A 144,179-nucleotide genomic window follows, 5' to 3' on the forward strand; every position below is an offset into this window, starting at 1 on the left:
TTAGAGAACGGGGATCTGGTGGCTGGTAGGATGAGAAGTAAAGCTCAGGGTTTATGCCAGAAAATAGCCGAGAGGCCCAGGCTCGGCTGGAGCTCTTCCTGTTGCAGAAGGTGGGGAGCAGGCATAGGCAATGGGTGGGATGGGGCTGGGGGGGGGGGGGGGGGGCACTGCCTCTCTCTGCTTCCACGTGGTGAAATCTGACCCTCTTTCCCTTTGCGGCTTCTGGGGTTTTCACCTCACCCGGCTGATAAGGTCAGACATATATTCTGCAGCGTTTCCTGTTTCTCTCTCTCTCTCTTTCTCTCTCTCTTTTCTTTTTTGAGATAGGGTCTTGCTTTGTTGCCCAGGCTGGAGTGCAGTGGAGTGATCACCACTCACTGCAGCCTCTACCTCCAGGATTAAGCAGTCCTCCTGCTCAGCCTCCCAAGTAGCTGGGACCACGGGCACCCACCACCACACCTGGCTAATTATTTGTATTTTTATTATTTGTAGAAACAGGGTTTCACATTGTTGCCCAGGCCGGTCTGGAACTCCTGGGCACAAGCAATCCTCCTGCCTCAGCTTCCCAAAGTGCTAGAATTACAGGCAGGAGCCACCATGCCCAGCCTCCTGTTTCTATCTTATTCTCTTATTCTTTGATCCCCCCCCCCCACTTTTTTTTTTTTTTTTTTTTGAGGCAGAGTCTCACTCTATCACCCAGGCTGGAGTGCAATGGCGCAATCTCAGCTCACTGCACCCTCTACCTCCCTGGTTCAAGTGATTCTCCCACTATTTTTTGTATTTTTAGTAGAGACAGGGTTTCTCCATGTTGGCCAGGCTGGTCTCAAACTCCTGACCTCAGGTGATCCACCTGCCTCAGCCTCCCAAAGTGCTGGGATTACAGGCATGAGCCACCCCGCCCGGCCAAGGATCTCATTCTTCTATGGCTGAGTAATATTCCATCATGTTTAGGTACCTCATTTTCTCTATCCATTCATCCACTGATGAATAACATTTAAGTTTCTTCTTTTTTTTTTTTTTTTTTGAGACAGAGTTTCACTGTTGTTGTCCAGGCTGGAGTGCAGTGGCATGATCTCAGCTCTCTGCAACCTCCACCTCCCAAGCTCAAGTGATTCTCCTGCCTCAGCCTCCCAAGTAGCTGGGATTACAGGCATCTGCCACCACGCCTGGCTAATTTTTGTATTTTTAGTAGAGACGAGGTTTCACCACGTTGGCTAGGCTGGTCTCGAACTCCTGACCTCAGGTGATCCGCCCACCTCAGCCTCCCAAAGTGCTGGGATTACAGGTGTGAGCCACCGCACCCAGCCTTAGATTGCTTCTAAATCTTGGCTGTTGTGAATGGTGCTGCGGGGAACGTGGGCAGGAGAGTTATTGTCCCATTCTACAGATGGGAAATGAGGCTCAGATCACCTCGCCCCAAACCATGCAGCAATTGCAGGCCAGGCTAGGACTGGAAACTGGGCCCCTGTGCTGCCCCAGTGCGCTCCCCACAGGCCGTGTAGGATGAAGTCCCCTCCCCAGGAAGCACCCCTCTGCCGAGGGTCTCAGAGAAGAGGGGGCTGGGACCTCAGGCTCTGGGCTCACTTGCTTCCTCTGTGCAGTGTCCATGCTCTCGGTTAGGGCTGCTTCCTTCTGGACAGTCACCTCCTGTCTTTGGCCCACTCCCTGCCACTGTTCCTCTGCACAGTAGGCTCAGGGGTGCTCTCAGAACAGGAAGTGGATCTTGGCACTTTCTTTTTTTTTTTTTTCCGAGATAGAACCTTGCAGAGATCGTGCCACTGCAATCTAGCCTGGGTGACAGAGCAAGACTCCATCTCAAGAAAAAAAAAAAGGGCATGTGTGGCATCTGTTTCCTCCACTAAAATGTGGGCTCCTTGGGGTAAGTAAGCACCTTATCTGCCTTGCTCAGTTTTGTGTGCCTGGCATATATTACGTGCTTAATAAATGCATGTTAAAGAATCAGGGCGGGCCGGGCACAATGGCTCACGCCTGTAATCCCAGCATATTGGGAGACCAAGACAGGAGGATCACTTGAGGTCAGGAGTTTGAGACCAGCCTGGCCGACATGGTGAAACCCCATCTCTACCAAAATACACAAATTTAGCCAGGCATGATGGTGTGTGGCTATAGTCCCAGCTACTCAGGGGGCTGAGGCAGGAGAATCACTTGAACCTGGGAGGCAGAGGTTGCAGTGAGCTGAGATCGCCCCACTGTACTCCAACCCGGGTGACAAGAGCAAGACTCTTTCTAACAAAGAAAAAAATTGCTGCTTGACACGCAGACATTCCACACACCTGACACACACATCTCCCACACAAACACACACAGGTGGAAGCACACACAAGCACACTCTCCCATCACATCCACACCCCAAGGCTTTCTCAGTCTGGAGATGGCCCTTCCTCCTCCACCAGGCAGGCCTCCAGGCTCTGAGGGAAGGGGACGGAGGGATGGATAGATGGACAGATGGCAGCTGCTGGGGAAGAAGTGGCCCTGAAACCCCCCCATCCCTTCGGTTGGGGGGGGCCTCCATCAGTTCCTGGGAACGAGAATTCCTCCTCCTCCTTTTCTCTCCCTGAGTAAGCATTGTGACTGGAGTAGGCAGGGTGGTGCCTACAGCAGCCTCTATACCTCATTCACCCCCATCCCGCCCGACCCATCCACTCCCCACCGCAAGCTGGAAGATAAGGCAGTCAGGATGGTTCGCAGAGCCGGAAATTCAACCCAGAGAGGTCAGGGGGACGCCCTGGTATGACCCAGCAAGTCCCCACGCCAGGGCTCCAGGGTTCCCAGGCAGATGAGATATATGGGACCCCACTGCTGAGCCAGAGTGAGGAAGGCAGGGCTCTGGGGGCAGCCAGCCCCTCCCCAGGCAGAAGCAAGCCACTGCCCCATCTCCAGGCCCCTCTGTAATCCAGGCCCCCGCACGGCTTGTGCAATAATTACAGGTACAGCTCATTCTTCCCATTCCTTCTTCCTTATTATCTCATCGCCTCAGCTCAAGCTGGGCCCTTCTAGGAAGAGAAGATGAGTAGGAAGGGAAAAAATGTCCCATCTCCTTTTCCCATAAACAGCCCTGGCCACAGAGTCTTCCTGATTGCACGCAAAGAAAGTGTAGCCCAGAGAGGGCGAGTCCGGCGCCCTCAATCACATAACAGGAAAGGCCCCACACGGGCCTCCCCGGGTCCCCAGCTGCCAAAACTCCAGGCTCATTGCATTCCTGGGTGGCCTGCCCCCTGCCCTGGCCTTTGTGACTCTGCTAATTGAATTTATTGTCATGGTTATTTTTAATATGTTAATATTAATTGCCAACTTACTGCAAGCTTTCCATGTGCCAAGTATGAAGCTAAGTGCTTCACGTGGATATCCGTTTTTTTTTTTTTTTTTTTTTTTTTTGAGACAGTCTTGCTCTGTCACCCAGGCTGGAGTAGAGTGGTGCAATCTCGGCTTACTGCAGCCTCCGCCTCCTGGGTTTAAGCAATTCTTCTGCCTCAGCATCCCAAGTAGGTGGGATTACAGGTGCACACCACCACATCCGGCTAATTTTTGCACTTTTAGTAGAAATGGGGTTTCACCATGGTGATCACACTGGTCTCGAACTCCTGACCTCAAGTAATCCTCTTGCCTGGGCCTCCTAAAGTGTTGGATTACAAGGCTGAGCCATTGTGCCCGACCCATGGATTTCTTTCATTCTTCAGTCATTCGAGCAATCTTTTTTTTTTTTTTTTGAGACTGAGTCTTGCTCTGTCGCCCAGGCTGGAGTGTGATCTCAGCTCACTGCAACCTCCTCCCAAGTTCAAGCCATTCTCCTGCCTCCGCCTCCCAAGTAGCTGGGATTACAGGTACGCAGCACCACGCCCAGGTGATTTTTGTATTTTTGTAGAGACAGGGTTTCGCCATGTTGGCCAGGCTGGTCTTGAACTCCTGACCTCAGGTGATCCGCCTGGCACGACCTCCCAAAGTGCTGGGATTACAGTCATGAGCCACTGCCCAGCTCATAACACTTTCAGCAGAAGGTATTATTTTTGCAGGGGAGGAAACTGAGGTTCAGCAAGAAGACACCTGTCCAGAGTCACACAGCTCAGAGAGAGCCCACAATTGGACCAACTTCATCCTTCTCTGTGCCAGGCCTTATCTGAGGGGTGAAGAGGTTTAAAAAAACCAACCCAGTCTTCCAGAAGCCCTGACCCATGTGGCTTCCTGGTGGGGCACTGTGTCCTGGGTGCTGAGGGCCTGGAGTCTAATTCAGTTCCCCTGTGGCCGTGCTGTGTGACCTTGGCTGGCTTTGCAACCTTTTCCGGCCAGGCCTGTGGGTGATGGGGTGGGAGAGAGGAGTCCTCGCCCCATGGAAGGGTTTGGGGCACAGAATCTGCAGAGGGAGAAATTGAGGCGGACTCACGGCAGTCCGGTGCTGCCCCCTGGTGGCGATGGCCGGGAAGGGCCGAGCCGGAGAGCATCCCCCCATCAGCTCCCTCACCCATTCACTTCAAGGCTGCCCCAGTTCAGACATCACACCTGGGGTTCCAACCTGTGTTAGGGAGACCATCGCTTCAAAATCCCCAGGGAAGGAGGCAGTCCCCCACCCTTCCCAAAATATGTAACCTCAAGTCTCTACAAGAAGCCCAGGCCTGGAGCAGTGGCTCACGCCTGTAATCCCAGCACTTTGGGAGGCCGAGGCGGGTAGATCACATGAGGCCAGAAGTTCGAGGCCAGCCTGGCCAACAAGGTGAAACCACGTCTCTACAAACACTACAAAAATTAGCTGGGCGTGGTGGTGCACGCAGATAGTCGCAGCTACTGAGGTGGCTGAGGCATAAGAATTGCTTGACTCCAGGGAGGTTGAGGCTTCAGCGAGCTGTGATTGTGCCACCGAACTCCAGCCTGGGCAACAGAGCAAGACTCTGTCTCAAAAAAAAAAAAAAAAAAAAAAAAAAAAAGAAGCAGCCCTGGGCTGTGACGTCCAGTCCAGGCATTTCAGGCCCAGTGGGTGGGCTGTGATAAGTGGCAGATGCATCTCATTCGTTTGTTCCTTCACACATACGATCTGGGGACACAGCAGGAAGCCATGCAGGCAAGGTCCTGGCCCCCACGGCTCCACAGGGAGATAATAGTCAAACCTCAGACTCCAGCACATACAGGGAGGGGGTGGGCGTGTGCTGAGAGGCCAAGGTCGGAGCCAAAGGAGCACCAAGGATAGAGCCAGAAAATGTGTAAGGGGCAAAGAAGATGGGCTCCTGGACAGGGACGCTAAGCTGAGATCTCAAGACAGCTGGCCGGATGTGGCCAAGGGCGGCAGGGTAGGGTGAAAGGATCCTGGGGACTAGGCAACAGATTCGCTCAAGATGCTGGTAAAGGCTGCCTCCACACCAGAGAGCAGGGGGTCTGTGAAGTCCACGGAATGAGGAAGGGGTTGGAGGAGGAGGTGGGTGGAGGCGAAGTTTGCTGGACTCAGACAGGATCCCATCGACAGGGCGAGGCCACGTTGCTCCGTCTTTCACTAGCCCAGACCCATGTCCAGAATTCTGCCAGACATGGGAACAGCCTGAATTATTGATTCACTGGATACCTTTTTAAAAGTTATTCCCTTTTAAGTTTTTTTTTTTTTTTTGAGATGGAGTCTCACCCTGTAGCTTAGACTGGAGTACAGTGGCACGATCTCGGCTCACTGCAGCCTCCTCCTCCTGGGTTCAAGCAATTCTCCTGCCTCAGCCTCCCGAGTGGTTGGGATTACAGGTGTGTGCCACCACACCCAGCTAATTTTTGTATTTTTAGTAGAGACGGGGTTTTCACCATGTTGGCCAGGCTGGTCTCGAACTCCTGACCTCCAGTGACCTGCCTGCCTCAGCCTCCCAAAGTGCTGGGATTACAGGTGCGAGCCACCATGCCCGGACCCCTTCCTTTACTTTGGTAGCTGCTGAATAGCTATGCCAGTGGTTGTGGGGATTTCTTCCAGTCTTTTGCCATTGCACTGAATAGCTTCATGCCTATAGCACTTTGTATTTTTGCCAGTTCATCTCTGGGTTGGATTTCTATTATAGACATGGTATTCCTGGGTTGCAGAGTCCCACGCTGTAGGTCCCCCAGACATTGCACCTCCCCGCATTGTGGTAGGATGAGAACTTCCTGTTTCCCCCACTGGCCATAACTTTCAGCTTCTGCCAATCTGATAGACAAGGAATGCAGTCTTCAGATGTTCCTGATACACTCTGGCGTGAGGAGACGCTATCCCTGGCTAAGAGCCAGGATAGCGACCAGGCACAGTGGCTCTCGCCTGTAATCCCAGCACTTTGGGAGGCCAAGATAACCTGAGGTTGGGAGTTCGAGACCAGCCTGACCAACATGGAGAAACCCCATCTCTACTAAAAATACAAAATTAGCTGGGCTTGGTGGCACATGCCTGTAATCCCAGCTACTTGGGAGGCTGAGGCAGGAGAATTGCTTGAACCGGGAAAGCAGAGGTTGCCATGAGCCGAGATTACGCCATTGCACTCCAGCCTGGGCAACAAGAACAAAACTCCATCGTAAAAAAAAAAAAAAAAAAGATGTGGGATAGCATCAGATTGGTGCCCCATGGCTGCATGTAATCCTGACTTTGCCCTTGGTGGCTGTGACCTTGTGTAAAGCCCATGGCCTGCCCTTGGCACAGAGGATGAGGTCCTCTTCTCAGCCATTCAAGCCATTTGCATTTTACAATAATAATGCTGGCTTCATTATGAAGGCAAAATGAATCAGGCAAAAGAAAAAGAAGGCTGGCTTCATTGACCACATCAAGAACAGACCCCTCACCTGGGTTATGTCATCTGATTTCACCACAACCCTATGAGCTTGTTATTACCCCTATCTTACAGATGAGGAAGGGAGGGGTTGCAGGGTTAAAGAAAGGCAGGGGTCTGGGCGCGGTGGCTCACGCCTGTAATCCCAGCACTTTGGGAGGCCAAGGGGGGCGGATCACTAGGTCAGGAGATCGAGACCATCCTGGCTAACACGGTGAAACCCCATCTCTACTAAAAATACAAAAAGAAATTAGCAGGGCGTGGTGGCGGGCACCTGTAGTCCCAGCTACTCGGGAGGCTGAGGCAGGAGAATGGCGTGAACCTGGGAGACAGGGCTTGCAGTGGGCGGAGATCGCGCCACTGCACTCCAGGCTAGGTGACAGAGCAAGACTCCGTCTCACAAAAAAAAAAAAAAAAAAAAAAGGTGGGGGCCGCGCACAGTGGCTCACACCTGTGATCCCAGCATTTTGGGAGGCCAAGGTAGGAGGATCACGTGAGGCCAGGAGTTCAAGACCAACCTGGGCAATATAGTGAGACCCCATCTCTACTAAAAATAAGAAAAAATTAGCCAGGCATGGTGGTAAGCGCCTGTAGTCCCAGCTACTCCAAAGGCTGAGGTGGGGAGGATAACTTGAGCCCAGAAGTTTGAGGGTGCAGTGAGCTATGATCACACCACTTCACTACAGCCTGGGCCACAGAGCAAGACCCTGTCTCAAGGCAAAAAGAAAAAAGTGGGACTGCCGGGCGCGGTGGCTCAAGCCTGTAATCCCAGCACTTTGGGAGGCTGAGACAGGTGGATCACAAGGTCAGGAGATCGAGACCATCCTGGCTAACACGGTGAAACCTCGTCTCTACTAAAAATACAAAACTAGCCGGGTGAGGTGGCGGGCGCCTGTAGTCCCAGCTACTCGGGAGGCTGAGGCAGGAGAATGGCATAAACCCGGGAGGCAGAGCTTGCAGTGAGCTGAGATCTGGCCACTGCACTCCAGCCTGGGCGACAGAGCGAGACTCCGCCTCAAAAAAAAAAAAAAAAGAAAAAAGTGGGACCTTGCCCAAGCTCATAGAGCTGAATAAGCAGGAGGCAGACTGGACTTTTGAGCAGGTAAAAACACACACACATGTATGCCGGGAATATGTGTGGACATATGAACCTCTGCATACATACATTTCCCTTTTCTTTTTTTTGACGGAGTTTCACTCTTCTTGCCCAGGCTGGAGTGCAGTGGCATGATCTCGACTCACTGTAACCTCTGCCTCCAGGTTCAAGTGATTCTCTTGCCTTAGCCTCCTGAGTAGCTGGGATTACAGGCACGTGCCACTATGCCCGGCTAAGTTTTGTATTTTTAGTAGAAACAGGGTTTCACCATGTTGGCCAGGCTGGTCTCGAACTCCTGAGTTCAAGTGATCTGCCTGCCTCGGCCTCCCAAAGTGCTGGGTATACAGGCATGAGCCACCGTGCCCAACCACATTCCTAACAGGACATGAACATGCTACAATTAGATCTTCACATACATCTGGTTAGCTCCCTCAGGATAAATTCCTTCAAACAGAATGGCCGGGCTCTAACAGGACTACATTTCAGTCCGTTGATCAGTTTCCCTACCCAGCTGTCAGAAATTTCCCACCCACCCACAGTGTGGGGCTGTGGAAACGTGAAACAGGGCCATCTCCAAAGGCGGTTCAAGCCACACCTGTGGGACGCCCCTGCCTTCCTCCTGCAGGAAGTGAGGACGAGGACACAGTGAAGGCACACATCACAATGGCTGTTACACTGGAGCCAGGCCCAGCAAGAGGCGGCCGGGTGTGGCCCCAGCTCCTCACACCTCCTGGCAACCAGGCCTCGTCATGAGAATTCCTGGAAATAAGCGCATGAGCACTCAGAGCTCAGAACGCGGTGCTGCCCAGCCACTGTTGCTGGCACAGAGGTCCTCCAGAGCACCGGGATGGAATCATCGCCAGGGTGAGGGCTCCTGTCATGCAGGTGTCAGGGCTGGGAGGGACTGGGAAGAAGTCTACTCTGGAGCCCGCAGGAAGCAGAGAGGAGACGAGGGTCCCTGTCCTGAGCTGGGGGCTGCCCTCAGTCCTCACAACCCTTCCCCGAAATCCTACTGTCCTCACCAGTCCGGGGGCTACAGAACCCAGTAGAGACCGTCAAGCAGTGGGGCCTTCAGTGTGCTGTACTCTCTCTTAAAAGTGTTACAAGGGGCCGGGCGCGGTGGCTCAAGCCTGTAATCCCAGCACTTTGGGAGGCTGAGACGGGCAGATCACGAGGTCAGGAGATCGAGACCATCCTGGCTAACCCGGTGAAACCCTGTCTCTACTAAAAAATACAAAAAACTAGCTGGGCGAGGTGGCGGGCACCTGTAGTCCCAGCTACTTGGGAGGCTGAGGCAGGAGAATGGCATAAACCCGGGAGGCGGAGCTTGCAGGCGGAGCTGAGATCCGGCCACTTCACTCCAGCCTGGGTGACAGAGCGAGACTCCGTTTCGAAAAAAAAAGTGTTACAAGGAAGTTGCCAAATTAGACTAATGACTCCCCCACATCAGGTATGACGCTCCTGCCCGTGGCCAGAGACAACCCAGGCTGAGTGTGGAGGCAGCAGGAGGCAGAGGCCGTCCTGGCCCTGGGGCTGCCTGGCGTGGAATTGGGAAAGTTACCAAATCTTTTGGAACCTGTTTTCTTTCTCACCTGGACAACAGTGTAGACCATGTGCAGTGGTCGAGGGGATTAAGAAGACGGTTGGCCGGGCATGCGGCTGACACCTATAATCCCAGCACTTTGGGAGTCTGAGGCAGGAGGATGGCTTGAGCCCAGAGTTCCAGACCAGCATGGGCAACACAGGGAGACCCCATCTGTACTGTACAAAACATTTTAAACACTTAGCCAGGGGTGGTGGCGCACTCCTGTAGGCCCAGCTACTCAGGAGGCCAAGGTAGGGGGATGACTTGAGCCTGGGAGGTCGAGGCTGCAGTGATACATGAGAGCACTACTGCACTCCAGCCTAGGCAACAGAGTGAGATGCTGTCTCAAAAGAAAAAAAAGAGGGTTGATGTAGGGCTGGGCAGCAGGGCAGTCGCCAACTGGGCCTGAGATCAGAATGACTTTCCAGCTGGCAGCCCTAGGCCAGGCCCTTAGTTTTTCACCTTCAGTTTCTTGTTTTGTTTTTTTGCGACAGAATCTCCCTCTGTCGCCCAGGCTGGAGGTAGTGACGCAATCTCGACTCACAGTGACCTCCGCCTCCTAGGTTCAAGCGATTCTCCTGCTTCAACCTCTGGAGTAGCAGGGATTACAGGCGCCTGCCACCATACCCAGCTGATTTTGGTATTTTTAGTAGAGATGGGGTTTCACGATATTGGCCAGGCTGGTCTCGAACTCCTGACCTCAAGTGATCTACCCACCCAAGCCTCCCAAAGTGCTGGGATTACAGGCGTGAGCCACCGCACCCGGCCGACCTTCAGTTTCTTCATCTGTAAAATGGGCATGCGAAACAGCCCCAGGTAGGGCCGCTGGGGCATGGGACGGGCATGAAACCATTTTCTGTCCCACAGGGCCCAGACTGTGGTGTGAAGTAGCCGCGGGCAGAGCCGGGGGCGGTTCCTGCTCTTTGAGTGCCCCCGGTCCTGGGAAGGGCAGCAGGAATTGGGTGTCCAGACAAAGCCCAGGTCCCTGTGCAAAGCACCCATGTGGTTCTCAATGGAAACCCATCGCCCACACAGCATTAATTGATCAAGCTCCCATCTTTCCCACTCCTGGATCACACACCCTGGATATCCGAGATCCCGGAATTCCTTGTCCAAACAGCCATAAGCCTGCTTCCAGGGTCTGCAGGGACTCTTCTAGAGGCCCTAGGACTGGCCAAGCAGTGGCTACTGGGAAGCGAGGGGATGGAGCTGGGGTGTCCTCACACTGAGAGGTTCCTTGTGGTTCGCTGGGACCCAAAAAGTCCTCCTTTGAAGGAGTAGATGGAACGCAGCCGTGTTTGGAGTCCTCCTGATCACAGGCAAGAGCATAGGGTTTGCAATGCAGGCTCTGGAGTTAGACACATTTAAGTTCCATCCTTGGCTCTCATGCTTATTTCCTGGGTGACCTCAGGCAAGTTACCTACCCTGTCTGAGCCTAGTCTCCACACCTGCAAAATACTCACCTCAGTGGTGTTTTGGCAAGAGTAAATGCAGTGGCGGGTGTAGCGCCTAGTACAGGATGCAGCACGTAATAAATGCTTAATATATATTTTAAAAGATCATGAGGCCCCGCACTATCTCCGCATCCTGAACTTTCTGGTGCTACCTCCAGGAAGATCTTACATCTAAAGACATGAGGGCACAACTGGAGTCAGAAATATCTGGGTGTAGCTGGGCACAATGGCTCACGCCTGTAATCCCAACACTTTGGGAGGCCAAGGTGGGTGGATTACCTGAGGTCAGGAGTTCGAGACCAGCCTGGCCAACATGGTGAAACCCCATCTCTACTAAAAATACAAAAATTAGCCTGGTATGGTGGCACGTGCCTGTAATCCGAGCTACTCAGGAGGCTGAGGCAGGAGAATCACTTGAACCTGGGACTTGGAGGCTGCAGTGAGCCAAGACTGCACCACTGCACTCCAACCTGGGTGACAGGGAGACTCCGTCTCAAAAAAAAAAAAAAAAAGAAAAGAAAAGAAAAGAAATGCCTGGGTTCAAATCCCAGTTCTTCTACCTCTAACCCTGCAACCATGGGCAATTTTATTCATTCTTCTAGGCCTCGGCTTGCTTGCTTTTTTGTTAGAGACAGGGTCTCATTCTGTCACCCAGGCTGGAGTGCAGCGGTACAATCACGGCTCACTGCAGCCTCAAACTCCTAGGCTCAAGCCATCCTCCCATCTCAGCTTCCCGAGTAGCTGGGAATATAGGCATGCACCACTATGCCCAGCTAATGGCCTCAGTTTTCTATTCTGTAAAATGCGTACCGGCCTCAGGCTGAGTTTATTTTTGTTTTTTTGTTTTTTGAGATGGAGTCTGGTTGTGTCACCCAGGCTGGAGTGCAGTGGCGCCATCTCAGCTCACTGCAACCTCTGCCTTCTGGGTTCAAGTGATTCTCCTGCCTCAGCCTCCCAAGTAGCTGGGATTACAGGCATGCGCCACTGTGCCTGGCTAATTTTTGTATTGGTAGTAGAGATGGGGTTTCACCATGTTAGCCAGGCTGGTCTCGAACTCCTGATCTCAGTTGATCTGCCTGCCTTGGCCTCCCAAAGTGTTGGGATTACAGGCGTGAGCCACTGCATCCGGCCTAAGTTTTTAGTGAGGTCCCTGGTATATAGTGAGCCTACCGATCTGAGGGTGCTTTTCTTCCTGTCTCCTAAAGACCCTCATCCTGCTGACCGCCCTCCTCCCTATGGTCCTTCTCCCCGGATGTACTTTGAAGGCCCCCAAGTTGTTCCTGTAGGTGAGTGCCCATGCCGGCCTTCCCTCCTCCCTTTCTGTCTCACGCTCGGGGCTGCCCAGAATGTTCTCTTTCCTGACCACTGGCCAAGACTCTACCCAAACCGCACCTCCTCTGGAAAGCTCGCCTCCCCGACCCTGTAGCTGTGGGACCCCACAGCTGGCCAGCTGCCTCTGCTCCCATGCTGGCTGTGTTACCAGTGGCCTCCCCTGACTCTGTAGCTGTGGGACCCCACAGCTGGCCAGCTGCCTCTGCTCCCATGCTGGCTGTGTTACCTGTGGCCACCGAAGCATCTCTCTCCAGAGGGAGATCACTGGTGGATGGAGCCTGTATACAGTAGGCGCTCAGGACATTTGTATGGAGTGGACCCCCATTCTCTACTCTGCAAACACACCACCCCTGAGGCCACAGGAGGGGAAGGCAGAGCCCCCCAGGTGGGGCCTGGGCTTTGCGATTTTCCAGGGAATTCTCGGACAGTCTCCAGATTCAGAACTGCTGGGTTAGATACATTCCTGGAGGGCACAGTGAAGATGACATCACCATTGAAAAGCGCCCTTTAGGCCGGGTGTGGTGGCTCAGGTCTGTAATCCCAGAACTTTGGGAGGCCAAGGCCGGTGGATCGCATGAGGTCAGGAATTCAAGACCAGCCTGGCCAACATGGCGAAAGTCCCGATACCAAAAACACAAAAATTAGCCGGGCGTGATGGTGCACGCCTATAGTCCCAGCTACTCAGGAGGTTGGGGCAGGAGAATCGCTTGAACCCGGGAGGCGGAGGTTGCAGTGAGCTGAGATCGCACCACTGCACTCCAGCCTGGACGACAGAGTGAGCCTCTGTCTCAAAAAAAATAAAAAAGAAAAAGAAAAGGGCCCTTAGAGCCCACTGGAGACCCCACTTCCAGCCATAAACACTTCTTGCCTTAGTTTCCTCCAACCGGGGTAGGGGAGCCACACCACACCCCCACATATCAGGGTCCAGATCCCAGCATCTCCCCATCTCAGGTAAGCACCGACAACCCGTGGGAGGTGAGAAGCCACAGGGGGCCTGACCTGGGGGGGGTCCCACCTGCTTCACGCTCCCCACTGCCAGAGCTGTATGCCGGCATGCTTGTGGTGGGGACGTCCATGCCAGTGCAGGTCGTGTGTCCCTACTGTGGAAACCGCATCATCACGGTGACCTCCTTTGTCCCGGGCGCCCTCACCTGGCTGCTGTGTACCACCCTCTTCTTGTTCGGGTGAGTGGCCACCCCTTGGCGGCTGCAGAGGCCTGAACATTGGCATGGGTGGGTCCGGGTGGGTCCCTGCAGGGTAGGGGGAGCCTTCGGGGAAAACAGCAGGACCAAGCCTCGGGGAGGCCAGTTGGCTGGGCCATTACCTCGAGAGGAGGCAGCAGCCCTCTGACCCAGGGACTTCCCATGAGAACAGCATCCTGGGAGCGGAGGGGTGAGTGATGTCGGCAAAGCAGCCAGTCCAGGGCACCCATGGCAGCTGCTGCTGTCACCAGCAGCCAAGAACACGTGGGTTCAGGATGGCTCTTACCTCTCAGCTGAGTTTTAAAACACACAGAGGGGCCAGGCGTGGTGGCTCACGCCTGTAATCCCAGCACTTTGGGAGGCCGAGGTGGGGGGGGGGTCACTTGAGGTCAGGAGTTATAGATCAGCCTGACTAATGTGCTGAAACCCTGTCTCTATTAAAAATACAAAAATTAGCCGGGCGTGGCGGCGCGTGCCTGTAGTCCCAGCTACTCAGGAGGCTGAGGCAGGAGAATCGCTTGAACCCGTGAGGCGGAGGTTACAGTGAGCCAAGATCGCGCCACTGTACTTCAGTCTGGGCTAGAGTGAGACTGTCTCACACACACACAAATACACACACACACACACACACACGCCGAGGCCCCTCCCAGACTCTGCCTGGGCCCCAGGTGCGTCCAGCGTGCAGCCTGAGAGGTGGCTCCACTCACGCCCAGCCTCCACTCTGGGACTGCAGGTGCGTCCTAGGCTGCTGCTTCCTCCCGTTCTGCATAAGGAGCCTAATGGACGTGAAGCACTCGTGTCCCGTGTGCCAGCGCGAGCTCTTCTACTACCGCCACCTGTGAGCTCCCAAGAAATAAATGCCAGTGGCGCCACCTGGGCACACCCCTATGTCCTTGCCTCCTGCTCTTCTGTCAGCCCAGGAGATTGGGCAGCTGCCTCTGCTCCGGGAGCCTGTGTCGTGTGGGGGCCGCGCCGTCCTGTCCACCTCCATTCTCTTTTGACTCCTTAGAGCCACAGTCCCTAGTTGAGTCCCATCTTTCTGGGCTCCCTCCCATCAGCCCAAGCCTCTGCCTTAGGGAAAACTATCTCCCTGTAAGTCCAGTCAGGAGGGAAGACCTGTTCTCCCTGATACCACATCTCATCCACTGCGTGCACCTCAACCCACATCCGGGCTCACTCTGGGCCCTGCCCCTGCCTGGTTGACCAGTGGCTCCGTTGCTAAGTGCAACATCCGATGGGCACTCGCTCCTTCGCTCCTGACTGGGTTCTCTGTAGCCCTTGGCACTCTCCCTCCCTTCCCTCAAAGACCCCATCTCCTGGGCTGCAGCGGCTCTCCAGCCCCTCCTGGTGGGTTTGTCACTCGGCCAGTGCTCCTCAGGGTCTATCTAGCCTTGGCTCCTGCATCCCACCCACAACCTTCTCCCTAAGATGCTTGGGGCCCTGCAGAGCCAACAGGTCTCACACTAACTCCCTCCTCCCTCTTCTCCTGAACCTGGTGGCTGGGACGAGTGAGTGGCAGTGCCCCCTCCAGGGCAGCCCTTCAGTCCTGTCCTTCTTGCCCTGCAGGGATTTATTCCCTCCCCTTTATCCCCTCCTTGAAGGAGGCAGCAGCCCCGGGTCTCCCTGTCGAGAGTCTCGCCCGCTCCTGCTCTTCTCCAGTGGCCGGTGGCCAGCACTGAGCCAGTGATTCTTGTGGGTGAGGATCCAGAACTCCGGCTCGGACTATGCCAGACACCTGCCAACAACGTGCCTCTCTCAGCCCAAGTCCACATGCTTCCCCTGGGGCCCCTTGAGGCCATCTGTGAGCTGGCTCCAGCTCCCCTGCCCAACCCAGCCAGATAGGACTGAATGCCCCTCCCTCACCACCCACCCGACCTCCCCAGGCTGCTCCCAGCAGCACCCAGCCATCCAATCAGCCCTTGCCCTGTCACAGTCTGGTCACCCGCTCTCTGGTGTATCACTTTCCCCAGGAGGTTTGTGAGGTCTTGGCTCACCTCTGTACCCAAGGGCCTGGTGGGGCCAGGCAGGTTATAGAAGCTAGGATGGGGCAAGTCTGCCCAGATCAGTCTGGCCTCCCACCAAGAGGTTAACCCTTAAGACTCCCTTACAGCTGCAGCCTTACAGCATGGCAGAGCTGCTGTGGAGGAAGGTGGATGTTAACAGGCCCCAAATAAGCTGACGAATAGGACCTCTTTCACGGTCTGCCTGCAAACAAGGTCAGGAGGGGTACGATGGGGTAGAGGAAAATCCAGTATCACCACTAAAGGACTTAAATTTTGCAGAACAGGCCGGGCGCAGTGGCTCATGCCTGTAATCCCAGCACTTTGAGAGGCCAAGGTGGAAGGACTGCTTGAGTCCAGGACTTCTAGACCAGCCGGGGCAACATAGCAAGACCTCATTTCCACTGAAATGCAGGACCGGGGGGGATTAGCAGGGCATGGTGATGCGTGCCTGTAGTCCCAGCTACCTGGGGGAGCTTAGGTGGGAGGATTGCTTGAGCCTGCAAAGTCGAGGCTGCAGTGAGCCCTAACCATGCCACTGTACCCCAGCCTGGGTGACAGGGTCTCAAAAAGTTAATAAATTTTGTAAAGTAAAAATATTGTTCTACTCATCACGTTTTCAAATAAGATGAATTTCACAGGGGAGAAAAGTAAGGGAAGAATTAGGGGGAAGAGGAGTAATCGGGAGCTGGGGGCATGTGAAGCTGTCCTCACTAAACTGCAGCTGGGGGCGCTGTAAGGCTCACACTGATGGGGCATTCACCCATTATTGCCCCACCCTACAGATGCTGAAGCGGAGGCTAAGGTGAGTAACTAGATCAGCGCTGGAGACACAGGTCTGTCCAACTCAGGGTCCAGCATCAGGGAGGAAGGCACAGAGGTGAAGGGTGCATGTTTGTGTGTGGCTGAAGGCTTGAAAGGGTGGGTGAGTGCATGTGCGTAGGTGCGTGTGTGGCTGAAGGCCTGGAGGAGGGGTGTGTGTGTGTGCCTGAGGGTCTGAAGGGTATGCGTTGTGTGCGTGTCTGTGGCCAAAGGCCTGGAAGGACAGAAGGGAGCATTACCTGTCTTCCATCATATGGTCTTCAGCAGGCAGGTTCCTGGAAGCCATAGGGCAGGCAACAGCCATCTCGGTCAAAGCCTGGCGTGATGGAGCTGACAGGTCCTCAGGTCACACCAGTCCCGGGGAAGGACAAGTTCTGGGACAGGTTTCCCTGGAGTAAAATTCCCCAATGCCTGTGCCTCTACCACCACCCAAAGGCCTGGCTACATCAGGAGAACAACTTCCCAGTCCACACTAGCTGCAGGCCCCAGAGCCTCCATTTCCACTTCAGAGACTCAGCAAGATTTTTAGGGTTGGATGGTGAAGTTTTTGACACAAACGAGGCAGCTAGTACCTGGGAACCCCAGTAAGTCCCTGAAGACAAAAGAAGTAACCTCTCATTTGTAATAAATGAGGACACAGGGGCACCAGGTCAACACAGGGAGACCGAAAAGCCCCTGGTGGACAAGGTGAGTGGTCATCCATCCAGGTTCTATCTCAAGGGGAGCCGCGAGGGTCTCACCTAGGACGAGGGCCCAGCCACCGGGCCTCCACCATGCAGAGGCAGAGACTTGCTGGCTCTGCAGAGCAGCCGGGCTGTGGCAGGCGATAGTCAGGGGGCTGCTCAGTCTTGCTGGCAAGGCCCACCTGCAGCCTGACCCCTCCATCTGCAGAGTTCAGCTGGAGCCCCTCGTTCTGATTCCACGCAGCCTGCTTTGACTCGAGTTCCCACATGGCTCCAGAGACATGAGCGCCTGCAGTCCAGGGACAGTGTCCGACCATGGCCAGGCTCTGCTCACTCAGTGTGGACTGGCTGGGGGTGCCAGGTCCTCCTCAGTCACAGGAGAGCTTTCACTGGCCTGAGTCAGTCACCATTGTGCCTTCAGAGGTGGCCAGGTCCTTGGCATGGCTGAAAGCTTCTGCTGTGACTCTGTGGATCAGTCCCCAGGCGCTCTGGATGCAGACTGCCCCGTTAGGAAAACGTCACTTGCCAACTCTTAGAAACAGGAGAATTTGCGTCGAAAATCCAGGATTTTCAGCTTGGTGAGGTGGCTCACCCCTGTCATCTCAGCATTTTGGGAGATCAAGGTGAGATCACTTGAGCCCAGGAGTTTGAGACCAGCCTGGGCAACCTAGGGAGACCCTGTCTCTATAAAAAATTAGAAAATTAGCCTGGCATGGTGGTAACACCTGTGGTCCCAGACACTCGGGAGGCCGAGGCAGGAAAATCGCTTGAGCCCAAGAGATCAAAGTTGCAATGAGTCATGATTGCACAACTGCACTCCAGCCTTGGCGATGAGGTGAGACCCTATCTCAAAAAAAAAAACAAGACAAAAATACACATTAAAAAAAAAAAAAGTCAAGGTTTCTCAGGTTCTGTTGTCTGAAGGTGTAGGTGCAGAGGAACTGGAGTCTTGAGAGGCTGCCAAGTGGGGCTAGACTTCATCTGTCCCTTGGCCCAGACCCAAGCCTCGGGGTGTCTGCAGTCACTGCCTTACACAACAGGACCTGAGCCGCCGTTCTAAGTCTCTCGGTGTTCCTGTGTCTGAGGCCTTGTCCCAGGGAAGCCTTGGTTCTCCTATGCCAAGACCTTGTTGCAGGGCCAGGCTAGGGCAGGGCTGGGGCTTCCTTCTCCTGCATCCCTTTCCCTGACCGTTGATGTGGTCCTCCATGCCCAGGGCAGGCCTCTTCCCCAGCTTCGGGGCTTGTCAGAGGGCAGCCCACCACTGGCAAACGAGCTTGGCAAGTTGCTGAACTCTCATTTGAAACTGGGGACAGCCCCCAACCTACCCCACACAGAGGGCTGAGCTAAGGCTACCTGGAAAGCAGGGAGGAGAGGCGGGCGGCCAGTGGGGGTCTGAATGCCTGCTCCACACCGGGCAAGGCCCAGGGCCCATGGCTCAAGGTTCTGGCCTACTTTGGGCCACCAGACGCCTCACTGCTGACCTCAGGGCTGGCTCACCGTGCACAATGGTTATCACAAACGGGTTTCTTGCTACTGTCCCTAATTAACCGGAGGCAAGAATCAGAACAGCCCCCACCCCACCTTCTCACAGGAGCCCAATGGGCAGGTGTGGCACTGGCACAGCTTGTGGGCAGAGCTCGCTGGCGGCTGGTGGCCTTCCTCACAAGGCCACCCATACCACTTCCCTACTGCAGTTCTCAGCTCAGCCAGGGCAGAAAGATGTGCCTGGTGGACCTGGCCTTGAGCCATGCCCTATGGGGTCAAGAGCATGGAGGGACCATCAAGGCCAGGCTGGGAACCTTAAGCAGCTTCTGGACTCTCACCAGGGAGGGGCTGGCCTTAACCACCTTTCTCTGCCTCCACACTGCAAAACCAGCTTTGCAGCAATGAGTTTCAAAGGGCTGAGTGCCACTGACTACTGGTGGGGAAGGACAGGCGGTGCCAGTCTTACTACACGAATTGGACTTCATGGGTGGTCTGAATCCGTAACTTTTTCCCTATCCCAAGCTGCCCACGCACTGTGCAGGCACCATGCTGTGAACCCCCAGGCCCACCCCCAGATCCAGCCATTGACAGCTGGTAGCCTGTAGGGGGTCAGTGACCCCTTGGAGCTGATGCGGGGGGGCCCTCCCTTTGGAACCTGCACAGTTTTGCTCACAGATCATTCATGGTCTCCAGCTCCCAAGCCTCACTCATTTAAAGGCTGTGGAAGGCAAGTCAGCAGAAGATGCACAGGCACCCATCTCCTCCAACAGCATGACGCAGGGATAGGGAACTCTGTCCTTAACTGTTCTCACCCAGAAAACCAATGTCCCAAAGACTTCCTTGAGGGAGTAGGCCATAAAGAACGACCACTCCAATGCCTGTGCTTCACGTAGCACTCAAAAGCCCTCGAGTTAGTCCCTGTAACTCCCAAGGTGGGGAATGTTTTGTTAGAACTGCATATCCAGTATGGAAGACATCAGCCACATGTGCAAATTAGAATACAATTAAAATTCAACCCCCTCTGCCACTTAAGCCACATTCCAAGTGCTTTATAGCCACAGGTGACCAGTAGCTCCACTAAGACAAAGTTCTGGTGAACACAACTGGGTGAGAACAGGGTGGTAGCAAGGCTGGCCGGAAACACTACCCACTACTCACACAAAAACCTTAGAGATGTAGTCCAATGGAGTTGGCAAGGTCTGGTTGTCAACTTGACTCCCCTATTCCCCCAGGAGACCTATCTACATACCACTAGGAGGTAGTGACTCCGCTATCTAATCTGAAGCTCTCTTGGCCCAAGATGCCCTTATATCAAGCCATGAACATAGGATCATTTCCCTGTAATCCAGGGCTGGTAAACCTACAAAGGGGGTTTTTAAAAAACGAAGCCCTGTGGGGACAGCCTCACCACTCAAGTGTTGTCTGTGGCTGTGTTCATGCCACGTTGGCAAAGCTGAGGGTCCCAACAGAGACCATCACACAAACCTACTCTCTGACCTTTTACAGAAAGTTTACCAACCCTGACCCTAACATAAGCCCAAATGACAAGAGAGAGGTCTTACTTACACATATCACCTTAGTAATTCAAGAACCTTCAGGTGCTATGGCTTTGAGATGGAGTCTCCTTTACTGTCGCCCAGGCTGGAGTGCAGTGGTGTGATCTCGGTTCACTGCAACTTCCGCCTCCTGGGTTCAGGTGATTCTCTGGCCTCAGCCTCCCGAGTAGCTGGGACTGCAGGTATGTGCCACCATGACGGGCTCATTTTTGTGTTTTTAGTAGAAACAGTTTCACCACACTGGCCAGGCTGGTCTCCTGACCTCAAGTGATCCACTCGCCTTGGCCTCCCAAAGTGCTGGGATCACAGGTGTGAGCCACCGCATCCGGCCCAGGTGCTATAGGTTTTATTGCATGTGCTTTAACTGTGAAGGTGGTTTCAGAGTCGAGACTTTAAAACTACTCACAATTTCCATCCCTGGCACCATAAACATTTGCCTCACAGCAAACGAGCAATGTCACGTATGAAGCCAAATGTCCTTGCTGTCTCGTGAAAGAGAAGCTGGGTGAGGGCCTCCAACAGGATGTGATGGTGTCTACATGTGGCTTCTCGTCACGGCTGCCATGTTGCAGGGGACTCTGCAGGGTGCCACTGTATCACCCTTGGGCTTTGCTCACAGCATGAGCCCCTGCGCCTGGCTGCTCTTCTCATTTTGAAACGAGACTGCTTCAGCTCGCTGCTCCTGTGTGCGAGGGCGCGGAAAGGGCCATTGTGACCATAGGCCCTTGCTGTCACACAGTGGTTTTTCAGGTCCCCTGCTGTGAGGACTCCGAACGCTGTCAACAGATGGCATCCACACCCCACAGAGGGCGAGGACACAACAGTCCCAGGGTTACAGTGAGGCCGGGGAAGGGGAGTTCATTTTTCTTTAAAATTTCAACTTGTCTCCCCAAAACCAGCTTCACAAACTCAAACTCCTGACCCTGTAACTGGGAGTGCGTGGAAAAGGGAACACGGCACACGACGGAAACATTACAACACGTTTTTTGGAAAAAGAGTCATTTAATATCTCAAGGGAGAGCAGGAACTTTGAGTTACCTAAGACTACAGCCAACCCCCAGCCCAGAACAAAAACAAGACACCTTAATGTTCGTTCAAAGACAAATGCACAGCGAACGGCGCTCGCACCCCTGCTCCAACTCCTCTTTCTAGGGAAGGAAGGAGGGAAGGGCCAAGTCCCTGGGGGCCTCACTCCCTGCTTTCTATCACACAGGCCACAAGGCAGCTCTCAGAGCAGAAGGCACACACACTGCAGTGGAAGTTGAGAAAGGAAGTCACTCCAAGGTACACACTGGCCCAGAGACCAGGAAACCGTGCCACAGAGCTGGAAGGCAAGGCCGATATGACAGTGCGAGGACCACGTCCACGACAGCGCCTGCCGCCCCGAGGGGCCTCATGATACGTCAGGTCACATCTCCAGTCACCTCATTTGTACACAGCTTCCTCCTGGAAAACCTTTTATTTCTTAAGAGCAAATGTGACTAGTTAGAGGCAGGAAAAAAAAAAAAAAGAAAGAAATGAAAACAAGAGACCCTGCCCCCGCAAAACGGAATTAGAAGGAAAAGTACATTTCGGTGAAACCTTGTTACAAATGCCAAGGTTTCCCAGGACTGTTTCCAGGGAGAGTAGAAATCTTCCTCCACTTCCACGTCACTCACTGGATTATAATTTTTATAGAAAATTTTATTCAACATACAACATTTTCCAGCAAAAAGGCAATATACAGGAAGAGTTGGTGTACACTGCTCCCACAGAAACAACCCAAAAAATACCGGAAAAGGATGAAAAATAAGAGTGATTTGCTGATTCTATTTTACTGCACTCAAAACTAGACACGCAGCTGGCATTAGCTCCAAAAGAAAAGGAAACGGGGCTGCGACTGAAATAAAACTACACACAATGAATATCAACATCAGTGAAATTCACTTGCAGACTCACCCAACAAAAAGGAACCTCCTCCCAGTGGCAAATTGTACATGTTCATTCATTAAATATACAATTTCATTTTTCCTTTTTTTTCCTTTTTACCTTTTTTACAAAGTCCACAGCGTACTAACCACTAGTGAGCATGCCCTCTTGCTAAAAGGCTTTTTTGTTGTCTGTTCCACTTTAACGAAATCCTGTGTATAATTCTTTCACCTGCTCGTATGAACTGTTGAGATCATAAGTCTGCCGAGGCAGCAGAGTAAACCTTAATTGAATTTAACAATGTTCTTGATTTAATAAAAAAGACCCCCACGATGTCTGTCCGGACTGTATTCAGTGCATCCACTTTGCAAAGGGGCTGCAGACAGTAGTGGCTGACGAGGTGAGACGAGTTTATTAAAAAGCCCCCAGGCAGCTGGAGGAGGAGAACCCGAGGAAGGGCCGACAATGCACACAATGAAGGGAAGAGCGCTATTTATTAGGTTGTGAGTTTCTCTGTTTTGCCTTTACAGATGCACAAAAGGTCATTGAAAGTATAACTGAAGGAAATAGGTCAGACGAGCCTAAACACAAGACTTTCTAGCTGCAGGGCTGGTGCACGGGACCCCAGGAAGGCAGCCGAGCCACTCATGCCCACTAGGGACAGCCCAGAGACCTTGAGCCAGGGACCCATGATCCGCTAACCTCTTCTCCCCCATTGCGCTGACAGTTGCCTTGCACTGTGGTTACCATAAAATAACTCTCATTGGCATCCAAGCTTTATAAAAACACCTTCATTTTGCTCAAAAAGGGCAGTCAAATAGATACAGAGAAGCCAAACTGAACAGCCTCAATAAAATAAAATTAACACCAGCAGCGAATCCTCTTGCTGAAGACTTCGGCTAGAGGGCACGTGCACCAAAGTTCTAGGCTGTTAAGGGGCCACCCACACACCGTCCTCGCCTTGAACACACCAGCTTGGAAATCAGTTATGGATTTTAATGGCCTTTTCAAGGTAAGTGTAGCGACTCCTCTTTGGGGCTTTGTTGAAGTGGTCGAGCCCTAGCCAAGGCCGAGGATGAGACATATTACCTGGTGGGGACGAAGAAAAGCAAGTGAGGCCACAGAGCAGCCCTGGAACCCCTCAGACGGGTGGTGGCCAGTGAGGCATGCATCCCTGTGGCTCCCCAAGGGGTAAGTTTGCGGGGAAGCCACGACCTGAACTGCACGCCCACCTGGAGCTAAGGAGGCCCACACCCTGACTGCGCCTCAGAGCCACTGTCCTCACAACCCTCAGTTTCAATCACCCTGAACACACATCCAAGCTTCTCTCCTTGAAGAACTCACAGGCTCCAAAGGATGTAAGGATCTGTTAAGAACTCATACGTTATGGAACGCTATTGCTCCTGGTTCCACAGGTCGCCCAGCGGAGAGAGAAGAGCTGGCACTTGACCCTGGGGCTGCCCCTCCCAGCCCCAGACCACTGGCTTCTTAGCCTGAAACCCACACCAGACCCCGAGGGGAGAACCCTTACCGGGCTGTGGCTCAAAGTCTTTCAAATTTACTTCATACTCATCTTCATTTATGTACTGGTGTCGGCCCATCATTACAATTGCAAATTTAAACTAAAAGAAAAAAAATTAAAACTCCTCCATTACTTCTGTATATCAGTAAAACTCACATCTCTGGCAAAAAAAAAAAAAAAAAAAGGCCGAGGCTGCTATGCTAGGCAAGGCTTGAGCCTGTGGCCCGTCAAGCCCCCAGGAGGCCCCAGCTGCACACCTTCTCAAACTCCTTCTCCTGGATGTCCAGCAGGCTCTGGATTCGCTTCATCACTTCTCGAAAATGCTCGCCCTGGAATGGCAAAGGACACGTGCTCACACGGTCACTGCCGGCACCCCCGGGCCACGTCATGTGACAGCCACCAAAACCAATGCCCAGCCCCAACAGGAGCGCAGACTCAGCAATAGCAGCCACTCAAAGGCTCCAGGTTTTGATGCGAGCCACTTGGCCAACCACAACATCATACCTGGTGTATCCTCAGCAAAAACGGGATTCCGAACGTTCCGAAGACCTCTTTGTGGAAATGCGCCACTGTGACAAGCATCTCATTCTCTTTGTCTATGTCCACCTGGTCCAAAGGGATTTCCTGGGGACATGGACGACAGACACAGTTCTGTAAGTGCAAGTGATGCGGTCAAAGTGTCCATATCTCAATTCTCACACTACTCTAACCTGGAGGGTAGAGCCTGTTTTTGCTAAAAATGCCACACCTGGATCCAGCCAGAATGATGGGCGCTCATGGGAGCCTCAGCCAGAAGATATCCAAGTTTCTTCCTCCTCCCCCAAAAAACTGAATTTTAAGAGACCAAATACTATTATCCCAGTCCCTGTGGAAATGTCAACAGCTCTAAATCCAAGTGATCCACACAGTTTCTGTCTCGATTAGGTTAGTAACCCAAACTGAGGACTAATCTCTGTGCAAAAACACTGCAGGTCCACCCACGAAATCATATACCTCAATTACTGGTATATAAACACAGTCCAAGCTACTTGTACACTTTGCTGTGATATTTAAATACGCAGCAGATGGGGCTCATGAATAATCTTTGGTGCCAATGGTGTCGGGGACAGATACCTCTATTCGAAACGTCCGGCTTGTTGCAGGAGATAAACATTCTAATAGTTCATCTTCTTGATGGACACCGATGATTTTGTAGCTTACAATTTCTAGCAGCCTGAACAGAGAAGAAAAAAAAAAAATTGGGCAAAATGAAGTATGTATACTCACATAAAAATAAAATGGTTTTCTAGAAAGAAAGAAAGTTACCATGATATGCTTTTTTTTTTTTTTTTTTGAGACAAGAGTCTCACTCTGTCGCCCAGGCTAGAATGCAACAGCATGGTCTCAGCTTACTGCAACCTCCGCCTCTCAGGTTTAAGCGATTCTCCCACCTCAGCCTCCCGAGTAGCTGGGACTATAGGTGCGTGCCACCACACCCAGCTGATACTTGTATTTTTAGTAGAGACGGGGTTTCACTATGTTGGGCAGGCTGGTCTCAAACTCCTGACCTCGTGATCCGCTCTCCTCAGCCTCCCAAAGTGCCGGGATTACAAGCGTGAGCCACCGCGCCCAGCCTTTTTTTTTTTTTTTTTTTTTTTTTTTAAGAGGATCTGAAATATCAGAAACACAGACTGGGGGCAAGGCAAGCAGAGGGGGTCCCCTCGAAGCACAAGATGAAAGGGCTCTGCTGGACACAGTGGAAGTGGCCACACGTGGGCAGAGATGGACAGACTGGACCTCCAAAAGTTGTGTAAACCTTTCCCACAAGGAATTCACATTCAGGTGATTGAGGCGTTTTCCTCACTTACTCTTACTAGGTAACAGATTATGGTCTCACTGTTTAATAACTGTTTTATTAACACTAAAGAAAATTTGGGAACCACATGGCCCCAAAGGCCATTTGTCCTCCAAGTGACTACAGGGCAACGTAGCGAGAATCATTCCCATCTCTCTGAAATAAACAATCAATTCCGGGGCTTCTTTCTACAGCCCAAATGTTGGCTAGATGGATCAGAAGTGATTCAATCTGTCAAATACAAAATCAAGAGTCACCCTTTCCAGTTTCAGTTCGTCATTCAAATGGAATCATATCGTTCCTCTGTATGGCTTTTCTATAGGAATCACGCCTTTTTACTACAGCTAATGTTATCAGAAGATGCAAGATGAAGGAGGAAAAACATGGCTTAATTGTGAAACGTGCATAACCCTCTGCACCACACCGGCTTGATGGTTACCCTTGAGACTTGAAAAACTAGAGCAACACTGGGTCTGCGTTGAGTTTCTGTGCAACTGTCTTTGCAACCTGAGGCACACCCCACTGAGTCTGGGAATGATGCGCATGGATTCTGGCTGGGCGGTTTGCACCGACGCAGCTGCAGAGGTCAGCGTTACTGCCACCCCTAACTAACCGTCCACATTTGGGCTCAAGAAATACTTGCCTAAGTTTCCCTGATGCTTTCTCCCCAAGCTCCACGGCCTTTTTACATTCTTCTAACAGGTCCCGGACACACCCATGCTTGTCTGGATATAGTGTTATTTCCTAAGTAATGAAAAGATAAAATAAGTGCTTTCAAAAAAGCATAAAAGGTCTGCTACCACAAAGGAAGAGAGAAGAAAGAAAGTTGCATCATTGTTCTCAACTGTCCCCAGCTGGCCCCCACGAATGAGCTGGGCGTGGTGACATACACCTGTAATCCTAGCTACTTGGGGGCTGAGGTGGGAGGATCACTTGAGCCCAGGAGGTCTAGGCTGTCGTGGGCTGAGATGGTGCCACTGCACTCCAGCCTGGGCGACAGAGCGAGACCCTGTCTCAAAAAAGAACCACCTAAAATGTGGCTGGGTGTGTCTTCTGTTTGGAGCAAGCATGTGACACTGGAGCTGTCTACCCTAGCAGCTTGGGGAGTAAACGCACAGTGGAGTCAAGGCCCGCTCCATTCACAGGCCTGCTGGACTCCCTGAGACCAGGCCGTGGCAGGAATAGCTGGAGGATTCTCCCCCTCAGCCAAGTGGCAATGCATAAGCATCACAGTGGGACCTGGAAGGGAAGGGCTGGCTTCCGAACGAATGGTTCCTTAGCTCAACATGTGATGCACCCAAAGACCTCAGGAGGTCTTGCCAGGAGGCAGGAAAGACTGGCCCAGGAGCTCCCAGCCCCTTCATGTGCTGTTGTTTAGAGCGCTTTCCTTTGGTGTCTTAGTTTTCAACGTCTGGGGACAGGTAGAAACAATAAGCAAATTCCAATAAAAATTAAAATTCATAGTATTAAAAAACTTACCTCTTCCCTAAATTGGCTGTTTAACCATATACATTTAAAACTTCGCCTGTTCTCAAAGTCTGTGATTTTCATCTTAAGCTATTAAGAAAAGAAAGATTCACGTCAGATACCGTCACCAAAAACCCAAGCCTTCTCTTTATTGCCCATAGTTACATTAATTTGGACTCATACCTGCTGATAGTAAAGTTTCTTAGGTTGTCTAGGCTTGAAGAATTGTAGAAGATCTCTTAAAGTACCTTCATAATTATGTCTAAGAGGATTACCTGGGCCATCCCTATAACTACACAAGAAAACAGCATATAAATAAATGACTTGTTTATTTGCCTACAAACAAATATCTGTGAGTGAGCATAAAAGCAAACCGCTGGCCTTACATCTGGACTTGAAATTTGGACCTAGCATGGGGTTTAACTTAATACTCCTGTTTCCCGAGAACTAAGTCCCACTCACTGTCACACTTGAATGCTCTCTGCAATAGTGACAATACACCCAGCAGCCTGGCAGGACTGACCAGCTGGACACATGAGAGATGCACTGAGGATGTATCTAAAGTCAGTCTGGCTTTGGATGAGGCTGTCAATTATTTTAACATCTCAGAGTAATGTGGTCAAGATGTGAGTGGTGACAATTCTGAAACTAAGCAAGAAATGGCATGTCAGGTGAAATGGCGAGCTAATTATTAGTTCCAAGATGTTTCAATGAACTGTGGAAAGCATGCAGTCAACAGCAAGCAAGTGTCCGTGCATGTGACTTACCCTTGTGACTTGAAAAACTGGAGCAACATTGGATCTGTGTTGAGCCTCTGTGCAACTGTCTTTGCAACCTGAGACACAGAAAGGAAGGTTCATATTTTGGGGAAAAAATTGAAACCTGGTCATAAACTTCATCATTAATTACGTAAAACGTGCTATGAGCAGCCTGAATTTAAATTCCATAGCAATTTATTAAACAGGAATAAACCATATTATCCCTTAATGTATCACCATGGGAATAGCTATCTGATGAAGATAACTTTGAAAAGGTTTTCACTTTTAATGGTGAGGTCTACAGGTTCTTTTCTGATGGCAATTATTCTAGCTCCCATGGCAGTATCAGCCTGAACCCACTTCAGTGGGAGATTTCCTCAGGCATAGCCCCTCCTGAACCAAAACCACGAGACAGCTTCTTCCACAAGCATTTTAAGAAAGAAATTTGTCTTTCTGGAGTGGGATCTGAAGAGAAAAGGAGCATTTATTAAATACCTGAAAATAATTCATTCTATTTGATAACGTAACCACAAATCCAGGATCATTAGGGATTGTTTTATCACAGAAAATGACATCAACGCGGTGGTAGAGATCTCGGAAATATTCCTTTGCGGTGGGTAATTCACTGTTATCATTTTCAGGGTCATCCCTGGTGGGGGGAGAAAGTTTGCAGTCTGAATCAAAGTCCATGGCAGGGGGTAGCTGGTAAAAATGGCATCACCTTTTACACAACAGTGACACCAACAGGCTGTCTTGCAAGATAAATTCAGGTTCCCCTTTGTAAGCGAGGCAAGTATGCAAGGGGACACACTGAGCCAGGCACAACGTAGTGGCTTTACATTCTCATCCCACTACAAAACAAAACCCCCTTAGGTAACAGCACCTGTGCCTCCTCTACAGGAGCAGACTTGGACACAGTGTCTTACCCAAAGACCTGACAGATGGTGGAGCCCAATCTCTGACCGTCAGTCAGCAAATCAGGGCTTTCGTGTGCCATCGAGCCGCTTTCAGACACTGAGTGTCTAAGACCCAAGACTGGTGGGTTTATATGAAGACAAACTGAAATGAATTACCCAAGTAGGTACATTCTAAGGAGTTTTGATTTCATAAATCTTAGGGGAAGGAAGCAATTGTTCCCACCCTGCTAACATTTGCCACGTGCACGTGAGACATTCTAAGGAATTGAGAAGAGCTTTGTGAAATGAAAATGTTCACCACACCTAATTTCAAAACCCAGAGAAAGCCTGTCAACAGAGCTACATTAAAAAAACAAAAACAAAAACAAAAACGTGGCTCAGGATCTAGGTACAAATGTTTCTTGGTTCTACAACTTAAAAAAATCCTGAAATTAGTAGAAAGTGATACAACCCTTCACAAAGTACATACTTCTGAAATACTATGATGTCACCATCCATTAGTTCATCAAGGGCTTTATCAAGAGACACGTCATAGTCCTGAATTCTCTCTGTTAAATTCGGTTTAACTTCCTACAGCGAAAGATATAAAATTGTTACATTGCAAAGTTTGTCTAATGTTTAATATGGCCAGATAGTCTTCCATGTACTTAAGTATTTTCTGTACACCCAATTCTATTCACGTTTTAAGTTAAAATGTTAACGGAAAAAGCTAAATAAATAAATCCACAAATACGTAAAACTGATTCTAAAAAAAAAAAAAAAAAAAAAAAATCACAAATCTAAATATATCCTTCTCAAGATCATCTGAGGCCCTGAGTTAGTTGGTACACCTAACAGAGTAACAAATTCGGGGTAAAAAGAACAAACAGAACCCTCCACAAACTACTAAGAATATACTAATTATGGAAAAATAAACCATCCAAACCTCATAGAGGATAAGGCTAGTATCTTGAATAAATCCTGCTCTGTCACACATAACTGGGAGCAAGTCACCTAGGAGAAAGAAGATATTTTAAATGTGTAGCTGTAATGTACTGAGCAAAATCTACTCAGAAGGCAAGTGCACAAAGGACTTACGTATTTTACAGGATATTGGTGTGTAGATATGCCCACAGTAATTCAAGCTCCGTGTTTTGGGATCATACATCTTCAAAAATAACATTACATCATCTACAAGGTTAATAAACAAGTTTCGTTAAGATCCAAACAGTACAATGCTTAAAAAACAAAAAAACAAACAAACAAAAACAAAAACAAAAACAAAAAACCAGTAAGCTGAATAGCTCAGTGACAAGTGAAATGACAGCTTAAGGTACCTAAAAGTGACTTCAGATGTGGCTTAGTCACGAAGCTGAGGCTATGACCGCAGAGTTTCCGAACATCAGACCCATGGAAACCCACTACATTTAGACAGTCAAGACGGTATGGAGTGCAGCAAACTTAGAATTCCTAGTTCTGAGACCTGGCACTGACTGCCTGGAAGAGCGTTGCCACGGGAAGATTGCGCATGGTCTTGTGTCTTTGCCGGAAGTGACCACTCACAGCAATAAAAGTGTCATTTTATAGCAAGGGTCAGCAAATTCCGATCCACCTGTTTTGTTGATAAAGTTGTACTGGAAGACAGCCAGCCCGTTCATTTACATATTCTTTGTGGCCGCCTTAGTACACACAGAAAGGCCTGAAACGCCTGAGATATTGCCTATCTGGCCCCTGACAGACGTTTGCAACCCTGCTCTTTAGGATCTGACCAACGCGATTAGCACAGCACAGCAGCTGAGACTGAAGACAGAACAGGACGGCCCCACATGGCTGCTACTGTCTCCGGGCCTCACAGGAAACTTGCAGCCAAGTCAGTCTTATTTGACTTCATCAGGAAGTCAAGTGAGCATTTGTGGACTTGATCAACAGATCTTTCTGCAAGGGAAGAAGGCTTAACCCTGTGTGTTTAGAACAACAATCCAGGAATCCAACGCTACTGCTCTAAGTGCAGGCAGGCGTCTCGTGGGCACTTACGATCTTTATCAAACTTGGGTAAGGTCGCTCCACTAGCAGCCAGCTCGGGATCAACTGTTTCCAGGAATATTGTCCAAGGGTTTTCATTATCACTGAGCTCAATCATCTATTTCCAAAAGAGACGCTGATTTTAGAAGAGTCTAATGGCTTAGGTGACAGAGCGAAAAACTACAGTCAAGTACTGAAGAAAACGTCCAATTCTAGTTAAGTGGACCAAAAGGGAAACAAGCTGCACTAAGTGCAGAGGACTAACACCTCCTGCACGGTTCCAAACCAGATACGCTATTAACAATATTTACTGTTTTATTGCCGTCGGCTTCATTATCTAACATTGCTGGCCGTTTTGTTCCATTACTCCTTGCTTGCATGGGCCACAATCGAATTTGATCTTGTGGAAATCCCTGAAAAAATATTAAGAATAGATTAAGATAAAAACACACTCATATTTTAGTCCTCTGTATTACACACACATATGTATATACATATATATACATATACATACACATATAGTCAATATGTTAATGTTAAGATTGTGATGGTAGGCCGGGTGCTGTGGCTCACGCCTGTAATCCCAGCACTTTGGGAGGCCAAGACGGGTGGATCACGAGGTCGGGAGTTCAAGACCAGCCTGGCCAAGATGGTGAAATCCCGTCTCTACTAAAAATACAAAAATTAGCTAGGCATGGTGGCAGGCGCCTGTAATCCCAGCTACTCGGGAGGCTGAGGCAGGAGAATCGCTTGAAACCAAAAGGCGGAGGTTGCAGTGAGCCGAGATCGCGCCACTGGGTAACAAGAGTGAAACCTGTCTCCGGGAAAAAAAAAAAGAAAAGAAAAAAGACTGTGACTGTAAGAAAAAGAATTCTAATTCTTTCCCGGTTGATTTGGACAACTGTGACTTATCCTTCAGGATCGAATGCCCATTTTACAAAAATAAAGAGGGGATGGGGGTGCAGGGAGTGGAGTGGAGGATGAGGAAAAGCGGTGGAAATACGTCTGCGAAATCCTGTGGGTTCCCCAGAGCTGCAGTCAGGGGGCTCAGTGGCTTTCTTGCACTTTCTCAGGCAGCAAACGTTCCTGGGTCACACTCCTCACTGTTAGACAGTAGCTGGACACAGCGTCCACCCCCAAAGGCAGTTAGTCTTTTCTAGTGACATGGAAGGAAGGTGGACCTTGGGAGCCAGGGTGGGGAACATCCGTAAGACCGGCACGCACCATGGTCTGAGAGAGGCTCTGAACAAACTCAGCAAGCGAGGAGTTCTTCAACACTTTGAACACAGTGTATTTCACTTTTTCTTCATCGTACATGTCATTTCCTTGGTGGCCACAAAACTGGTCCTCTGCGACTATCTGAAAATTTGTATGAAAACACAGAAAAGACTTGACAACTGACAAAAAATGAGTCCACACTGAACACATTTAAACATTAAAATGCTGAAAACTCATGTTTTGTTCCAAAGAAACTTCTTCAAAAGACCAATGAAGAAAAACAGCATAAAACGACCAAAATGTAAACCTATTTATTTAGAAAAGGAGGCTGTGGGCTGGTCACAGTGGCTCACGCCTATAATCCCAGCAACTCTGGGAGGGTGAGGCAGGTGGATCACCTGAGGTCAGGAGTTCCAAGACCAGCCTGACCTACATGGAGAAACCCCATCTCTACCAAAAACACAAAATTAGCTGCGTGTAGTGGCACATGCCTGTAATCCCAGCTACTTGGGAGGCTGAGGCAGAGGCTGAGGTGAGCAGAGATCATGCCACTGCATTCCAGCCTGGGCAACAAGAGTGAAACTGTCTCAAAAAAAAAAAAAAGAAAGAAAAGAAAAAAGAAAAGGAGGCTGTGTTTCACTGCAATAACTTAACTCACCTATGAATTGGACCTAGCTAGATAGCCAACTGTGAGATGACCTCTTCCCTTCTCCAACCCCCACAGTACTTTCTGAAGCAACACACACCCTGACGTGCACTTGATCGCTACTCTGTCTGGTGGCCTGACTTCTGACACCCAAGTCTTTACTCCTGAACCGGCCCTGCCCGCCACTAACAGGGCCAGGTGTTACAAATGCTCAGGCAGCTGCCCAGAGCAGCTCAGGGCATAACAGTCCTGGTGTGTGTATCAGGAACTACTCTGGGACTGAGACCAAGCTCAGGAGAGCACGTGGAGCAGCTTCTCTCTGGGCAGTTGCCCTGCTGTGGGCTGGGTGACCCAAGGGTCCCAGAGGGGCGGGGGCTGACCTGCACGTGCGTACAGAGATGGGTGCCCTGCTTCGTGGTAACCCGGGAGTCCCAGAAGGGTGGGGGCTGACCTGCACTTGCATATAGAGATGGGCTTCCTGCCGCTCCTTCCGCTTCTGAGCCTCGATCCTTTTCTCTTCTTGTAATCGCTCCACCAACTGCTGAGGAATATCATGGTCGGTGACCGCCTGTAAAACTTCACCTGCAGGAAAAAGGCATCCTCTTTGACCTCTGCAGATGGACTTTCGCCTCCTTAGAAGCTCCTGATTCTAGGTCATCATTAATAAGATAATCTATTAGGGCTGGGCATGGTGGCTCAAGCCTGTAATCCCAGCACTTTGGGAGGCCAAGATGGGCGGATCACAAGGTCAGGAGATCGAGACCATCCTGGCTAACACGGTGAAACCCTGTCTCTACTAAAAAAATAAAAATAAATAATAAAAAAAAAAAACTAGCTGGGCGAGGTGGCGGGCGCTTGTAGTCCCAGCTACTCGGGAGGCTGAGGCAGGAGAATGGCGTAAACCCAGGAGGCGGAGCTTGCAGTGAGCTGAGATCCGGCCACTGCACTCCAGCCTGGGTGACAGAGCGAGACTCCGTCTCAAAAAAAAAAAAAAAAAAAAAAAAAAAAAAAAAGATAATCTATTAGGTCGGGCTTGGTGGCTCATTCCTGTAATCCCAGCACTTTGGGAGGCCAAGGCAGACAGATCACGAGGTCAGGAGATCAAGACCATCCCGCCTAACATGGTGAAACCCCATCTCTACTAAAAAAAAAAATACAAAGAATTAGCCGGGCATGGTGACGGGCCCCTGTAGTTCCAGCTACTCAGGAGGCTGAGGAAGGAGAATGGCGTGAACCCGGGAAGTGGTGCTTGCAGTGAGTCGAGATCGCGCCACTGCACTCCAGCCTGGGCGACAGAGTGAGACTCCGTCTCAAAATAAAATAAAACAATCTATTAACGTGAAATTACTTGGTACCATGAGTCTGCACAAACCCAACCCTGCTTGTTTCTGGGCTGTTGTAAATATAGTAGAATAAGCATAAAACATATTTGGACAAAAAAAAAGAATTCATGGTAGAAATGTCAAGTCCACCACAGTAAAGGACAGAACAAAAGTGAACGCTACTCACTCAGTTTTGATTCCCTGATATAGACTAACATGTAAGCATTAGTGCAGTGTCGAACAGACAGGTCGTCATCGTGACCCCCGTAATTGTGCTCAATTGCTTCCTCTTTAGTGCACCTTGACACCACATCGTCATCAAATTTACACCACTGCAAGGAAAGCAACACACATCAGGAGCGATCCAAGCACTGTGACAAGCACCCAACACTAGAAGGCAGCGTTGTTCTAAAATGTGTAAACTTCTAGGTATGCCCCTAGCTGAAAAAATATACAAGTGTATACATACACAGGCACACAACCTGATGGTGTGCTAGGCAGGCAGAGCCTCAGGCACCCACTCATACAATTCACTAGGACCTGTGCCATCCCCATTCAACATTCTGTGGGCACTACTACCATTCACCCAATGGCAATTTTTCTAATCTACTCAAATAGCCCATTTTCCACTTAGGTTCAATCTACCGACATTACCAACTCTTTACAGAATTAAAAAGGCCATACTGAGTACACCAAATGAGAGTTCAAATTTTATCCTTTAGTTATAAAATTAAATGGGTTGTTTTATCCTATCCCATGGCATTTTATGGAATCAAATTAAGGGCCAGACTGAAGTCAATATGGCATGTCCCTAACAATTATCTTCCCATCTGCCTTGTGGATGGAGCCGTATTAAATAGTGGCGAGTGCTACTGTTACAGGTACTCTTCACTGTTTTCTCATGCTGTGGGGTCCCTCCATCAAATCTCCTTGGCAGGAGCTGGGTGCTGGCCCTGTGGTCTTGGAGGTCGATTCCGAGATCCTCATCTGCCAAATGAGTATGGCGCCCTCTACGCTCCCAAGGGTGGTAGTGAAGACTGCATGAGATCCCCATGAGAGGAAACCAGAGAGGACCAGGGGAGCATGCAGAGGGACATGCAACCAGCCGGCCTCTCCGACTGGGCCCATGGCATGGGTAATTATCCCATGAGCATTCAGAAGAAAATGTAAGTGTCTCACATGAGATATAAGGGATTCTGTAGGTTCCAACACTGATTACTAACGAAGAGAAGCACAAATGCTAATTTACTATTTCCCTTCAAATCTCAGCAATTAAATGGATGGGACAATAGCACTTAGTAGCCAGAGAATACACAGATCAATTAGGGGTCCCTGACAAGGTCCCAAGTAGGAACCAAAACAGGCTGAAGCAGAGCGTCAGTGTTAACTTTCTGATGAGCTCGCATTCAGTCCTGGGTCCCAGCACTTACTTTGCCATCCCCTTTAGGGTTTAGATAAACCACATAATGTCCGCCATGATTATCTCCACTATGAACCAGGACTGCATGAAGAATATAATTTGCAGGGTCCTTAGGATCTGTTTTTTGCAAAAATTCATCAAGTGGTAACTGCTCTGGGAATTCAAACCTATTAGAAAACATTTTAAAAGAAATTCAGTATTAATTTACACAAAAAATATCACACTTTACAGTTAAGTAAGGCCATTTAATGTATTGGCTCATCTTTAATGTGATAAGCATGAATTGCCTTGGGAAGGCCTATGAACTACATAACGTAATGTCTACTTGATGGAAATAATTATTCCTAGCCAACATAATAAATACACACTACGAATAATTTATGGTGGGGGAATTCCAAATATATCAAGAAAGGATTCTGAAGGTCGAGAGGTTAAGACTACTAAGGATATCTGCAAACAGAGAAACATGAAAAATCAAATTCAGAAAGACATGTAAAAATATTTCCCACTCTGAATATCGACTTAGTTTTAATATTCTACAGACATCCCGAAATCGACTTAGTTTTAACTGGCTCTACAAATTTTGATTTACTTGACCAAATTGAACCATCAGGGTTGCAAAATTAAGAGGCAGGAAGTCAAGTTCCACGGGTGGGGGCTGGTCCCAAGCACAGCATTCGCCCCACCTATGAAGCAGCCAGCACTCAGCTCACAGCCCCTGCAGCCTTCAGGAATGGTGGCCTCAAGTTGCCAAACCTTCGGATTCCTAAACGATGCCAAAATCTGAGCATCTATGTAAAATCTCACAATTTAAAAAATGTTTGCCACTGGCTCCAATAAAAACAAAAACCAAGTAAGGACCTAAGAAACATACCAACAGGTGGGAATTGGTCTGAAGGCTGCCAGTTTTTGAGTTCTCGCTGAGACAGTTTCTGACCTACATAAAGACTGAATGGGCAATGAAAGGCTCAGCTGGTGGCAAGTAACATGATTTGATTATACTCTCCATCAAAACTGAAAGCTGAATGACCAATATACATTCCATACAAAGCTGGTGCTCAAACTACTAAGGACAAAACTACTGTATCCTCTATCAGATAAGGTAGTGCACACTGTCACTCCTGCACCTGGTATTTTAACAATCTAAAAAGTACTTGTGGCTGGGGGTGGTGTTTCATGCCAATACTCCCAGCACTTTGGGAGGCTGAGGCCAACAGACCACTTGAGACCAGCCTGGCCAGCATGGTGAAATCCTGTCTCTATTAAAATACAAAATTAGCCAGGTACTTGGAAGGCTGAGGCAGGAGGATCGTTTGAGCCCAGCAGTTCAAGGCTGCAGTGAGCCATGATAGTGCCACTGCACTCCAGCCTGGGCGACACAGCAAGACTCCGTCTCAAAATCGTAACAAAATAAATAAAAATAAAATAGCTACTTGTAATTGGCATACAAACAACTCCTTTAGCATTCTTGAAAACTCTAGCACATTCTAGAAGTTGATGCCAACTCAGAGACAACAAAATATTGGAAAATCCTATTTAAACAAATACACTAAAAGTCCCTGTGAAATAACATTTACAATTGGTCAAAATTAAATTTATTAGAAATCCTGTGAATGCAAGATCTATGAAGCAGAAACAGCCCCATCCTTGTGGACTGAAATCAGCCACAGGAGACAGCAGAGCTGGGACTGGGCAAAGCATCTTGAGAGGGGAAATGGACTCGGCAGAGGCGGCCTCTGAAACTTGACATAAAATCATTCCTTTAACACTGCTGCTCTTGGGACATAGAGGTAGAAGGGAAATCTAAATAAATCAGACGTGGGACTGAAAACACAAAGACTGAGGAAAGCACTGAGACTAACCCCCTAGACCAGCACAATGATGAAACCTGAATTTTACATCCCACTACAGATTACCTATCATTGATCTTGATATTTTGGTCCGTCTGAGGGTCATACATAAATCTCATCAGTTGTAGATGTAACACTGGTGGCAATGTTAGGAATTTCACACCTTTCTCGGCTTCCTGAACATTGAAAAAGAAATGCAAATGTAGTTAGCCTCTACTTACTCCTGGAAGCAATGAAATCAACAGCGGCTCAGCAAGATTGGAACATGTCTGGGGACTCTGGAGACAAAGGCAAGGAAGTTTAGATGTCCACTTAGGGCATCTTTGAAATGTTTTCTTTAGGTCTGTTTATGGGTCTCTTTGTTTGTGAAAATAATGCTGCACAAGCATGACTGTGAGATTCTCTTACCTTGGATTATATTCTAACTTGATATCCAGCAATGGGGGAAGAAATGGTTAAGGAAATTTACACAGTCATTTGCTGCTGAATTATACAGTCATTAAACACTGCAAATTATGGAGATCCACAGAAAAATCGTTAAATGGAAAAGCAGCAAACTCTGGTTACAATTACGCAAGATTAGGTATGCTTATGAAACGCCCAAACACAATAAGTAGCAATGAACCCAGTGAGGGGTTGGCAGGATTATAAGCTTCCCTTCCTTGGGCTCTCTGATGTTTGCATAAGAACCCATGCATCACAGGGCACGCCCTTAGTGCTTATGGCTCAATCCCACTTCTAAGTTCTGATCCAGTGGCAGCAAGGCCCTTCCCCAGCTGACTGCCGGGCTCTGTGGGACAGGACACCCCAACTTCTCAACGAGCCTTCTCTGGGGACATCGGACTCTACAGCTCTCGCCCCGCTCTGTCTCTGCTCCATCTTGGCCAGCTCTTTGTTCCTCAGTAAAATCAGGCTTTGCCGATCTCACCCATGGCCAGACGGTCAGGGTCCCTCAGTGCACGTCTGACTCACAGCTCTATTTCCAATGCAGACCTTCCTTCTGGCTGGAAACCCACCTGCCCAGCAGCTAGCAAGAGACCTGGAGGAACTGGGGGCCATAACAAGACACACCCGTATGCCAAGGTTCTTGGGTGTACATGAGCTGCTCATTTAAGACAGGGCTATCTCAGGAAAGACAAAAACAGACCTCAGGGAGCCCACTCCACAGTGGGGAAGGGCCTGTTTTTAATATAGCCTGAAAGATAAAAGGATTCTGTCTCCACCGCTGTCCACTGAGGCTTTGACTCAAATACATATTGCTCAATCAGACCCTAAAACATCCAGAATAGAAAATAGTAATTCTTGTGAGTAGACCAGAATATTTCTTAATCACACCAAGCTGCCAAAGTTCTCATTAAAAAATAACTTTCAGGCCAAGGGCAGTGGCTCACGTCTGTAATCCCAGTACTTTGGGAGGCTGAGGCAAGTGGATCACAAGGTCAGGGGTTCGAGACCAGCCTGGCCAATATGGTGAAACCCCATCTCTACTAAAACTACAAAAATTAGTTGGGCATAGTGGCGGGTGCCTGTAGTCCCAGCTGCTTGGGAGGCTGAGGTAGAAGAATTGCTTGAACCCGGGAGGCGGAGGTTGCAGTGAATCGAGATTGCACGACTGCACTCTAGCCTGGGGAACAGAGCGAGGCTCCATCTCAAAAAAAAAGCAACTTTCTGATCTATACCTCAGTCCTTCAGTCCAACTGGACCGACCTAGCAGAAGAGTACATTGGAAGCTGACTACAAAATGGGCACACCGGCATCATGAACTATACATTGGCAGGCTTTGTAAGCACAGGCCGGCCCGAAATTTTTAATTATAAATTAGCTGAGTCAATGAGTCAAGGTTATAAGATTACATAACAGACCCTGGATCACTGGATCCATGAGGACACTGCAGATCCAAGAGACCAGCAGCCAGGAACAGTTCATTTCCCTCCATCCAAGCAGGGGCTGGCCACCTGGTCACCCACCATGCTCACTGCTCTGTCAGATGCCCAGAAAACTGGGGGCCACAACCCTAGAGAACACACTCCTCATTCAAGTCGTGATCCTCAGAAAACTAAATTCATTAAAAATACATTTAAAAATAAAGCAACACAACCTAAATAAACACAGTCCAACTCACCAAGAAATGCCACTTGTGACCAGGAGAAACTGAAGGAAAACTGGAGCAGTGACCCCAGTAAGCTGAGGAACAGGGAAAGGATAAGATTCCTAAAACCCCACGAGACCCTCCATCCTGCTGGATGTGCTTCTACGGGATAAATCAGCTGCACTCCCATCTCCTAATATCCCCCTCACCCTCCCCATTCGACTATCCAAGAAACAGAATCCTTGTATACTCTAAATACCAGAAACACATGAAAGGGCACAAGCAATTTTTATTTAGCAATTAAAAGAACTGAAAATAAAGAAAAAACCTACAACACGACACTAGCACAAAACACCCAAGTTACCTGTAAGCCATGTTCCCCAGCGTCGTATTTATTGTCCCCATCGAGCTGTTCTACTGCCACATAATCCACAAATGATTCAAATACTTTGGAAAAGAGAGAGAAAAGTCAATTGCTAAAGCTTCATTTATAATATAGCCAACCCAGGCATAAGTTATTTAAATCAGCATATTTAGGAATAGCAGAGAAGGTAAACACACTAATTAAGAACAGTAATTCTCCCCCTGTAGCCAATACTGTAGGTAAATGTGCTGTTAGCACCTTTGCTCATTGGCCAAAGGTCATTAGTATCTTTCTTAAGGACATTAAAATGACAATATGGAGGTAACAGTTAAGGTTTTACTGTTATTTGAACAAAGCACATACTGTAAAGCTATGATTATGAAGACAGCTTGGAATTGGGCAGTATGGACAACCCCTTGGTCTCAAAAGCAGAGATGCACAAAGGTGAATGCTGCCTGATGTGGCAGAACGACAAGGAAAACCTGGATTTCCTCAGAGGTCAACACGGGACGGAGTGGAAGCTGGTCCTGGCATCTCCATACCCCCACTTATTCCAAGTGGATTGTAGATAAATGGAAAAGGCAAAATAGTAAAAGGTAACAGAATTTTATAGGACATAAAAAGCAAACAAGTATACACTGTATTTCCCTAAAATTAAGAATGGTAACATTAAGGGTGAAAGGAGGAGCCACACGCTGAGGGACAAGCTCTCAATCCAACACAGAATTGTGCAGCCAGAGCGTAGGGAGAGCTCTTCCTGCTCCGATCATGAAGGAAACATGCAACTGCACAACACTGAAAACAGCTGCTGTCACGCTCTGAACACATGTGGTACAGGACAGGGATCCCTGAAGGGACAAATGAGAGCCCTGTGATGGGCCCAGTTCTGCTGAGTTTACAGGCTGCAGCCAGTGAAAGACAAACCCAGAAAGAGCCAAGAAGTGAGAATCAGAGGAGCCCAAGGGAGCCAGAACCTGTGGGGCAGAGTAGCCTAAAGCAGAATGCTGCCCAGAAAGTGAGATCTGGGGATATGCAGTTTCTTCCAAAGCTGCCAGACAGAACTGATCAGTGAAATCAAGGAAATTACCTGGGGCAAGGGAAAGAAGCAGCAAGAGGATGAGGATTGGGGGAACAACCTTCAGAGCTCACGACAGGCTGGGAAGTCTGTATTCCCATCAGCCACAGTGGAAAAACCTCTGAACACCTGGGAGACTCAGCTAACAACTAAAAGGATGTGGGGACAGGTTATCCCTCAAGTAAAACCTGTTCTCCCACCTAGCAAGGCTTAAAAACAAGACTCAAAGGAAGCAAATGATTTACAAGTCACTTATCTGTGCATAAGAGCAAAGGTTAGTAATATCTAACACCCAGCAAGATAAAAACCACCATGCCTGCTGTTCAATAAAAAGGTTACCAAGCATGTGGCCCAGTACAGTGGCTCAGTGGCTCGCGCCTGTAATCCCAGCACTTTGGGAAGCCGAGGCGGGTGGATCGCATGAGGTAAGGAGTTCGATACCACCCTGGCCAACGTGGTGAAACCCCGTCTCTACTAAAAATGCAAAAATTAGCTGGGTGTGATGGCGGGACTACAGGTGCATGCCACCACACCCAGCTACTCAGCAGGCTGATAGGAGAACTGCTTGAACCCAGGAGACAGAGGTTGTAGTGAGCCGAGACTGCGCCACTGCACTCCAGCCTGGGCGACAGAGTGAGACTCCGTCTCAAAAAAAAAAAGAAAAAAGAAAACAAAAAGGTTACCAAGCATGCAAATAAGTTGAAACCACCACCCAAGATGAAGAGAACAATCCTTCAATAGAAACAGACGCAGAAATCTCACAGATGACAGAATTAGTAGACAAGTGCATTACCAACTTAAGTCCAAAGGAGAAGAAAGCAAGAGCATACTAAGAAGAGACACAGGGCTGGGCATAGTCCCAGCACTTTGGGAGGCCAAGGCGGGCAGACTGCTTGAGCGCAGGATCTCCGAGACTGGCCTAACATGGCAAGACCTTGTCTCCAAATAATTATGATTAATTGATAAATACATAGGAAAAAAAAGAAGAGAGAAACATATTCATTAAAAAAAAAAATCCAGGCCAGGCGCAGTGGCTCAAGCCGGTAATCCCAGCACTTTGGGAGGCCGAGACGGGCGGATCACAAGGTCAGGAGATCGAGACCATCCTGGCTAACAAGTTGAAACCCCGTCTCTACTAAAAAATACAAAAAACTAGCCAGGCGAGGTGGCGGGCGCCTATAGTCCCAGCTACTAGGGAGGCTGAGGCAGGAGAATGGTGTAAACCCGGAAGGCAGAGCTTGCAGCGAGCTGAGATCCAGCCACTGTACTCCAGCCTGGGTGACAAAGCAAGACTCCGTCTCAAAAAAAAAAAAGAAAAGAAAAAGAAAAAGAAAAAAATCCAAGTCAAACTTCTCAAAAGAAAAAAAATTTTTTTAAAGTCTGAAAATTGGGCCGAGCACGGTGGCTCAAGCCTGTAATCTCAGCATTTTGGGAGGCCGAGATGGGCGGATCACGAGGTCAGGAGATCGAGACCATCCTGGCTAACAAGGTGAAACCCCGTCTCTACTAAAATCACAAAAAACTAGCCAGGCGAGTTGGTGGGCGCCTGTAGTCCCAGCTACTCGGGAAGCTGAGGCAGGAGAATGGTGTAAACCCAGGAAGCAGAGCTTGCAGTGAGCTGAGATCCGGCCACTGCACTCCACCCTGGGTGACAGAGCAAGACTCTCTCTCGAAAAAAGAGAAGAGAAGAGGGAAGAGAGAAGAGAAGTGAAGCAAAGCAAAGCGAAGTGAAGTGAAGCGTGAGGGGCTTGGGGCCAAGAAACAAATGAACAAGAATGAGGACACTACCGCCCACTTCTCAGAAACGATGTGAGCAAGAAGATGGTGGAACGTCTAACGGACCAAAGGCAGGAAACTGCCAACCTAGAAGTCTACACCAACTTAAAATGTCTTTCACAACTGCAGATGAAATAAAATCTTTCCAGGCATGCAAGCTGAAAAAACTCATCTCAGCCAACCTACACTCAACGATTCCTAATAAGAATCCATATCCAAATTAAAAACAGAGGAGAACTGCAAGCTGTAAATACATGGGTCAACATAAAGCACTTCCCCTCCTCACTCTTTTTATTTTATTTTACTTTCTTGAGACAGGCACTTGCTCTGTTGCCCAGGATGGAGTACAGTGGCGCAATCATGGCTCACTGCAGCCTTGAACTCCAGGGCTCAAGCTATCCTCCCGAAGCAGCCTCGAGTAGCTGGGACTACAGGTGCATGCCACCACACCCAGCTAATTTTTGTATTTCTTGTAGAGATGGAGTCTCACTATGTTGCCTGTCTCACTATGTTGCTGGCCTCAAACTTCTGGGTTATAGCAATCCTCCCGCCTCAGCCTCCCAAAGTGCTGAAATTACAGGCATGAGCAACCACACCCATCCTCCCCCTTATTTTAAATATTTCTTTAAAAGAATGACTATAAATCAGTTAAGGGGAAAAAAAAAAAAAAAAAAAAAGAAGCCAATACTAAAATTATTAAAGTATTTAAACAAGCATTTTATAAAGGAAGATACCCAAATTGCCAATAAGCATTTGAAAAGGTAAGAACAACCTCACTGATGTTCAAGGAAATACAAACAAAAATACAGACAGTACTATACATACTCCCACCAAAATCTTTCCACGTCCAGCAACTGACACCTCCAGTGTGGGTATGGAGCAGCTGCAACTCTGACACCATGCTGATGACTGTGAAACTGATAAACCACTTTGGGAATCTGGCTAACTTTATCCATCAAGCTGAACATATACACACCCTACAGGCCAGTAATTCCTCTTCCTCCAAATGCAAACAGGCATTAAGAATGGTCAATCTGCCTCATGCCCAACCACCTCAAACGGGGACCAAAACAAATATCAATCAGAAGAAGAAAGATTTCAAAATTTTTGTGGTATATTCTGAAAATGGAATACTATAAAGCAACACAAATGATGACTATGACTACTCCCAGTGTGGATGTGTCTCATGAATGTGCTGAGCAAAAGAAATCAGACACAGGCTGGACATGGTGGCTCATGTCTAATTCCAGTGCTTTGGGAGCCCAAGGCAGGAAGGCTGCTTGAACCCAGGAGTTGAAGACCAGCCTGAGCAACAAAGCGAGACCCCCATCTCAATTAAAAAAACAAAAGCCGGGTGCGGTGGCTCACGCCTGTAATCCCAGCACTTTGGGAGGCCGAGGCGGGCGGATCATAAGGTCAGGAGATCGAGACCATCCTGGCGAACACGGTGAAACCCCGTTTCTACTAAAAATACAAAAAATTAGCCGAGCGTGGTGGCGGACTACAGGGTCGCAGCTATTCGAGAGGCCGAGGCAGCCGAGATTGCGCCACTGCGCTCCAGCCTGGGCGACAGAGCCAGACTTTGTCTCAAAAAAAAAAAAAAAAAAAAGTAGTGGCACATGCCTGTGTTCCCAGCCACTGGGGAAGCTGAAGCAGGAGGAGTTTGAGGCTGCAGTGAGCTATCATTGCACCACTGCACCCCAGCCTATACAGCACAAGACCCTATCTCAAAAAACAACAAAATAAACAATACAAATTACAAATACAAATACATCCTAGTACAAAATTCTATTTAAAGAGACACCTAAAACATACAAAGTTAACCTAGGATGTTAGAAGTCCACGTGGTGGTTTCTTGTGAGGAGAGGGAGGTGGTGGCTGGGAAGGGCTGTGGGGGTACTGGCCAACACTAGAGCTGGGTGGAGGTGACAAGCCTGTGTTCGCCCAGTGAGCTGTTTGCTTAAGATCTGAGCCATTCTCTGTGTTTAGACTGTTTAAAAAAACATCACTTGTGTAAATGAAACATTAAACCACAATAGAAATCATCAAAAGATCATGCCATTAGATACACGCAACACTTACTATTTTTCTTTCCTTTGATACTGAGCTGGATATCATAATAATCTTCTCTTCTATCAGACCGATAGTCTACTTCCTTACACTGGATATAGGACTGCAAATAAGGAAAGTTAAAAGTGACTTAAGTAGTAATAGTCAAAAAATTCACATTCTAAAACCTTTTCAAAAGATCTTTTAGAACTGGTAGCCACATACCACCATTTTGCCGCGGAATAATTTGGGTATGGTGCCCTCTACACAGGTGCCTTTCATCTTATTTTCCACATTATCAAGCAACTGAAAAAGAATGTTTTGGCTTTAAAAAAAAGTTTTTATGCTTAATATATACAGTAATTTTATAATTGACTACAAATATCAATGTTCAAAGAAGTCGTAGACTATAAAAATATGACCTCCGGCATGCAATTATCAAAAACATATACAAAATCTTCTTTCTTGGTTGGATTTTTACAAACATCTCTACATGCAACAGTTGAGGTTAACCTTTTATACAGCCTTTGGAATAAATTAGTAATCTGTAGTGCCTTTAGAAGCATTTTTATATTTTTTTTACCTCTGTGGAAAAGCATGTAAAATTGTTCACTAAACTTAACTCGTAATGGTCCACACCAAGAGATTAATGAGGTTGAGCCTGTCAACAGGATTGACTGGTTTGTCCATGGATATTTAATGAACTGGAATCAATCCAGCTAGTGCTGCAAAAAAGAAAACACACCTTGCCCAGCCAATCACCTTGAACAGCCATTTCATGTTGTGTGTGTGTGTTTCTGTGTCTTTAATCACAACTGGAAGAATGCGGATTTGCTAGTGACTAGTGACGCCGCAGGGAGAGTAATCGCCGCATACTGAGGTCGGCTCAATTAGAACCTCGCTGCACAGGAGGGGTCTGGACACTGGAGTAAGAACAGAAGTCACCACTCTACAGTGACTCAGGACCAACGGGACAGCTAACAAAGCCAGTCTTTGGTTCCTGGATTAGTAACTCATGTATATATACCAATTTAACAAATTAAAAGCCTACTGCCTGCTAGTATTAAAATTCAAGCTTCCTCACCTCACCTTCAAATCCCTATTCAAATAATTCTTACCAGCCTTTAAAACTAGACAGCTGCTGCCTTTTTGTAGCCTAAGTCTGATCCTAAACAAAGATGGGCATTTTCTGAATTAGGTCTGAGGTTTTACTTGGTAATAACTCTGACAATGCTTCAACAAATATTCATTGTAAGAAATATACAGGTACTGCTTGAAACTTACCACTCGACAAAGCTCCTGAACATCATGTTGCATGAAGCTATCTAAAGTTTCCCACCTTTCAAAGATAAAACAAACATCTCCATTTAAACGTTCAACTTTCAAATGAGCAAATTAAAAGTAACTTAGATTGAAAAACTAAACTGGATAATCAATTATTATTTTCAAATTCCTTTCCTGGTAAGATTATTTTTGGGAGTTATAATTCAGATGTATTTACTGCTAGAGGAAGTGGTGTTTCCAAGAAAATGCAACAAATTTGAAAGCAATACAGGTTCTTGTGTTGAAAAGTAAAAACCTTAAGAGGTGAATTCTTTCTCAAGCAAAATTCTAATACAAAGTGTCTATTTCCAAAGAAATGAAACAAAATACAATGATAAAAGCACTGACACCATTAAATGCTCAAGCCTCCCTAAATTAAGTGCCTATAGTATGCTCTACTAACTTTTCTATCCTCTACTCACTTGTCCTTTAAAAAAAAAAAGAGGAAGCAGAATGGCAAAGGTAGATGTCTAATACATACCCAAATGACTTTGTTAGCTTTTTTGTTCCTACAGGTTTATCACTGTGTTGTAATTCATAGAACACCCTCTGTAATGCTAAAGGGACGCTTTTAGATGAATCGTCCCCCTCGGTTGGCATCATGTATACAGCCTGAAAGAATTAATTCAGATTTAAGAATTTATTCTGAGAAGATGCAGGGAAATTTAAAAAACAGTAAGAATTTAATCTTCACGTTTTAAAAAATCATTTCTAATAACACAATGGCTAAGATTGTTGTTAGGACTTTTAATGATCCCCAAATCGATCAGAAAGTTTACAAAATCATGAACATCTTTAGGGATACTGGAAAACACAAAAATGCAAAAATAAATTTTGAAAATCACCACCCACGTGAGACGGAGTCTTGCTCTGTCTCCCAGGCTGAAGTGCAGTGGCGCAATCTCAGCTCAATGCAACCTCCGCCTCCCAGGTTCAAGCAATTCTCCTTCCTCAGCCTCCCGAGTAGCTGGAATTACTGGCATGCACCACCATGCCAGGCTAATTTCTGAATATTCAGTAGAGACGGGGTTTCGCCATGTTAGCCAGGCTGGTCTCAAACTCCTGACCTCAGGTGATCTGCCCACCTTGGCCTCCCAAAGTACTGGGATTACAGGCGAGAGCCACCGCACCCGGCCTCACCCATATGTTCTTGATAAAAAGACAACACAGAAAGAAGCAAATAAAAAACAAAACCACCTCCCAGAGAACTACTTTTATTTCCTACTTATTGGAGCACTATTTCTTAACTTACCATTACTCGTGAACAAAACATTTGATAAAAACTTAAATGTGACTAGAATTACCCACACTGAGTTGCCCCTGGGATGTATCACGATAACCTGTCTGGGTGGCTGTGCAAACATGCTTTCAAGGCTGACAAGCCCGCCAGCTCCCTGCCCACCCCACAACCAGGAGTGCCCATCTCCTGTGCTGCTTCCTAATAATCACATGTAATTCTCAAAATACAACTGACTGACTCAGCTATATTAGATTTAATGTATGTCTATTCTTTTTATTAAAATGTTCAATAAAAGTAAGTTGCATTGACTTTTCAACTCAGTTTTGATATAAAACTTTGCCAATGTTGCTGTTAATCGATTTTAAGGTTGTTTTTCTAAATACCTTCACAAGGTGACTTCTAACACAATGGTAAGTCTGTAAATTCAGGTCATGGTTAGGCATGGTGGCTCACGCCTATAATCTGAGCCCCCTGAGAAGCTGAGGCAGGTGGATAGCTTGGGGTCAGGAGTTCGAGACCAGCCTGGACAACATGGTGAAACCCCACCTCTACTAAAATATAAAAATTAGCCGGCCGTGGTGGCGGGTGCCTGTAATCCCAGCTACTCAGGAGGCTGAGGCCAGAGAATCACTTGAACCCGGGAGGCAGAGGCTACAGTGAGCCAAGGTCACACCATTGCACTCCAGTATAGGTTTCAGAGCGAGACTCTGTCTCAAAGGAAAAGGTTGGCGGTGGTAACTCTGAAACACTGAAGCAGTTTACAAAGTAGGTGTCCCAACACTGGGGAATGAAAATGCAGCATGAACTAGCAGCCATCTAAGGAGACAGGACCAGGGAAGGGAGACTGGGATGTTTGTTGAGAAGACTTTGCTCTGATATACCTGAAAGGAAAGGATGGGCAGAAGGCTGCATGAGAGGAACACTATCCATTTACCTTTCGTAGCTGATTCGTGAAAAATAACGTCTGTAGCAGGCTGTTCATGTAACAAGTCGCTCCCTGATTCTTTAAGCCGACATAGCCTGTGTGCTTCTTTGAATCCCACCTGAAAGATCAGTTCAAGGTTGAGGGGATCTTGCAGAGATACCCCACTGCTCCTGCAGTATGTGTGGAGCAATCTGACTCAAGGTCAGCCTTAAGGAAACCGAGGCCAGGAGCACTTATCACACAGCATCCTTCGATGGTCATCGATACCCTTCTGCTTGCTCCACTGTGTGAACTGGTGCAAATGCAACCCCCACATTCACACAGCCCTCGAAGCACCTACCTGCTGACAGTGGCACTCCTGTCACTCATCAAGCCCAGCACCAACAGACACTTAACGGAGACCTGCATGCTCATACCCAACATGCCTCACAGTAGAGTCTGGTTACATAATTACACTTATCACACGCGAGGTCAGCACAACATGGAAAAAGCTGAAACTCATCTTTTCTGTAGACCCACACACAAGAAGAAACAGGAGTGTGTATTCGCCAAGTTTCGCCTCAGACTTCTAAACTCCCAGAGCTTTTTTTATTTTGTGATTTTGGTGGTTGTTTGGGGGAAGGTACGATTCTCGGAATTAACTATGTCTTGTACCTTCCCACCCCCACCCCAAGTAGTAAAAGGAAGCCACAGAGAACGGTGCCAGAAAGTAGAGCAATCCTCCCACGTCCACGCCCATCTCCCTCTGTACACAATGCCATGACATGAACACACGACAATCACCAAGCGGGACCAGTGCTGGAGGAGACACCTACTGTGCAGTACCATTCACCCACCCTGCCACTCCAGGGGTTAGTTCACAGCCTTTGAAACGCTAAAGTACATCTAACGGCCTGGTCATGCCTCTTTACTCCTCGCTCACCATGTTAGTTGTTGGTGATGCTCGCCTCTTCCCCCAATCCCCCCTTCCTCACACTGGGAGAGGACTTCCTCCCTGCCCTCATCAAAGTAAAAACAGAGCACCTCTGCTCTGGGTATTTATGTACTGGTTATTATACAATTATGTTCCAAGGGTCTAACATGTAGAACTGCTCAATCAATCCATTAAAAGAGTGGCAAGCAGGCATGACTGTGTGTGCCACAGAGCAAGCGCAGAGAGGACGCTTACTGATTAAATATGTGCATCTCTGTTACATGCATGCCAGAGCTTCTTTCACTGCAGCACAAAAGACATTTTTAACAGCACCCAATTAAAGAAAAACTTACGCAACTCCATGGGGAGCATCCGCCTGTACAAAGACTTCAAAGGTAACTTTGTCATCATCTATAAATCCTTTCTCAGGATCGGTCACTTCCTATAAAATATAAATAAGAATATCCAGCTTGAATAAGAACACACACTGTATTCCCAAGAGATAAATTACATTAGTGCCCTGTACTTAATAGAGATTAAAATACTTTTTTAAACATATATCCCAACTTTGTTGCTAATTTTAGACTGTTTCAATTTGCTTTTAACAGTGGTCTCACAACACACACAGCAAATGCTTGGCACCTCAGAGGTATCCCAGAGGTACCCAGGGGCTCAGAGCCACAGCATGGACAGGAGAAATCTGTGCTCCTCTAAGCAGGCGAGGGGAGGGGCCGGAGAAGGCAATGACAAGTGACTTAGCAGAGTAAGAAGGAACATTCCTAAGATTGTTCCACCGGCTACCACCTCTGCAAAAAGGAGCCAAAATGAACTGAATGAAGTTACTGGAGTCACGTGGAACCACTCAGTACTATGCCTGAATCATGAAAGGGCCTCAAACAGCATTATGTCTTTTAAAGGAAATTTAGCCCACTGGGAACTCCCTTTGAATGACTGACTAAAAGGTGAGACGTGAATCCAGAAAAAGCTACTAAAAACCTAGAATAGGAAACTGGAGAAAACATGTTTTCAAAGACACCTGTTCAATTCAGAAAGCAAAAATCTAGCTCTAAAATGAATAAAGGACTTGAAAAATCAAAAAGGTAAGGGAACAACAAGCAGTAATGCACCGATTGTTCAGACTACATACACCGTTACTTACACTCCAGGCCATAAAATTGGAAAATCCCCAATCATTTTCTTTATGGAAGAACAAATGACTAATACGACGACTGAACGACTTTTCATCATCTCTGTAATTTATTATCTTCAGCACTGCTTGCGCATGGCAAGACCAGGACCTGTTTAAAAGAATAATCTGAGCCTTAGTTGACATATTCACCAGATGCTACACATTTTTACAGACAGTAAACATAGCACACCAAAATTCCCACTTATGTTTTTGTTGCTCTCTCCTTTCCGGTTGGGGTTAAAGGTAGGACGGAGGCATTTTTACCTTCAATAGAAAAAAGGGTGTTTGGGGCTCCCTCAGTGTATTCTGTAGGGATTTCACTCATGGTTTCATTTTTTAATTCCTCAGAAGTTGAAACAAATTTTAATTGTATCTATACAATTTTGAACTTTCAATACCAGTTATGGATTCCGTACAAAACTACAACCTTTTGGTCAGATAATAGTTATTAGGAAAGAACCAAAAAGAATAGATGGGTGGATGTAAACCTCTGCTTCTACTGCGGATATAGGGGGTCACCTCTCAGCGTCGCTCCTGCCCCTGCAGCCCTTCAGTGTTATGCCTCTCAGGCTCTCCTAGGATGCCCTCCAGCACACGCTGGGGAAAAACCAGCCCCAAAACCAGCACCAGGGAGCTCTGTGGCCTTAGAGCTTGCTGTCCTGCCCTGGCATCGAGGAATTCACTGACGAGGCACAAATTACAACTAAAGAGAACTACTGTATGCAGTCAAGTGTGGGGTGAAACACAAAAGGGTCTCCAAATCCAGGTTCAAAAACCATACTAACAGCCCTTAAGCCACAGAAAGTTAAGGTTTGCGATTAAAGTGGGGCCTTATAAATCAACGCTACAACTGAACCCTGAAACGGTTTGACTCTTCAGGACAAGGGTAGGACAGTGCTGTTCCCGCAGCACTTCCTGCTTGCTCAGGACGCTGACACTGGGTATGGACCATTCACTGTTTTTCCAAAGTGTTCTTCGGGCTAAAGTTGTCCATCAGACTGAAACAAACCTAGCCCAAATACTCATCAGATCACATCATAATGTGAACAGAAGAGGAACACTTTTTAAACCATCCAAACGCCCTGGCTGCATCATAAAATTACCTTGGCACTTCTTACTTAAACATTAAAGAAAACGAAAGTGCGGCCGGGCACGGTGGCTCACACCTGTAATCCCAGCACTTTGGGAGGCCAAGGCAGGCAGATCACCTGAGGTCAGGAGTTCAAGACCAGCCTAGTCAACATGGTGAAATCCCATCTCTACTAAAAATATAAAATTAGCTGGGTGTGCTGGCACATGCCTGTAGTCCCAGCTACTAGGAAGGCCAAGGCAGGAGAATCGCTTGAACCTGGGAGATGGAGGTTGCAGTGAGCCAAGATCAGGCCACTGCACTCCAGCCTGGCAACAGAGTGAGACTCCATAAGTTTTACTCCCTGGGGGAGCTGACAGAACAGCTAGAGCCAGTTCACTCTGGGAACATGTTACTGAGGGTTCCAAAGGGTCACAGGGAGACTAGGACAGGTGCAGTCCAAGTCAGGAGCCTCCCCCGGCTCCGATGCAGACAGTGGTCCGCACTCCCAGAATCAACTGGGTTTTTGATAAAAGGTGAATTAATTTTCTAATTCATCTAAATAGAAGGACCATTAAGATTTCTCAATGTTTGGACATTTCGTAATATTCATGAATGTTTAAATGTTCCTCAAGTCAGAGGGCCACGTTGCATAAATCCTTCACAAAGTATGTTTTACTTGTACTTTCTGAACAACCCACACAAATTAGTTATCACACAATGGAAGGGATGTCTGGCTCTGACAGCTGCCATTTTCTGCTCAGGCAGAGTAAGAATTAAGCCTGGTGACTCTATGGTCAGCTAATCCTGGCAGGCCCTGATTCCATGGGCTGGCAGATTCTAACAAACTATTTTTAGTTTTTTTACTTACAAGACAAAAATACACTTTTCTAGCTTGGGTATTATACATACACCAGTGGGTTTTAAAGAGAAAGACATATTTAATCTAATTTAAAATCAAAAGACTATGTAGAGGCAGCAAATAAGATATAATTGCATTAGGTTGATCGAATTTGGCTTCCAGTAATGTAATACAACTATGTGGGGGTTTGTAGTTGCATCATTTAAACTGTCTTACGTGGAATCAGATTCAGCATTGCACTGGAGAAAGAATCCTACGCTTTTTTGGTGTGGTCTGTCTGGATAAAAGCGTGGCATCACCATAATCTTCCATGGCAGATTTCGCACAAAACACGGAGGGCTAAGGACCGACTCACTCAGTCTGCTGAAGCGCTCCACAGTGAATTGAAAGGTTGCCTCAGAGCGCCAACTGGTGTCTGCAAAAAAAACATATCATCAGCCACAGAGCCTGTGCACTGACCAAAAGCACTAGCATTTATCAACATGGAGTAAACTATTCTATACATCTTGATTTAACTGCTAAAATCTAACGGTTCGAAAAAATTGCTTCCAATTTATTAAAAGCCTAAGACTGAGATGACATACAGTTTCTGAATGGATTAATTCTTCCTTATGGAGTCCAAAACTCAGAGTGCTAACCATACACTTGCCATCCCTGTCAGACTGAGTTCCACATGAGAACAATGTCTACTTTACTAAAGCTGAATTCCCAAGGACCCCGGGCACCCCGTGAGTGGAGAGACTTTGGAGAGAAGGAACGACATGGCTCACATCTGTTCAAGCACAGGACTTCTGGGGGGAAAGACCACAACATGGGACTTGGGCTGACTTTAGAGAGCACAGAACACACAGGCAGGACTTGAGAGCCAGGGAAACAGCCATCCCCCTGGAAGCTCAGCACTGCTCAGAGGCAAGACAATGCCTACAACAGTAGCTTCATAATAAAGTTAACTTCATTAGTTCACAATTTTTGTAAAAATACTAGCCTGGACACCCTAGGGGGAATTTTTTTTTTTTTTTTAAGAAACTGGTACCTTTTCCTACATAAGCAGTATAAATTGTTCAATGATAACAAGACCAAAGGCTGATTTAAGAAATTTAGCCGGGGGCGGTGGCTCAAGCCTGTAATCCCAGCACTTTGGGAGGCCGAGACGGGCAGATCACGAGGTCAGGATATCGAGACCATCCTGGCTAACACGGTGAAACCCCGTCTCTACTAAAAAATACAAAAAACTAGCCGGGCGATGAGGCGGGCGCCTGTAGTCCCAGCTACTCGGGAGGCTGAGACAGGAGAATGGCGTGAACCCGGGAGGCAGAGCTTGCAGTGAGCTGAGATCCGGCCACTGCACTCCAGCATGGGCGGCAGAGCAAGACTTCGTCTCAGAAAAAAAAAAAAGGAAATTTAACTTTCTGCCAACACAGTGCCCCTTAGCAGAGGTCCAAATGAAGGTCTTCATTTAAATTTCAATCTTTCATTTGCATGTGGTCATCGGTCAATCACCTTTGACAAACCCTGCAGCATCTCACTGCTTCTCAAACGACTCCTGTGAAGGCACAGTCCTCCTGCACCCACACCAATGTGTTATTGACCAATACTTTTATAAAGCATAATGAAATTGCCACAACAAGGTCAACATGCTACACCAGCTTCTAAACGCTTCCTTTCACTTTCTGTACCTATCTCATTATAGCCTGCACACAGCTCACGGACTGGCGGGAGATGCAGGGCCACACCGAGGGCCACGCTCTATACGCAGTGCCTGGAAGGCTGTTTGCGGCTTAGACCACCCGGCTCCTAAGGCACAAAATGAGACTTGTAGGCTTGGGTAAAGAGTGCATAAAAACATCCTCCCATCCTTCATCTTCAGGCCCCTGAAGGCAGTCACCACAGCATCCAACAACCCTTCAGACTCCAAAGTTCACTAACAACTGAGTTCTCAGCATCAGCCACTTCTCGGGGAACAGAATTTGCTTGAAGTTGATGACTGAGTTTGGTCTTAAGAAAACATGTCCATCAGTCCTCCTGGGAGGGTAGAATTGAAATATCAAAAGCATGTGTGATGGTAAGCACTTCTACCTTCTTTGAGACACTCTTCATGCCAAACTTTTTTATTCCACATAACCCTGCTAAGTTGTTTACAGTACAGGCACTTTGAAAGGAAGAGCAGCTGAAAGAGGTGCGTCTTGTCCAAGAGAATTATTTATTTAAGCCTCTTTAAGTGGTATTACCCTAATCCCTTTGAGGGACAGAAGTCTACTAAAAGGCAAGAAACTTGTTTAAGATACTGTCTAGAATGGCGTGGTGGAACGAATTTTGCCATGTGTTTTTAGGATCATGCAATTCACAGTTGATCGGGAGTTAAGTTCTGCAAGGTAGACAAGAGACAAATGTCAATTCCTACATTTTAAGTGAGGAAATGGAAGTCCGCCGAGGCAGTTTTACAAAGTGACAAAAGAGAATTTTAATATGCAAGATTTGTCAAGACACTACGCACAGTGACCCTGATTCTGGTTTTTAAATTATCACTCCTGGAAGTTACCATAACACTCACAAAACGCAGGTCTCCACAAAATGAGACTACTAGCTTGCCCGCTTTACGAAGCCCATGTATACAGAATGCACAGAAGCAACCAAATGGAAAATCACTGCAGGACCTAAAAAGCTGAAAGAAACAAGGTTATGCCTCTCTTCTAACTCATCTATTTTATATAATTCAGCTCCTTACAGGGTTTGATTTTATGTATCCCAAATCAATACATATTATAAATGCTTTTTGAACTTTTGCCCTATACATTAAATTTCCCGAGATATTCCTTAAATATTAAAAAGACCCAAACAATGGTGAGACTCAGAATTGAAGTTTGCACTTGATCCACCTGCTGCCCAGCCCCACAGAGGCCACCACGCATCTGTCTCTGTGCCCCCGAGCGTGGCACTGTCCTAACACACAGTAGATAGTTCACAGTGCACTGTACACTCTATTTCAGCCTCACACTCGAGGCACATTTCTTAGAACAGACTTATCAAATCTGCTAGGCATGAAGTTTAGATGACACTTCAGGTGTATTAAAATTTCACCTCACTTCCTGAAAACTCTTCATACTAATAGAATAATGTAAAACTTTTACTAAAAAACAAAAGGTCTGGCTGGGCACGGTGGCTCACGCCTGTAATCCCAGCACTTTGGGAGGCCGAGGCAGGCGGATCACCTGAGATCAGGAGTTTGAGACCAGCCTGCCCCAGCATGGCAAAACCCCACCTCTACTAAAAACACAAAAATTAGCCAAGTGTGGTGGTGTGCGCCTATAATCCCAGGTACTTGGGAGGCTGAGGCAGGAGAATCGCTTGAACCTGGGAGGTGGAGGTTGCAGTGAGCTGAGATCATGCCATTGCACTCCAGCCTGGGCAACAAGAGCAAAAAACTCTGTCTCCAAAAAAAGTCCAATAAAAAGGAGAAGTAGACTTGGAAACCAGCTTTCACAGATAACGGCCAGCCAGATTGTCCTCCTACGAGGAATTACATGAGACTGAGCGATGGAGATCTTCACCCAAGAAAACACTTAACAGTATACTGGATCTTATGTACTATTTTTTGCAACTTCCAAGTATACTAGGGATTAGGAAGGACACCCACATTCCCTGCAAAATTAGCGCTTCATGCACAAAGACTCCAATCTGCCTGGATGCCACTAACATAAGCAGAGTATCATTTCATTACTGCTTCTTTTTATTGTAAATGACAGCGCAAGAAGCTTCTGTAAACTGCTGTCACCACAAATCCTCAACCAGACTCCTTGATAACTCACTACCTTCCAATCTGGTTCCTGGAGACTCTTGTAGCAGCGGCAGCAGCAATTACCTACAGCACAAAGTTCCCACTGTGCACTTTGTTACATCAATTTTATCCTCCCAGGGCAAAGGCCAATGGACCAGTCTAGGCTTCAGTTGCAAAAAGAAAGGTAGGCCGGGCGTGGTGGCTCACGTCTGTAATCCCAACACTTTGGGAGGTCGAGGTGGGCGGATCACGAGGTCAGGAGTTCGAGACTAGCAGCCTGGCCAACACAGTAAAACCTCATCTCTACTAAAAATACAAAAAATTAGCCAGGCGTGGTGGTAGGCGCCTGTAGCCCCAGCTGCCTGGGAGGCTGAGGCAGGAGAATTGCTTAAACCCAGGAGGCAGAGGATAGAGTGAGCCGAGATCGCTCCACTGTACTTCAGCCTGGGCAACAAGTGTAACTCCATCAAAAAGAAAGAAAAGAAAGAAAGAAAAAGAAAGGAAGGGAGGGAGGGAGGGACGGAGGGAGGGAGGGAGGGAGGAAAGGAAAAAGAAAAAAAACTACGTTAAAGAAAAACACAACACTTCAGATTTTTGAATCAGAAAGGTTGGTATGAAATTTCCCCAAATGTGCTGTTGCAGTGATTTTAGCTAACTTCTTCATTCTAATACAAGTTCTTGCAAGTCCTCGTCAATCCCCATAAATTAGTCTCATGGAGAACAACATTCTAAATCTAGATCCATCTAGATCTTCAGAGGCCATATTTGCTCTAAAACTTCCTCGGTGGGTCACGCTTGTAGTCCCAGCACTTTGGGAGGCCAAGGCAGGTGGATCACCCGAGGTCAGGAGTTCAAGACCAGCTGGCCAACATGGTGAAACTCCGTCTCGACACTAAAAATACAAAAAGTAGCCAGGCGTGGTGGCATGTGCCTGTAATCCCAGCTACTCGGGAGGCTGAGGCAGGAGAATCGCAAAAACCCAGGAGGTAGAGGTTACACTGAGCTGAGATCTCACCACTGCACTCTAGCCTGGGCGACACAGCAAGAACCTATCTCAAAATAAAATAAAATAAAACTTCCTTGGGCCAAGTGCAATGGGTCATGCCCATAATCCCAACACACTGGGAGGCCAAGAAAGGAGAACTGCTTGAGCCCAGAAGTTCTAGACCAGCCTGGGCAACACAGAGAGATCCAGTCACTACAAACAATTAGTCACACATGGCGGTATACACTTGTAGTCCCAGCTACTCAGGAGACTGCAGTTGCAGTAAGCGGTGATCATACCACTGCACTCCAGCCTGGGTGACAGAGCAAGACTGTTATCTCACAATAAATAAAATAAAATAAAATAACTTCCTAGGACATCTCACGAAAAACAGTGAATGAGGAACTAAAAGTATAGAACGAGTAGATATAGTAAAAAATAATTCTGATACTTGCCCATAATTCTATGTTAACAGGTTTTTAAAGTAAGTTCTCTTCCTCAACTATACAGGTCTCCCATGGCTATGTCAATAGCTACTTAGCTTCTTACACAGGAAATGTCCCTTACTAAGAAGTCTTCTGTGCAAATCAATCAAGTCTCTGATAGTTTGGCAACAGACAAAACTTCTGAGATGCTTCCCAGATTGTGTGTCCTAGGTCTGAAATGGACACTCAACACTCAAGTAAACAGGACACTCAAATAAAGGGGAGCTCTGAAGTCCAGAGTCTTGGGGCATCATTAACAAAAACTTTTGGAGAAGCAATTTATGTTGCTTCTGATATGACAACCCTGACACATACAATGGTAAATGAAGCTTGTTTAGCCAAGTACATCTATAACTTCCTAGAATCCTGTGCATTTTTCACAACACACTTATCCCCTGAAGAAGAGGGGTGCACAATTCATACTGCAGCTGGAAAATGCTGCCCTCAGCTACAAGTTCTTCTCCCACAGTCAGGACCACTTCCCTCCCGTGCACTTTGCCATCAGAAAGATATTACATGCTGGGTCTTTCAACGGCAACCATAGTTCCAAACCAAGGAAAGGTGCTACTGAAGAGTCCTCAACCTTCTTGGATTATACGTTCTTTCCATCAAGGAGGTCACAAGAAGGGCATTTCCACTTTTAGGTCCTACGGTGTGGCACCACTGTCTACTAATTTAGTGAAATGTACCTCAAAAGGAAGGAGATTTTTACCCATACTTATGTCCTCATAAGTCATTATCCCCAGGAGACACTTGTCAATGTCTAGAGACATGTCATGACTGCAAGTGGGGGGCAGCGGCCATGGGCATCCTGGAATGCACAGGACAGCCTCCCACAACCAAGAATTATCCAAGATGCCATGAGAAGCTGAGAAGCTCCACCCTGTATCTATGTCTCCTCCCAAGACCTCCCCCCTAAAAAAAACAAAACACAGTAGGGAAATGTTGGAACAGATTGCTCTGTGGGAACTAGACTGGGAATGCTTCGATAGGGCAGAGCCTGTCACTGCTCCACAAGTGGCTGGAATTGATTCCAAACGCACACCTGGCGCCTCAGACCTGGCCATGCCTTCCCAAATGCGCTCACTAAACCACTTTCGGCATCTCTAATGTCTGAAGTAAAACCTCCAAAAGCCCAACAACCAGCGAGACCACACCCACACCATTGCCCTTGTCTACGGTGGAAAGCGCACTCCACAGGTAACAAAGCAGCGGGTTTAGACCACGCCTCTTTACCTTCCTCAGATATTGCCTCAGCCAGCTGCCAGGGGTAAACCGCACTGTGAGAGAACTCTCAACTACGGCTGCAGTTTCTCATGGAGGCTGAACTTTTGGCAGGAGGTCTGAACAGCAGTCCTTCTGGTGGTGCAGCCCGTGACTGATGGTTTCTTTCAACTGCCCCGTTACTCCCCTGGGAAGGACACAACCCTCATGAGGATTGATGGACATGCTTTTTGACAGAACATGGTTTCATATTACACTCAAGACTCCAGGGGCTGCATACTGCAATTATGGCTGCTCCCTACTCACAAGTGTGACCTTACAAATGTTGAGGTCACTAATGTGATAAATTTAAAGAAGGAATGGTTTTGGAAGAAAAAAACTCATCTCCTACACACAAAAAAAGTCCATGCACATACATATGAGTGTGCTTTCTCACAGAGAAGCTATAGACCAAAACTCAGTGAGGGAGAATGAAGGCCAAAGCTTGAATCTGATTTCATCCCTAACAGGAGTGGGGAGGGATTCTCAGCTATCATCAACTGACATACACCCTGCAATGAGAATGCAATGGAAAGCCAAGTTCCAATGTCTGCACGTATCCTGCTGCAAACAAACAGGAAGGAGAGTAAAACATGCTTGTTGTTCCCAATACTAGCAGTGGCTGGAGACCTGCAGGCGTGAGTAAATACCCACCTATTACATTTAAACCTACATTACACCTCCTCACCTAGGCTAGGGAGACTCTACTTACCTGGAAATGGTGTAGGCCATCTTGAAACTCAAAACCCAAACAAGATTTTCCTCAGTTACAGCCTCCTGAAAACTAGCTATGCTCAAGCTCACAAGTACCCAAGGAAAAAACATGGATCTGAATCTGTTTTCTCACAGGTTTCGGCCCGCTGCGAGGAGGCGAACGATAGGCACTTACCATCCTCCATGTCCTCCTCCGTGTTGTTATGTCCATCACTCAGGGCCACATTCCCGTTGATCACAGGGTTCTGAGTAATTCTTGGTGGGTCATCTGTATCTCCAGCTTTAAAGAAGAAAAAGAAATTCCATGGGTTTCACATTCACGGCTTTAATGGAATAAGCAAAATATAAACATACTTTTGATATTGCCTAATCATTAATAAATTCCAATTGTGACTGGGCACGGTGGCTCACACCCTGTAATTCCAGCACTTTGGGAGGCCGAGGCAGGCAGATCACGATGTCAGGCGATCGAGACCATCCTGGTTAACACGGTGAAACTCCGTCTCTACTAAAAATACAAAAAAAAATTATCCAGGCATGGTGGCGAGCGCATGTAGTCCCAGCTACTCGGGAGGCTGAGGCAGGAGAATGGCATGAACCCGGGAGATGGAGCTTGCAGTGAGCTGAGATCTGGCCACTACACTCCAGCCTGGGTAACAGAGCGAGACTCCGTCTCAAAAAAAAAAAAAAAAAAAAAAAAAAATTCAATTGTAGCACAGTAAACGTTCATTCTAATCCAAAAAATATTTATACTAATGTTTACTAAATACAAACTTCTGTTATTTCAAAACACTAAATGGAATTTGAAAACATGCTATACCACACTATAATTTGATTTGCAATGATATTCTGCACAAAACTTTTTATGTAAAATCTCTTACGTAGGCCAGGCATGGTGGCTCATGCCTGTAATCCTAGCATTTTGGGAGGCTAAGGCGGATGGATCATCTGAAGCCAGGAGTTCGAGACCAGGCTGGCCAACATGGTGAAACCCCGTCTCTAATAGAAATGCAAAAATTAGCTGGGTGTGGTGGTGCATACCTGTAATCCCAGCTACTCGGCAGGCCGAGGAATGAAAATCACTTGAACCAAGGAGGCAGAGGCTGCGATGAACCAAGATCATGCCACTGCACTCCAGCCTGGCCGACAGAGTGAGACTCAGTCTCAAAAAAAATAAAAAAAATAAAAATTCCTTAGGTAGTTCTTACTTTACAATAGTTAATCAGCATAAAGAACTTTTATCTAATTGTCGTGGAAAGTCATTATTTTACTACAGGTTTCCTAGTAATTACAAACAATTCTACAGGCAATTTTGTTCTGAAGATTACTGAACATATGCAAGTGGTATATATTAAAACAAATTATTTTAAACTTTTTCATCATGAACACATGCCAGTATCTTTTTTTTTTTTTTTTTTTTTTTTTTTTGAGACAGTCTCACTCTGTTCCCCAGGCTGGAGTGCAGTGGCACAATCTCCGCTCACTGCTACCTCTGCCTTTCGGGTTCAAACTATTCTCCTGTCTCAATCTTCTGAGTAGCTGGGATTACAAGCACGTGCCACCATGCCCAGATAATTTTGTATTTTTAGTGGCGATGTGGTTTCACCATGTTGGTCAACTGGTCTCGAACTCCTGGCCTCAAGTGATCCACCCACCTTGGCCTCCCAAAGTGCTGGGATCGCCCACCCATGCCAGTGTCTTAAAACATCAAATCATCATCCTCAAGGTGTCAGTGGACAATTACTGTATAATTATGTAAAGAGCCTGCATTATGTAAAGTATTTAGCAAAGGATAAAACTGATCACTCTAAATGCGTGCTAAATGCTTGGGCTGAAAAACACATATAACTCAAGTTTGGATTCAAAACATTTTAAGCTACAACTGGCAAATAAGGTGTAAATTACAACAACATTCCAATCACTTTTCATTAATTTTAAAGCACAGATTTCTCACACTGACACAGATGGTTATTCTACAAGCAGAATAATCACAGCAGGACTTTTAGGTTTTACCTAGCTTCACATGTCCCATTTAAATCAATTTGTTCTTCCACATATTAGAACAGCTCACTGCAACTAATGCTGGCCCCACAGTTGCCTACACAGTCGGCTTTCCCTGGTGCATCAGACACCAACAGAAATTATGAATCTCAACTGCAGACAGGAGATGAGCTTTTTAACAGTCAGGTAATTGTGTGTGTGGGTGGCCTTCACAATTTCAGAGCCTTTCCGCCATTCGAACCAGCATGCAATCTGATTCAGCACCATGGACAGTGTCACACTCACTTCCCCCTCTAGGAACTCTCCAAAACCCTAATGCTTAAGATTACATCACAAGTCTCTCCAGTCATTCCTGAATAAAATGGTACTCCCCACCACCCAAGCATCTCAAAACATTCAAAATACCAAGAAACAGGTATTACCACCCAGATATTTAAGATTAAGACATTAAAGATCTATTTCAATCTTGACAGTCTTTTAATAGATATACTTAATTAATGATGGTGTAAAAGTTATTTCTGGTCCAACCGGTGGCTCACTGCCTATAATCCTAGCACTCTGGGAGGCCAAGGTGAGAGAACTGCTTGAGCCCAGGAGTTTGAGACCAACCAGGGAAACACAGTGAGATCTCGTCTCAATTTATTATTTTTTTAAAGCTTATTTCTGAAAACATATACACACACTTCTAAACTAGTCCCTAGACCATCATGCCTTGACAGAAATACTGTGGAAGAGGGTTAAGGAAAGGAACTCAGACGTACACTCAAGAGAAAGGACGGAAAGAAGGAAAAATGTCTTTTTGCTGATTCTTAACTAGCTCAAATGCTCTAAATCAAATATACATGCTAAATTTAAAAAAAGAAAAATCAGGTACTCTGAAAGGTCTTTCACCCACATTCATTTTCCTAGAACTACATCAAATCTTTAAAAAGTTTTATGAGATGTATAAATTGTAAACCAAGGACAGTGACTGGCCCTATAAAGTGAAGGGGGCAAGAAGGGAACAGGGCTGGGGATGGACAAAGCAGGCTAGTGCCTTATCTGTGATATTTAAAGTTGAAAATTTTTAAAGAGGTAACATGTATATTTAAACTTAAGAATATATTTATATATTAATTGAATAGGAAAAAAAAAAACCTATGAAGGCCTATTAAATAAATTATGGCAAATTCCAATGGATTTTTTTTTTTTTTTTTTTAAAGATGCACTTTTGCCCTTTTTGCCCAGGCTGGAGTGCAGTAGCGTGATCTTGGCTCACTGCAACCTCAGCCTCCGGGGTTCCAGCGATTCTCCTGCCTCAGTCTCCCAAGTGGCTGGGATTACACGTGTGTACCACCACGCTTGGCTAATTTTGTATTTTTAGTAGAGACAGGGTTTCATTGTTGGTCAGGCTGGTCTCGAACTCCTGACCTCAAGTGATCCACCTGCCATGGCCTCTCAAAGTGCTGGGATTACACTCGTGAGCCACTGCGCCAACCTCCCAATGGAATGTTAAAAAAAATATTTAGCCAAGCATGGGGGCTCCTAGCACTTGTGGGAGGCCAGGATGGGACGATTGCAGGAGTCAAGGAGTCCAAGACCATCCGTGGGCAATATAGTGAGATTCCCATCTCTATTAAAAACAAAAATATTCAGGTACCAAGCGATACGTATCACATACAACCTCTGTTATAAAAGGAAAGAGCTGTGTTGAAATAGAAACATAGAATTTCATATTTCCCTTTACAAAATTCAAAAGATGTATACAGAAACAGCAGGAGGATACATAAGAACCTACTAGAGATTAGGGTTACACAGAAGCAACCTAGAGTTTCTTCACTGTATATGCACACACTCACACTATGTGTAAGTGCTACATTTTTTCCCCCCTTAAAGAGACAAGATTTCACAGTGTTGCCCAGGCTGGTCTTGAACTGGACTCAAGCAATCCACCTCTCTCACCCTCTCAGCCTCCCAAAATGCTGGGATTACAGGCATGTACCACCCTGCCTGGACTATTTTTTTTTTTTTTTTTTTTTTTTTGAGATGGAGTCTTCCTCTGTCTCCCATCCTGGAACGCAGTGGTGTGATCTCGGTTCACTGCTGCCTCCATCTCCTAGGTTCAAGTGATCCTCCTGCCTCAGCCTTCCCAAGTAGCTAGGATTACAACCGTGTGCCACCACACCCAGCTAATTTTTGTATTTTTAGTAGAGACAGGGTTTCACCATGTTGGCCAGGCTGGTCTCAAACTCATGACCTCAAGTGATCCGCCAGCCGTGGCCTCCCAAAGTACCGAGATTACAGGGATGAGACTCCATGCCTGGTCTATAAATCTTAAAAGTAATTTGCTAGAGGTACACCTAGTACTTTTAACTTCCTTGGTTCAAACTTATCCTACGACGGTTGCTTTAAAACATGGTTTTAATGCATGGATGCAAAAATGAGGGCTCATTTTCTGTACATAAAACTTCAGGTCTAAAATGAGGATCATATGTAAGTGTAAGCAGTGTAACAGATGGAAAATAAGCGAACTCTACAACTGCTCTGTAATTCTGAGGTACAGGTTATGGTTTCATGAGGTCTAGTGAAATCAGATTGAGACACAAGTGAATTCAGATTAGAGCTCAAAGAAAGGCTTGTTTGGGTGACTTCAGAGAGACTGCATTGTCTCCAAAAGTTACAGCAATAGTAAAAACCAAGACCAATTCAAGAGCGCATAATATCTTACAGGTTGGGGTGGGGGAAATGTGTAAGCTCTACCCCCCACTTTTCAGCAGTGGGATTAACTGTAGTGTGATGACTAAAGAAAGCCTATTATTTTCTGACATTGTTCTAGTATGAAGTAAGGGCTACTCTGCAGTTGGCCTTGAAAAAGCAAAGTAGAGCTCTGCGGTTACAACAGAATCTGAACAAGATCCCATCTTTTACATCCAAATTAACACATCTGAGTTGGTTTGGCCAGTCTGCCCTTTTCCACCTGACAGGCACAGAGAAAGCGGTCAAGGCCAGGGGCTGTGAAATGGCCAAGGGCCACTGGTTGGCCACCGAGTACTTGAGGCATGGATCCGGCCACCAACAGCCCTATGGGTGTCCAAGCAGCCGCCAAGGTGATTCCAGCCCAGCTCCCAGGGGCAGGAGATCCCATTTTAAAAAACTCCTCATAAATGAGTTAGTTCTGCAAGAGGATTAAAATTTTAATTAAGACATGGTAAATCCCTGGTCCAGAAGTAAATGATGAAAGCACAGGATAGCCACACACAAAAAAAAATCTGTACTAGGCTTCTAGAAATAGCCTAAACAATGAGGCTGCCTTCTTTTGTTGTTCAAGACAGATGTTCAAGATTGGCATGCACATATATTTACTGCCATGTAAGAGTGATGTAATACCAAGTTTTATATCCCACCCTTTTGGACATTTTTTTCTTTTTTTTTTTTAAGACGGAGTCTCGCTCTATCGCCCAGGCTGGAGTGCAGTGGCCGGATCTCAGCTCACTGCAAGCTCCCCCTCCGGGGTTTACGCCATTCTCCTGCCTCAGCCTCCCGAGTAGCTGGGACTACAGGCGCCCGCCACCTCGCCCGGCTAGTTTTTTGTATTTTTTAGTAGAGACGGGGTTTCACGGTGTTAGCCAGGATGGTCTCGATCTCCTGACCTCATGATCCACCCGTCTCGGCCTCCCAAAGTGCTGGGATTACAGGCTTGAGCCACGGCACCTGGCCTTTGGACGTTTTTAAGACATGGGAACTGATTTGGCCAAACACTTGAGCTAAGGCATTTTTGTTTTTTTTTTTTGGAGACAGAGTCTCATTCTGAACATCACCCAGGCTGGAGTGCAATAGCGTGATCTCGGCTCACTGCAACCTTCTGGGTTCAAGCCTCCTGGGTTCAAGTGATTCTCCCACCTCAGCCTCCTGAGTAGCTGGGATTACACTCACCCGCCATCACGCCTGGCTAAAATTTTTCCGTATTTTTGTAGAGATGGGGTTTCACCATGTTGCCCAGGCTGGTGTCGAACGCCTGACCTCAGGTGATCTGCCCACCTCAGCTTCCCAAAGTGTTTGGATTACAGGCATAAGCCACAACGCACTATTTTTGACACAAAATTACCTCAAATAAGACTGGGGACATGTTTGGCAAACACAAGTGACAATGTGCAATGTCAAATAGGCCCTGGATGAAAAACGTCTGTAGGAAATAAAGCAATTACCATCCCATAATATGCACACCCCACCCAAAAATAGAAGACAGTCTCCATTATTCGTGACTGCTAGGCCTTTTAACATAATATGTATAAGAAAAAGCAGAAAGTATGTTTTAGAAACACCAAGTAGGCTCCGTGGCTAGTTGCAGGGCCTATGAATATTCCCACCTGCTCTACTGGGCACTTACGCCTATACCCTGCTTTCCTCCCCCTGAATTCCATTTGTGATGTCATAACACAGAACTGCTACCCCAACAGAGAACACCTCCCAACCACTATAGAAGTTAGGTAGACCACTTCAGCACCCAAATCTCACTCCTGAGATAACAGATCAGAATAAGCAAGATCCCAATTGGCTGGCTTTGATATTTTCTGTCACTTCACAAAGATTTATCAATCCTCTCCCAAAAAGCTGGCAGGGGGCAGGGGTTGGGAACACAAGAAAACCCTGGTGTGTTGAAACTGAGTCCCTGTCCTGCCACCAGGTGGTGCCTTGTCCATGAAGATCCAGCTCAGCCTCTGAGCCACAGGTGTCTCCACTCAGCCCCCAGATCCTTCCACTACTGACAGCCTAGTGATCAAAACTACAGCTCTGTTATTACAGCAGACATGCACGGGCCAACGCCTGGTCTCTGGGTGGCTCGCATGGCGCCCTACAGCCCATCTCACCCCACCCCATCAGTTCACCTTGAACTCCCTCTGGCTTCTGCATGGTCCTCTCTTCACCTCTCATCTCCTCTGCCCACACTGAACTCATTTAAATGTATCACTTAAAATAGAGGCAAATGGCTGGGCGCGGTCGCTCAAGCCTGTAATCCCAGCACTTTGGGAGGCTGAGACGGGTGGATCACGAGGTCAGGAGATCGAGACCATCCTGGCTAACAGGGTGAAACCCCGTCTCTACTAAAAAATACAAAAAACTAGCCGGGCGAGGTGGCGGGCGCCTGTAGTCCCAGCTACTCGGGAGACTGAGGCAGGAGAATGGCGTAAACCCGGGAGGCGGAGCTTGCAGTGAGCTGAGATCTGGCCACTGCACTCCAGCCTGGGCGACAGAGCGAGACTTCGTCTCCAAAAAAAAAAAAAAATAGAGGTAAATGAGAAAGCAGGGATCTTTATATAAAGTTTACTGATATAAGTTTAAAGATATACCTAAATTTAAAGATATAAAGTTTACTGATATATATAGTTTCTCGATTTGTAGCCCCAAATACACTTCAGAAGTCTGGTTAGACATGTCAGTATAGTTTATCTCCATCCATCACCAGCATAAGGAGCCCAACCTGAAAATCTGACTCACCTTCGAGCCCAAGCCTGTGGTTCCCAGCCATCTCTGCATGGCTCTGCAGTGGCGTCTGCTGGGGGTGGGGGAGTTCTCTCACCCACATCAGAGTGACTGCATAGAATCTCTAGGAGCTCTACCTCAGCATTCTTTTTTATTTTTTAAAGCATCCCACAAAAGCCGTGTCTTTAGGACCAGAAACATACTCAAGCAACCTCAATTTAGATAAGGCAGTCCAGCAAGAGGATATTAATGGAAAAACTGGTGAAATCATGAAAGATTGAGTTTGGTTAACAGTAACACACCAATGTCAGTTCCTTAGCTGTGACAAACTCACACTGGTGATATAAATTGTCAGTGGGGGGCACACAGGAGCTCTGTTGTAACTTGGCAACTTTTCTGTACATCTAGAATTACTCCAAAATTAAAACCTAATTTTTTTTTTTTTTTTTTTGAGACGGAGTCTGGCTCTGTTGCCCAGGCTGGAGTGCGGGGGCCAGATCTCAGCTCACTGCAAGCTCCGCCTCCCGGGTTTACGCCATTCTCCTGCCTCAGCCTCCCGAGTAGCTGGGACTACAGGCGCCCGCCACCTCGCCCAGCTAGTTTTTTGTGTTTTTTTTTTGTTTTTTTTGTTTTTTTTTTTTTTTTTTTGAGACGGAGTCTCGCTCTGTCGCCCGGGCTGGAGTGCAGTGGCCGGATCTCAGCTCACTGCAAGCTCCGCCTCCCGGGTCCACGCCATTCTCCTGCCTCAGCCTCCTGAGTAGCTGGGACTACAGGCGTCCGCCATCTCGCCCGGCTAATTTTGTGTATTTTTTATGTGGAGACGGGGTTTCACCGTGTTAGCCAGGATGGTCTCGATCTCCTGACCTTGTGATCCACCCGTTTCAGCCTCCCAAAGTGCTGGGATTACAGGCTTGAGCCACCGCGCCTGGCCTAAAAGCTAATTTTTAAAAGGCAAAGTAGAACGCCCTCTCAGCCTAAGAAGCAGGAGGAAACCCAAGCACTTAGGACCCTGAGGCAGGAAGATCCCTTTAGCCTGGGCAACACAGTGAGACCCTGTCTTTTTAAAAAAGGATTAACCGGAAACAACATGTATCAACTAGTTTGTTTGTAAGATACGCAATTTGGGCCAGGCATGGTGGCTCGCACTGGTAATCCCAGCACTTTGGGAGGCTGAGGCCGGCGGATCACCTGAGGCCAGAAGTTTGAGACCAGCCTGGCCAACATGGCAAAACCCCATCTCTACTAAAAATACAAAAATTAGTCAGACGTGGTGGCTCATGCCTGTAATCCCAGCTACTACTCGGGAGGCTGAGGCAGGAGAATCACTTGAATCCAGGAGGCAGAGGTTGCAGCGAACGAGATCGCGCCACTGCACTCCAGCCTGGGTGACAGAGTAAGACTCTGTCTCAAAAAAAAAAAAAAAAAAAAAAAATCAGCTGGGTGTAGTGGTGCACACTTGTAATCCCAACCACTTGGGAGGTTGAGGTGGGAAATAAAGGCTGCAGTCAGCCTTTACCTATTAAGACCTATTACCTATTTAAGACCCTGTCTCTTAAATAGGCTATTAAAAAAAAAAAAAAACAAAAAGGGAAAAATGTTTGCATTATGCACCTATATAGAGCATGGCTTAAATTCTCAAGCAATTCAAGGCAGACAAAAAAGCAGTCTGGGAGCTGAAACACAAAACACTTTCCACACAGATGCCAGGAGACAACTGGACAAGAGAATTGCTCAGGAGACCTGCTGCCAGTCTGGGGAGCTTGCATCTATGTGGGGGTAGGAGGGGGAGAGAAAATACTGACCACATGAGAAGGAACTACCATCTGCTTAAGTATTTCATCAATCAGTAACTCCAATGAGCCCCTATTATGTATGTGCCAGGCCTTGTACAATTATCAGGTAATCGTCACTGGCCCCAGGGTAAGGTAGGGCAGAATATCCTATGTCACCAGACCAGGGTCACAGCTGGACTAGCACAGGCACTGACTGCCACAAGAGGACCTAGGCAAGAAGAATGGAAAAGTCCTAAGCAAACAGGCACGACACTCCAAGAAGGCTGAAGTTCTTTAACTACATATGCTTTTAAATATGGATATTCCCAAAATAACTTGGATTCCTGTAGGACTGCTACTACACCATACTATACTGACTTGATTAAACTTTTCTTGATTAAACTTTGAGATAACTGTGGATTCACACACAGTCTTAAGAAATAATACAGTCGGCCGGGCACAGTGGCACATGTCTGTAATCCCAGCACTTTGGGAGGCTGAGGCGGGTGGATCACGAGGTCAGGAGATCGAGACCATCCTGGCTAACACAATGAAACCCCGTCTCTAATAAATATACAAAAAAGTAGCCGGGCGTGGTGGCAGGCGCCTGTAGTCCCAGCTACTCAGGAGGCTGAGACAGGAGAATGGCATGAACCCAGGAGGCACAGCTTGCAGAGAGTGGAGATCGCGCCACTGCACTGAGCCTGGGTGACAGAGCGAGACTACGTCTCAAAAAAACAAAAGAAAGAAAAAAAAGAAACAATACAGTCAGTCTTCCACATCTGTGGATTCAACAAACTGCGTATTAAAAATACTCGGGGGGCCGGGTGCAGTGACTCACGCCCGTAATCCCAGCACTTTGGGAGGCCGAGGAGGGTGGATCACGAGGTCAAGAGATCAAGACTGGCCGGGCTCACTGGCTCAAGCCTGTAATTTCAGCACATTGGGAGGCTGAGGCAGGCAGATCACTAGGTCAGGAGATCACGACCAGCCTGGCTAACAAGGTGAAACCCCGTCCCTACTAAAAATACAAAAACTTAGCCGGGCATGGTGGTGGTGGTGGTCACCTGTAGTCCCAGCTACTTGGGAGGCTGAGGCACGAGAATCGCTTGAACCAGGGAGGCAGAGGTTGCAGTGAGCTGAGATCAAGCCAATGCACTCCAGCCTGGGTGACTCTGTCTCCAAAAAAAAAAAAAAAAAAAAAAAAAAAAAAGGACTGTTTCCATCCAGGTTTTTTCTTTATTTTATTTTTGCTACTCCAAATGCTCTCACAGCCTGTGCTGTGGCTCCCATCCTGCTGCCTATCTACGCATCCTATAGCCAGGTCATCTGTCCATGCATCCTACAGCCAGGTCACCTGTCTACGCATCCTATAACCAGGTCATATACACATGTGGTCTCTGCAAGTGGCAAACTATGCTTTGTCCAACGACAAATATCAACACATTTATCCAAGAACCAGAACACCGCCAAATGCTCTGGCCACCTCCAGCGCAGGACCAGCCTCCAGCACAGTATGGAGGAGAACTCTTCAGCTTCTGGAACACAACGAGAGGCAAAAGGTGTACTAGGAACGTCCAAGAAGCTGAACGCCACCATCAGGGCTGTTGATCAGAGTGGAGGGCAGGGGTTACCTTGGGACCAGGCAACCCAGGGCAGGAAGTGGGGTAGTTAGAGCAATGACTCCCTGCATCAGGAAAGGAGAGGTGAGAGCCTGTGAGCTCCCAAGGCATCCACAGAAACAGGGACGATGGTGGCTGCCAAAAAATACAGTTACCACACTCCCTAAGAAGCTCCTGACAGCCATCTTCTGGACATTCCAGGGAGTGGGAGAGATCAGAGGCTGTGGAGTGAGTTCAGTCCCCTCTGCGAGGCCTCTCCTAGGTGAAGCTCGAGCTGGCTTCAGGTAGGGCCCTGGAATATTTAGCCGGACATGGTGGCGCACACCTGTAATCCAAGCTACTCGGGAGGCTGAGGCAGGAGAATCGCTTATATCTATATATCTATACACGGTATATATTCCAGGTAATCAAGTGGGGGTGAAGGTCATAATAGGATACAATAAAGTCAGGAATAGCAAGAAAGAATTCTCTACCCTTCCACCCCAGGACCCTTCTTCTCTTCCAGCACTCAGGGACTCGAGGGTCATCACCCCTTCCAGCCACTGGCTGGAAAGTGGTAGGTGCTGGCCAGGCCACACTGCCCTTGTTTGCCAACAAGCTGCTGCCCCACTCACAAAGACCACCCTGCCCATGGGGCCATGAGGACCCCCCAAATACTTCCCAGCCCTCATGCCCTCTGTGCCTGACTGAGCACCTGAAACCTCTTGGAAGGAGCCAATTCCAGAACATGATCCTAAGTGGAAAAATTCAACTATGCTCAAAAATAATGCTGAAATCACCTTTCTAAGCTGTCACCATTAGCTAGGATTTCATGCATCGCCTTAAGTGTGGACATACCCTACATATCCTGCAGCCTGCAGTTAACAACTCTTTTAACAAAGATGACATTTGATTCTGTAGCCTAATATGCTATTTTTCCAGGCAGGAAGCGCCTGAGGGGTAAAGGCATGTATCTCCGGCTGCAGTTCGGCCGAGTCCACCCACTTCTCGCAGGTCAACCAACATGTTCAGTAACTTGTATGTGCCACAAGCATGGCTGGGTCCAGGGTTCGGTAGGGAACTGGGCAGACACACCCCCTGGTCTCCTGGTGCTCACTAATAAGTGGGATGCAAGTCCCTTGGTGGCCATCGCCATAGATGGCAAACGGCACACAGTGACAGCCACGGGGCTGGTTCATGTCCCTTAGTCATGAAGGAGGAGACAACTGGATGGCAAGCACAGAGTGCAAGGAGCCTGCCGGCCAGACATGGAGAAGTACCTTTCAGGTAGAGTAAACTGCAACAGAAACAGGAACAGGGCAGTGGGAAGGGGAAGGGTGGGAAGTGGAAGGTGGGCGGGGCCAAGGCTGTGGAGGGCCTTGAAGGCCATGATAAGGATTCTTAACTTTAAAATGTTCCCTCCCAGCAGGTGTTCCATCCAATAACAAGAAGCCATCTGTGTCCTTGGGAGGTACTGGGACACTCGGGGTGACTAGGATGCCCAGTGGAGGGCTCTGTCGGACCTGAGACGGCCCCAGCACGGGGATCTTGGTGCTAGCCCTGCCAAATATCACAGCAGTGGGGTTTGTCCCACCCTTATCACATGCTAAGGGTCTCCCTACAAGCTCCTCTGCTGTTCTGCAGGACTGTGAGGGTCTGAACATCCACACCTCAACCCAGCCTATCAACATAGACCCCTGTGTACTCTAAAACAGGGCCCTCCTAAATAACTCTGAATCCCTCTGGTCTTATTAACAATTTTGGCTTATGGCTTATTTATTTCTGAGACAGTGTCTCACTCTGTTGGGCAGGCTGGAATGCAGTGGTACCACCAGGGCTCACTGCAGCCTCGACCTCCCAGGCTCGAGCAATCCTCCCACCTCAACCTCCCGAGTAGCTGGGACTACAGGTGCACACGACCACACTCAGCTAGTTTCTGTATTTTTTGTAGAGATTGGGTCTCACTACGTTGTCCAGGCTGGTCTTTAACTCCCAGCCTCAAGCAATCTCCCAGCTCGGCCTCCAAAGTGTTGGGGTTACAGACATGAGACACCACGTCCAGCCACTTTGTGATTTTTTACACTCCAGTTACTTGAAGTGTATAAAACTATGCACCCTCATTAGGCTGGCTGGAAAGACACTTCCAGGGGACAGTCCCATACTACTAAGCTAGGTTGCCTTCAGTCCTGTGCCTTTTCAGCCACTGTGGGCCCTGAGGTCAGCTACCCACCTAGCTTTAAGGCAGTGGAGCCTAAGTGTTTAAAGTGGACCTACTGTATTAAAATCTGACGGTTTGCTCTATATGCTGAAATAATCCTGATGTAAATTAGCTATATGAAAACCAAGCCCCAAAGAAGGCCACATATAATATGTGATCCTTAAATAAAACTATTTGTTTGGAGCTTTCAGTTTAGCTTCATTATGTAAAATCATCTGTTCCCTAGAGATCATCCTAACTACCAAAAATGCCTGTCCAAACACTGATGATTGGTTTCAATGCTGTGTTGTGCACTGAGAGGGGTTTAAAATACAGCACAAGGGCTTATAATTATGCCTGTACTGATTCTATACATGTATCGTTTGTTTCACAAAAGAAACAGGATTATCTGCTCAACTGTGCAGCACAATGCAAGTGCTGCTGGAAGGCAGTCGCAGCACGCGTGGCCGGAACCAAGCTGCACAGACGCAGTAGGGCACGGGATGCCACCACCTGGATGGGGATCTGTGACACACAAGAGCCAAAGGATTAACAACAAGAATGCAGGGCCCCAATGCCATGAGAAACACAAATGACTAACCAACAGGCTCCACTTCTCTCGTTACCATGGGATACCACTCTTCCTCTGCTAGATTAATGGTGAAAAGCAATGGAGATGCTCACTGGTACTGAAGGTCTACCATATGGGTAGTGTCAAATGGCTGGCAGGAACACACTTTTCTAGAGTCAAATTGTCCTTCCCAAAGGCAGTATGTATCAAACCAAAATGCTGATTGTCCTTTCACTCATTTTGAAATGTTACCACAAAAACCCATTCCCCAAGAAAATGAGCACTCATGCCCAGGGATAAACACAAACAGTGCTTCCTGCAGAGGCACAACTTTAAATTAAACATAAGTTTAAGTTTTTACAGGAAAACATTTTGGTTTTTAAAATTTCAATTCTCTATTACATTTATTTTATTGCTTATTCTACAATAATTCGGTTTTAATAACTATAAGGTGCAGGGGAGGCAGTATCCAGGAGTTCAAGACCAGCCTGGGCAAACATAGGGAGATCCCCGTCTCTAAAATTAAAAAACAATCAAAAAAAGAATGAACTGGGACCATATCCACGATACATCAAGTATATAATGGTACTTCCCTCTGAGGAACAGAATCTCTCCTTCTTGCCTTTTTGCTTGCATGTTTGAATGTTTCTGGGGATATGTATTACTCTTAAAAGCAAAAATACACAGGGCAACAGAGTTGCAAAAAAAGCACAGCCAAAATACTGGCTGAGGCTTGACACCCCCTTGGCAGCTGAGAGAGGGGGTGCAACAGCTGCCCGCCTGGAGTCAGGAGGGGGCCAGAGTCCTGGAACAAAGGAATTGCCTGGGCTATTTGTGGCCTGGAAGGTCCATTTACACCTTGACAACTAACTAGCAGCTTCCTCTCTTAAATGTCTGTTTTCCCCTAAAAATTATTTGAAAAGACAAGCCAGTTTGGGTTCTGGGGATGAGGTCAGAGGTAGAAAGGAGATTTTTATACAAACTCTTGGTTGTGCTAATTTAAGTCCTTTAAAACTAGTGAAACATAACCAACTTCAAACAGGCTCCTTTATTTGAATAAAACCACAAACGGGAACAACCTAGTAGAGAAAACTATTTTTTTTCTTTTGCACCATGTCACAGGCTGCCAGTCTACTCTAGGCCACCAGAGACACAAACCACCATTCAGGTTTTCATCTCCTTTAGAGAAGGGTCCATTGCAGACTTTTATGGAACACCTGCAATTCAAGGGCTGTCACATCTTTTGAAAACCTAGTCAAAGGGATTTTGAAAAGTTCCTGGCGGCTGGACACGGTGGCTCACGCCTATAATCCCAGCACTTGGGATGCTGAGGGGGGCACATGAATGGGGTCAGGAGTTCCGAGATCAGCCTGGCCAATATGGTGAAACCTCATCTCTACTAAAAATACAAAAATTAGTCAGGTGGGCTGGGCGCGGTGGCTCACACCTATCCCAACACTTTGGGAGGCCAAGGCAGGTGGATCACCCGAGGTCAGGAGTTCAAGACCAGCCTGACCAAGAAGATGAAACCCCTAGGCCGGGCGCGGTGGCTCAAGCCTGTAATCCCAGCACTTTGGGAGGCCGAGACGGGTGGATCACGAGGTCAGGAGATCGAGACCATCCTGGCTAACACGGTGAAACCCCGTCTCTACTAAAAAAATACCAAAAACTAGCCGGGCGAGGTGGCGGGCGCCTGTAGTCCCAGCTACTCGGGAGGCTGAGGCAGGAGAATGGCGTGAACCCGGGAGGCGGAGCTTGCAGTGAGCTGAGATCCGGCCACTGCACTCCAGCCTGGGTGACAGAGCGAGACTCCGTCTCAAAAAAAAAAAAAAAAAAAAAAAAAAAAAAAGAAGATGAAACCCCATCTCTACTAAAAATACAGAAATTAGCTGGGTATGGTGGTGGGCGCCTGTAATCCCAGCTATTCGGGAGGCTGAGACAGGAGAATTGCTTGAACCTGGGAGGTGGAGGTTGCAGTGAGCCGAGATTCTGCCATTGCACTCCAGCCTGGGCAACAAGAGTGAAATTCCATCTTAAAATAGCCAGGTGTGGTGGTGCACGCCTGTAATCCCAGCTACTTAAGAGGCTGAGGCACAAGAATCGTTTGTACCTGGGAGCCAAGACCACGCCACTGTACTCCAGCTTGGGCAACACAGCAAGACACTGTCTCAAACAAACAAACAAACAAAAATGTTCCTGGGAAGACTAGTTGTCCAGAGAATAGCAAAGTAAATCTTGTTTTATTTGTTCATGGGGTAGTGGGGGCTTGGGGAACAGTTCAACCTATAAACCAACAGACACCTTGAACATTTCTGTGCACTAGTGATGTACTGTGAATGCTAGCTGTTCGTAAGAGGTACAATCATTGAGACTGTGGACATACCGTGCCCATGCACTGGGAAACAGCACAGTAAAGATGTTCTCTCCAAATTAATCTATACATTTAAACACAGTCCAATTAAAAAGCAGGATTTTTAATAGCTATGGACAAGCTGATTCTAATATTTATATGGAACAATAAAAGATTGAGTAGGTAAAACAATTTTGAGTAACACAGATTCGCCAGGTGTGGTGGCTCATACCCCATAATCCCAACACTTTGGGAAGCCAAGGCAAGAAGACTGCTTGAGGCCAGGAGTCAGAAACCAACCTGGGCAACATAGCGAGACCCCATTTCCAAAAATTAAAATTAAAATTAAAAAACAACAGCACAGATTGAGGAATCACATTACCCGTACGAAGCTTCCATAATCAAGACAGCACTGCTGGCAAAGGAACAGAGAGAGGAGAATGGAAGAGTTCAGAAATAGATCCCATTTGATTTTTGACAAAGGTACAAAAGCAATTCAAAGGAAAAAGTCTCTAACAAAAGTCATGGAACCATGGAACAACCGGACTCTATAGTCCCTCCCCCACAAGACACTCAACCTAAACCTCACATCTTATATAAAAAGTAGCTCACAATGAAATGGAAAACTGTAAGACTGTAAGAAAACACAGGAGAACATCTATCATGATGGGTGGGGCAAATACTTGGATATTTGCTCCAGAAAGAAGCTGTTAAGAGAATACACACAAGCTACAGACCAGGAGAAAATATTTGCAAATCGTGTATCTTACAAAGACTCGAATCTCAAATATATAGAGTTCACAAAACTCAACAGCTGGACACAACCCAACTAAAAAGTCAGAACACCTGAATTGACACTCTGAAGAGCACACAGGCATGGCAAATGCACACCTCCAGTAGTCTGGTCACTGGCCTGTACCCCAGCCCTACAGGCCAGCAGATGAGGAGGCGGCCTCCACACAGCCACTCACACTCCACCACTCAACCATCTGCCAGCACACAGAAGGCTCCACCCACAGAGCAAACAGCGGCAGGGTTTCCCACAACGCCGACGTCTGGGCCTATAAACTCATTTTCTTAATATAACTGTATAACAAAATGTGGCAACATTTAGCAGACCTGTATAACTCGATGAATCCGTATTTTCCAAATGGCCAATGAATGCAACTGGAAAAAATCCACTAAAGTGCATGACAGATCAATGAACTTAACGTAACGGGGGTGTAATTAACCTCCATTAATCTACCACTTGTTCTGCTGTAGTATCAAATAGCCACAACCATCCAAAAAGGCAACCAAAGCATTCCTCCTGTTTTTTTCAGTGTATCTCTGTAAGATTGGGTTTTCTTCATATTTTAATTAAAATTACACCGCATCTGACTGAACGCAAAAGCAGGTAAGAAGTCTTCTATTAAGACAGACAGTAAAAAAATTTACAAAAACGTAAAGCAATGCCATTCTTCTCAACAGACTTTTGGAAAATAATTATTTTTTATACAACATCACCATGTGCCGGTTTATTGTTTTTCCACAGCGCTGCCCCCCCCCCAACCACCCCAACATACACACACAGGGTCTCACTCTATCACCCAGGCTGAAGTACAGTGGCGCCATCTCGGCTCACTGCAACCTCCACCTCCCAGGTTCAAGCGACTATCCCACATCAGTCTCCTGATTAGCTGGACTACAAGCATGCACCACCACACCCAGCTAATTTTTGTATTTTTAGTAGAGACTGGGTTTCACCATGTTGCCCAGGCTGGTCTCGAACTCCCGGCCTCAAGTGATCCGCCGACCTCGGCCTCCCAAAATGCTGGGATTACAGGGGTGCGTCTATTGTTTTTCAATCAATAAATATTTAAGGTTGGCCTTAATTTCTATATGGTAAATAACAGTAGCTATAACCCACCCACCAAAAGCTCTTTAATGGGTGAAGTCTTTTAGGACTTTGACAGGATCCTGCCACCAAAAGCTTGGCTATTCCAGAGGTGGGGCTGCCTGGTGGGTTTGTGCCAAGCTGCCTCAGCTAGGTGGGCATGCCATGCCCCTCCCTGCACAGCTCCCACTTTTGAGACCCTCAGTGTGCAATTCAGAAGGCAGGAGTAAAGTAGGTGCCACATGCCCTCAGGCCTAGGGGTTTCTCTGCCTCCCAGGTCATTAGGCTCTGGAGGCTTGGGCATGGTGAGAGGCACTCTGGAGTGCGGCACAGCCTGGCTCCCCACTCCCACCACCACCTCTCGAAGACTGCATGCCCTGCAGACGTCGGTCAGCTCTGGCACCAGACCCAGATGCTAATCGAGCTCCCACCGCTGTGTCCAGTAAAATACCACTAATAAATCCCTGCATCCCTTTCCCACAGTTCTGCTCCCCTGATGGAACCCTTAACTGACCTTGATTCCTCCCCACCAGCCCAGGCTGGAGTACGAGTGGCACCATCTCAGCTCACTGCAGCCTCAACTTCCTGGGCTCAAACAATCCTCCCACCTCAGCCTCTGGAGTAGCTGGAACTACAAGCACATGCCATCATGCCTGACTAATTTTTGGTATTTTTTGTAGAGACGAGTTTTCACCATGTTGCCCAGGCTGGTCTCAAACCCCTGGGCTCAAGCTATCCATTGGCCTCAGCCTCCCAAAGTGCTGGGATTACAGGTATGAGCTGCCACATCTGGCCCTCAGTCAACTCAGTAAGTGAAGGATATTCCTAACTACAAAAAAAGTTCAAATCCCTTTAAAAATACTGACTAAAGCCTATTATAGATGACACAATCCTAAGAACTTGCACATCTCTTTGCTAAATCATGGTGAAGTTCCACACGATGGAATATTATTCTGCAAGAAAAGGGAACGACTACTGGCTACAATGTGGATGAACCCTGAGAATTTTTTTTTTTTTTTTTTTGAGACGGAGTCTCGCTGTGTCGCCCAGGCTGGAGTGCAGTGGCGCGATCTCGGCTCACTGCAAGCTCCGCCTCCTAGGTTCATGCCATTCTCCCGCCTCAGCCTCCGAGTAGCTGGGACTACAGGCGCCCGCCACCGTGCCCGGCTAGTTTTTTGTATTTTTAGTAGAGACGGGGTTTCACCATGTTAGCCAGGATGGTCTTGATCTCCTGACCTCGTGATCCACCCGCCTCGGCCTCCCAAAGCGCTGGGATTACAGGCTTGAGCCACCGCGCCCGGCCAACCCTGAGGATATTAAGCTAAGTAAAAGCAGCCAAAAACAAGGCTGGACAAAACGGCGAAACCCCGTCTCTACAAAAATACAAAATTAGCCGGGCATGGTGGCGTGTGCCTGTGGTTCCAGCTACTCGGGAGGCTGAGATGGGAAAAGATGGCTTGGACCCAGGAGTTGAAGGCTGCAGTGAGCTATGATCAAACCACGGCACTCCAGCCTGGGTGACAAGATCTTCAAAGGCGGGAGGGAAGCTTACAGTCTATGGAATGTCTAGAACAGGCAAATCCATAGATTAGTGGTGACTGCTAATGGGTACAGGGTTTCCTTTTGTGGTTATAAAAATGTGCTCGAATTGATTGCTGATAGTCACACAATTGTGAATACTAAAAACCACGGAACCCACTTTAAATGGGTGAATTGTGGTATGTGAATTATCTCTCAATGAAGTTATTTTAAAAATCATGATTGTTAGCAAATTTTATCAAAAAGCACTGATGCAAATCTAATCCTTTACAACTGTTACCAAATCAGGTAAAATTAAAGTAAACTGGCATTTAACATCGTGGCACATTCCACTCGGATTGAAACTAAGACATAAAAATGCAAAGCAATTGATGATTGGGTACTGTGTAGGGAGAAACACTACTGTTCAAGGCATTGAAAATGCCCGGGGCACAGTCCCTGAACTTTACAACCTCAAAGTCTAGTGAAGAAAAGCAAAGTAACACAACACAATGTGGCAATTCCAATACAACGGCCATGTCCAGGACAACCGGTGCTTCTATTTTCATCCACCCAGAAGCCTTGCCACTGCCATCCTTACCTCCAATTCCCCAAGCTCAAGTCCTAACCCTACTTTAAGGCCCACCACAGCACCACCTCTTCACCATGCCTTCCTGTTCTGGGGGTGCAATCTCGCTCTTCAATTTCCATGCCCCCACCTGGCTCACCTCTGGGCATTCATCACCTTCTGCCCTCAATATTTGCTCATATGACCTATCTGAACCATGCTGGCTTTCCTTAGGCAGAGACACCTTATCACTTCATCTCTGCTTCCCCTCCAAGCCCCCCGGGCCTGAAGCGGTGATTTCCAGCAAGGATGTCCTAAGCTGAGCTTGGGGAAGTTCCTTCTAAGAAGTTATTACATGAAAATGGTTGGCTTTCCATATTCTAAACCATTCTGGTCAAGGAGGTCTGAGGGTTGCTATCCCCTAGAATAGCAAAGGAAAACCCCCACTCACAGGCTCTGTCTAAACAGCAGTGCTGTCCCACCAAACACAGAAGCCAGGAGCTACATGTGGCGACTGAGCGCTTGAAACATGGCTGTTGTGACAGAGAAACTGGTATTATCTTATTCAATATAATTTTATTTAAATAGCCACATGTACTTATTGAGCACATGAAATATGGCCATGGAGACCAAAAAATCAAATATTTATGCATTTAATTTAATCAACCACATGTGGCTAGTGGCTGCCACAGTGGACAGCAAAGGTCTAGAAATAATTTTATCACTCAGAGCCTTGGTTTCTAGGCTTGTAGAGTAGGGGCCACAACAGACACTTTCTGCTCTAAAAAAAAAAAAGATGGGACCCAGTGCTCTCTGGTAAACACTCAAGATTAAAACAGTATTTTAAGAAAAATAAAAGCCCTTTTAACAAGTATAGGACTTAATGTCATCAAAACAGAATTAGATTTTAAGTAACAGCTTCTGATTTCCAAAGGAAATACTGATCACTAACAGTAAATGCAGATGTGTGGTGCTAACGTGTTCTTCCTCTATCCAGACCCCTTACCCATAGGCAATTAACCCCAACTTGAGAACACTGAAGACTTTGATCACTTGGGCTGGGACAGAGCTTTCAGTAGCACATTTCCCACAGGACTGGGCGCTGACAGAGACAACAGTCTCAGTTACCACCCCAGCCCTGCCTGCCATGAACATGGCACTGCTAAGTGTCCAAGATTCAGAAGCTATGTGCCCGGGTGCCCTGCATTCTGACGCTCAACCAGTCACCTGGAGGGCCACGTCCTACTGGCGAGGGACCCAAGGGTCACCTGGCTTACATGCATGTCTTCCCCAGGCACTGACCAGCGCACGGCAGTGGTCTGAGTGGGCACTCAGTGTCATTTGTTTCTGTGCACACCGTCACTCCTGAGGCCAGAACTTGGGTCTCCTGTCTTATTTTTCCCAAGAGAACCACATGTACACTTAGTGACCACTAAGTAAGCATTCAAGCTAATATTTGTGCACAGACTAAAAAAACTGATCTGATGCAATGTCCAAAGAATTCACAGCTCTTGCGCATTGTGTGAGCAGCAGGCACATGCAGAAACCTAAGATCAAAAAGCCACGTTTCTTTCTGCTTTCTTCGATCAGTGACTTAACAGGCAAGACTTAAAGTTAAACCAAGTAAGGATTTCTGTATTTTAAACTGTAGTCCTGCCACTGTTTTTTGACTGCTACAGTCACTTTACAAACTGAATAGTTTCCAAAGTTGCCTATGAAGATGTACATCACATATATATGTGTGTGTGTGTGTGTGTGTGTGTGTGTGTGTGTACACATATATTTAATCTTTAAAATCTACTGTCAGGGAAAGAGGCCCACATGGAAAATATTCAAAATATGCCACGGAAACAATAAATGCCACACAGCTAACTACAAGTTAATGAAGCAAGGAGACTGGCCTCTTAAGTCACCTAATTTCTTTCAACCTCTGCTCAGTAAAGGAATCCTGAGCCTCTGGTAGCCCTGACCCAGTTTTCCTTCCACCTTGTGAAAGATGCCGTCTTAAAGAAACTAGGTGATTTAGGCAACAGGAAGGACACCACCCCAGCTGGCCAGGACTTCACAGAGAACAAGGCCCGGGGAGCAGGGGGCTCACCCACCTGGGTCTGAGCCAGCCAGGTTCATGTGATGAGCTCTGCGGGACTGGAGAGAGTGCCTGGATATCCTATTTGCTCATCTGTAAATGCAGAGGGTTTGTGGGCATGGGGATGACTGAGGACCTGAGCCCATGAGGCTATACTTAGGTCTAAAATGCTGTAATATCTAACTCTGTACATCTAGAGACCTGGGTATGCTGAGACGCTGTGCGCCTGCACCCTGAGCCCTGGGAGACGAGACTCAGGCCTTTTCACATTTAAATCTCTCCATACACTCAGAGACACATACAGCCCAGGATGGTTTGCTTTAGGAATGATTCATTCAGCTCAGGATCTCATTAAAACTTGTTACTGAACACCTGATTCACAAAGGAAGCAATCTACCAATGTGCATTATTTTGCTTCATCTCTTTTTATGCCACCAAATGCCACCTGCAGTGTATCAGTGGCCCTGGCCTATTCAGGCAGTGGGTTACTTTCTATATTCAAAGCATGTGGTGAACCACACCACAACCTTCAGACTGGGAAGCCCAACTGCAGTTCATGACTTTTGGGTGATGAGATAGGAAAATGAATGAAAGCAGGAGAGTGTTTAAATCAAAAAGTAGACTCCCATCTATACAAAAAAGAAAAAAAACCTGGCCGGCGGTGGAGTGCCTGTAGTCCCAGTCACTAGAGAGGCTGAGGTGGGAGGAGTGCCTGAGCCCCAGGAGTTTGAGGCTACAGTTAACGGTGATCGCACTACTGCACTCCAGCCTGGGCAAGAGGGAGACCCTGTCTCCAAAAAAATAGTAACAATTAAAACTTAATTATTAAAAATCAGTAACCGCTACTTTATGACCAACGGCGCACACTGGTTAAGGTGAAGTCAGAGCACGTGGGTTCCAATCCCAGCTCTGCCACTTGCTCTGGGTGAACCAGGTAAGCTGACACGCCTTGTTCTTTCACAGCTCTGAAGGTCGGAAGTCTGAAGTGGGACTCACTGGACTAAAACCAAGGTGCTGGCCGGGGCTCAATCCTTCTGGAGGCTCTGGGGGAAATGTTTCCCTGCCGCTTCCAGGTCCTAGAGCCGCCCCATTCCTGGGCTCTCCCTTGCCCCTGTCTTCTCAGGTCCCCTCACTCTGACGCTGATGACAGTGAGTACACGGGGCCCACCTGCGGCACGCCGGCCCATCTCCTCACTAGTGATCCTGAATTCAATCACGTCTGCAAAATCCCATCTGCAGGTTTCAGCAATTAGGACATGGACACCCTTGGGGGAAGGGGGAATCATTCTGCCAACCACAGACCCTAAACCTCTAGTCACAGAGTCTGGCAGTTCCCAAACTCATCCTGCTATTCCACCCCTCCTGCCTGTGACCACACTCGCCTCCCTTTTTTTTGGTTTTGTTTTTGTTTTAAGCTGGAGTCTCACTCTTGTCACCCAGGCTGAAGGGCAGTGGCAACGATCTTGGCTCAATGCAACCTCCATTTTCTGGGTTCAAGCGATTCTCCTGCCTCAGCCTCCCAAGTAGCTGGGATTACAGGCGTGTGCCACCATGCCAGGCTATTTTTTGTAATTTTAGTAGAGACGAGGTTTCACCATGTTGGTCAGGCTGGTCTTGAACCCTTGACCTGGTAATCTGCCTGCCTCGGCCTCCCAAAGTGCTGGGATTACAGGCGTGAGCCACTACACCTGGCCTCACCTCCTCTTTTCACACTCAGCTGTGTCCCCTTTTTTGTGAGGCCTCACTTGAGGCTCCCCCTCCCCGCGGTAAGCCAGTCCTGTCTCTCCTATGCCACAGCTGCTTTGCCAAAGCCCTCCCCTGTACATGTGTTCAGGGTTCCTTCACTTTCTGAGGCAGTCCCATCGGGGACAGGGCTGGGACCATAACCCAGTAGCCAGCCCAGTTCCTGCCAGTCAGGAGACGTATGATGAACGAAAGCCTACATCAGCCTCTGGGGACACCACAGGACACCCCTTCTGCCACTAAGTGAAGTCTGAGCTACAATCCAAGGGGAAACCAAGACAGTAAGAAACGGGGCTTGGGGAGAAGACAGGTGTCCCGCGCAGTGCCACTCAAAGCAGAGGCTTTGAACAGGTGCCCCTGGGAACCTAAAGGAAATGGAGATTGAGTCTTAGATGGCTTTTTAAGAAATCTGACTCTGCTGCAACATCCAAACATGTGTTCAGTGGACTCGCTCATCTCTCTAAACAGAGCATAAGGCAGCTTGGGTGTTCTCAAACTCATCACATGAGGCGTGACTGCATTCAGGTCACAGGCAATCGGACCACATTACAGTCTGTGAGATTTTAGGATTACCCTGTTAACCATAACTCAGAAAGTCAAATCCAGAATCTATTTTTTGCAATGGAAGGCAATTTAGCTATAAGCTTATAGGATACATTCTTGAAGTTTTCTACAGAGATGAAGACTTGCCAAAAACTTTACTAACTAAATATGAAAGTATGTATTCACTTGAAGTTTTCGTAGTTTAATAACAGCAATTGCGGGCCGGGTGGGGTGGCTCACGTCTGTAACCCCAGCACTTTGAGAGGCCGAGGCGGGTGGATCACGAGGTCAGGAGATCAAGACCATCCTGGCTAACACGGTGAAACCCCGCCTCTACTAAAACTACAAAAAAAATTAGCCGGTGTGGTGGCGGGCACCTGTAGTCCCAGCTACTCGGGAGGCTGAGGCAGGAGAAAGGTGTGAACCCAGGAGGCAGAGGTTGCAGTGAGCCGAGATTGTGCCACTGCACTCCAGCCTGACTAACAGAGCGAGACTCTGTTTCAAAAAATAAAAATAAAATAAAAAAACAGTAACAGCAATTGCTGTTTCACACATTTTGCTCAGCTACCACAGGGTGAATGATAGTGATGTGTGGACCAGTCACTCTACTTATCACCTATACCCACTTTCTATGAATCTGCAGTTTCCGCAATTCTTTTATTTCTTCCCACGAATGCTTGTTCTAACAATAACTGCTGAAATGTAGTTTTACATTTGTTGTATTTAATAAACTGGAGTTTCTCTTTCTTTTTTTTTTTCTTTTTTTCTTTTTTTCTTTTTGAGACGGAGTCTCGCTCTGTCGCCCAGGCTGGAGTGCAGTGGCCGGATCTCAGCTCACTGCAAGCTCCGCCTCCCGGGTTTACGCCATTCTCCTGCCTCAGCCTCCCGAGTCGCTGGGACTACAGGCGCCCGCCACCTCGCCCAGCTAGTTTTTTGTATTTTTAAGTAGAGACGGGGTTTCACCGTATTAGCCAGGATGGTCTCGATCTCCTGACCTCGTGATCCGCCCGTCTCGGCCTCCCAAAGTGCTGGGATTACAGGCTTGAGCCACCGCGCCCGGCCGGAGTTTCTCTTTCTGTATGGCTGTTTCTTTACTTCTTAAATAATCTGTTTGCCTTTCATTTCTACATGATGGACAGTATTGGGACCAGTCAGTGTCTCGCCCCAGGCTAGAGTGCAGTGATGCAATCATAGCTCACTGGGGCCTTGACCTCCAAGGCTCAAGTGATCCTCCCACCTCGGCCTCCCAAAGTGCTGGGATTCCAGGCATGAGTCACCACGCCCAGGTTCACAAGCATGTTTTAAAATAGCAATTGCATGGCCAGGCACAGTGGCTCACACCTGTAATCCCAGCACTTTGGGAGGCCAAGGCGGGCAGATCATGAGATCAGGCCTGGCCAACATGGGGAAACCCTGTCTCTTACTAAAATACAAAAAATTAGCTGGGCATGGTGGCAGCACCTGTAGTCCCAGCTACTCGGGAGGCTGAGGCAGCGGAATCGCTTGAGCCTGGGAGGAGGAGGCTGCAGTGAGCCGAGTTCGTGCCACTGCAGTCCAGCCTGGCAACAGAGCGAGATTCCTTCTCAAAAAAAAAAAAAAAAAAAAAAAAAAGCCGGGTGCGGTGGCTCACGCCTGTAATCCCAGCACTTTGGGAGGCCGAGGTGGGTGGATCACAAGGTCAGGAGATCGAGACCATCCTGGCTAACACAGTGAAACCCTCTCTCTTCAGCAGAGAGATTTATTTTCACTAGAGAGATTTATTATTCGTATTTATTTTCAGTAAATACAAAAAAATTAGCCGGGCATGGCAGGGGGCGCCTGTAGTCCCAGCTGCTTGGGAGGCTGAGGCAGGAGAATGGCGTGAACCCGGGAGGCGGAGCTTGCAGTGAGGAGAGATTGCACAACTGCACTCCAGCCTGGGCGACAGAGGGAGACTCCACCTCAAAAACAAAAAGCAAAAAAATACATATATATAGCAATTGCAAAGGGTCAATTAAGAGTCATGAAATATAATTTATTCCCCAAAGTCTTCTTGATGAAATGTACTTGCAACTTGAGGTCAACAGCTTACAGCTTTTTTAAGGGGCTGCGGAGTAGAAAGGTTTGCTCAGCCTACACATTCACAGCAATGCCACACAGTGTCCCCTGGAAACACTCTCCTCAACTTCTTCTGAAGTACTGTGAACGGGGTGGCAAGAGACAGCCAGAAGTCAGATTACCACCCAGACACCTGCGGCCACACCCTGGGATGGGACCACGTTCCACAATACAGGTCACCCTACCAAACTCACACAGCACACTTTCCCAACCAGTTGCCAGTTTAACAACTTATTGCAAGAGCTGGAGGTTAGTACATAACACAGGACACTGCCCTCCCAGTATCGGGATGTCAGGAAACCTTCGTTACTGGCGTGCAATCAAAACAGAGGGGCCTGATCTTCTATGGTAGGCAGGAAAATCACATGACTTGTTCTGGTTTCACAAGGGAGTCCCCTTCTAAATAGCTTTTAGATTCTCAATGACCCAAAGAGAATGACCACCTTGAGAATGGGCCACAACGCTTGCTCCCAGGTTTCAAACATTCATGAAGTTAAAGCTCCTGGCAGGTAACATGGGCTCCTTCCAAGGAAACATGGGCATTTCTGCGACTATGAACAGCTGTGACCTCACAACAGTGTCTCCACCCCTTAAGGGGTACACTAAGAACTGAATTTGGGTCAGGTGCGGCGGCTCGCGCCTCTAATCCCAGCACTCTGGGAGGCCGAGGCAGGCATATTGCCTGAGCTCAGGAGGTCAAGACTGTCTGGGCAACATGGTGAAACCGCATCTCTACTAAAATACAAAAATTAGCCGGACATGGTAGCGTGTGCCTGTAGTCCCAGCTACTCGGGAGGGTGAGGCAGGAGAACGGCTTAAACCCAGGGGTCAGAGGTTACAGTGAGCCGAGATCGTGCCATTGCACTGCAGCCTGGGCAACAAAGTGAGACTTCGTATTTAAAAAAAAAAAAAGATTTTGCTTTACACAGCCACAGGCATAGGATAGTGAGAGCCCAGCCCCCGGCAGGCAGTGCGCCATTACCCACCAGGACTCCCAGCGCAGCCTCAGACATGCCCAGCCCTTCTGGGCAGCACAACACAGACAAGTCGACGCTATTTCTCAGGGTGCCTTCTCCCAGACGCCCCTCTTCCCATCCCATGTTGGGTTGTTGCCAGCCTCTGTCTCAGGGTTGTCATCACTGAATTCTGGAAGCATCCCCGCTCTGGCTCAGGTTGGTGTATTTCCCCATACAAGAAACATACTAATTACTGTTTCCAACTTCCAAATAAAAAGTTAAAATTACCAACCCTCAGAAGTAGACCTGCTTCTCTTCAAAAATTTCAACACATCTGACTTCTCATTAGCCGAGGCATGTGTTAACTTACTAGAAAAATGGCATAACTGACTTTCTTGCCTACGCATGACACTTAAAACCCTGCTTCCTCCAACTTTCTTAAGTCCAAATTACTTCAGAACAAGCAATTTCTAAAGCAGGTGACATTTAACATCTAACTCTGTCATGGTACATGGCAAGAAATATGTTGTTACAACTCTTGTTCTCCAGGGTAAAATTTCTTTGCCTTGGAAATCAAGCAGGATATCCACGCTATTTGTTACTCATGCAAAAAACCATAAACAGGCGGGGTGAGGTGAGGTGGCTCACACCTATAATCCCAGTGCTTTGGGAGGTTCAGGTAGGAGGATCGCTTGAGGCCAAGAAGTCCAGACCAGTTTGAACATTGTAGGACCCCATCTCTACAAAACGTTAAAAAAAAAAAAAAAAAAAAAAAAAAAACCAATTAGCCAGATGTGGTCACCTCCACCCTGTGGTCCCAGCTACTTGGAAGGCTGAGGTGGGAGGATCACCTGAGCCCACAAGTTTAAGGCTGCAGTGAGCTACGATCACCCACTGCACTACAGCCAGAGCCACCCTGTCGCTTAAATTTTAAAAAACCAAAAAAAAAATTTTTAAACACAAAAACGGTAACAAAAATAGACTTTACAAAATACCCAAAAGAAATTTTCAGTTATTTATGAAAGTCTAGCAATGTCTTTGTCTGGAAAACGGGCTTTTACTTCCAAAGGATCAAAGAAACACCATTACATTAACGTTAAAAGCAATAAAATTGAATGATCACTTATCAAAGCAATACCATTTTATGGCTTCAGCGTCTTTCTGAGAGCCACTTGCCAGCCAGCCACCTCCTGCACTACTGTTTATTCTCAGAGTACACTGAAAACCTGTTTCCTGAAAGAGCATCTCCCACAAATAAATTTAACAAAAAAGAAAACTAAGACGGTCACCTTCAGAGCAAACAAGCCAACAGTGTGGAGGAGGCACCCGAACGCCCATCCCACCAGCACAGTAGCAGGTGGGGCAAAAAGTGCACAGGTCTTACACAAGCCAAGGGGCAGAGGCGACCTTTAGGCCTAGAGGAAAGGTGGCCCCTGGGTGGGATTTTGAACCACTTTCCTAGGGTATCTGTCCTGTTTGTGCCCACACAAGTGCATGTGTGCTGGGAGTCAGTAGCATCAAGGAGGCTGGGGCCATCCTGAGACCCTGGCTGTGCGACTTCCTGTAGGAAAGGCCGGACACCGAGTCCTTTTCAGCAGGGCAGTGACAGAAGTCCTGTGGGCAGCAGCTTTCATAGCGTGTGGGGTCGGGCAGGCTGGAAGCAGGACCAAGAGGGAGGCTACCGCCACAGTTCCAGCACGAGGCAGCAAGGGCCTGGCAACAGGATGTGGGATAGAGACGGCAGAGTTCAAGGCCGACTCCCAACCTCTGGACACTCAGGGACCTGGTTTCCTGCCACTATCTAGTGCTCCACTTCCCCACACTCATAGGGAGTTCTAGCACTCACGCAAGAATCATCAGAAGGCCACCAGGCTGACTAAAATTAAGCATCAGTGGCAAATGGCACCAAATCCACTCGACTTTTACCATACACTGAATCGTTCTCAAAATATTACACCTTTAGTATTAAAACCCCTATTCAGGCACATCAAGCCCGAGATTTCATGAATAGCATTGTTTAGGCAGAGGCCGGATGGTTTCTTCCTAATCCACATCGGCTATGGTTACTGCGGGCCCTTTCTGCAGAGCAACCATCTTCGACGGCCCCACGTGTGGTGTGTGCCCCACTTTAGTTCTAACCTAAGTATCACGTCTTCTTGGCTGCGAAAGCCCTACCATCAAGGCAACACCATGCGCTGAACATCTCCTATGCTCCAAATTCCATGCCAGGCACTTTATATGTGCCTGGCGATTCCAGTCTCACAACAACCTTGACGGGCATGAGTGACCTCCTTTAAGGGACAGAGAAACTGAGGAACCAAGTGTTTAAGCAATGCACATTAGGTACCACAGCAATCAAATGGCAAAACCCCGATTCAAACCCAAGCATGGCTCTAAATCTAGACTGCCTTAGCCACCACAGTCTGTCCTACCATGAATTTTAACTTAATGACCTCTTTCTCCATTTCCAAAACACGAATTCAAAAAAAGAAAGGATACCTTCTTCCTACATTTGCTAGTATCGATCATTTGATTATAGAGAAAAAATTATAAGGAGGATATCAGCAGCCTGAAAGAATCAGGAGAGCTGGAGCCTGGGGAATCGCTTTGAGTCATGAAAACCTGACATGCTCACATCAGAGTGAGATGCTAGGTTTGGCCTAATTTCTTCTCTACTGGCTTCTCTGAGCTGATGTGCATCTTGTAACTTTGCAAAGAATTATCTTAGCAACATATGCCAACATAAGGAAAACTGACACTCTCGAAATATTTGACTTTTGTCTTCTTACAGTGCTATTTGAAAGAATCTTCCATTAGTTATAATAAATTATAATAAATTACAACAGCACAAGTTTATCTGGCTGGGTGTGTTCAAGAGAAGTCACTTTCTACTCCCAAACATGCTTCAGCAGAAAAGTAACTGCACAAGTTTGGAAGAAACCCACCACCAAGCCTATGATCAATTATTTTCAGAAGCTGCCACTGACCCATTAATTTGCTCCTAATAGCAGCAGTCTAAGTGTCATACAAAAGTCTAACATCTATCCCATTCTTCTCAGAGCCGACACTGAAACAGAGACTGCTCACTCGGGCAGAAGAACCACACCACGGAAAAAACCGTTTGTATGCAGAAACAAGGCCTCCGGATAACTTCCTGTTGATTCAACAGCGTCTACACGGACCATCCGATGACCATTGAGTATTCAGAGGGCAGAGACCCATGCAAGTCACTCCTTCAGCCCCTAGACCTCCGTGGCCACCAAAGTTAGCAAATAATAATACACTGCCAAGCAACCTTATTCCCAGCCAGACCTAATCATACCACCACTTCCCCAGCTCTATCTGCCTTCCAACTAGAAACGTGCAACTGGCTGCTCCACGCCTCACAGGCAGTGTGTGGTTGCAACCCCAGCAAACTGCATCAGGCCCCTCACCTCTTCCCTCTCCGCACTTTACCCTTCATCATTTTCCTAACTGCTCAGGGCATTTTAAAAATAACTACTCCAGAGCACTGCTGTTTTCCAGTGAATATCCAAGGGCTGTGCAGAGTTCACTCAAAAGCAAATGCGACCCCAAGAATGTGAGGCCAGAGAGCAAACTCACACTGACCTATATTGATAGAGAAAAACCAACCAACCAAACCAGTCTCCCAGGCTCCTTCGAAACCACCCTGCCCAGGAGGCACAGGCAGGATGCTCCAGGTTTACAAAGCCTTCCCTTCCACAAGCTGTTCAGACCCTGACAGTTTCCAGCTGCTGGTTCTTTAGGCACCGAGGCAGACACTAAACAGGTGCAAGTCTCTAGCTCTGACCCGGACCCCACTCACAGCCTGGTCCATGAAGCCAACCCGAGTCCGCTAAATTCCACCCTTCTGGCTTTTTAACAGAAGTGCTCTCTCACTCTTTCGGGTCCTAAGTCACATTCCGATCAATCGTAAGGCTACATTTCAGGATTGAGAAGGCTGAAATAGATGGCCTAAGACACAAGTAGCTTTTTCAACCACACACCAGTGGGTACTCACAGGGCACTATTATTTGTCCACAGCCTCATGTGCTCCCTACAAGACAAGGGACCTTCTGGATAATGAAATTGAAACAGATGCCCAGTTAGAAGAAAGGAGTTTCTTAAGTCTAAGCAATCAGCATTAGTAACTAAAACCGCTGCCATCCAATTTGAGATTCTGGTAAATTTACAGATTAACTGTTCTAGGGCTTACCTTTCCAATACAAACTGTAATACGAAAATAAAGCTACATTTTATGAGAAAAGTAAGCAGCCTTGAAAACATGCATGGAGACTGCTGAATTTCTAAAACTTCAACACCCTCTAGTCTTCTAAAGGCAAAGGCAAAGACCGGCCAGGCGCGGTGGCTCACGCCTGTAATTTCAGCAGTTTGGGAGGACGAGGAGGGCAGATCACCTGAGGTCGGGAGTTCGAGACCAGCCTGACCAACATGGAGAAACCCCGTCTCTAACAAAAATACAAAAAAGTAGCCAGGTGTGGTGGCACATGCCTGTAATCCCAGCTACTTGGCAGGCTTAGGCAGGAAAATCGCTTGAACCCGGGAGACGGAGGTTGCAGTGAGCTGAGTGCACTACTGCACCCCAGCCTGGGCAGCAAGAGCAAAACTCCGTCTCACAAGGAAAAAAAAAAAAAAGCAAAGACCTTGAAATTTGTGGACCTGGTTATTTTCCCAAGGGTACAGGTCTGTAACACACAGGCTCTGCAGTAATGTCTCTGTTTATTAATTCTCACTGGTGTCCAAAGACACCTGGAAAGCAGTAGGACAATGCCATGGGAAATCCATATGCTCGTGTTATTGGATATTTGTCTTGATCAGGTACCATTTGAAAAGGAAAGTGAAAAGCAACCTTTTTTTATGTTTTAGATGGGCTGCAAAATACAGTACAAAAGGAATACACAAAATTCTCTCAGTAATGTACATCTTTTCAGTTATTCGGTTTAATCACACATACCAGGCGCTCTGCAAAGTTGCTGCTTTGCTGGGGCCAAGTGAAACAGATAACCCAGTCCTTGGCGTGGACTCCGCTCTTCTGTCCCCCATTACTGCCATTGATAAACACCACTGGGGAGTGCCTAGTGCATAATCCCAGCCACTTTGCCATTTGCAACGTGGCCAGCTATTTTTTCACTGACCATCCAATTACTGGCAGTAAGTTATACAGAGGGGAACACCAGTCACGCTTAAGTGTTCCCACCAACCGGTGTTCAGCGCCCCACACTTGGAGCCACCGCACAGGACAAACATTGCTTTTCCTGAGCTCCCCTGGAGCTTCATTCATTGACGCAACCCAAGATCCCTCGCTAAAAGCAAAACTAGAATAAAGCATTCCACGCCCTTTCATTCAGGTGGCCTCCATTTGACTCCCGACAGCCTGAACCCGTCACGTACTTACCTAAAACTTTTTAAAGACCATTCGGACTTTGCTTTGTTTCAGTGGAATGTGCCATGAGAAAAAGTGCCTTCCAATGACCAACTCCGTAAATCCAACACCCTTCTCTTTACAGTGTCTTTACATCCAACTTTTATAACCAAGACTCGATACCTCAAACTACAGTGCCCTGGAAAATTACTGCCACATCGGCAGAAAACCGAGTTACCTTTCGAGTCAGGTTTGATTCTGATGCAGGCAGCCATGTGCGGCGGGGCTTTCGCACGACTGCAAGCGCACACCTGGCCGGATGCTGGCTGCACCACACACTGCCAGGTACCAAACTCCCAGAAAAACAGGTGGATTCGGAAACCAACAGCGCCCGGGTCAGAACTCTGGGCCAGTCCAAAGCCTGACAACATCTGCGTTCCTTGCAGGTGTTTTAGAATGTAAGCCCGACGCTAGGCAGTGCTGTTAGAAAGTGATTTGGAGGAGCGCTTCCGAGCCACGGCGCGCCCTCCGGGGGAGCGCACCGGAGCAGGTGCGGGCGAGCCCCGCGCCCGGGGAGGTCAGCAGTTCCCCAGCCAGACCAGATCCAGCCGGACGCCCCAGAACGGGGACGGTCTCCGGAGCCCGCCTCCCAACCTGGGTGAGAAAACACCTCCGTCCCTCCACGGCCGGAGCACTCGAATTTTACAACTCCGGGCGCTTTGTGCCGGGGAGGCCCGGCGGACGCGGGGTCGGGACAATGCACGGGGCCGGGGCCCCGGCGGCCGCCCCTCGCCCGCGGAGCCGGCATGACTTTGCAGCCTCGCCGGGCCGGGGCTGGGAGGCCAGGCCGAGGCCCGGCGGCCGCCCGGGGCCTGGTTAAAGATGGCGAGCCCCTCGCGTGGCTCCCGCGGCTCCCCCGGCCACAATGAAAGGCGCCCCCCGGCCCCGCCGCGGCCGACCCGCGGGCCTCACCTTCCATCTCCATGTCCTCGGGCTCGCTCAACTGCTGCTCGCCCGTTTTCTGCTGCTGCTGCTGCTGCTGGTGGTTCATGTCGGCCGCGGCCTGGGCCTCGCCTGCGGCCGGGGGCCGGGGCTGCGAGCCCGGCTGGCGGGCGGCGGCGAGCCGGGGCGGCGGCGGCGGCGGCGGCGGCGGGGCGGCCTCCTCCTCCTCCTCCCGCGCGTCGTCGGCGGCGGCGGCCCCGGGGCGGCCCGCGGCGGGCGGCGGCAGGGAGACGCGCACGTACTTGCTCGCGATTCGCCCAATCTCGGCGCCGAGGCGGGCGGGCGGCCGGCGGGCCGGGCCGGGCGGCCTCGTCGCTCGCTGCGGCCGCCGCCGCCGCCGCCGCCGCGGGGCCCGCCTCCCGCCGCCGGGGCCCGGGCCGGGGCTGCGGGGCTGCGGGCCGGCCGGGGGCGGAGGGCGGCCGGGCGGGGGCCGCGGAGTCAGCCCCGCCTCGGGCCGGGCGCGGCGGGCGGGAGGCCTGGCCGGCCGCGGCGGGCCTGCGGGCCCTGGGGCCGGCGGGAGCGGCGGCGCGGGCGGGCGACGGGCCGGCCGCGTTCCGAGAGCCGCGGCCTCCGCCTCCTCGGCGTCGTCGTCGGGGCTCCGGCAGCGGACGCGGCGCCCGGCAGCTCGGCTCGGCTCGCTCTCAAAATGGCGGCGGCGTGAAATGTCACATCCGCATGGGGGGCCGCGGAGCGAGCGAGCGAGCGAGGAGAGCAAGCGGGCGGGCGCCGAGCCGGAGGGCGGAGCGGGAGCGCAGGGCGGAGCACGGGAGGCGGAGCAGGGAGCGGCCCGCCTGCCGCCGAGGCCCGCCCGCCCCGCAGCGCCGCGCCCCGGCGCCGCCTGCCCGGCAGTCCCGAGGCGGACCCCCGGCGCTCGCTGCCCCCGGGCCCTGGGGGCCCAGGCTGGACGCCCGGTGACTTAGCCCTGCGGGGGTGGTCCGGAATCCTCCCCATCTTGGGGAGCTGGACAGCCCGAAAGACCCAGGAGCGGCAACGAGGAGGGGCCCAGAAGCCACTCGGCGACCGTGGTTCAGGTCCCAGCCGAGCGCGCCGGGGCGAGCGCCGGAGGTTGCCCAGGGACTGCTCGGGATAGCGCCCGGAAGGGAGCCTGGGGTCAGCGCCTAGAAGTTCCTGTTATTGTCGTTATTTACTCTCGCCGACTGACCTGCACTTTTTCACCCAATATCTACCGTGGAAGAACGTATTTTCTCACTGTCAGCCTAATCTGGCAAAGTTTGGCTCCCCAAGAGCAACCGCAAGCTGGACGCAGCTGCTCACACCTGTGATCCCAGCACTTTGGGAGGCCGAGGCGGGAGGATCCCTTGAGGCCAGGAGTAAGAAACCACCCTCTCTACAAAGTTTTTGGTTTTTGTTTTTACATTTTTGAAATGTATTTTTAATTAGCCGGGTGTGGTGCCCCGCGCCTGTGGTCCCAGCTACTTGGGAGGCTGAAGCTGGAGGTTCACTTGGGAGGTTGACTGAGGCTGCAGTGATCCAAGATGGATCCACTGCACTCCAGCCTGGGCAACAGAATGAGACCTTGTCTCAGCTAATAATGATAACAAAATAATAATATAAAAATAAAACAAGCCCACTACCTCTCACATTTGGCATTATTTCCTTCCTATCAACCCAATCTGGGATTATTCACCTGGGGTCTCCCTATTCCAGGAGACATTCAGTGAATGTATCTCCTGTCCTGTCTCATCCAGTCATTGACAGACTGATGATTAGGGTCTCAACTCTTCCAGTTAATCAAGGCAGTGTGGGTCAATAAAAATGGAGCAAACCGATATACATTTCTACACATCTCAGGGGAGAATAGAATTTCGCTCTAACAAGGCCAGAAGATTGTGGTACCTGTCTTCCTCTCCATCTCCCTATACCCGCTTTCTCTGCATTTTTCTCCAGTTTATGTACTGTTCGTCTCCCCGCCCCCCAAAAGAATGTTCTGCTTACTGTTGTATCACAAATGCCTGGGATACACAGCAAGTACTTAATAAAAATTAGTTGGGCCAGGCCCAGTGGTTCAAGTCAGTAATCTCAGCACGTTGGGAGGCCGAGGTGGGCGGATCACCTGAGGTCAGGAATTCGAGACCAGCCTGGCCAACATGGTGAAACCTCCTGTCTAGTAAAAATACACACAAAAAAATTAGCTGGGCATGGTGGCGTACGCTTGTAATCCCAGCTACTCAGGAGGCTGAGCCAGGAGAACTGCTTGAACCCAGGAGGTAGAGGTTACAGTGAGCTAATCATAGCCCTGCACATAGCCCTGCACTCTAGCCTGGGCAATAGAGAGAGATTCCATCTAAAATAAATAAATAGATAAATAAATATTGGTTGAATGGGCCAGGCACGGTGGCTTACGCCTCTTATGCCAGCACTTTGAGAAGTTGAGGCAGGAGGATCACTTGAACCCAGGAGTTGGAGAGCAGCCTGGGCAACATAGGGAAACCTAATCTCGATCAGCCAATCAATTGATCAATCATTCAATCAATTGGTTGAATGAACATAGATTCAAGTGTGACTGGATCCCCCTCACCAGCATTTCATACACTTGAAGATTTCCCACCAGTGAATTTCCTGCCAGACCACAGAGGTGAGCAGGGAAGAGCCCAGTCACTTCAAAGGAATCCCTTGGGTCACCCCCAGAATCTGAAGAAGAGGTATTGTTATTCACACAGATTCTCACAAATGCTAATCAACACTGCTCAGATGCAAAAGAATCCTCTCTAGTATTCTGGAAGCTTGGAGGAGGGAAGAAAGTGCCTTTCTGGCAGAGGAAGAGGTGGCAGAAGGTTATGTGTGTGGCTGTCAGTTCACATTGGCCAACCTTATCCCCATCACTGAGTTCAAAACCAATCTGGCCAGGCATGGTGGCTCACGCCTGTAATCCCAGCACTTTGGAAGGCTGAGCAGGGCAGATCATGAGGTCAGGAGTTCAAGACCAGCCTGACCAACATGCTGAAACCCTGTCTCTACTGAAAATACAAAAATTAGCCAGGCATGGTGGCGCGCACCTGTAATCCCAGCTACTCAGGAGGCTGAGGCACAAGAATCGCTTGAACTTGGGAGGTGGAGATTGCAGTGAGCCAAGATTGCACCACTGCACTCCAGCCTGGGTGACAGAATGAGACTTTATCTCAAAAAAAAAAAAAAAAAGGCCGGGCGCGGTGGCTCAAGCCTGTAATCCCAGCACTTTGGGAGGCCGAGACGGGCGGATCACGAGGTCAGGAGATCGAGACCATCCTGGCTAACATAGTGAAACCCCGTCTCTACTAAAAATACAAAAAACTAGCCGGGCGACCTGGCGGGCGCCTGTAGTCCCAGCTACTCGGGAGGCTGAGGCAGGAGAATGGCGTGAACCTGGGAGGCGGAGCTTGCAGTGAGCTGAGATCCGGCCACTACACTCCAGCCTGGGCGGCAGAGCGAGACTCCTTCTCAAAAAAAAAAAAAAAAAAAAAAAAAAAAACTGTGTGGCTGGGGCGTGGTGGCTCATGCCTGTAATCCTAGTGTCTTGGGAGGCCAAGGTGGGTGGATCACTTGAGGCCAGGAGTTCGAAACCAGTCTAGAAAACATGGTGAAACCCCATCTCTACTAAAAAAAAAAAAAAAAGTGGATTCTGCCAACAACTTCAGTAAGGTTTTTCTTCCCCAGAGCTTCCAGATGAGAGCCCAGCCCTTGGCTTTAGCCTTGTGAAAACCTAAAGGAACCCAATCCAGCCCACTGTGACTTCTGATCTATGGAAATATAAAATCAAAAAGGGGTATTGTTTTACACTGCTAAATTTTAGGAAATTTATTACACAGCAATAGAAAATGAATACACGGCTGGGCGCGGTGGCTCACGGCCGTAATCCCAGCACTTTGGGAGGCCCAGGCAGGTGGATCACGAGGTCAAGAGATGGAGACCATCCTGGCTAACACGGCAAAAGCCCGTCTCTACTAAAAATACAAAAAAAAATTAGCCAGGTGTGGTGGCGGGCGCCTGTAGTCCCAGCTACTAAGGAGGCTGAGGTGGGAGAATGGCATGAACCCGGGGAGGTGGATCTTGCGGTGAGCCGAGATCGTGTCACTGCACTCCAGCCTGGGCAACAGAGCGAGACTCCATCTCAAAAAAAAATAAAAATAAATAAAATGAATGCACATAAACAGTATCTGTCTCCCCTTCCAGAAGCACCTTGAGAAAGAAACTGTCTTGTCTACAGGTCTATCCTCAGCACAGCACTGGGCTTACAGTAGTTGCTCAGTGAAGATTTGCTGAATGAGGCCAGGCGCAGTGGCTCACGCCTATAATCCCAGCACTGTGGGAGGCCAAGCGGGTGTGGATCACTTGAGGTCAGGACTCCGAGACCAGCCTGGCCATCATAGTGAAACCCTGTCTTCACTAAAATGCAAAAATTAGCCAGGCGTGGTGGCACGGGCCTGTAGTCCCAGCTACTCTGGGCGCTGAGGCTGGAGACTCACTTGAACCTGGGAGGTGGAGGTTGCAGTGAGCTGAGATCGTACCACTGCACTGCAGCCTTGGCAGCAGTGGGAGACTGCGTATCAAAAAAAAAAAAGGGGGGGGGGATATTATTTTACACTGCTAAATTTAAGGAAATTTATTACACAGCTATAGGATATAAATACACATAAACAATATCGCTGGGCGTAGTGGCTCACAACCTGTAATCTCAGCACTTTGGGAGGGCAGGAGATCAAGATCATCCTGGCTAACATGGTTAAACCCCGTCTCTACTAAAAATGCAAAAAATCAGCTGGGTGTAGTGGTGGGCGCCTGTAGTCCCAGTTACTCGTGAGGCTGAGGCAGGAGAATCACTTGAACCTGGGAGGTGGAGGTTGCAGTGAGCCGAGATTGCGCCATTGCACTCCAGCCTGGGTGACAGAGCGAGACTCTGTCTCCAAAACAAAAACAAAAACAAAACAAAAAAAGAAATTGTCTTGTCTAACAGTTCTATCCTCGGTACAGCACCAAGCTTATAGTACATACTCAGTGAAGATTTGCCGATTTGCCGAATGAATGCTTTCACCCCTGCAACTGTTTACTGCCTGCTAGGAGCGCAGAGCCTCTGGGATACAGGCTGGGAATGACAGTGCCTGCTTGCTTGGAAGGCCTCTCATCTGGAGTCAATAAAACAGCACTTCTTTGCTTCTTCCTGGCTGGTCCACATCTTTCACCGAGGAGTGGATGGTGGAGGGAGAGTTCATTTCTAGGGCACCACAGCTGCGAGAAAAGCAAGACCAGTGCCCTTGGAGGCCCACTAAAAAGGCCCCGACTTGATTATTCTAGCAGGCTCGGCTGGCCTGTTTTCTTCTTCCCCTGGTAGAATTGTGCCTGCATTGGCTATAAAGTCCATTTGCACACAGAAGGGGTGTGTGTGGAAGGACTCGGCAGAAGTGAATCCGCTGAGTAATGCCTGCTTCCTCGGAGGGTGAATGCCAAGATGCCTCCAGAGGACATGGAAGGCTCCAAAGGGGAAGATGACTGAGGGCACCATTTTTGACCACTGCCAATTAAAAAAAAAAAAAAATTCATGACCCCTACCGTGGTTCAGAAACTGGGGACTAAGGAGAAGATGAAAAACCGGGGAGACAGGAACCACCGGGGAAACTGACTTGTCATTAGCTAGAGCCAGTAAAGGGCAGGGAGGGGCCACCCTATCATTACTTGGAGCAAAACATATTTTGCTGCTCCCAGGGCCATGCCATGACTTGGCAAAACCAGAGGGTTGGTTTTTCTTCTTGAGAACCAAAATATTTATCTACCTGGAAGCTATATTGGTCAGGATCTAAAATTATTTAATAGAAGTGTCAGAGAAGAAATGGGATTTACACCTTTCCCCCTCTCCATGCCTTCATCTGCCCCCACCCCTCGCCCCGCCGGGATAATAAATTCCTAAATAATCCATACCTAGAAAGATGACCTAATCCCATACCACAAGGTTACTGATGAGGATTTGGCTTTAGAGAAGATAAGGGACTTAGCCAAGGTCAAGCAGTTTGGGAGGGTAAGGGGCTTTAGGATTCAGAAACCAGATGGAACCCAGCTCCATACAGGGTTCTATAAACTTGAATTTGGGAAGCTTACTTAACCTTTTCTTTTCTTTTCTTTTCTTTTTTAAGATGGAGTCCAGCCCCAGCTGGAGTACAATGGCGCGATCTCGGCTAACGGCAACCTCCGCCTCCTGGGTTCAAGAGATTCTCTTGCCTCAACCTCCTGAGTAGCTGGGATTACAGGTGCATGCCACCACGCCCGGCTAATTTTTGCCTTTTTGGTAGAAATGGGGTTTCACCATGTTGGTCAGGCTGATCTCGAACTCCTGACCTCAGGTGATCCACCCACATCAGCCTCCCAAAGTGTTAGGATTACAGGTGTGAGCCACCGCGCCCGGCCCAACCTTTTCTAATTCTGGATTCTTATCAGGGAAATGGGAAAACAGTCTCTACCTGAAACCATAAAATATCAAACACTTCAAAATCCACAGGTTGACCAGTGCAGTGGCTCACGCCTGTAATCCTAGCACTTTGGGAGGCCGAGGTGGGCAGATAGCTTGAGCTCAGGAGTTTGACAACAGCCTGGGTAACATGGTGAAAACCTATCTCTACCAAAAAATACAAGAAAATTAGCTAAGTGTGGCCGGGCACAGTGACTCACGCCTGTAATCCCAGCACTTTGGGAGGCCAAGGCGGGTGGATCACCTGAGGTCAGGAGGTTGAGACCAGCCTGGCCAACATGGTGAAACCCCGTCTCTACTAAAAATACAAAAATTAGCTGGGCATGGTGGCGGGCGCCTATAATTCCAGCTACTTGGGAGGCTGAGGCAGGAGAATCGCTTGAACCCAGGAGGTGGAGGTTGCAGTGAGCCGAAATGGCGCCACTGCACTCCAGCCTGGGCGACAAGAGCGAAACTCCTCAGGAAAAAAAAAAAAGAAAGAAAAAAGAAAATTAGCCGGATGTGGTGGCTTGCGCCTGTGGTCCCAGCTACTCAGGAGGCTGAGATGGAAGGATCGCTTGAGCCAGGAGTGGAAGTTGCAGTGAACCAAGATCGCGCTACTGCACTCCAGTAGTTATCCAGTCAGGGTAACAGAGTGAGACCCCATCTCAAAAAAAACAGCCGGGCATGGTGGTGCACACCTGTAGTCCCAGCTACCTGGGTGGCTGAGGCAAGAGAACTGCTTGAACCTGCGAGGTGGAGGCTGCAGTGAGCTGAGACTGCGCCACTGCATTTCAGCCTGGGCGACAGAGAGAGACTTCGCCTCAAAAAAAAAAAAAAAAAGAAAGAAAGAAAAAGAAAAAAGAAAAAAACATATCACAAGTTGTGAGATCGTTGATCTAAGAACAGAAGGAGGCTGGGCACAGTGGATCACGCCTGTAATCCCAGCACTTTGGGAGACCGAGGCGGGTGGATCACCTGAGGTCAGGAATTGGAGACTAGCCTGGCTAATGTAGTGAAACCCCATCTCTACTAAAAATACAAAAGTATTAGCCAGGCATAGTGGTAAACACCTGAAATCCCAGCTACTCAGGAGGCTGAGGCAAGAGAATCGCTTGTACCTGGGAGGTAGAGGTTGCAGTGAGCCAAGATCGCGCCACTGCACTCTAGCCTGGGCAACAGAGTGAAACCTCTTCTCAAAAAAAAAGAAAAAACAGAGTGAGACCCCAGCCTCCAACTCCTGACCCCTACAATCCACTGTCCTTTCACTCAAATCTGTTTATGGGATGAGTGCCTATTATGAGATAAGGACCCTGCTGCCTCAGGCTAAATGAATAGCAAAAGTGACTGTGGCTAAATAAAAGGAAGTCATGTGACCAGCATTCTTCTGGGATAGGTTTTGGAAGAGAGACAGCCAAATGTGAATGCAAGCGTTTTGCCAAAATGACTGCTCCTAGCTGGCCAGGTGCGTGTATAGTGGTTGGAGTCGTGTTCTTTTTTTTTTCTCTGAGACGGAGTTTCACTCTTGTTGTCCAGGCTGGAGTGCAGTGGCACCATCTCAGCTCGCCGCAACCTCCACCTCCTGGGTTCAAGCGATTCTCCTGCCTCAACCTCCTAAGTAGCTGGGATTACAGGCATGCGCCACCATGCCCGGCTAATTTTGTATTTTTAGTAGAGACAGGGTTTCTCCATGTTGGTCAGTCTGGTCTTGAACTCCCGACCTCAGGTGATCTGCCCGCCTCGGCCTCCCAAAGTGCTGGGATTACAGGCATAAACCACCGTGCCCGGCCAACATTTTTAAGAAGACAGCTCAACGAGTGACTGGGTTGGCTTACATTTAGACGGAAGTTGCAATGAGAGTCAGTGAGAACGTGGACAACCAGCATCAGTGTCATCTTTTTCTTTTCTTATTTTTTATTTTTAGGAAAATTAGTCAAATTGTTGCTAACAAGGTCTTTCTTTTCTTTTTCTTCTTTGAGACAGAGTCTGCCTCTGTGGCCCAGGCTGGAATGCAGTGGCGCGATCTTGGCTCACTGCAAGCTCCGCCTCCCAGGTTCACGCCATTCTCCTGCCTCAGCCTCCTGAGTAGCTGGGTCTACAGGCGCCCGCCACCACGCCTGGCTAATTTTTCTATTTTTAGTATTTTTCACCGTGTTAGCCAGGATGATCTCGTTCTCCTGACCTCTAACAAGATCTTTCTATGTTGCTGTTGCCCAGGCTGGTCTTGAACTCCTGGCCTTAAGTGATCTTCCCACCTCAGCCTCCCAAAATGCTGGGATTATAGGCTGTGATTATACCACTCCTGGCTAGAAAATGGCATTTTAAATGGAAACTATAAAGCTAAAATTTAAAACTACATTTTTTTTTAAGAGATAGAGTCTTGCTGTGTCACCCAGGCTGCAGTGCAGTGGCCAGATCTCAGCTCACTGCAACCTCTGTCTCCTGGGTTCAAGCGATTCTCCTGTCTCAGCTCCCCAAGTAGTTAGAACTGCAGGTGTGCACCACCACACCCAGCTAATTTTTGTATTTTTTTAGTAAAGATGGGGTTTCATTATATGTTAGCCAGGCTGGTCTCAAACTCATGACCTTAGGTGATCCTCCCACCTCGGCCTCCCAAAGTACTGGGATTACAGGCCTGAGCCACAATGGCCTGGCCATAAAACTACATTTTTTTTTTTGAGACAGAGTCTCACTCTGTCGCCCAGGCTGGAGAGCGGTGGTGCGATCATGCTCATGCAACCTCCGCCTCCCGAGTTCAAGCGATTCTCCTGCCTCCCCGAGTAGCTGGGACTACGGGTGCATGCCACCACACCCGGCTAATTTTTTGTATTTTTAGTAGAGACAGGGTTTCACCGCGTTAGCCGGTAGGCATGAGCCACTGTGCCCTGCCTAAAACTATATTTTTTAAAGAGGGATGGGGCTCAATTTAGCCCAGGAACTACCCTGAACCAACGTTGCTTTTGGCACCAAAGGCTTCACCTATTTACCTGGCCATGGGATGAGGCAGGTGTCTGCCCAGAGGGGTACCATTAGCTTGCGCAAGGGCACTGTAAAAGCTGGTGCCAGCCCTGCGTATGAGAGGTGCTACTATTACTCCCATTTTACAGAAGAGGACACTAAGGCAGCAAGAGGCTAATGGCCCCAAAACTGGTCCAGTAAGAAGCAACACCAAGATGTCAACTCTGAACACAACCCCAGTGTTCATCAACAAGTCAGTGAGTAAATAACAGTGAGCTATCAGCACAATGGAATATTATTCAGCCATAAATAAGAATGCAGTAGTGATTCATGCTACAACATGGATGAACCTCAAAAACACCATGCTGAGTGAAAGAAAGTAGATACAAAAGGAGAACTATTATACGATTCATTGATACGAAACACCCGTGATAAGCAAATCCATAGAGACAGAAAACAGACTGGCAGTTGCCTGCGGTTCACAGGAGGTGGGCAATGGGGAGTGACTGCGGATGGGTATAGGATTTGGGGGGAGAAATGAAAATGTCTTAAAATTGACTGTGGTGATGGCTGTACAACTCTCTGAACATAATAAAAACCATTGCATTGTACACTTAATACAGATAAATTGTGTAGTAAGTGAATTATATTTCAATAAAACTGTTATTGGCCAGGCATGGTGGGGGCTCACGCCTGTAATACATCCCAACACTTTGGGAGGCTGAGGCGGGTAGATACCTGAGGTCAGGAGTTCAAGACCAGCTTAGCCAATGGGGTGAAACCCTGTCACTACTAATACAAAAATTAGCCGGGCATGGTGGCTGGAGCCTGTAGTCCCAGCTACTCAGGAGGCTGAGGCAGAAGAATTGCTTGAACCTGGGAGGTGGATGTTGCAGTGAGCCAAAATTGCACCAGTGCACTCCAGCCTGGGCAACAGAGTGAGACTGTCTCCAAAAAAAAAAAAAAAAAAAAGCGGTTATTTTTAATTTTTATTTTTAAGGTTTCAGCTCCCCACTGGAGTTCCTAATGAGTCCTATCGTGTCTTCACCCAGGCTTATCAATTTTTCAAAACCCACATCCAAAGAAAACCCTAAATTAATATTCTGCCACTGAATGTGCCACTGAATAGCCATTGTTTTCCCTGGTCCACTCTATGCCAGCCACTTTTCTTACATTAACTCCACTTTTCCTTTTTCTTTCTTTCTTTTTTTTTTTGAGAGAGAGTCTCGCTCTGTTGCCCAGGTTGGAGTGCAGCGGCAAAATCTCAGATCTCAGCTCACTGCAACCTCCGCCACCCAGGTTCAAACAATTCTCTGCCTCAGCCTCCTAAGTAGCTGGGATTACAGGCACCTGCCACCACGCCCGCTTAATTTTTGTAATTTTAGTAGAGATGGGGTTTCACCATCTTGGCCAGGCTGGTCTTGAATTCCTGAGCTGGTGATCCACCCTCCTCAGCCTCCCATAGTGCTGGGATTACAGGCGTGAGCCACTGCGCCCAACTCCACTTTTCACAATAGTTCTCTTCCTGAAGATTTGGCAACATTTACAGCTAATCATTCACAGTGAATCTTAACAATGGGGAGCAGCTATTTCTGTTTCCTCGATCAGGTGGGACCGCCAGAGTGATGCGTATAGACAAGGGGTGCTGCAGGCCATGTGGTCATGCGTACCTTTTTTTTTTTTTTTTTTTTAAGACAGGGTCTCATTCTGTCACCCAGGTTGGAGTGCAGTGATGCGATCTCAGCTCACTGCAGTCTCAACCTCTGAGGCTCAAGCAATTCTCCCACTTCAGTCTCCCAAGTAGCTGGGACTACAGGTGCATGCCCCCGCACAGGGCTAATTTTGTAATTTTTTGTAGAGAGCGAGTTTCACCATGTTGCCCATGGCTGCTCTTGAACTCCCAAGCTCAAGCAATCCTCTCACCTTGGCCTTCTGAAGTGCTGGGATTACAGGCATGAGCACCCATGCCCAGTCCTGCTCATCTTGAAGTTAGGAGATACTTGATAAACTAATGACAAGATGTAAGAAATTTGCAGTATTTCACATTAAAGCAAGAACGTGAGATTTTACTCTCATTTTAATTTCGATTGCATCAATTCAAACCTGCCCTGAAAATGACAACCCTACATCGTCTTTTCTTTTGTGGAAGAATTGAGCAACTTGTACAGTCACACAGCAAATAGGTGACGAAACCAGGATTCTTTTTTACCAGGATCATTATTACTATTTTAACAGAGACGGGGTCTCACTACGTTGCCCAGGCTGGTCTCAAACTCCTGGGCTCATGCAGTCCACCAACCTTGGCCTCCCAAAGTGTTGGGATTACAAGTGTGAGCCACCACACCCAGCCAAAACCAGGATTTTAGATTAAGTCTGTCTGGCTCCAAAGCTTGGGCTCCTGCCCTGGGTTCCTCCCTCCAGCTATCCTCGACATCCTCTGTGATTTTAAATTAGATAACATTGAGACTCGCATGGTATTTCTTTTTCAAAGTATTTGGAAGCCAGGCATGGTGACTCATGCCTGTAATCAGAGCACTTTGGAAGGCCAAGGTGGGTGGATCACATGAGGCCAGGAGTTTGAGACCAGGCTGGCCAACATTGTGAACCCTTCTCTACTAAAAATACAAAAAAATTCGCCGGGCATGATGACACACACCTGTAATCCCAGCTACTAGGGAGACTGAGGCACTGGAATTGCTTGAACCAGGGAGGCAGAGGTTGCAGTGAGCCAAGATCCCACCATTGTCTCAAAAAAAAAAAAAAAAAAAGGTATTAAAGCTGGATGTGGTGGTATAATCCCAGCACTTCGGGAGACCGAGACTATGGGCAGCTCGCTTGAGCCCAGGAGTTCAAGACCAGCCTGGACAACATGATGAGACCCCTGTCTCTACAAAAAACGACCAAAAAATTAGCCAGGTGTGGTGTTGGGTTCCTGTGGTCCCAGCTACTCAGGAGGTTGAGATGTAAGGATTGCTGGAGCCTGGAAGGTTGAGGCTGCAGTGAGCTGTGATCATGCCACTGACCTCCAGCCTAGGTTAGACCAGGAGTTTGATACCATCCTGGCCACCATGGTGAAACCCTGTCTCTACTAAAAATAAAAAAATTAGCTGGGCATGGTGGTGGATGCCTGTAATCCCAGCTGCTTGGGAGGCTGAGGCGGAAGAATGGCTTGAACCAGGGAGGCGGAAGTTGCAGCGAGCCCAGGTCACGTCATTGTACTTGAGCCTGGGCGACAGAGTGAGACAAATGTACACTTTAAAAACAAATCTGCGTCACTGAGCCTGACATTAACTTTTAAAAAGTGAAAGGCAGTTCCTGGCCGGGCACGGTGGCTCACGCCTGTAATCCCAGCACTCTGGGAGGCTGAGGCGGGGGGATCACAAGGTCAGGAGATCGAGACCATTCTGGCTAACACTGTGAAACCCCATCTCTACTAAAAATACAAAAAATTAGCCAGGCGTGGTGGCGGGTGCCTGTATGCAGTCTCAGCTACTCGGGAGGCTGAGGCAGGAGAATGGCGTGAACTCGGGAGGCGGAGCTTGCAGTGAGCTGAGATTGCGCCACTGCACTCCAGCCTGGGTGATGACAGAGCAAGACTGTCTCAAAAAAAAAAAAAAAAAGAAAAGCAGTTCCTCCAAAAGCAAAAGAGCTACCATAGGACCCAGGAATTCCACTCCTAGGTATGTACCCAACAGAACTGAAAACTGGGACTCAAACAAATACATGCACACATACATACATATACATAGCAGTGTTATTCAGTCACCAAACGGTGGAAACAACCCAAATGTCCATCAACGAATGAATGGATGAATAAAATGTGGTCTAACAGCTGAGCACCGTGCTCAGCTGCTTGTAATCCCAGCTACTCCAGAGACAGGTGAATTGCTCAAGGCCAGGGGTTCAAGACCCACCTGGGCAGCATAGCAGAGACATGACCTCTAAAAGTAATAACAAATAAAATATACCTTCCATATAATAAAATACTATTCAGCCATAAAATGAAATAAACTACATTCATACTACAACTTGGATGAATCTTAAAAACATGATGCTAAGAGAGAAGCCAGACATAAAAGGTCACATATGTTTCTACTTATAAGAAATATTCAGGTTATGCAAATTATAAACAGAAAGTAGATTAGCTTTTGCTAGGAGCTGAAAAGAGGGGGAAAAAGGGAGTGACTGCTAATGGATACGGTGTTTGTTTGTTTTTGAGACAGAGTCTCAGTTCGTTGCCCAGGTTCAAGTGCAGTAGCAGGATCTTGGCTCACTGCAACCTCCCTCTCCTGGGTTCAAGTGATCCTCCCACCTCAGCATCCCTAGTAGCTGGGACTACAGGTGCAGGCCACCATGTCCAGCCAATTTTTGTGTTTTTAGTAGAGATGGGATTTCACCATGTTGGCCAGGCTGATCTTGAATTCCTGACCTCAAGTGATCCATCTGCCTCGGCCTCCCAAAGTGCTGGGATTACAGGCACAAGCCACTACGCCCAGCCCCGGTATGGCATTTCTTTTCCGCGTGATTAAAGTGTTCTGAGGGTAGGTGTCGTGGCTTATGCCTGTGATCCCAGCACAGTGGGAGGCTGAGGCGCGAAGATCACTTGAGCCTGGGAGTTCGAGACCAGCTTGGGCAACATCGTGAAATCCCCATCTCTACTAAAAATACAATTAGCTGGCCGGGCGCGGTGGCTCAAGCCTGTAATCCCAGCACTTTGGGAGGCTGAGACGGGCGGATCACGAGGTCAGGAGATCGAGACCATCCTGGCTAACACGGTGAAACCCCGTCTCTACTAAAAAAATACAAAAAACTAGCTGGGCGAGGTGGCGGGCGCCTGTAGTCCCAGCTACTCGGGAGGCTGAGGCAGGAGAATGGCGTAAACCCGGGAGGCGGAGCTTGCAGTGAGCTGAGATCCAGCCACTGCACTCCAGCCTGGGCGACAGAGCGAGACTCCGTCTCAAAAAAAAAAAAAAAAAAAAAAAATACAATTAGCTCAGTGTGGTGGCACATGCCTGTATTCCCAGCTACTCAGGAGGCTCAGGTGGGAGCATCACTTGAGCCCAGGAAGTCGAGGCTGCAGCGAGCCTAAGTTGTGCCACTTCATTCCAGCCTGGGCAACTGGAGTGAAACCGTGTCTCAGACAAAACAAAAAAAAAGAAAAAGAAAATGTTCTGGGATTAAATGGTGGTGATGGTTGCACACTTTTGTGAATACACTGAAAACCACTGAATTGTACATTGAGTATTGAAAATGTTCAGTGTGGGCCGGGTGCAATGGCTCACATCTGTAATGCCAGCAGACCTTTGCTGGGGAGATGCAATGATCTTGCTAAATAATCAATTCAGCAGCACTCAATGAGGTGATCTGTTCTAGTATGGAAGAGATTACAAAGGTGATTTAAGGGATTTAAGGGTAACTGTGATCCTACTTGATTTTGGTGTTTGTTCCAATCTCAAAATCTCTGTTCTATGCAGGAGTCCTTTAGCCATTACTCTTGCTGCCTTAGATCGCATCTCACCCTTTGCTCTCCGCCCTGCCTCTAACCAGTGTTCCAAATTCATCCTTCCACTTGTTGCTCAAAAGACCAACTCCTAGACAGATACTGTGGGATGCCAAGATGAGGGGGAGTCTGCTTGAACCCAAGAGTTCGAGACGTGCCTAGGAAACACAGCGAAACCTCATCTCTACAAAAAATAAACAAAATTAGCTGGGCATGGTGGTGCGCGCCTATTGTCCTAGCTACTTGGGAGGCTAAGGTGGGAGGATTGCTTGAGAGCATGGGAGGCTGAGGCTGCATGAGCCAAGACGGCACCACTGCACTCCAGCCTGGGAGACAGAGCGAGATCCTATCTCAAAAATCAAAAGAACACACAAACAAATAAAAAAAAGACCAACTCCATTTTTATCAATCCAATCCATTTCCAAAGAACGCCAGGAAAGGCAAGAAGAGAAAACACAAGCTCAACTGCAACAGAAGAGGCCAAACACGGATTTGAAATGCCATGCTTGCTTGCCTAAAACCCTCCAGAGGAAACATAAGCTATCGAAAGCACTGTATGTTTTCTCTAAGGTGACCAACGGCATTATCTATGTCCATGAAGTTTTCTTATGAGCTAGCAATAAAGTTGGAAAATATAATTTTAAAAAACATACCTTGTTTTGTGCTGTGGTCACTGCAGCTGAACTCAGCCAGTAGCCACAGGGACTGGTGGCTGGTACACGGGTCTTCCTGGGAAAGGTGCCTCAGGGCCTTGGGGAGTGGCCGAGATTTGCGCCTCTGGCTAGGCTTGAAGCTCGGCTCACGCCTCGATTTCCGAATTGGTCTTACCGGTGGCATGGGGAATCTCCAGAAAGGAAGCTCTCTGGGGCCTTCCTGAGCTTTCTGAGCCCATTCAGAGGAAAATAGGAAATTAAGAGAAAATGATGTGATCCCGGCCTTCTCCACCTCCAACCTCTTATAATTGGACTCCCACCTCCCCACCCTTCCCCACCCATCTCACTGAAGGCTGGATCTGGACTCCTTACCTCATTTGCATAGCTTAAAGGTTTACTTAAGGCGATCCCAGAACAAAAGAACAGGGTAAAGTAATTTTGAAGCCTCCACCTTTGTTTTTATTTTCTTTCCTTTTTCTACTAATTTTCTTTTCTTTTTTTTTTTTTTTTTTTGAGGCAGGGTCTCAGGCTGTCACCCAGGCTGGAGTGCATTGGTGTGATCTCAGCTCACTGAAACCTCTGACTTCAGGGTTAAAACGATTCTCCTGTCTCTCAGCCTCCCAAGTAGCAGGGATTATAGGCACATACCACCACACCTGGCTGATTTTTTTGTATTTTTAGCAGAGACAGGGTTTCACCAGGTTGGCCAGACTGGTCTCAAACTCCTGACCTCAAGTGAGCCGCCCACCTCGGCTTCCCAAAGTGCTGGGATTACAGGCATGAGCCACCACGCCCAGCCCCAGACTTTTCTTTCTTTCTTTTTTTTTTTTTTTTAATTTTACTTTAAGTTCTAGGATACATGTGCACAATGTGCAGGTTTGTTACATATGTATACATGTGCCATGTTGGTGTGCTGTACCCGTTAACTTGTCATTTACATTAGGTATATCTTCTAATGCTATCCCTGCCCACTCCCCCAACACCCTGGCAGGCCCCGGTGTGTGATGTTCCCCACCTTGTGTCCATGTGTTCTTTCTCATTGTTCAGTTCCCACCTATGAGTGAGAACATCTGGTGTTTGGTTTTCTATGCTTGCGATAGTTTGCTCAGAATGATGGTTTCCAGCTTTATCCATGTCCCTATAAAGGACATGGACTCATCCTTTTTTATGGCTACATGGTATTCCATGGTGTATATGTGCCACATTTTCCTAATCCAATCTATCACTGATGGACATTTGGGTTGGTTCCAAGTCTTTGCTATTGTGAATAGTGCCACAGTAAACATACATGTGCATGTGTCTTTATAGCAGCATGATTTATAATCCTTTGGGTATATGCCCAGTCATGGGATGGCTGGGTCAAATGGTATTTCTAGTTCTAGATCCTTGAGGAATCGCCACACTGTCTTCCACAATGGTTGAACTAGTTTACAGTCCCACCAACAGTGTAAAAGTGTTCCTATTTCTTCACATCCTCTCCAGCATCTGTTGTTTCCTGACTTTTTAATGATCACCATTCTAACTGGTGTGAGATGGTATCTCATTGTGGTTTTGATATGTATTTCTCTGATGGCCAGTGATGATTAGCATTTCTTCATGTGTCTGTTGGCTGCATAAATGTCTTGGTTTGAGAAGTGTCTGTTCATATCCTTTGCCCACTTTTTGACAGGGTTGTTTGATTTTTTCTTGTACATTTGTTTAAGTTATTTGTAGATTCTGGGTATTAGCCCTTTGCCAGATGGGTAGATTGTAAAAATTTTCTCCCATTCTGTAGGTTCCTGTTCACTCTGATGGTAGTTTCTTTTGCTGTGCAGAAGCTCTTTAGTTTAATTAGATCCCATTTGACAATTTTGGCTTTTGTTGCCATTGCTTTTGGTGTTTTAGTCATGAAGTCCTTGCCCATGCCTATGACCTGAATGGTATTGCCTAGGTTTTCTTCTAGGGTTTTTATGGTTTTTGGTCTAACATTTAAGTCTTTAATCCATCTTGAATTGATTTTTGTATAAGGTGTAAGGAAGGGATCCAGTTTCAGCTTTCTGCATATGGCTAGCCAGTTTTCCCAGCACCATGTATTAAATAGGGAATCCTTTCCCCATTTCTTGTTTTTGTCAGGTTTATCAAAGAGCAGATGGTTGTAGATGTGTGGTGTTATTTCTGAGGGCTCTGTTCTGTTCCATTGGTCTGTAACTCTGTTTTGGTACTAGTACCATGCTGTCTTGGTTACTGTAGCCTTGTAGTATAGTTTGAAATCAGGTAGCGTGATGCCTCCAGCTTTGTTCTTTTGGCTTGGAATTGTCTTGGCAATGTGCAACCCCAGAAATTTCTGTGAGATACTGCTGCACTTCCTTCTTTCTTCTTCCTTCCTTTCTTTCTTTCTTTCTTTCTCTTCTTTCTCTTCTTTCCTTCTTTCCTCCCTCCATTTCTTCCTTCGTTTTCTTTTCATTTGTTTCTTTATTGTTTTTCTGTGTCTCCTAGGCTGAGTGCAGTGGTGCAATCATAGCTCACTGCAGCCTCGACCTCCTGGGCTCAAGTGATCCTCCCACCTCAGCCTCCTGAGTAGCTGGAACTATAGGTGTGTGCCACTACGCTTGGGTGATTTTTTTGTTTTTAAGTTTTTTGTAGAGATGGGGTGGCCATGTTGCCCAGGTTGGCCTTGAACTCCTGGACTCAAGAGATCTTCCTGCCTTGGCCTTCCAAAGTGCTGGGATTACAAGTGTGAACCACCAGGACCAGTGCCTGCACCTTTTTCTAAGTACACTACAAAAATGTCTCATGTAAAGACTTTCATTCTCTCCTTCACTTGTGAGGTTGGGGTGGGAAGATCACTTGAGCCCAGGAGGTCTAAGTTGCAGTGAGCTATGATCACGCCACCATACTGCAGGCTGGGTGACAGAGTGAGACTTGTCTCAATAAAAAATATAAAAACAGACTGGGCACGGTGGCTCACGCCTCTAATCCCAGCACTTTCAGAGGCTGAGGTGGGTGGATCACAAGGTCAGGAGATCGAGACCATCCTGGCTAACAAGGTGAAACCCTGTCTCTACGAAAAATACAAAAAATTAGCTGAGTGTGGTGGTGGGCACCTGTAGTCCCAGCTACTCGGGAGGCTGAGGCAGGAGAATGGCGTGAACCTGGGAGGCGGAGTTTGCAGTGAGCCAAGATCGCGCCACGGCACTCCAGCCTGGGCGACAGAGCAAGACTCTGTCTCAAAAAATAAATAAATAAAATAAAAAATAAAAACAGAACGGGTGCAGTTGCTCACACCTGTAATCCCAGCACTTTGGGAGGCCGAGGCGGGAGGATCACTTGAGGTCAGGAGTTCGAGACCAGCCTGGCCAACATGGTGAAACCCCCCCTCTCTCCTAAAAATATGAAAATTAGTTGGGCATGGTGGCACATGCTTATAGTCCTAGCTACTCAGGGAGAATCGCTTGAACCCAGGAGGCAGAGGTTGCAGTAAGCCGATACTGCACTACTGCACTCCAGCCTGGGCCACAAGAATGAGACTCTGTCTCAAAACAATAAGTAAGTAAGTAAATAAATAAATAAACAAACAAACAGGACCTGGTATGGTGGCTCAAGCCTATAATCCCAGCAGATTGGGAAGCTGAGGTGGGAGAATCACTTGAGCCCAGGAGTTTGAGAATAGCTTGGGCAACATGGCAAGACCACCTGTCTACTAAAATTAAATAAAAAATAAAAATAAAGGCAGGCATGGTGTCCCGTGTCTGCAATCTTAGCACTTTTGGCTGAGAGGCAGGAGTATTGCTTGAGCCCAGACGTTCAAGACCAGCCTGGACAACATAGTGAAATCCCATCTCTGCAAAAAAAAAGAAAAAAATTAGCTGGGGATGGTGGTACATGCCTGTAGTTTCAGCTACTTGGGAGGTTGAGGTGCGAGGATCGCTTGAACCCAGGAGGTTGAGGCTGCAATGGGCCATGATCACACCACTGCACTCCAACCTGGGTGACAGAGCAAGAACCTGTCTCAAACATAAAATAAGACTGGGAGTGGTGACTCACGCCTGTAATCTCAGCACGTTGGGAGGCTGAGACGGGTGGATCACCTGAGGTCAGGAGTTTGAGACCAGCCTGGCCAACATTTTGAAGCCCCGTCTCTACTAAAAATACAAAAATTAGCCAGGCATGATGGCGGGCGCCTGTAATCCCAGCCACCCAGGAGCCAGAGGCAGAAGCATCACTTGAACCCAGGAGGCAAAGATTGCAGTGAGCCGAGATCGTGCCATTGCACTCCAGCCTGGGCAACGGAGCGAGACTCTGTCTCAAAAAAATAAAAATTAAATTAAATTAAAATTAAGTAAAAATAAAAAACACTGTCAGGCCGGGCGCGGTGGCTCAACCTTGTATTCCCAGCACTTTGGGAGGCCGAGACAGGCGGATCACTAGGTCAGGAGATCGAGACCATCCTGGCTAACACGGTAAAACCCCGTCTCTACTAAAAAATACAAAAAAACTAGCCGGACGAGGTGACAGGCGCCTGTAGTCCCAGGTACTCAGGAGGCTGAGGCAGGAGAATGGCGTGAACCCGGGAGGCAGAGTTTGCAGTGAGCTGAGATCCAGCCACTGCACTCCAGCCTGGGCGACAGAGTGAGACTCCGTCTCAAAAAAACAAACAAAAAGACACAAACTCCACCCTTGCATCTGCAGGAGACTGGTTCCACTGATTCCACAATTTGAGGATGCTCAAGTCCATTATCAAATGGCAGAGTAGGCCAAGTGTGGGCTCATGCCTATAATCCAGCACTTTGAGAAACGGAGGCAGGAGGATCCCTTGAGCCCAGGAGGTCAAGTCTGCACTGAGCCATGATGGCGTCACTACACTCCAACCTGCAAGAAAGAGCGAGACCCTGTCTCCAAAAAACAAAAACCCACCAAAAAAAAAAAAGTATACCTCAATACCTCAATAAAGCTGTAGAAAAGAATAAGTGATGAAAAAATAAATAAAATAGTGCTTTTCCCTTTTTTTTTTTTTTTTTTGAGACGGAGTTTCGCTCTTGTTGGCCAGGCTGGAGTACAAGAGTGCAACCTTAGCTCACCGCAACCTCCGCCTCCCAGGTTCAAGTGATTCTCCTGCCTCAGCCTCCCGAGTAGCTGTGATTATGGGCATGCGCCACCACGCCTGGCTAATTTTGTATTTTTTTAGAGATGAGGTTTCTCCATATTGGTCTGGTCTTGAACTCCCGACCTCAGGTGATCCGCCCATCTCAGCCTTCCAAAACGCTGGAATTACAGGTGTGAACCAGCGTGCCTGGCCTTCACGTTATATTAAAGGGAATTTTTAGGCTGGGCGTGGTGGCTTACCCCTGAAATCCCAGCACTTTGGGAGGCCAAGGGAGGCAGATCACCTGAGATCAGGAGTTCGAGACAAGCCCGGCCAACATAGTGAAACTCCATCTCAACTAAAAATACAAAAATTAGCCAGGCATGGTGGTGCACACCTGTAATCCCATCTACTCGGGAGGCTGAGACAGGAGAATCGCTTGAACTTGGGAGGTGGAGGTTGCAGTGAGCTGCACTCCAGCCTGGGCAACAGAATGAGACTTCATTTGAAAATAAATAAATAATAAATGAATAAATAAATAAATAAAACTAAAAAAGAAGGGGGGAATTTTAAAATATCTACCCATTGAACCAACTACCATGTGCTTCATGTCACTTTTAGCTTTTTTTTTTTTTTTTTTTTTGAGACGGAGTCTCGCTCTGTCACCCAGGCTGGAGTGCAGTGGCGCGATCTCGGCTCACTGCAAGCTCCGCCTCCCGGGTTCACGCCATTCTCCTGCCTCAGCCTCCCGAGTAGCTGGGACTACAGGCGCCCGCCACTGCACCCGATTAATTTTTTGTATATTTAGTAGAGACGGGGTTTCACTGTGTTAGCCAGGATAGTCTCGATCTCCTGACCTCGTGATCCACCCATCTCGTCCTCCCAAAGTGCTGGGATTACAGGCGTAAGCCACCATGCCCGGCCATTTTTAGCTTTTTATGGCAGCCTCTATAAACATGTATGACATCTGGTAGGGGGTCAAAAGCAGGGAGAAAGGAAGGAAGGAGGAAAGGGGACGAGGACAATATGGATATAATTTAGCAGTAAAAGACAAGACTGAAATCTTTCCATTCATGCATTAAATCTCTCAACAGGCATTTACTGAGCACGTACTATGTGCCTGGCGTTGTACTAGGCACTGGGAACACAGGTGTGAACAAAACAAGTGTAGCAACCATCTCAGCAACTATGAGAGCTGCCAGAAGTGATATGGTTTGGCCAGGCGCAGTGGCTCACACTTGTAATCCCAGCAATTTGGGAGGCCAAAGCCGGTGGATCACTTGAAGTCAGATGTTCGAGACCAGCCTGGCCAACATGGTGAAACCCTGTCTCTACTAAAAATACAAAAATTAGATGGGCATGGTGGTGCATGCCTGTAATTCCAGCTACTTGGGAGACTGAGGCAGGCAAATTGCTTGAACCTGGGAGGCGGAGGTTGCAATAAGCCTAGGTCGTGCCATTGCACTCCAGCCTGGGTGACAGGGCGAGACTGTCTCAAAAAAAAAAAAAAGTGGCATGATTTTAAAGGGTTCATTCAAGTCTGTTATACTCATTTCTCCCTAAATCAAATTAGTTTCAGCTGTGTCCGTGATGCCACGGCAGGGGATAATTCATCTTTGAGTGTATCTTTCACCTTACATTCCGGTGGGAAAGAGAGACAAGAAATGAACACATCTGTGAGGGGCAGGAGGCAGAGGGACGAGAGAGTGGTGGGGGACACTCTTCCCAGGATGGGGCCTAAGGCAACCTTGTAGGAGGTGACCGGGACCAAGAGTCAGACAGCCCTGGGCTTCGCTGACAGCCAGCGCTGCTGCTTCTCAGGCTGAGGCCCCCCTCTGCGTCTGTCTCAGTGTTTGAATTCGGAACAATGGAGGTACTGATGGTTCCCCCTGGAGTTACTCTGAAGAGGGAATGAGGCAATGAAATGAAACAGAGGCCCCCAAGTGTGTGCCGTTATTATCCTGAGTGTGCTGGCAGCAAGCCCTGTCTCTAGGGCATCTGCCTTGATTCTAATGCTGAGCCTGGGACTGAGGAGTGGGTCCATTCACCTCCATACAGAATGCTCAAAATAATAGGCCGGGCAAGGTGGCTCACGCCTGTAATCCCAACACTTTGGGAGGCTGAGGCGGGCGGATCTCTTGAGGTCAGGAGTTTGGGACCATCCTGGGCAACATGGTGAAACCTCGTCTCTACTAAAAATACAAAATTAGCCGGGCATGGTGGCAGGCGCCTGTAATCCCAGCTTTTTGGGAGGCTGAGGTAGGAGAATCGCTTGAACCCAGTGGGGCAGAGGTTGCAGTGAGCTGAGATTGCACCACTGCCCTCCAGCCTGGGCAACAGAGGGAGACTCTGTCTCAAATAATAATAATAATAAAATAAAATATTTTATCATTTTATTAAAATAACAAAATACTACTTTAATATTTTAATAGGGTGGTGTCCATGCAGGAAGGCGTGTGGGGAGGGTGTGGCAGGAGGGGTCTCGTAAGGAACGGCTGACTGCTGGGACTTCTCATTGCTGCCGATGGGATGCCAAGCCTGGGGCCAGGGAGAGGCGGTCGATCTTTCCTGGGAGTGGTGAATTAGATTGCGGCATTCCCCGGCTCCCTGGGTTCTTTGTTCTTCTTCTTCTTCCTTCTTCCTTCTTTTATTGTTTTTTTTTTTTTTTTGAGACAGAGTCTTGCAGAGTCACCCAGGCTGGAGGGCTGGAGTGCAGTGGTGTGATCTTGGCTCACTGCAACCTCCAACCTCTGGGTTCAAGTGATTCTCCTGCCTCAGCTTCCCGAGTAGCTGGGATTACAGGAACCCACCACCACACCCGGCTGATTTTTTGTATTTTCAGTAGAGACGGGGGTTCACCATGTTGGCCAGGCTGGTCTTGAATTCCTGACCTCAAGGGATCTGCCGGCTTTGGCTGGGATTACAGGTGTGAGCCACCACACCCGGCCTGGCTTCTAACCCTCAAGGGTCCCCATTACTCTTGGGACAAAGATGAAGCTTTCCAGGGGGTGGTCTGGCCTCTGCACTTCTCTGCATCCTCGGCTGCTTCCACCTCTCCCAACCCCTCCTCACCAGCCACATGGGCCACAGGGCCTTTGCAAAAGTGGCTCCCTCTGCCCAGAAAATTCTTTGCTTCCTACTTCCCTTCATGCACTCCCCAACTAGTTCAACCCCTCATCAACATCTTCCTTGGGTACCTTCCTCCTCAGTACTTGTTCCTGTTGTCAATATACATTTATTTGGGCAAGTGTTTCATAATCAACTCTTGTCATCTGCAGAACCCTCAGTATATCATACAGGGCCTGCCACTTAGTAGGGATGCAATTTGGTTTTTTTGTTTTATGTTTTTGAGACAGGGTCTTGCTCTGTTGCCCAGGCTAGAGAGCAGTGGTGCAACCACAGCTCACTGCAGCCTTGACCTCCCGGGCTTAGGCAGTCCTCCCACCTGAGCCTGCCAACTAGCTGGGACTACAGGCATGCACCAGCATGCCCGACTAAGTTTTGTATTTTTTGGTAGAGAGAGGGTTTTGCCATGTTGCTCAAGCTGGTCTCAAACTCCTGGACTCACACAATCTGCCTTGGTTTCCCAAAGTGCTGAGATTACAGGCTTGAGCCACTGTGCCCAGTCAAGGTTTGTTCAATGAAAGAACAAAAGGATAAATGCACAAAGGTCTCTGCATTCGTGCCAATGTTAGGCACACTGGGATAAAGTCCAGGCTTAGCCACTCCCAGTGCCCAGCCTGGGTGAGGCATGTGGTCTCTTTGAACTTCACCGTTTGTCGTTTATAACATGGAGTGATCACAGTAGCTCCTGCTTTATTGGATTTTTTTTTTTTTTTTTTTTGAGAGACTTTTGCTCTTGTCATCCAAGCGGGAATGCAATGGCGCGATCTCAGCTCACTGCAACTTCCGCCTCCTGGGGTTCAAGCAATTCTCCTGCCTCAGCCTCCCAAATAGCTGGGATTACAGGCCTGAACCACCATACACAGCTAACTTTTGTGGTTTTAGTAGAGATGGGGTTTCACCATGTTGGCCAGGCTGGTCTTGAACTCTTTACCTCTAGTGATCCGCCCCCCCTTGGCCTCCCAAAGTGCTGGAATTACAGGCGTGAGTTACCACGCCCGGCTGCCTATTGAATTTTTTAAATTGTGTTAAAATATATATAACAAAAAATTTACCATTTTCACCATTTTCTCTTCTTTGTTTTTCAGAGACAAGGTCTCCCTCTGTCACCCATACTGGACTGCAGTGGTGGGATCACGGCTTACTGCAACCTTGAACTCCTGGGCTCAAGTAGTCCTTCTGCCTCAAGCCTCCTGGGTAGCTGGGACCACAGGCCCGTGCCCAGCTTCATTTTCACCATTTTCAGGTGTGCAGTTTGGTGACATTATGGGCCTAAAGTTTTCAGCCCAGGCTCAGGGATGGGAGAAATACTTGGAAATGGTGCTAATTTTTATTTTATTTTATTTTATTTTATTTTATTTTATTTTATTTTATTTTATTTCGAGACAGAGTCTCGCTCTGTCTCCCAGGCTGGAGTGCAGTGGCACGATCTCAGCTCACTGCAAGCTCCGCCTCCTGGGTTCATGCCATTCTCCTGCGTCAGCCTCCTGAGTAGCTGGGACTACAGGCGCCCGCCACTGTACCGGCTACTTTTTTAATATTTTTAGTAGAGACAGGGTTTCACTGTGTTAGCCAGGATGGTCTCGATCTCCCCACCTCGTGATCCACCAGCCTCGGTCTCACAAAGTGCTGGGATTATAGGCGTGAGCCACTGCGTCCAGCAGAAAACTGCTAATTATTATTAGTAGTGTGGCAATGATGCCAATAAACACTTTTTTCACACTTGCCCACGCAAGCAATGAGTGCTCTGGGCCCCTGGACAATTGTAAATTCATTCAGTCCTCATCCCAACTCAATGAGGTACAGGTTATGTGATCCCCATTTTATAGATGAAGTAATTAGGATAAGAGAGGGGTTCAGTAACTTGCCTAATATCACACAACAGAGCTGGGGATTCAGCCTGGCTCCAGAGCCCACATTCTTGTTTTTTTTCTTGGAGACAGTCTTGCTCTGTTGTCCAGACCGGGGTGAAGTGGTGAAATCATAGCTCACTGCAGCCTTGACCCTCCTGGGCTCAAGTGATGCTCCTGCCTCAGTCTCCTGAGAAGCTGGGGCTACAGGCGTGCATCGCCATGCCTGCCTAATTTTCATTTTATTTATTTATTTATTATTTATTTATTTTATTTTTTTGAGATGGAGTCTCGCTCTGTCGCCCGGGCTGGAGTGCAGTGGCCGGATCTCAGTTCACTGCAAGCTCCGCCTCCCGGGTTCACGCCATTCTCCTGCCTCAGCCTCCCGAGTAGCTGGGACTACAGGCGCCCGCCACCTCGCCCGGCTAGTTTTTTGTATTTTTCAGTAGAGACGGGGTTTCACCGTGTTAGCCAGGATGGTCTCGATCTCGTGACCTCGTGATCCACCTGTCTCAGCCTCCCAAAGTGCTGGGATTACAGGCTTGAGCCACCGCGTCCGGCCATTTTATTTTTTTGTTGAGATGGGGTCTCACATTGTCGCCCAGACAAAGTCCTGGGCTCAAGCCAGAGTCCCCCCGTTTTGTTTTTGTTTTTGTTTTTGTTTTGGAGACAAGGTCTCACTATGTTGCCATAGGCTGGTCTTGAAATCCTGGGCTCAAGCAACCCTCCTACCTTGACCTCCCAAAGTGCTGGGATTACAGGTGTGTGCCACAGCACCCGGCCCAAAATCCGCACTCTTAACCTCCATGCAGTGCAAACCTCAGGCAACACCAGAGTAGTTGGTGTTTTCCCAGAAGCAGGACAGGGTTAGAAATTAAAGTTTCCCAAGGAATAACGGGGTTAGGGGCAGGGGGTGGTTTACTCAACCCAGGTACTACCTGTAGGTGGCGCAAACCTGCTGCTCGCAGTGAAACAGGGCAGATACCCAGAAGGCATCCTCCTGGCCTCTCAGCCTCTTCTCTTTAATGTATGGCTTCTTCTAGCCTGGCTGTCTCTTGTTGGGCAGGAAGCAGGTCATGAGCTTCCAAGTGGCTTTTTCCCCAGGAGTTTGTGACCAGCTGTGACCTGTGACTGGCTCTGCTGCCCTCATAGAAACCACAAAACACTCTTTTTTTTTTTTTTTTTTTTTGAGATGGAGTCTCGCTTTGTCACCCAGGCTGGAGTGCAGTGGCGCCACTTGGCTCACTGCAAGCTCCGCCTCCCGGGTTCATGCCATTCTCCTGCCTCAGCCTCCCGAGTAGCTGGGACTATAGGCGCCCGCCAGCATGCTCGGCTAATTTTTGTATTTTTAGTAGAGACGGGGTTTCACTATGTTGGTCAGGCTGGTCTCAAACTCTTGATTTGCCCGCCTCGGCCTCCCAAAGTGCTGGGATTACAGGCGTGAGCCACCGCGCCCAGCCACAAAACACTCTTTCGGTCCTGACATGGGCAGTATGGGAGCTGATTCAGGCCCAGCGCTCAGCTGCCTCTCAGCCTGTCTGTGGTCAGAGGGAAAAGAACCACCGGACAGGGAAAAGGAAGACGCTCCATCCCTCTGGCTGCCACACCAAGATGCTCAGAACATCCCAAGCATAGACCTGGTGGGCACAGTGGCTCACACCTGTAATCCCAACACTTTGGGAGGCTGAGGTGGAAGGATTGCTTGAGCTCAGGAGTTCCAGACCAGGCTGGATGTGGTGGCTCATACCTGTAATCCTAGCATTTTGGGAGGTCAAGGCAGGCGGATCACCTGAGGTCAGGAGTTTGAGACCAGCCTGACTAACTCGGTGAAACCCCCGTCTCTACTAAAAAAAATACAAAAATTTGCTGGGCGTGGAGATGCATGCCTGTAATCCCAGCTACTTTGGAAGCTGAGGCAGGAAAATCGCTTGAATCCAGGAGGCAGAGATTGCAATGAGCCAAGATCATGCCGTTGCACTCCAGCTTGGGTGACAAGAACAAAACTCCCGTCTCAAAAAAAAAAAAAAAAGGAGTTCCAGAGCAGCCTAGGCAACATAGTGAGACCTCGTCTCTACTAAAATTAAAAAAAAAAAAAAAAAAAAAAAAATCTGGGTGTGGTAGCACACTGATAGCCCCAGCTACTTGTGGTGCTGAGGTGGGAGGATCACTTGAGCCCGGGAGGTCGAGACTGCAGTGAGCCGTGAGTGCACCACTCTGCACTCCAGTCTGGGGGACAGAGCAAGACCCTGTCTCAAAAACAAACAAAAAGCAAACATAGACAGTCATTTCCCTTTTCCTGCCGAGATTCTTTACAAAGAGAGAATCATTTTTATATTTAGTAAGAATAAGAATCCAAGAATCCCTGGGAGTTTTTAAAATGCAGATTCCTCAGTCCTCCTACCTCTACGGTATTCACCATCTCCCCCTCCCAGCCTCAGAAGGGTGGCCTTTACGGGCTGGGCACAGTGGCTCCGTCCTGTAATCCCAGCATTTTGGGAGGCCAAGGCAGGCAGATCGCTTGAGCTCACAAAAAAAGTACAAAAATTAACTGGGCATAGTGGCACGCGCTTGTAGTCCCGGCTACCTGGGGAGCTGAGGAACGAGGATCACTGGAGCCCAGGAGGTGGAGGCTGCTCTGAGCCAAGATCACAACACTGCACTCCAGCCTGGACGACAGAGTGAGATCCACTCTCAAAAAAACAATAAAGATGAAAAATAAAGGTGATTCTTGGACTACCCTTTGAGAAACCCTAGGAATACAATATGGTATATTATTATTATTATTATTATTATTATTATTTTTTTTTTTTTTTTTTTTTTTTTTTTTACACGGAGTCTCACTCTGTTGCCCAGGCAGGAGCGCAGTGGTGTGATCTCACTGCAACCTCTGCCTCTGGGGTTCAAGCGATTCTCCTGCCTCAGCCTCCCAAGTAGCGGGGACTACAGGCACACACCACCACACCTGGCTAATTTTTGTATTTTTAGTGGAGACAGGGTTTCACTGTGTTGGCCAGGCTGGTCTCAAATTCCCGACCTCAAGTGATCCACCCGCCTCGGCCTCCCAGACTGCTGGGATTACAGGCGTGAGTCACCACGCGCAGCCTGTATGGTATTTTATTAATTTATTTTTTCTAGAGACAGGGTCTCCCTCCATTGCCCAGACTGGACTTGAACTCCTGGGTTCCAGCCATGTCCAGCTTTTAGAATGGTACATTAATTTTACATAGGAATAGCTAAACTGGGCGTGAATATCTTTTCTCTCTTCACACACCTTTGTAACAGCTGATAGACTCACCTGGGTCTGGAATATGTCTGAGCTCTTAATTTCTAGTCACTCCTATTGAGATCATAGTAAAAGCAAGAGCAAACATTTGTTTAGGACCCACTAGGCAAATTTGCATGACATTTGCATCCGCAGTTGCATTTTTACCCTCACAACACTCCCAGGAGACAGTGTTATAATCCTCATCTCCATTTCTCAGAGGAAACAGCCAGTCCCAGCTGGTAAGTGGGAGAGCTGGGATCTGAACTCAAGGCTGAGTGTTTAACCCCCAGGCCGTGCTGCCTTCATCGACTAGACACCCTAAGCATGTGGCAGGTTCCCATGAGCACAAAGAACAGAAAGTCCAACCAGGCATGGTGGCGTGTGCCTATAGTTCCAGCTACAGGAGGCTTAGGTAGGAGGATCGCTGAGCCCAGGAGGCTGAGGCTGCAATGAGCCATGATCGCACCACTGCATAGCAGCCTGGGTGACAGAGCAAGACCCTGTCTCAAAAAAAAAAAAAAAAAAGACAGAAAAGAATAAACGAAAAAGAAAAAAAGAACAGGAAGCTCAGGCACTTCCAGGGAGGTGTTTCTCCCAGCAGAGAGTAGAGGGTGGGACCTCTGGCCTGTCCTCCGGGATCAACAGAGATCTTAATTGGAAGCCCTTTCAACTCCGAAGACATTAGTTTGTGTGTGTGTGTGTGTGTTTGAGAGGAAGTCTTGCTGTGTCGCGCAGTGGTGCGATCTCGGCTCACTGCAAGCTCCGCTTCCCGGGTTCACGCCATTCTCCTGCCTCAGCCTCCTGCGTAGCTGGGACTACAGGTGCCCACCACCACACCGGCTAATTTTTTGTATTTTTAGTAGGGACGCGGTTTCACCATGTTGGCCAGACTGGTCTCAATCTCCTGACCTAGTGATCCACCCACCTCTGCCTCCCAAAGTGCTGGGATTACAGGCATGCGCCACCACGCCCGGCCTCCAAAGACATTATTGACGGTGGCTGCAAAGGGGAATTGGGTGGGGATTTCATGTCTGGGGCTGGGATGATCAGAGAGCACAGCACTAGGCTTGGCCAGGCTCGGTGGCTCACACCTGTAATCCCAGCACTGTGGGAAGCTGAGACAGCTGGATCACTTGAGGCCAGGAGTTCCATACCAGCCTGGGCAAAACAGTGAGACCCTGTCTCTCCAAAAAAAAAAAAAAAAAAAAAAATTAGTAGCTACTTGGGAGGCTAAAGCAGGAGGGTGCTTGAGCCCAGGAGTTCCACGTTGCAGTCAGCTGTGATTCTGCCACTGCATTCCAGCCTGGGCAACAGAACAAGACCCTGTCTCAAAAAACAAAACAAGGCCGGGTGCAGTGGCTCATGCCTGTAATCCCAACACTTTGGGAGGCTGAGGTGGGCCAATCACTTGAGGTCAGGAGTTCAGGACTAGCCCGGCCAACATGGTGAAACCCCGTCTCTACTAAAAATACAAAAATTAGCCAGGTGTGGTGGCACACACCTGTAATCCCAGCTACTCGGGAGGCTGAGGCAGGATAATTGCTTGAACCTGGGAGGTGGAGGTTGCAGTGAGCCAAGATCTCACGACTGAACTCCAGCCTGGGCAACAAGAGCGAAACTCCACCTCAAACAAAACAAAACAAAACAACAATAATAAAAAAAATCACCCCCCCCCCCAAACAATAGGCTTGTTTTAAGCAGGGCACCACTTACACTATAAACATTGCTTCTTATTTTATTGCTATAAACATCGATGATTATCCCCCTATCCCTATGCAAATCAACACAGTGGGAAGATAAAGCAGATAGCAGGTTTGGTACCTGGTGGTCCCTGTCTCCTCTGCAGAGGTCAGAGATGCCTCTGGGAGACCATGCTTATTTTTGTCTCTTCCAGTTTGTGACAACCACATGTACTCTGTGTCCCAGGGTAGCCCCCACCTTGCAGCAGCCAGCAGAGCTGGATTCTATGTAAGATGTAAAATGAGACCTGATGTTGGCTGCTCCAGTTATTCATTTCCTCAGAGGGCTGCTGTGATGGGCAGAATCGTGGTTCCCCAAACGTGTCCACACCCTCATCCCCAGAACCTGTGCATATGTTACCTCACATGTCAAGCATGTGAAATTAAGATTGCTAATCAGCTATTTTTAATTTTTATTTATTTACGTATTTTTTTTGAGATGGAATCTCGCTCTGTCACCCAGGCTGGAGTGCAGTGGCATGATCTCGGCTCACTGCAACCTCCACCTCCTTGGTTTAAGCAATTCTCTACCTCAGCCTCCCGAGTAGCTGGGATTACAAGCGCCTACCACCATGCCCAGAAAATTTTTGTATTTTTAGTAGAGACAGGGTTTCACCATCTTGGCCAGGCTGGTCTTGAACCCCTGACCTCGTGATCCACCCACCTTGGCCTCCCAAACTGCTAGGATTACAGGTGTGAGCCGCTGCGCCCAGTAAATTTTTCTTTTTTTTTTTTTTTTTTTTTTGAGACGAAGTCTTGCTCTGTCGCCTGGGCTGGAGTGCAGTGGCCGGATCTCAGCTCACTGCAAGCTCCACCTCCCGGGTTCACGCCATTCTTCTGCCTCAGCCTCCCGAGTAGCTGGGACTATAGGCGTCCGCCACCTCGCCCGGCTAGTTTTTTGTATTTTTTAGTAGAGACGGGGTTTCACCGTGTTAGCCAGGATGGTCTCGATCTCCTGACCTCGTGATCCGCCCGTCTCGGCCTCCCAAAGTGCTGGGATTACAGGCTTGAGCCACCGCGCCCGGCCTTTTATTTTCTTTTTAAAGACAAGGTCTTGTTCTGTCACCCAGGCTACAGGGCAGTGGCACAATCTTGGCTCACCGCAACCTCCGCCTCTTGGATTCAAGCAATTATCCTGCCTCAGCCTCCAGGGTAGCTGGGATTACAGGGGCCCACCAGCACGCCCAGCTAATTTTTGTCTTTTTAGTAGAGATGGGGTTTCACCATGTTGGCCAGGCTGGTTTCAAACTTCCAGCGTCAAATGATCTTCCTGCCTTGGCCTCCCAAAGTGCTGGGATTACAGGTGTGAGCCACTGTGCCTGACCCAAGCTGACTTTATTTTGTATTTATATATATATATATATTTTGAGATGGAGTCTGGCTTTGTTGCCCAGGCTGGAATGCAGTGGCGGGATCTTGGCTCACTGCAACCTCTGCCTCCCGGGTTCAAGAGATTCATCGGCCTCAACCTCCCAAGTAGCTGGGATTACAGGTGAGTACCGCCATGCCCAGCTAATTTTTGTCTTTTTAGTAGAGACAGGGTTTCACCATGATGACCAGGCTGGTCTCAAACTCCTGACCTTAAGAGATCCACCCACCTTGGCCTCCCAAAGTGTTGGGATTACAGGCGTGAGCCACCACACTCGCCCTGGCCAGAGTTTCTTTCTTTCTTTTTTTTTTTTTGAGATGGCGTTTTGCACTTGTTGTCCAGGCTGGAGTGCAATGGTGCGATCTCGGCTCAACGTAACCTCCGCCTCCTGGGTTCAAGCAATTCTCCTGCCTCAGCCTTCCAAGTAGCTGTGATTACAGGCATGTGCCACCACACCAGCTAGTTTTGTATTTTTAGTAGAGACGGAGTTTTTCCATGTTGGTTAGGCTGGTCTCGAACTCCTGACCTCAAGTGATCTGCCTGCCTTGGCCTCCCAAAGTGTTGAGATTACAGGCGTGAGCCACCGCACCTGGCTGGCCTTCCTTCTTTCCTTCCTTCCTTCCCTCCTTCCCTTCTTTCTTTCTTTCCTTCTTTCTGACAGGATCTCACCCTCTTGCTCAGACCGGAGTACAGTGGCGTGATCTCTGCTCACTGCAATTTCCACCTCCCAGGCTCAAGTGATCCTTCTGCCTCAGCCTCCCAAGTAATTGGGATCACAGGCATGCGCCACCACGCCCGGCTAACTTTTGTATTTTTAGTAGAGATGGGGTTTCAATATGTTGCCCAGGCTGGTCTCAAACTCCTGAGCTCGGGTGATCCACCCACCTTGGCCTCCCAAAGTGCTGGGATTACAGACGTGAGCCTCTGTGCCCGACCCCTGGCCAGTGTTTCTGATGGCTTCCATTTCTGAGCCCTCGTAAGGACTTTAGGTTTTGCAAGATGCCCAGTATCCTTATAGCAAACCCTCCCTTTTGCTTAAGATAGCTGCATTCCTGGCTCAGCAGACGCCTAACAACAGAGGAAGCATTTGGTTACAGCCATCATTCTCCTGTGTTGGCAGGGAGAGACTTGCCAAACACCCCAGAGAGGTGAGACTGGGATTATACCCAGTTTTCCAAGGAAGGGTTGGTGGTGGTGATGCTGGGTGTCCCTGGAGGTAGTGATGAAAAATGATATTTGACTCTTTGTGGTTGATGGATGAGAATATACCAACCTCCACCCCCCTGAACGGTAGCTATTCTAGGAAGCAGCTCTGGCATCAGTGAGAGTAGCTTCTACAAGGAGACGGCTCCGTGGGTATATTAAAAGAAATCCTTTTGATGAACCCTAAAAGCGTCCTGCTAGACAGTTTGACTGCAGGTCTTTTCCATTTTTCTGGGTCACAATGCCCAGGACATTGAGTCCATATCAGTTTCACGGTGAATGTGGTGATTTCTCTCTGCTCTGTAAAACACTGGGAGTAGGATTATTTTATATCAGATCCATGATTTGTTTGTTTGTTTGAGACAGGGCCTCACTCTGTCGCCCAAGTTGGAGTGCAGTGGCGCTATCTCGGTTCACTGCAACCTCCCTTTCCCAGGTTCAGGCGATTCCCCTGCCTCAGCCTCCTGAGTAGCTGGAATTACAGGCGCCCACCACCCCACCCAGCTAATTTTTGTATTTTTTAGTAGAGATAGGATTTTCCCATGTTGGCCAGTCAGCCTCCCAAAGTGCTGGGATTACAGGTGCTAGCCACCCAGCCCGGCCAGATCCATGATTTCATAATGCGGATTGATCTGTGCAAATACAGCATAACCTTGTGTAAATCTAAATGTCACCTCTCTAGGTCACCATACCCTCAGTGATAACACGATGTGCTTGCAGTCCTTTGGTTTAGGGACTGTGTAGTTGAACAATGTGCATTTCCTTCCCTCCCTCCCTCCTTCCCTTCCTTCCTTTTTTTTTGACAGAGTCTCACCCTGTCGCCCAGGCTGGAGTGCAGTGGAACGATCTCAGCTCACTGCAACCTCCGCCCCTCCAGGTTTAAGCAATTCTCTGCCTCAGCCTCCTGAGTAGCTGGGATTACAGGCACTTGCCACCATGCCCTGCTAATTTTTTTTGTACTTTTAGTAGAGACGGGGTTTCACCATGTTGGCTAGGCTGGTCTTGAACTCCTGACTTGGTGATCCACCTGCCTCAGCCTCCCAAAGTGCTGGGATTACAGGCGTGAGCCACCGCACCCGGCAGGCTTTCCTGCTTTTTTGCTTGCCTGCCTGCCTGCCTTCCCCTCTCTCTCTCTCTCTCTCTTTTTCTTTCTTCTGTTGGCCAGGCTGGCCTCGAACTCCTGACCTCAAGTGATCCGCCTGCCTCGGCCTCCCAAAGTGCTGGGATTACAGGTGTGAGTCACCGCGCCCGGCCACAATGTGCATTTTCATCTCCTTTTCTCTATTTTCCTCTGGGAGAACTTCAAGTGGTCCTGTCTCTTTTCATCTCTCCGTATGCTTAAGACTGGTCAGACTGGCTCCTCCCTCTGGCCACTGGATTGGTTCAATAGACAGGCATGTGACTCAGGCTGGACCAATCAGATTTTTCTTTAGGATTGGCCAGGCAGAGTGACTCAAGCCTGTAATCCCAGCACTTTGAGAGGCCGAGGCGAGCGGGTCACTTGAGGTCACGAGTTTGAGACCAGCCATGGTCCACATGGTGAAACCTGGTCTCTGCTAAAAATACAAAAATGAGCCAAGTGTGGTGGTGTACTCCTGTAGTCCCATCTGGAGGCTGAGGCACAAGAATCGCTTGAACCTGGGAGGCGGAGGTTGCAGTGAGTCGAGATCACGCCATTGCACTTTAGCCTGGGCGATAGAGCGAGACTCCATCTCAAAACAAAACAAAACAAAACAACAAAAAAAAAACAAAAATTGCTAGGGTCCCTTCCAGGATTTAGGAAGGGACAATTTAGAATCCCAAAGCTCAAGCTTCGTGAGTCTCTCGTGAAGGCACCTCTGTTTGCACCCCAGAATCAGTCACTTAATTTGTTTTCAGCTATTACTTTCTTCTGGACATTATATCAAATTAAGTTAAAGCATTGTGTCCTGACTGCATTAGCCACTGTCTATAAGTCTCCTGATAGCTGGCAAATGGTTAAGAATATTTGTACTATTTCTCTGTTAACTGTATCAAAAAAAATTAATCTCGGCCGGGCGCGGTGGCTCAAGCCTGTAATCCCAGCACTTTGGGAGGCCGAGACGGGTGGATCGCGAGGTCAGGAGATCGAGACCAACCTAGCTAACACGGCAAAACCCCGTCTCTACTAAAAAATACAAAAAACTGCCGGGCGCGGTGGCTCAAGCCTGTAATCCCCAGCAACTTGGGAGGCCGAGACGGGCGGATCACGAGGTCAGGAGATCGAGACCATCCTGGCTAACACGGTGAAACCCCGTCTCTACTAAAAATACAAAAAACTAGCCGGGCGAGGTGGCGGCGCCTGTAGTCCCAGCTACTCGGGAGGCTGAGGCAGGAGAATGGCGTGAACCCGGCAGGCGGAGCTTGCAGTGAGCTGAGATCTGGCCACTGCACTCCAGCCTGGGTGAGAGAGCGAGACTCCGTCTCAAAAAAAAAAAAAAAAAAAAAAAAAGATGGAGTTTGGCTCTTGTCCCCTAGGTTGGAGTGCAGTAGCACAATCTCAGCTCACTGCAACCTCCGCCTCCCGGGTTCAAACGATTCTCCTACCACAGCCTCCCAAGTAGGTGGACTACAGGCGTGAGCCACCTCATCCAGCACTGGATACTGGATCAGCCATTTCTGAAGGCCAGCCTACTTCTGGGATTTTTGCTATGTGGGATAATACATTCTCTTATGGTTCAAACCAGTTTCTGTTCCTTATAGTCAAAAACATCTGGTGGATATATGTAGATATTACTCTCATTTCACATTTGAGAAAACTGAACTCAAAGAAGTTATGTAATATAAATGAATCACTCAGCTAGTAAATGGCACAGCTGGATCTGTCTGGCTTCCAGGCTAATGCCCTTAGTCATACCAGTATGAGGATTAGCTTGGAGCAACCATGTCCCATTACCCCCATTTCTGCAAGACAACTCATAACAACAACAAGAATAATGGGAGCTAATAATTGTTGAATATTTATCATGTATCAGGCACTGTTGTTTTTCTTTTTTTTTTTTTTTGGTTTTTTGTTCGTTTGTTTTTTAGACGGAGTTTTGCTCTTGTCACCCAGGCTGAAGTGCAGTGGTGCGATCTCGGCTCACTGCAACCTCCGCCTCCCAGGTTCAAGTGATTCTCCTGCCTCAGTCTCCTGAGTAGCTGGGATTACAGGCATGTGCCACCATGCCGAGCTAATTTTTTGTATTTTTAGTAGAGACAGGGTTTCACCATGTTGGCCAGGATGGTCTCAAACTCCTGACCTCAAGTGATCTATCTGCCTCGGCCGTGATGGGATTACAGGCGTGAATCACCTCACCTAGCCATTCAGGCACTGTTTTAAGTGATTAACCTGCATTCATTCTTTAAAATAGTTGTTTTTTTTGTTGTTGTTGCTGTTGTTTTTTGAGACAGAGTCTTGCAGCCTTGGCTTCTTGGGCTAAAGTAATCCCCCAGTCTCAGCCTCTCGAATAGCTGGGACTACAGGAGTGTACCACCATGGCTTTTTTCTTTGAGACAGAGTCTTGCTCTGTCATCTGTCGCCCAGGCTGGAGTGCAGTGGCCAGATCTCAGCTCACTGCAAGCTCCGCCTCCCGGGTTTAAGCCATTCTCCTGCCTCAGCCTCCCGAGTAGCTGCGGCTACAGGCGCCCGCCACCTCGCCCGGCTAGTTTTTTGTATTTTTTAGTAGAGACGAGGTTTCACCGTGTTAGCCAGGAGGGTCTCAATCTCCTGACCTCGTGATTCGCCCGTCTCGGCCTCCCAAAGTGCTGGGATTACAGGCTTGAGCCACCGCGCCCGGCCGGTTTTTTTCTTTTTCTTTTCTTTTCTTTTTTTTTTTTTTTTTTTGAGATGGAATCTTGCTCTGTCACCCAGGCTGGAACGCAGTGGCATGATCTCAGCTCACTGCAACCTCCACCTCCTGGGTTTAAGCGATTCTCCTGCCTCAGCCTCCTGAGTAGCTGGGATTACAGGCACCTGCCACTACGCCAGGTTAATTTTTGTATATTTAGTAGAGATGGGGTTTTGCCATGTTGGCCATGCTGGTTTCGAACTCCTGATCTCAGGTTATCCACCCGCCTGAGCCTCCTAATGTGCTGGGATTACAGGTGTGAACCATTGTGCCTGGCCTTATTTATTTATTTTTTTGAGATGGAGTCTCACTCTGTAGCCTAGGCTGAAGTGCAGTGACTCGATCTTGGCTCATTGGAAACTCTGCTTCCCGGGTTCAAGCAATTCTCCTGCCTCATCCTCCCAAGTAGCTGGGATTACAGGCAAGGGCCACCACACCCAGCTAATTTTTGTATTTTTGGTAGAGACAGGGCTTCACCATGTTGGCCAGGATGGTCTCAAACTCCTGACCTCAAGTGATCTGTCTGCCTTGGCCTCTCAAAGTGCTGAGATTATAGGTGTGGGCACGATCATGGCTCACTGCAGCCTTGAACTCCTGGGCTCAAGCAATGCTTCCAACTCAGCCTCCCTACTAGCTGGTAGCTGGGACTACAAGTGTGCACCACCACGCCTGACTCATTTTTGTATTGTTTTGTAGAGATGGGCTGGGACGCTGAGGGTGGGGAGTTGGCCATGGCTGGTCTCAAACTTGTGGACTCAAGTGATCCACCTGCCTTAAACTCCCAAAGTGCTGGGATTACAGGCTTGAGCCTCCGTGTCCAGCCAATTCTTTAAAAATTTTTTTTTAGAGATGAGGTCTCACTATGTTGCCCAGGCTGGTCTTGAACTCTTGGGTTCAAACTATCTCACCACTTTGGCCTCTCAAAGTGTTGGGATTACAGGTGTGAGACACTGTGCCTGGCCTGTTTATTTTTTATTTATTTATTTTTTTTTTTTTTGAGACGGAGTCTTGCTTTGTCGCCTGGGCTGGAGTGCAGTGGCCGGATCTCAGCTCACTGCAAGCTCCGCCTCCCAGGTTCACGCCATTCTCCTGCCTCAGCCTCCCGAGTAGCTGGGACCACAGGTGCCCGCCACCTCGCCCGGCTAATTTTTTTTTTGTATTTTTAGTAGAGATGGGGTTTCAACGTGTTAGCCAGGATGGTCTCGATCTCCTGACCTCGTGATCCGCCCGTCTCGGCCTCCCAAAGTGCTGGGATTACAGGCTTGAGCCACCGCGCCCGGCCTGTTTATTTGATTTATTTTGAGACACGGTTTCACTCTGTTGCCCAGGCTGGAGTGCAGTGGCACGATCTCGGCTCACTGCAACCTCTGCCTCCTGGGTTCAAGTAATTCTCCTGCCTCAGCCTCCCAAGTAGCTGGGATTACAGGTATGCGCTACCACACCCAGCTAATTTTTTGTATTTTTAGTAGAGATGGGGTTTCACCATGCTGGCCAGGCTGGCCTCGACCTCCTGACCTTGTGATCTGCCCGCCTCGGCCTCCTAAAGTGCTGTGATTACAGGCATGAGCCACTGTGCCCAGCCTCCCTTTACCAATCTTAGACACCTCTTGGAATACTCCCTGGAATTATGACAACCCGCTGAGACTCCAAGCACCACTGCCAAATCCATCTCCCAAAGCACCACTTAGCTCCTTTCCAAAAACCTGCCAGCACTGTCTTCTGTGTGAGTGAGTCCAAATTCCCTAGACTGTCATGCAAGACCTTCTGATTAGCATCACCTCTCTTAGCACATACAGGATGTGGTTGTGGCATCCCAGGGACCTGGATTCAAGTTCTGCCTCCCCCTCTTGGTAGGTGTGTGATCCTGGGCAAGTCACTTCACTGTTGTGGCTTCCATTACCTCATCTGTGGAATGGAGATGATAATATCCACCTTGTAGGGACAATGATGTCTTCAGCACAGAGCTGAGTGTGTAATGAGCACTTACCACTGTGAATCTATATTATTTTTACATTGTGTTTCCTTCCTTCCTTCCTTCCTTCCTTCCTTCCTTCCTTCCTTCCTTCCTTCCTTCCTTCCTTCCTTCCTTCCTTCTTTCCTTCCTTCCTTCCTTCCTTCTTTCCTTTCTTTTTCTTTCTTTCTTGAGAAACAGTCTCACTCTGTCACTCAGTCTGCAGTGCAATGGCCTGAATATAGCTTGCAGCAGCCTTCACTTGCCAGGCTTCAGTGATTCTCCTGCCTCAGCCTCCCAAGGAGCTAGGACCACAGGCGTATGCCACCACTCCCGGCTAATGTTTTTCTTTTTTATTTGTTTTTTTTTTTGAGACGTCGTCTCGCTCTGTCGTCCAGGCTGGAGTGCAGTGACGCGACCTTGGCTTACTGCAAGCTCCACCTCCTGGGTTCACGCCATTCTCCTGCCTCAGCCTCCCGAGTAGCCGGGACTACAGGCACCCACCACCACGCCCAGCTAATTTTTTGTATTTTTAGTAGAGATGGGGTTTCACCATGGTCTCAATCTCCTAACCTCGTGATCTGCCCTCCTCGGCCTCCCAAAGTGCTGGGATTACAGGCGTGAGCCACCGCACCCGGCTGACTCCCAGCTAATCTTTAAATTTTTTATAGAGACAGGGTCTTGCCATGTTACCCAGGCAGGTCTTGAACTCCTGGACTCAAGTGATCCTCCCACTGCAGCCTCCCAAGCTGCTGGGATTACAGGTATGAGCCACCACACCCAGCTTACTTTGTGCTAATTTTTTTTTTTTTTTTTTTTTTTTTTTGAGATGGAGTCTCACTCTGTCACCCAGGGTGGAGTGCAGTGGCTCAATCTTGGCTCACTACAACCTCCGCCTCCCAGGTTCAAGGGATTCTCTTGCCTCAGCCTCCCGAGTAGCTGGGATTACAGGCGCTGGCCACTATGCCCCGGTAATTTTTGTATTTTTAGTAGAGACGAGGTTTCACCATGTTGGCCAGGCTGGTCTCAAAGTCCTGATCTCAGGTGATCTTCCCAAAGTGCTAGGATTATAGGCATGACCTGCCTTGCCTAGCCATTTTTTTTTTTTTTTTTTAAGAAATAGGGTCTTTCTCTGTGTCCCAGGCTGGAGTGCAGTGTTGCAATCATAGCTCACTGCAACCTATAACTCCTGGGCTCAAGCAACGTTCTTGTCTCAGCCTCCGGAGTAGCTGGAACTACAGGTGTGAGCTACCGCACCCAGCCTTATAATTACTTTGGTTCTATTTACCCTCCCAGCTGGCTAGGCTGGTCTGGTGACCATAGTGTAAGGAGTGCCTCATTCTTGCCAATAATAGCAACAAGGATGAGAATAGTCAAACAACCCACATCTACTGAGGTCTATTCTGTGCCAGGGACTGTTGGGGCCACACTGTAACTTCCATGGGCCCTTCCTTCATGAAAAAATATTGTCGTTCAGGACTATATTGGTACAAAGAGAAATATAAGGGAAACTGGATTATATTCATTTTTCACTTCTTATTTATTTTTTAGATAGAGTCTTAGTCCATTACGCAAGCTGGAGTGCAGTGGCATGATCTCAGCTCACTGCAACCTCCGCCTCCTGGGCTCAAGCAATCCTCTTACCTTAGCCTCCCAAGCAACTGAGACCAGAGGCATAAGCCACCACACCTGGCTAATTTTTGCATTTTTTTTGTAGAGCCAGGGTTTCACCATGTTGTCCAGGCTGGTCTCGAGCTCCTGAGCTAAAGTGATCCGCCCAACTTGGCCTGTCAAAGTACTGGGAATACAGGCGTGAGCCACTGCACCCAGCCTATTTTTTTTACTTCGAATATTAAAAGAAATTTAAACAATTCCCTGGGCCCCTGCAAATACTAAGGGACCTAGGCACTGTGTCTAATGTAAATCTTGGTCCTGGGCATAGTTCTAAGCACATTGTCATTTGTCATGACAGCTCCAGGGAGCAGGGACTGGGTGGCATACCCTTTATTTCTAGGATTTGTTCCTGAAGACTTGGCATTATTTTATTGTGTTATGTTATGTTATGTTATGTTACTTGTTTAACATAAGCAGAGCCCAACTCTGCCCCTTGGGCTCAAGTGATCCTCCCACCTCAGCCTACCAAGTAGCTGGGACTACAGGCATGTGCCACCACGCCCAGCTAATTTTTGTATTTTTAGTGGAGACAGGGTTTTGTTATGTTGGCTAGGTTGGTCTTGAACTCCTGATCATCCACCTGCCTCAGCCTCCCACAGTGCTGAGATAACAGGCATGAAACACTGCACCTGGTCTATTTATTTATTTTGAGACAGAGTTTCCCTCTGTCACCCGGGCTGGAGTGCAGTGGTGCCATCTCTGGTCACTGCAACCTCCACCTCCTGTGCTCACGCAATTCTTGTGGGTCAGCCTCCCGAGTAGCTAGAATTACAGGCATATGCCACCACGCCCAACTAATTTTTGTATTTTTAGTAGAGGCGGAGTTTTGCCGTATTGGCTAGGCTGCTCTTGAACTCCTGGGGCTCAAGCGATACACCTGCCTCAGCCTCCCAAAGTGCTGGGATTACAGGCATGAGCCACTGTACCCGGCCATGATTTTATATTCGTATAATTCATTATCGGCTGGGCGCGGTGGCTCAAGCCTGTTATCCCAGCACTTTGGGAGGCCGAGACGGGTGGATCACAAGGTCAGGAGATTGAGACCATCCTGGCTAACATGGTGAAACCCCGTCTCTACTAAAAATACAAAAAAACTAGCCGGGCGAGGTGGTGGCGCCTGTAGTCCCAGCTACTCGGGAGGCTGAGGCAGGAGAATGGCGTGAACCCGGGAGGCAGAGCTTGCAGTGAGCTGAGATCTGGCCACTGCACTCCAGCCTGGGTGACATAGCGAGACTCTGTCTCAAAAAAAAAAAAAAAAATTCATTATCAAGCCTGACTCAAGTTGGCAAATATGTCAATTTCCCAAAGAAACTCACATAGCAGGAGCCATCAAATAAGTAGTCAGTATTACAAGGCTGACAATCCTCAGACCTAGTAACTTTTTTTTTTTTTTTTTTTTGAGTCAGAGTCTCAGTCTGTTGCTCAGGCTAGAGTACAGTGGTGTGATCTTAGCTCACTGCAGCCTCCATCTCCCAGGTTCAAGCGATTCTCCTGCCTCAGCCTCCCAAGTAGCTGGGATTACAGGCGCAAGCTACCACACCAGCTAATTTTTGTATTTTTAGTAGAGACAGGGTTTCACCATGTTGCCCAGACTGGTCTCGAACTCCTGGCCTTAAGTGATCCGCCTGCCTTGGCCTCCCAAAGTTCTGGGATTACAGTCGTGAGCCACCGCATCCAGCCAAGGCCTATTTTCATCTGTACAAACTGAGATTTTGTAGCAAGAAGTGGGGAAAGTGGCTGCTGGGGGAAGCACATTGAACTTCTCAAAGGCAGGGACCATGTTTTGTGTGTCTCCTTCTGCCTTCTTGGGGCTTGTAACTCAAGCAATGCTTGTGAATGAAAAAAGCCAATGAGGTCAGGCGCAGTGGCTCAAGCCTGTAATCCCAGCACTTGGGAGGCCGAGGCGGGTGGATCACCTGAGGTTGGGAGTTTGAGACTGGCCTGGCCAACATGGCGAAACCCCAGCTCTACTAAAATACAAAAATTAGCCGGGCGTGGTTGCTCATGCCTGTAGACTCAGCTACTTGGGAGGCTAAGGCAGGAGAATGGCTTAAACCCAGGATGCGGAGGTTGCAGTTGCAGTGAGCCGAGATTGCGCCACCACACGCACTCCAGCCTGGGCGACAGAGTGAGACGGTCTCAAAAAAAAAAAAAAAAAAAAGCAAAAGAATTTATTTAAGAGTTTGATTCAGGTGCAGTGGCTCACGCCTGTAATCCTAACACTTTGGGAGGCTGAGGCAGGAGGATCTCTTGAGCCCAGAATTTCAAGACCAACCTAGAAAACATACAGTGACCTTGTCTCTACAAACCATAAAAATTAGCCAAGTGTGGTGGTGTGTGCATGTGGTCCCAGCTACTTGGAAGAATGAGGTGGGAGGATCACTTGAGCCTGGGAGATCAAGGCTACAGTGAGCTATGATTGCACCAATGCCCTCCAGCCTCGGCAAGAGACTGAAACCCTGTCTCAAAAATACAAAAACAAAAAGAGTTTAAGGAACATTTTTCTTGAAACATGGTTCATGATAAATTTAATCTCTAAAAATGTTTTAGGAGGAAATGTAGTAAGTTCAATAAAGTGCCTTTCTACCTGTGGCAGGTAGGCAGAATAATGACCCGAAAGGTGTCCACGTCCTAATCCGTAGGACCTGTGAATGTGTTATGTTACACGGCAATGAGATATTAAGTTTGCAGATAGAATTAAGGTTGCTAATCCGTTGATCTGAGATGGGGAGAATACAATGGCTTATCCAGGTGGGCCCAATGTAATCAGAAGGGTACTTACAAGAGGAGGCAGAAGGCTTAAAGAAGAAAAAAGGGCCAGGTGCAGTGGCTCACACCTATAATCCCAACACTTTGGGAGGATGAGGCAGGTGGATCACGAGGTCAGGAGTTTGAGACCAGCCTGGCCAATATGGTGAAACCCCATCTCTACTCAAAACACAAAAAATTAGCTGGGCATGGTGGTGCATGCCTGTAGTCCTAGCTACTCAGGAGGCAGAGGCAGGAGAATCACTTGAATCCGGGAGGCAGAGGTTGCAGTAAGCTGAGATCGCGCCACTGTACTCCGGCCTGGGCGACAGAGCAAGACTCTGTCTCGAAAAAAAAAAAGGAAACTGTAAAAGGCAAGATAAAGGATTTTCCGGCCAGGCGTGGTGGCTCACCCCTGTAATCTTATCACTGTGGGAGGCCAAGGTGGGAGGATTGCTTGAGCCCAGGATGTTGAGGCTTCAGTGAGCTTTGATTGTGCTACTGCACGCCAGCCTGGGCGACAGAGCTAGACCCAGTCTTAAAACAACAACAACAACAACAACAACAACAACAACTCTTTGCTAGAGCCTCCAGAAAGGAAATACAGCCTTTCTATGCCCTGATTTCAGCCCAGTGAGACCCGTTTTGAACTTCTGACCTCCCGAACTGTAAGATGATAAATGTGTGTTATTTTAAGCCAGCAAGTTGGTGGTAGTCTGTTACAGCAGCCCTAGGTCGCTGATACATCATCTCTGGTGTCTAGTCCCTAGCAATGGGCCCCTGGGAACCACATCTCTGGTGCTGGCTCCCTGGAGTCATCCTCTCCCACACTGAATCAGAGCTGCCTGCAACTCACCAATGCATGATGCCAGATGTGGTACTGTGTGGGCTCCAGACCCAAGATTTAAGAGGACTGGGGCAGATCCATTTTTGTACTTTTGGGAGTCCCAAAATGCAGTGTATGAAACTCAGCAACCCTGCTGGGGAGACCACGTGTGGAGGCAGTGCCCTGCAGCAGCGTGGGAGTGAGAGGAGGCAGCCTTCCCAGCATCCCGTGGAGCCTCCAGAGGACTCCAGCCTGTCAGGCTATGGCAGCGTGAGAGACCTCCAGTGAGATCAGAAATGGAATGGTTCAGCTGAGCCCAGTGCGCCCACAGAACCAGAGACATAATGACATGGTTGTTTCAAACCAATCCATGTTGGAGCTGAATTTATTTTGCAACCATTGTAACCAAGCCACTGTCCTATTTTAATGGCCATGAGTTGAGGGCTACCATGGTGGGTGCTGGGGAACTATTATCTCATTCAAATCACTCATTGTCCTGAATATCACCCCCACTTTTTCATTTCTTTTTTTTTAGAGACAGGATCTGGCTCTGTCGCTCAGGCTGGAGTGCAGTGGTGCAATTATAGCTCACTTCAGCCTCGGACCTCTTGGGCTCAAGCAATTCTCCCCCTCAGCCTCCTAAGTGGCTGGGACGACAGGCATGCACCACCATACCTGGCTAATTTTAAAATATTTTGTAGAGACAAGGGTACGGGGCGGGTGGGGGGGGGTGTCTCACTATGTTGCCCAGGCTGGTCTTGAACTCTTGGCCTCAAGCAATCCTCCTGCCTTGGCCTCCCAAAGCCCTCAGCTTACAGGTGTGAGCCTCTATCATCAAGACGAAGAAACGGAGGCTCTGAGAGGGGAGATCCTAAGCCCACTGGTGGATGGAGGAGCTGGGTTTGAGCCCAGGTCTGCATCTGGATCCCCAAGCCCTGTGCATGTCCCACTGCCACCTCCCCACCAAATTCATGATATCATTTCTCAGAGACCTTGGCTGGTTGCAGTCGCGCCTTTGGCTCCCTTGCCCACCGCTCTGCTGGCTTAAGCGAACTCATAGCTATGCTCCTTCCCTTTTCCCACATCGGAGAAGCAGGATTACTTACAGTAAATGAAAACCAAGACTTGTACAGGAAGCACGGTCCGATCCATTACAGGGTTATTCTAGCCTGTAATGTACCTGTGCACTCCCAGACACAGCCAGACTGTCTGAAGAGGGGCCGAGAGGGTTTCAACGGGCCAGTGGGGGTCAAGGTTCAGAAATGCAGAACTGAGGGGGAGCTAAGCCTCCCCCCACCCCGCGCAGTGTTCTCATTCCCACGGGACTCCTGGGGACTGCCATCCCACCCACGCACTCCAGAACGTGCGGCTGGCTCAGCGGTGGGGGTGTCCACCGCAGTCCTGGGTTCCTGAGTCTGCTGTTCCTTCCCTAGGGGCGCAGGGAGGGCCTTCCAGCGCCAAATCACCAGCCATAGCTCAGGGCCCTGACCCCGGCTGGGCTGACATTCAGCCCCTGCTTGCGGTCCTTGCACCCTCTAGTGGCCACGGGGGAGAAGGAAGTAGCTCAGCGGAGATTCGGGAGGTGGGTCCGGGTGGGCACTGCGCCCCACCCGGCAAACAGGAGAGAGAACCCAGAAGAATAGATGACTCCCTCACACGTCTCTTCTCCTTTTTTTTTTTTTTTTTTTTTTTTTTTTTTTTTTTTGAGACGGAGTCTTGCTCTGCCACCCAGGCTGGAGTGCAGTGGCCGGATCTCAGCTCACTGCAAGCTCCGCCTCCCGGGTTCACGCCATTCTCCTGCCTCAGCCTCCCGAGTAGCTGGGACTACAAGCGCCTGCCTCATCGCCCGGCTAGTTTTTTGTATTTTTAAGTAGAGACAGGGTTTCACCGTATTAGCCAGGATGGTCTCGATCTCCTGACCTCGTGATCCGCCCGTCTCGGCCTCCCAAAGTGCTGGGATAACAGGCTTGAGCCACCGCGCCCGGCCACATGTCTCTTCTCTAAAGCATGCTGGCGCTGAATAAGCACAGGGGTCCGTGATTTATCAATTACATGTGTCCAGCCTTATTAGCTCTAAAAGGAATCTTGTTTTTTCTCTCGCTTTTTTTTTTTTTTTTCCTTTGAGACAGGGTCTCACTTTGTTGCCCAGGCTGGAGTGCAGTGGTGCGATCATAGCTCACAGCAACCTCTAACTCCCGAACTAGATCCTCCCACCCCAGCCTCCCAATTAGCTGGGGCTACAGGAGCACCACCACACCAGGCTAATTTATTTATATTTTTTTAAGATATGGGATCTTGGCCGGGCACAGTGGCTCACGCCTGTAATCCCAGCACTTTGGGAGGCCAAGGCGGGCGGATCACGAGGTCAAGAGATGGAGACCATCCTGGCCAACATGGTGAAACCCCGTCTCTACTAAAAATACAAAAAATTAGCCGGGCGTGGTGGCAGGCGACTGTAATCCCAGCTACTTGGGAGGCTAAGGCAGGAGAATCACTTGAACCCAGGAGGCAGAGGTTGCAGCGAGCCGAGATCATGCCATTGCACTCCAGCTTGGGCAAAAAGAGCGAAACTCTGTCTCAGAAAAAAAAAAAAAAAAAAGATATGGGATCTTGCTATACTGCCCAGGCTGGTCTCCAAGTCCTGGGCTCAAGTTATCCTTCTACTTTGGCTTCCTAAAGTGCTAGGATTACAAATGTGAACCTCTGCACCTGGCTGATACTCAGCTTTTTTTTTTTTTTTTTTTTTTTTTTTTTTTTTTTTTTTTTTGAGACAGAGTCTTGCTTTGTCACCCAGGCTGGAATGCAGTGGCATGATCACAGTTCACTGCAGCCTTGAACTCCTGGGCTCAAGCCATCCTTCCACCTTAGCCTCCTGAGTAGCTGGGACTACAGGTGCACACTACCATGCCAGGTCGATGGAAGAGCTGGTTCATGCTTTTTTTTTTTTTCACTTTTTGTAGAGACAGGGTCTCACTGAAGTGTTGCCCAAGCTGTATTCAGCTATTTTTGATCCATAAAAAGTCAATTTCAAGTGGTTTCGCCTAAATTTCAACAATTCACATGCGTACTTATTCACATCCCCAAAGGGATACAGAGATTTCTTCTTGAAATACAACGATCCAGAGCAAGCAAGTTAAAATAAATAAAAAATAGTCACCTCAAACCACTTAAAAGGAAGACAGGACAATTGCACCAGGAGCCAAAAAAAGAGACAGTCATTGAATGTTTTTACTTTTATTTTTTTGAGATGGAATCTTGTTCTGTCACCTAGGCTGGAGGGCAGTGATGTGATCTCAGCTCACTGCAACCTCCACCTCCTGGGTTCAAATGGTTCTCCTGCCTCAGCCTCCCAAGTGGCTGGGCTTATAGGCATGCACCACCACATCTGGCTAATTTGTGTCTTTTTAGTGGAGACGGGGTTTCATCATGTTGGCCAGGCTGGTCTTGAACTCCTGACCTCAAATGATCCACCTGCCTTGGCCTCCCAGAGTGCTGGGATTGTAGGTGTGAGCCACTGTGCCCGGCCAGTCAATGCATTTGATAGTCATTGTACTTGAGTTTAGCTGTTTCCAGGAATTCAAGGTGAAAATGGAAACATGAGAGTGTAGGCTCCCTGCTGTCAGATAAAAGGAACTAACTTGAGAAGGGGATCCAGATGTTATCCTCAACCCAAATCTGGGAAAACAATGTCCAGGTCAGCACTTAAAGTCTTGGCAAGTCATCATCTCTTGAACTTCAGTTCTGACAAAATGACATTTTTCTTTAGGCTGGAGGAGTTAACTGTGAGTGGCTTTCAGTTCCAGCAGAGAGGCATCACCATAGCAGAAGGCAATTATTGGATCAAAGGGACAGTTTCAAATGTACCTTTCGAAGCCGCTAATTTGATGCAGAGGTGACAACCAAATCCTGATCCCATGATTATGCCATGCAATGCTAGCTCAGAAGGGAAACTAAATGCTACCTGCTTTGTTTCACTTCAAAAAAACTCATCATTTTTGCGTCACACTTGTTTTATCTTACTATGTTTATTTTTTGGAGACAGAGTCTCACTCTGTTGCCCAGGCTAGAATGCAGTGGCGTGATCTCAGCTCACTGCAACCTTTACCTCCCGAGTTCAAGTGATTCTCCTGCCTCAGCCTCCCGAGTAGCTGGGATTACAGGCACCCACCAGCACGCTTGGCTAATTTTTGTATTTTTAGTAGGGATGGGGTTTCACCATGTTGGACAGGCCGGTCTTGAACTCCTGACCTCAGGCGATCCGCCCGCTTCGGCCTCCCAAAGTGCTAGGATTACAGGCGTGAGCCACCGCTCCTAGCTACTTTATTATTGTTATTATTTGAGACAAGGCCTCACTATGTTGCCCACTCTTGTCCCAAACTCCTGAGCTCAAGCAATCTGCCCGCTTCAGCCTACCAAAAGTGCTAGGATTCCAGGCATGAGCCACCGTGCCTGGATGGCACTTTCTTATTTATTATTTTTATTTTATTTTATGTTTTTGAGACAGGGTCTTGCTGTGTCACCCATGCTGGAGTGAAGTGGCATGGACATGGCTCACTGCAGCCTCAACCTCCTGAGCTCAGTCGATCCTCCTGCCTTAGCCTCCCAAAATGTTGAGATTACAGGAATGAGCCAGGATGCCCGGCCTATTTTTATTTTTTGACACTTGTTATGGACTAGGGAACGTGTTAACACTTTATTTTTTTTAATTATTATTATTATTTTTGAGACAGAGTCTCACTTTGTTGCTCAGGCTGGAGTGCAGTGGTGCCATCTCGGCTCACTGCAACCTCTGCCTCCCGGGTTCAAGTGATTCTCCTGCCTCAGCCTCCAGAGTAACTGGGATTATAGGCACCCGCCACCAAACCCAGCTAATTTTTGTATTTTTAGTAGAGATGGGGTTCCACCAGGTCTCGAACTCCTAACCTCAGGTGATTTACCCGCCTTGGCCTCCCAAAGTGCTGAGTTTACAGGCGTGAGCTGCTGTGCCTGACCAAATAATTTAAATTTTCATATAAACATCTATTTTATTCTCACAGCATTAAAATATAAACAAACAAAACCCCAGAAAGCTTCAGGGACAGATAAAAATTTATTTCATGCAGGGTTTCTCTAGATCAGCAAACAACATGCTTTGGGGGCCTTACTTTGAAAGAAATCCAGATTCAGAATTCACAAGCTTGTTTTTCCCAGCCACTGTGGTCCATAATTACTCAGAGCTAAGGGCCTCCTTCTTTAAGTCAGGAGTCCTCAAACAGGGGTGAGGGGCAAAGGAGGAGTGATTCTTCCCTCTCCCGGTGGACATTTGGCCATGTCTGGAGACATTTTTAGTTGTGACAAATAGGGGGAGGGTGGCAGGGTGCTCCTGGCATCTAGCTCGCTGAGGGTAGGGATGCTGCTAAATATCCTACAGTGCACAGAAAGTGGGCACAGTGGCTCATGCCTGTTATCCCAGCACTTTGGGAAGCCAAGGCAGCAGGATCACCTGAGGTCAGGAGTTCAAGACCAGCCTGGCCAACATGATGAAACCTCATCTCTAAAAATACAAAAATTAGTCGGGTACCAATTAGCTGGGAGTGGTGGCGGGTGCCTGTAATCCCAGCTACTCGGGAGGCTGAGGCAGGAGAATCTCTTGAACCCAGGAGGTGGAGATTGCAGTGAACCGAGATCGCACCACTGCACTCCCACCTAGGCGACAGACTGAAACTATCTCATAGAAACAAAACTGTCTCAAAAAAAAAAAAAAAAAGCCCAACAACCAAGAATGCTCTATCTGCTTTAGAATATCAACAGTAGCAAGGTTGGGAACCTCTGGTCTAGGCAAATCAACTGTCTTACACTCAAAATTGAGGGCAGTTCTTCAGCTCCAATCTCAGTTGAGATCAAGGTCACTGGCTTTGTTTTTGAGATGGAGGTTTGCTCTTGTTGCCCAGGCTGGAGTGTAATGACATGATCTCGGCTCATCACAAACTCTGCCTCACGGGTTCAAGTGATTCTCCTGCCTCAGCTTCCCAAGTAGCTGGGGTTACAAGCATGCACCACTATGCCAGCTAAGTTTTGTATTTTTAGTAGAGATGGGGTTTCTCCATGTTGGTCAGGCTGGTCTCGAACTCCCGACCTCAGGTGATCTGCCCATCTTGGCCTCCGAAGTGCTGGGATTACAGACTTGAGCCACGGTGCCCAGCCCCCCCCCCTTTTTTTTTTCTTCTTCTTTTTTCTTTTTTTTGAGACGGAGTCGTGCTCTGTCGCCCAGGCTGGAGTGCAGTGGCCAGATCTCAGCTCACTGCAAGCTCCACCTCCCGGGTTTACGCCATTCTCCTGCCTCAGCCTCCCGAGTAGCTGGGACTACAAGCACCCGCCACCTCGCCTGGCTAGTTTTTTGTATTTTTTTAGTAGAGACGGGGTTTCACTGTGTTAGCCAGGATGGTCTCGATCTCCTGACCTCATGATCCACCCATCTCAGCCTCCCAAAGTGCTGGGATTACAGGCTTGAGCCACCGCGCCCGGCCCTTCTTTTTTCTTTTTTGAGACAGAGTCTCACTTTGTCACCCAGGCTGGAGTGCAGTGGCGAGATCTCAGCTCACTGTAACCTCCACCTCCCAGGTTCAAGCCATTCTCCTACCTCAGCCTCCCGAGTAGTTAGGATTACAGGCACGCGCCACCAAGCCCAGCTAATTTTTGTATTTTTAGTAGAGACAGGGTTTCACTGTTTTGGCCAGGCTGGTCTCGAACTCCTGACCTTGTGATCTGCGTGCCTCAGCCCTCCAAAGTGCTGGGATTACAGGTGTAAGCCACCGCACCCAGTCACTGACTTTTTCAAAGAGAAAGAGAAACTTGGCTTGGTGATAAAAGGTGAGGTGACCTGGGCATAGCCGGGTTTGACCAGGGCTCTGCATAAGGAGTAACTCGAGTTGTGGCGGTTGCAAGCCTGTTGCGGGAAGAGAGAAATGAACTGTTAAGAGTTACTGCACGTGCATCGTTTGTTTGATCAGCATCACTGCGTTTAAGGGAACTTCTTCCCGCCCCCCACCCCCCCCCGGCCTCCACCCCCCCCGCCCCGCCGTCAGTGGTTCCCTCATGTCTGTCAATCAGTTGGCTCCACCCCACTCCATCACTGAGCCAATCAGAGTCCGGGTTGGATAATGAGGTTTGCTTCCAGCACCAGGTGAGAAAAAGGTCTCGTCCCATCAGCGTGAATCTGGGGCTGCAGGGCTGGTTTTCCCTGCCGCGTGGAAAGGGCCTGTTTAAGAATTAAGCCAGCACACAGGAAAACCGCAGAGGAGGGACATAGAGATAGAGGTGGGAAAGG

General features: G+C 48.2%; 1 protein-coding gene across 2 annotated transcripts; it reads right to left on the reverse strand.

Moving 5' to 3' along the window:
• Positions 1–20,970: 20,970 nt before the first annotated feature.
• USP7 (ubiquitin specific peptidase 7) lies at positions 20,971–93,362 on the reverse strand. 2 transcript variants are annotated; one of them, XM_010383633.2, is made up of 31 exons: positions 92,642–93,362; positions 59,123–59,227; positions 51,942–52,140; positions 49,765–49,903; positions 48,959–49,047; positions 47,702–47,810; positions 46,009–46,139; positions 45,489–45,543; positions 44,430–44,510; positions 44,238–44,328; positions 39,305–39,387; positions 36,918–37,027; positions 35,012–35,168; positions 33,769–33,913; positions 32,711–32,841; positions 31,620–31,754; positions 30,707–30,808; positions 30,408–30,513; positions 29,472–29,564; positions 29,320–29,387; positions 28,864–28,964; positions 27,973–28,126; positions 27,487–27,554; positions 26,903–27,011; positions 26,732–26,809; positions 25,896–25,996; positions 24,532–24,631; positions 23,923–24,042; positions 23,676–23,747; positions 23,428–23,518; positions 20,971–22,985 (listed from the first exon to the last, which is right to left on the reverse strand). In XM_010383633.2, the coding sequence occupies exons 1-31, from the start codon at positions 92,718–92,720 to the stop codon at positions 22,879–22,881; spliced, it is 3,309 nt and encodes a 1,102-aa protein (XP_010381935.2). In that variant the 5' UTR covers positions 92,721–93,362; the 3' UTR covers positions 20,971–22,878. The 2 variants fall into 2 exon arrangements, with proteins under 2 accessions (XP_010381935.2, XP_010381936.1); XM_010383634.2 differs by lacking the exon at positions 92,642–93,362 and adding an exon at positions 58,207–58,381 and having other exon boundaries at positions 21,655–22,985; positions 59,123–59,230.
• Positions 93,363–144,179: the final 50,817 nt, after the last annotated feature.

The sequence above is a fragment of the Rhinopithecus roxellana genome, chromosome 20 (assembly GCF_007565055.1).
Source record: "Rhinopithecus roxellana isolate Shanxi Qingling chromosome 20, ASM756505v1, whole genome shotgun sequence".
In the NCBI taxonomy this organism is placed as follows: domain Eukaryota; kingdom Metazoa; phylum Chordata; class Mammalia; order Primates; family Cercopithecidae; genus Rhinopithecus; species Rhinopithecus roxellana.

Coding starts and splice junctions, on each gene's coding strand:
- USP7 (XM_010383633.2), bottom strand. CDS start 92,720: ATGAACCACCAGCAGCAGCAGCAGCAGCAGAAAACGGGCGAGCAGCAG. Junction 35,169..36,917: donor AATATCAAGATCAATGATAG/GTAATCTGTAGT, acceptor GTTTTCTAATAG/GTTTGAATTCCCAGAGCAGT. Junction 26,810..26,902: donor AGAAACTTTACTATCAGCAG/GTATGAGTCCAA, acceptor TTTTCTTAATAG/CTTAAGATGAAAATCACAGA.